The sequence below is a fragment of the Cantharellus anzutake genome (assembly GCF_015039405.1).
Source record: "Cantharellus anzutake strain C23 chromosome Unknown EI90scaffold_50, whole genome shotgun sequence".
Lineage (NCBI taxonomy): Eukaryota > Fungi > Basidiomycota > Agaricomycetes > Cantharellales > Hydnaceae > Cantharellus > Cantharellus anzutake.
Window position 1 is genome coordinate 443,005 of NW_024067000.1, and position 141,351 is coordinate 584,355.

At 48.4% G+C, this 141,351-nt stretch overlaps 19 protein-coding genes across 19 annotated transcripts; 10 read left to right on the plus strand and 9 right to left on the minus strand.

The window, feature by feature from the left end:
• Positions 1–23,493: 23,493 nt before the first annotated feature.
• Positions 23,494–24,980, plus strand: EI90DRAFT_3072372 (uncharacterized protein). The gene is made up of 2 exons (XM_039061366.1): positions 23,494–23,756; positions 23,814–24,980. Exons 1-2 carry the CDS (start codon positions 23,546–23,548, stop codon positions 24,788–24,790), a joined length of 1,188 nt encoding a protein of 395 aa, XP_038912424.1. The 5' UTR covers positions 23,494–23,545; the 3' UTR covers positions 24,791–24,980.
• On the minus strand, positions 24,847–28,797 carry EI90DRAFT_3291685 (uncharacterized protein). The gene is made up of 7 exons (XM_039067294.1): positions 28,449–28,797; positions 28,204–28,363; positions 26,559–28,110; positions 26,319–26,506; positions 25,695–26,103; positions 25,268–25,644; positions 24,847–25,213 (listed from the first exon to the last, which is right to left on the minus strand). Exons 1-7 carry the CDS (start codon positions 28,504–28,506, stop codon positions 25,105–25,107), a joined length of 2,853 nt encoding a protein of 950 aa, XP_038912425.1. The 5' UTR covers positions 28,507–28,797; the 3' UTR covers positions 24,847–25,104.
• On the plus strand, positions 28,763–31,643 carry EI90DRAFT_3072374 (uncharacterized protein). Its single transcript, XM_039061367.1, has 5 exons — positions 28,763–29,096; positions 29,146–29,196; positions 29,274–30,243; positions 30,296–30,317; positions 30,371–31,643. The coding sequence occupies exons 1-5, from the start codon at positions 28,959–28,961 to the stop codon at positions 31,404–31,406; spliced, it is 2,217 nt and encodes a 738-aa protein (XP_038912426.1). The 5' UTR covers positions 28,763–28,958; the 3' UTR covers positions 31,407–31,643.
• A 795-nt stretch (positions 31,644–32,438) lies between these two features.
• On the minus strand, positions 32,439–35,909 carry EI90DRAFT_3156911 (uncharacterized protein; the record flags this gene model as incomplete). Its single annotated transcript, XM_039066078.1, has 7 exons — positions 32,439–33,130; positions 33,200–33,268; positions 33,325–34,485; positions 34,535–34,935; positions 34,984–35,278; positions 35,328–35,643; positions 35,704–35,909. The coding sequence occupies 7 exons, from the start codon at positions 35,907–35,909 to the stop codon at positions 32,927–32,929; spliced, it is 2,652 nt and encodes an 883-aa protein (XP_038912427.1). The 3' UTR covers positions 32,439–32,926.
• A 3,228-nt stretch (positions 35,910–39,137) lies between these two features.
• Positions 39,138–40,379, plus strand: EI90DRAFT_2931653 (uncharacterized protein; the record flags this gene model as incomplete). Its single annotated transcript, XM_039055059.1, has 2 exons — positions 39,138–39,555; positions 39,607–40,379. Coding segments are annotated over 2 exons (1,191 nt in total), but the record flags the coding sequence as incomplete, so codon positions are not given.
• A 720-nt stretch (positions 40,380–41,099) lies between these two features.
• EI90DRAFT_3235274 (uncharacterized protein) lies at positions 41,100–41,746 on the minus strand (the record flags this gene model as incomplete). Its single annotated transcript, XM_039066509.1, has 2 exons — positions 41,100–41,585; positions 41,639–41,746. The coding sequence occupies 2 exons, from the start codon at positions 41,744–41,746 to the stop codon at positions 41,100–41,102; spliced, it is 594 nt and encodes a 197-aa protein (XP_038912429.1).
• A 5,603-nt stretch (positions 41,747–47,349) lies between these two features.
• Positions 47,350–47,972, plus strand: EI90DRAFT_3018988 (uncharacterized protein; the record flags this gene model as incomplete). Its single annotated transcript, XM_039057287.1, has 3 exons — positions 47,350–47,424; positions 47,646–47,855; positions 47,937–47,972. 3 exons carry the CDS (start codon positions 47,350–47,352, stop codon positions 47,970–47,972), a joined length of 321 nt encoding a protein of 106 aa, XP_038912430.1.
• A 2,023-nt stretch (positions 47,973–49,995) lies between these two features.
• On the minus strand, positions 49,996–51,567 carry EI90DRAFT_3128559 (uncharacterized protein; the record flags this gene model as incomplete). The annotated part of the gene is made up of 3 exons (XM_039064106.1): positions 49,996–51,135; positions 51,188–51,297; positions 51,357–51,567. The coding sequence occupies 3 exons, from the start codon at positions 51,565–51,567 to the stop codon at positions 49,996–49,998; spliced, it is 1,461 nt and encodes a 486-aa protein (XP_038912431.1).
• Positions 51,568–53,551: 1,984 nt separating this feature from the next.
• Positions 53,552–53,863, plus strand: EI90DRAFT_3018990 (uncharacterized protein; the record flags this gene model as incomplete). Its single annotated transcript, XM_039057288.1, has 1 exon — positions 53,552–53,863. One exon carries the CDS (start codon positions 53,552–53,554, stop codon positions 53,861–53,863), a length of 312 nt encoding a protein of 103 aa, XP_038912432.1.
• Positions 53,864–58,301: 4,438 nt separating this feature from the next.
• On the minus strand, positions 58,302–60,089 carry EI90DRAFT_3018991 (uncharacterized protein; the record flags this gene model as incomplete). Its single annotated transcript, XM_039057289.1, has 4 exons — positions 58,302–59,579; positions 59,618–59,658; positions 59,699–59,762; positions 60,021–60,089. The coding sequence occupies 4 exons, from the start codon at positions 60,087–60,089 to the stop codon at positions 58,302–58,304; spliced, it is 1,452 nt and encodes a 483-aa protein (XP_038912433.1).
• A 4,240-nt stretch (positions 60,090–64,329) lies between these two features.
• On the plus strand, positions 64,330–64,987 carry EI90DRAFT_3018992 (uncharacterized protein; the record flags this gene model as incomplete). Its single annotated transcript, XM_039057290.1, has 3 exons — positions 64,330–64,470; positions 64,520–64,786; positions 64,907–64,987. The coding sequence occupies 3 exons, from the start codon at positions 64,330–64,332 to the stop codon at positions 64,985–64,987; spliced, it is 489 nt and encodes a 162-aa protein (XP_038912434.1).
• An 806-nt stretch (positions 64,988–65,793) lies between these two features.
• Positions 65,794–66,513, plus strand: EI90DRAFT_3291688 (uncharacterized protein; the record flags this gene model as incomplete). Its single annotated transcript, XM_039067295.1, has 4 exons — positions 65,794–66,069; positions 66,152–66,247; positions 66,272–66,441; positions 66,489–66,513. Exons 1-4 carry the CDS (start codon positions 65,983–65,985, stop codon positions 66,511–66,513), a joined length of 378 nt encoding a protein of 125 aa, XP_038912435.1. The 5' UTR covers positions 65,794–65,982.
• Positions 66,514–69,342: 2,829 nt separating this feature from the next.
• Positions 69,343–70,073, plus strand: EI90DRAFT_3018994 (uncharacterized protein; the record flags this gene model as incomplete). The annotated part of the gene is made up of 3 exons (XM_039057291.1): positions 69,343–69,918; positions 69,959–70,022; positions 70,048–70,073. The coding sequence occupies 3 exons, from the start codon at positions 69,343–69,345 to the stop codon at positions 70,071–70,073; spliced, it is 666 nt and encodes a 221-aa protein (XP_038912436.1).
• Positions 70,074–99,788: 29,715 nt separating this feature from the next.
• Positions 99,789–100,460, minus strand: EI90DRAFT_2875388 (uncharacterized protein; the record flags this gene model as incomplete). Its single annotated transcript, XM_039053877.1, has 1 exon — positions 99,789–100,460. A coding segment is annotated over one exon (672 nt), but the record flags the coding sequence as incomplete, so codon positions are not given.
• A 126-nt stretch (positions 100,461–100,586) lies between these two features.
• On the minus strand, positions 100,587–101,087 carry EI90DRAFT_2931567 (uncharacterized protein; the record flags this gene model as incomplete). The annotated part of the gene is made up of 2 exons (XM_039055056.1): positions 100,587–100,835; positions 100,887–101,087. Coding segments are annotated over 2 exons (450 nt in total), but the record flags the coding sequence as incomplete, so codon positions are not given.
• Positions 101,088–101,144: 57 nt separating this feature from the next.
• EI90DRAFT_2931637 (uncharacterized protein) lies at positions 101,145–101,582 on the minus strand (the record flags this gene model as incomplete). The annotated part of the gene is made up of 2 exons (XM_039055058.1): positions 101,145–101,403; positions 101,473–101,582. Coding segments are annotated over 2 exons (369 nt in total), but the record flags the coding sequence as incomplete, so codon positions are not given.
• Positions 101,583–132,019: 30,437 nt separating this feature from the next.
• On the plus strand, positions 132,020–134,052 carry EI90DRAFT_3018996 (uncharacterized protein; the record flags this gene model as incomplete). Its single annotated transcript, XM_039057292.1, has 8 exons — positions 132,020–132,327; positions 132,387–132,541; positions 132,593–133,035; positions 133,114–133,156; positions 133,186–133,247; positions 133,466–133,668; positions 133,722–133,751; positions 133,800–134,052. The coding sequence occupies 8 exons, from the start codon at positions 132,020–132,022 to the stop codon at positions 134,050–134,052; spliced, it is 1,497 nt and encodes a 498-aa protein (XP_038912440.1).
• Positions 134,053–134,314: 262 nt separating this feature from the next.
• On the plus strand, positions 134,315–134,976 carry EI90DRAFT_3128575 (uncharacterized protein; the record flags this gene model as incomplete). Its single annotated transcript, XM_039064107.1, has 3 exons — positions 134,315–134,372; positions 134,430–134,758; positions 134,821–134,976. 3 exons carry the CDS (start codon positions 134,315–134,317, stop codon positions 134,974–134,976), a joined length of 543 nt encoding a protein of 180 aa, XP_038912441.1.
• Positions 134,977–140,126: 5,150 nt separating this feature from the next.
• On the minus strand, positions 140,127–141,194 carry EI90DRAFT_3128578 (uncharacterized protein; the record flags this gene model as incomplete). The annotated part of the gene is made up of 1 exon (XM_039064108.1): positions 140,127–141,194. The coding sequence occupies one exon, from the start codon at positions 141,192–141,194 to the stop codon at positions 140,127–140,129; it is 1,068 nt and encodes a 355-aa protein (XP_038912442.1).
• Positions 141,195–141,351: the final 157 nt, after the last annotated feature.

Genomic DNA, 141,351 nt, shown 5'->3' on the forward strand with positions numbered 1-141,351 from the left:
GGCACCCTAGGGCAGGGTGCTGAACCCTGACAAAACCGCATCAATCTGTTGTTCAAGAAGCTTGCCCAGCAAGACAGCCTAGTGCAGCAACTTCACAATAGTATGGACACAGTCCTGAAGTCCTCCATGCCTACAATCTGTTCTTATATGAACATAATCAAACCCGGAATGCCACCAGAGGTATTAGGGCTTTGTTTCTGGCAATGCATGCCAACACCCTAACTGCTGATGAATATTGGTATGCCCACCAAGAGATTCTGGCAGGGATTGAGGAGAAGATTAGGGATAGAATCTCTCTCCATGATCACCGATATGCCACTTTTATTGACACCAAGCGAGCGATGTTGGAAACGTGGCACGCTATCATCCCTGAGCCAAGAGGATACCACGTCAGAAATTGCACCCTGTCTGACAAGCATATGGAGGAACACACACAAAACCTCCGGAAGATAGCCAAAGCGTTGAAGTCCGCAGGTGCAGACCTAGTCCCACCGGCGACTCAGTTCACAAGGGGAAGAAGCCCCATACCCCCCCCTGTGAGCCTGTGTGACATTGGGATGATTTTCTCGGTTACAGCGTGTTTAGGTGCCATTGGCACTACTGAGTCAGATGTTAAGATTGATGAGTTTTTGTGGGTTGTGTTGTAAAACACACCTCATACACTTAAAAAGTGTGAGGTCTCAGGGTAGCTCAGCACACAGAGCTGTAAGTGATACAAGAGTGTGTATTTTACAGTAGTGTGTAAGCAGTTACCTGGAGGTTCCTGCTTACCCATGTGAACATGTGGCTCAGGGTTCAGGGCTATTGCCCTGACATCATGGCAGCACACGATGCGATAATACACAATCACACTGCCCAAACAATCCAGGTGAATAAGAAAAGATGCCCAGACCCGCCTTTGAGAAAAGGTGAGCTTGCATACTTATCCACAGATAAGTTGAACCTGTCCAAAGGAAGGGCAGGCAAACTAAAGCCCCTGTATATAGGGCCGTATGATATTCTGGAAACATTTCCAGAGATGTCAAACTACGTCCTCAAGTGCCACCACAACTTGAACAACATGGAGTCCACCCAATATTCCACATATCTCAGCTCACACCTCACAAGCTGAACAACCAAGAAATCTTCCCAAATAGGGAAGTAAACATATTTTATGAGTTTGGGGAAGACCCTGACTGTGAAGCAGTAGTTCGCAAAATCTTAAACCACATGTGGGTTCATGATGAACTCTGGTTTAAGGTCAAATGGGAACTAGGGGACACCACATGGGAACCCCTAGGAAATTGCAATGACCTTTTCCACCTGGACGAGTCCCTCACATTACAAAATGTGAGGGAACCAGAAAATCTCCCTATCAAAGAAGATAGGGAACTATCAGCATTACTACACCCCCAAAAATGGAGGCAGAAAAAGTGAAGCTGAAGGGTGATTGCCCACAGCCAAGAGCGTGAGAAATTCTGGGTGAGCAACTTGCCCAGACAGCCACACCATGTGCCAGAGATCACATGGGCTAGGCAAGTAACTTGCCTAGACCATGTGAACCACAGGATCACATGTAAAACCATACACAATTGCAGTGAATCCCATGCATGCAAGAACCAAATCCCCTCCCACCACCATGAGAAATGAAATGTCGAAATGTTGTTTCTGGGGAGGCAACCCTTGATTCGATCTGAACAAGCCACTGGACATCGAGATACAACAACCTGAGGAGCAAGGCTCCTCAGAACAACAACGACACCAGGTGCAGATAAGCTCCATGGACTATATGATGCATGTGGCACAAATGAGTGCCACAAACCAACAACCCTCTGCAATGCCAATAGGCACCGCATACCCCCAGCCTGTCATATCCATCCCCAGCCATCGACTTCCGGTCCCTCCGATCCCTCCGGTCTACCTCTGCTCCTTCTTCACTAACCTCGGAGCTCCTGTATTCCGCAATCCCCTCAGTACCCCTCGATGGTCACCACCCCCTCCTTTCAATTTATTACCTATGCCTCCCTAAGTACGGAGCCCTGAAGACTTCCGGACAGCTCCAACGTCCACTAGTGCACTCCTGCCTCCGCTGGGCAATACACTCGCCTGCCCTGCAGAGCCCACCTTCAGGCCTATCCCTCCTTTCCTTAACCCTGCGACCCAACTCATTGGTAATATTCAGTTGGCTAATGATTAACCCCGTTAGCTCTGCTCCGTTCGGCTCCCCCATTTGCGGACCCGTCTTCGCTGCAACCATATATATATCCAACTTGTACATAGGTTACACTTCAGTAATAAAATCGACTAGAGTTAACCCCCTTCAGTTCTGGTTGCCAGGTAGTAAGTTAGGGCACGGATGTGTTACTTGGCACAGCGCTCCTGGCACAAGTCGCTGAGGCCGAAGCCCTCCACTATGGAGACACTCCTTCGTCTCAACCTGGTCTCTGACAAAGAGGAGGCGAACTGAAATGAGGGAGTTCACTGAGGAAGCCTTATGGAAAAGTAAGGAAAAACCAGCGAACAGACCCCTCTATGAAAGGGAAGCACCCTCCGCAATGGCCTCGCCTAAACAAAGCGAGCGTGGAGTATTCATTCCAAGAACCCCTTCTGGAACCCCCAGAAGCCATAATGTCAACTGAGGAGAGTCACTGCTCGCCCAACCAAACTTCCTCCTGGAAAACCAGGAATCGCACATAATAAACACGATAAACTCGATCCAAAAAAAGATCGAGGAAACGAACCACAATAGTATGGCTCATCCAGAGATAACTCTAGAAAGAATGGCCAATGCAATTGACGCATTGACTGAAAAAATCAGCGAACAGATGGACTTGCTGAAGGAAATAAACTTCTCACAAAAAAGTGAGGAAACAAATAAACACCCCTGGACCAAGGTCCAGGACATAAATAGAACTCGTGAAAAATTCACGAAAAGAACTACCAGTGAAAGCACACTAGCAACTCGACAGAGACCCTAAGGAGATCCTTCTCCCAAGGATAGGAGAAGACGATGCCAAAAGAAGGCATTGTTCAGAGATTAGGAGGAGAATTGGCACGTACCAAAGGTTCGGCCAAACATCCACTTACGATGGACCTCTCAAACACAGAGGTAACTCAAACACACACTCTCAAAACAATGAGAGAATCCAAATACAACTTCAGGTGAATTCGCCTGAAACCAAAGAAACGCTGCAAGGAAGATTTCCCCCAGCGAAATCCCCCCCAAAGGAAAGATCTCCATTGGATAGCGACCCCACAAAGGGAGGGGAGCAGGAGGAGTACCTGGAGAAATGGTACGAAAAGGCCATAAGAATGGCCAAAGTGAGAATACTCACTCCTTACCCAGAAGGAGTGAAGCCTGAAGCCCTAAAAAATGGGCTGGCATTCCCTGACAAGAAATGGTCAGGGGAAAACGACATGGAATCGTTCTGGCAGTGGTTCACAGAACTACTGGGATTCCTTGCTTTTGAGGATGCAAAGGTCCCCAATTCGACGAAGTCCATCTGGACTGCTTGATTCATGGATTAGGGGGGCCCACGTTCGACCTCAGAATAAGACTCTGAGACAAAACTCTCCTCAGAGGAGATGAGGGCATGTTCCTTGAAGTTCTCAACATATTGATGAGAACTTTCATTAAAGCCTCTGCCATGTTGAATGCGACAAAGAAGTACTGAAACGTCAAATACGAAGCAGAAAAAGGCCTAAAACAGTTCTACCTAGAACTGTCTAAAGCAGCATCCCAGATGGTGATGCCACCAGACTGCAGGTTCAGCACCTGCTTAGGGTCCCACCTACTTTACCCCTTTTATTCTTTGACTGTTGCCTTGTTGTTGTGTGTTGTGTACACGCGCGCACGGATAGCGTGGACTTCTGAGCGAGCAGCTTGCCCAGAATGTTCCACGGTCACAGCCACAGTTCTGGCGAGCAACTCGCCCAGAACGTTCCCCTTACTGGCACTGCACCTGATTCCCTCCGGTCACACACAACTCTAGAGCTGTATAGTTGTGCATGTGACCATTCCTTTATAGCAACCATGCGGGAGATGACCTTTACCCTTCTCATCTCATGCCCGCATAGTGTGAGACAGGCAGATGGGGTGAGTCAGGAGCCTCCGAGTCGAGGCGGCCTGACACAGACCAGCATCCTTCAATGCCAGGTTCCTAAACTACATTCCCCTCGAATGGAAGAGGGAAATGATTGCTCATGATAGAATCAGAGCAGACTTCTCCTCAAACAAGGAGATGTTAAAAGCAATATCTCGTGTAGAGGAGATAATCAATGGGCTGAAGATGTCTTCAGCCTACAAATCAGGATACTATACCCAACAACTACCATGGCAACCACGAGCCATGGTAGAGCCCTCCCATCAGGAAAGAAGGCTGAAGAGCTGAAACCCAGATGGAAAGAGGATACATCCTCGAAAAACTTGAGGAAAACGGACCAAAAGTCAGTTCCAATTTGCGGCAAATGCAGCAAAATAGGGCAAACAAAAGATTGCCCAAGACACAATGTAACGAGCAATGAAAAACCAAGGCACATAGCTGCCATGGAGATCGCAATCACAACAGAAGAAGAGTCGAAAGACTCATCAGATGAGAAACCAGAGAACAACTCTGGTAACTCCAAAGCATTGAGTTTCGAAGTAGAGGACCCATACAAAGGACCTCAATACTCACCCGACTCAGAGGGTGAGGAAGTCAACGTTGGGACCATAAGGATGGGCCCAATGTCAGTCGTTGATCACGATGACATAAATTACAAAATCAAACTGGCTGTAGCATGCCAGTTAGAAAACATGGCAGACAAAAAAGTTGCCGAAGCCTTGGTGGAAGCACCAAGAAAAGACGCCTTGGGGAAATACACCAAAGTACCCAAGGAAAACAAGGACAAAGGGAAGAAGGACCAAAAGTCCATCGAAACCCAGTCCCCCTTGTTTGATGCGAAATTCCGCATCTCAAAAGATGCGGGAAAATACCCTGCAAACAGACCGCTCTCAACAAAGAGAATGCTGATGGCTCACATAAAAATAGCAGGCATAAAAGCCTATGCACTATTTGATAGTGGAGCCGAAACGGATGCTTTATCACTGGACTTTGTCCGCACAGTCCACATCCCAATTTTCCAATTGGAGAACCCAGTCATCCTTCAAATGGGGACGAAAGGAACAAGATCACAGATCCTGTTTGGAACAAATGTGGACGTTGAGATTAACGGCCACGTAGAAAAACACTACTTCGATGTAATTAACATCGATAGATACGATGCCATATTCAGCACCCCCTGGTTAAACAAAAACCAGGTAAGCTTAGACTTCCAGTCCCACAAAGTGAGAACGGTGAACAAGGGCAACATAGACACCCTTGGAGTAAGCAAAGACTGTGTGACGAGATCACATGGATGGAAAACTTGAGCAAGAGCTCAAGAACAACCAAAAAAGAAGCCCCCCTGACAGGGAGGCAGGATTGAAACACACCTCAGGGTAATTGAAAGAAAGTACCCTGAAGGTTGGCCCAATCCTAGTCCGGAAGGACTAGAACTTCCAGACATACAACATCTGGAAGGTCTCTCCATGAACAACCCCGAGTTTGAAATACTCAGGGAGTGGTGGAGAGAGAAATTCGAAACCATAATGGTGCCAGCCCCATTAGAAATGCCCCCCTTGAGGGAGGTGAACCATCAAATCCCGTTTAAGGATCTGAACAAGAAATTTTGGGAAAACACCCCGAGATGTCCTGCAGCACTGCAGGAAGCACTAGCGACCAAAATAGATCGCTATGTAAAAGCAGGATGGTGGTATCCTGTGAACAGCGAGCAAGCATGCCCACTACTGTGTATCCACAAAGCAGATGGATCTTTGCGCATGGTAATAGACATGAGGAATCGTAACTCAAACATGATCCTCGACGTCACACCAATGCCAGACATGCGACTGATTCAAGATTGATATGTTGGATGCATATGAACAAATATGCATGGATCCAGATGACGTCCATAGGATGACATTCTCTACGCCCCATGGGACGTACAACTCCAACACGATGCAGCAAGGAGACTGCAACGCTCCCTGCACCTTCCAGTGCGCACTGACCTGGGAACTATGAGGAGAAGTAGGCAGATGCCTACACGTCTGGTTTGACAATATATTCACCAGCACAAGCTCAGTGGAGAACCACAATAAAGCATTATTGTGGTTGTTCACTCACCTAAAGGGGGTGAAATTCTACATAAGCCAGAAAAAATTCCAGCCATTTGCCCCAATCCTAGACGTTCTAGGAAGCTGTGTGGACAAACAAGGCATCCACGCTCAAGTGGATAAAATGGAAAAAACCCGCAACTGGCGAGAGCCAGTAGACCACACAGGAGTCCTAAGATTCCTGGAAATGGTAGAATATCTATTGATATTCATGCCAAACGTCAGTGGCTACACAGGACCACTGCAAACAATCTGCTCAAACAAGCAGACATTCAGGTGGACACCACTCCACCAGAAATGCTTTGACGAGATCAAACATCTTGCATGCAGGGCTCCGATCCTGAAGCCTGTCCAGTGGAATCCTCCGGAAAGCCTCTCAGAAGAAGAGAGGACCAAACTCCATGTCTGGGTCATAACAGATGCATGCCCAGCAGGCATGGGCGCACTAATTGGACAAGGCGAAAAGTGGCAGACTTGCTGCCCGGCCGCATTCATGTCCAAAAAGTTCACCAACACACAACGTAGGTACTTCACCTACGAGCTCAAGGCACTGGGCGTCCTTGAAGCACTCATAAGATGGCAAGACAATCTCATGGGAGGCCTGAATTCACAGTAATCAGGGACCACAAAGCTTTGGAATATTTCAAAGCAAAAAACCACAACTCAGGTAGACACCTGAGATGGCAAGCCTTCTTCACAAGCTTCAATTGTGAAATAAAATATGTGGAAGGCCACAAGAACAAAGTGGCAGATGCACTCTGATGGTACTACAACTTGTCAATGGACGAGGATCTGCATTTCAATGACTATGTGTTGGCGGACATCCATCTGGGCAAAAATGCAGAAGATACTATCCCCAACAGAATCGAGGAATACAAAGAACTGCTACTAAGCAGTACCCTGAGTAAAAACTCAGAGAGAAAGAGACTCGCAGCGATATGCACGAGAAATACCCTAGAGGAAGCTCTAGGGGGGAGCACCCAAAATCTGGAAGAAATCATAATTCCAGAAGAGAACCTTCGAAAACAATTCGAAGAGAAAGACCTCATTGAGGCAATAAAATCTGGATACTTGCAAAGCCAGATCCACCAGGAAATCCTAGAGAGCCCAGGGAACTTCAAAAACTTCTCCATAAAAGATGGGCTGATAACCTGACTTGGAGAAGGAGGAACGACCCAAATAGTAGTCCCGAAAGGGAACTACGAAAGGAAGTCCATTTGAGGAATAATCCTCGAAAACATCCATGAAACACTTGGACACTTAGGACCCAAGAAAACAGTGGAAACCCTCCATCAACACTTCTGGTGGAAGTCGATGAGGAAGGATACCCACAAGTTCTGCAGGTCTTGTGGAACTTGTCAAACAACAAAGAAAAGCACCAGGAGAAATCCCGGACTGCTTCACCCACTCCCGACCCTGGAGACACCATGGTCATCAATAGCTATGGACTTCACAGGTCCATTCCCAACAAGCTTGGGATATGATTACCTCTCGGTAATCATTTGTAGGTTGACATCCAACGTTCCAATAAAGACAACAATGAACACACTAGAACTAGCATTCATATTTCTTCATGAAGTTGTAAGACTCCATGGTCTACCACACTTGATCATATCAGATTGAGACTTGAAATTCATGTCAAAATTTTGGTGCAAACTACACCGAATACTCGGTGTGCAGTTAAAATTCACAACTGCATTCCACCTGCAAGGTGACGGCCAAGTGGAAAGAATGATACAAAAAGTAGTACAAATACTATGTGCAGTGGTTAGACCAGATCAAGGCAACTGGGCAGCGAAACTGTCGATGGCGGAATTCGCGATCAATGCGAGCTCAAACACATCGACAGGATTTGCCCTGTTCCAATTAATCTATGGCCATATGCCAAAGATGTGCCTAACAGCACCACTCTCAGACTACCCGGGAGTAAACGACTTCACCCATAAAGCGAAGGAAAACCTCATGGCAGCACATGATGTGATAATACACAATCGCGCTGCTCAAACAATCCAGGTGAATAAGAAAAGGTGCCCAGACCCGCCTTTGAGAAAAGGCGAGCTTGCATACTTATCCACAGATAAGCTGAACCTACCCAAAGGAAGGGCAGGAAAACTAAAGCCCTTATACATAGGGCCTTACGAAATTCTGGAAACATTTCCAGAGATGTCAAACTACGTCCTCAAGTTGCCACCACAACTTGAACAACGCGGAATCCACCCAAGATTCCATGTATCCCAGCTCGTACCTCATGAACCGAATGACCAAGAAATCTTCCCAAATAGGGAAGCAAACATATTCTACAATTTTGGGGAAGACCCCGATCGCGAAGCAGTGGTTTGCGAATTCTTAAACCACATGTGGGTTCACAATGAACTCTGGTTTAAGGTCAAATGGGAACTAGGGGACACCACATGGGAACCCCTAGAAAATTGCAACCACCTCGTCCACCTGGACGAGTACCTCACTTTACAAAATGTAAGGGAACCAGAAAAACTCCCTATCAAAGAAGACAGGGAACTCTTGGCATCACTATGCCCCCAAAAACGGAGGTGGAGGAAGTAAAGCCGAGGGACAATGGCCCACAGCCAAGAGCATGGGAAAGTTCTGGGCGAGTAACTCACCCGGACAGCCACACCATGTACTAGAGATCACATGGGCCAGGTGAGTAACTCGCCTAGACCATGTGAACCACAGGCTCACATGTAAAAGAACACACAACTGTGGCGAATCCCTTGCATGCAAGAATGAAAACCCCTCCCACCACCACAAGAAACATAACAATGAAATGTCGTTCTCTGGGGGAGGCAACCCTCGGTTCGATCCAAACAAGCCACCGGACATTGAAATACGACAACCCAGGGAGCAAGGCTCCCCGGAACAACAACAACACCAGGCACAGATAAGTGCCATGGACTACACGACGCATGCAGCACAAATGAGTGCCGCAAACCAACAACCATCCACTTTGCTAACAGGCACCGCATACCCCCAGCCTCCTCAGAGGGGCTTCCAACCATATGCGGTGCAAACTGCACCGATGGCGCAACAAGTGCCATTCCAGGGGCAGCATTTGCTGCTGCAGCCCCAGGCATACTCCCCAGGGAACTTCCCTGGCCAGATCAACCCTGGATTGGCCACTTCGGCCCAGGTCCAACAACACCCAGCCAAATGCAGGCTGGGAATCAGCCATCGCATCAGTGGTAGCTGCTCAGACAGGTCAGCTCTGCGAGGAGCTGAAAGAGATGAAGTCCCTCGTAGGAGGGAGACGAGGGAGCGACAGCGGCTCCTTGTCCAGACCATCCAAATGGGCATGGTCTGATAACTCGAGGGCGTCAGAAGATGCCTGCGACCATTGCGCCCACTGGAGGCACAAATACAACAGAGCATGAAGAGATGCTGAGGGCATCTTCGACTCTCTGAAAGACACAGAGAGAGAGGTCGATCTCCAAAAAAGGGAGATTGAATTACTGAAACGCAAGCTCAGAGAGGCACATGCACTGGCAGACCTTGCTGCCAAACCCATTATGATGGGGGCCTCCCAGGTCAGGGGGAGGGGATACGGTTCCGGGCCTCATGAGGTGCGACCCCACATGGGGACTAGCGCACCAAGGGGTGGGGCACTGACTATCCTGCCACCCTGTGGGCAGGCGACCCTGTCCGGGTCGCATAAGGGCCCACCCTCAGAAGGGCAAACCCATGTCAAGGGGAAGAGGGAGAGTGGTAGGCAACTGATGGCAGACCCTAAAACGGGGACCACTCCCAGAGGCGGCAGGCCACTGAGTACCTCAGCACCCTATGGGCAAGCTACCCTGCAGGGAAGTGTCCACATGCTATACGAGACCGCCGAACTCAATGAGTTCGGCAAAGTTGAAGCTCCAGTCGACGTAACAATCGACCCCAACTTCCCCATGAGGAGAATAGCGGGGTCAGAAGCGGCGCACGACACTGCATATGCTTGGTGGACAAGCATGAGTGGGAAAGAATTCGTACACTGGTACGAACAGGCCGAAGCCACCTTCAAAAGCGGCAAGGTACACAGAACCCTTTGTGAAAAAGCGAAGGAAACCAAGAAATACTTCTTGGGACTCCTGAGTATTGCAAGACTCACGGAGGAGTATAATTCCCTGGAGAACAAGGGAAAAATCTCCTGGGAAAGTCTAGGCAAAGCTGCCTATCTAAAGTCCCAGTTCAAACCACTCAGGACTCCTGAGGAACGTGCCGTGAGAAAAGAGATGCAAGTCTCTGTGCTGGACAACCAGCCCAATGACCACCCTTCCCCATGGGAAGAACAGTAGACCTACCATACTCCACACCTGAGCCAAGTAGCTCAGGAACACAACAACCCGCTCCCACCCAGGGAGAGCCCACTTCATCGAGCCCACAGCCCGACAATGTAGCCCAGGCTACGTCATTGCATCCGATGCAGCAATCAGATGTCCAGATGAACAACCTGGAGGAAAACCCTCCTCCGGGCAATGACTCCACCCTTGAGGAAAGGGAAAGTGACATGGTAATACACCATCGAGGTGCCTGTGAAAACACCTTCCCCCAACTCAAGGCCCTGCACACAATACTGTTGTCAAAAACCCAGATCGAAGGGGGTAAATGTGTGAGTCCGAATGCAGGCGGGGCTCAACTAGAGGGGGGTCCGAGGGCTCCGGTAGTGAACCGAAGCTTCTCAGGGAGCCCGGTTCCACTGGGTGGTACAAGAGGCTCTAAGAAGGATGCGGCCTCAGTGACTTGGAGGGAGCGCTGTGCCTCCATTACGTCTCAGTTAGTCCTTGTATTTCTTATGTCTGAGGTATCTTGTAGAACAGGAACGGGAATCACTCAGAGGGACTTTGGGTGGCATTTTAGTCGAGATTAGAACTGAGGAACTACAGGTTCTAATCTATGGGTATTTATAAAGGAGAATGGGAAGGACTTAGTCAAAGTCCGAAATGACAAATGGGACAACACCGAAAGGTGCCGAATGATACCGAGAGGTACTGAAAGGTGCCGAACGATATCTTAAACAGGGAACCAAGGTGTCGGCCAAGGAGGGTGGAGTTGGAGGCCGGAAAATGAATGGGGACGACAAATGGGTAAAGGGGGTTAGCCGACTGAATGGTAGGAAGAAGGCAGTCGTGCTAAGAATGGAAGGTGACTAATAAGTGATAACGTGAGGGAGATCTCCAAAGGATGTGGGTAGCTCTGAAAGCGGAGTTGCGTATCCGAAGGATGTTAGGTGACTCAAATAAATGAAATGGGTGGAGGAATGGTTTAAGGGCATGTCACGGGATGTCGGAGGTCCGTTGGGATATTGGAGCAAATCTGGGGTCTCCAAATGTTCCGACTCAGGACCGAGCTTCCAGGATGGGAGTGGCCAAGGTTTGGTGTGCCGCAACCAGACCGGAGCTGAGACAGTCAGGAGGGAAGGTGACTTGGGGAGTGGGGAGGCATGGTGTAGGGGATGGTGAAGTTGTTAGGAAGGTGTGGTGTGGTGGGAGTGTGCAGGGTCGGGATTCCGGGATATGACAACTGTATGCAAGGAACTGCAAGTAACAATTGCGGAAATCTCTACTCTGTCAAAAGACCCACATCCACCACCGCTCATGTGTAAACACCACTTACACACGAACCCTCACGGAACAAGTGAGGAACACCAAAGACATACAACCTTTGGGTCGAAATTCACTTTCGACAAACTCCACTACTTTTCTCCCTGCATGTCAGGGACAGCTCCGAAAGCGGCAAGGTCCCAGCATGCGGGACTCGGTGGGACGAGTAGCGGCTGTGCATAGTGGCGATCCCATTGCGGGGTGAGCGTCCCCGACCACTTAGTCTGAAGTGGGAATGTGAGAAGAAGGCTACTTCTTCGGTTCCCACTCCAGCTGTTATTATATACATGCGGTATCGATCACATGGGGTGCACCACGTCACCCTCGCACACAGCCACGGCTCTCCAGGTGCCTCCGTGGGAGATCCCAAGAGGGCCCGCTGTGGGTGCAGGGCGAGTGCGGCGGTGGTGGCGGCGATATAGGGATGGTAAGATACAGGAGGGGAAATGGGCATGCATGCCGGTGATACATTGAGCAGTGGGAAAGGTGGTCGGTGTAAGAGAGAGAGAGAAAGAGAGAAAGAAAGAAAGGAGAACAGGAGAAAGGAAGAGGGAGAGGAGGGAGGAGCAGGGAAGCGGAGCGGGGGTCGGGTGGGGCATGTCAGGGCATGCCCTGACACTGCAATACCCATGTATTGCCATTCACTTCAAAGTAATGGCCCACACTCACTTATTCCCTAAACCCTTTCTCTCTCCTTCACTGACATGTACAAAAATCACCCACTTTAAAGTGGCGACAACAAAACACTCATTGATAATTTCAAACTCAATGTAAATCAATTATTAAAACCTTGTTTTCTTCACCATCAACCTTGTATGTGTCGCAAATGCAATGCAAGGGGGGAGAATGTCAGGGAAATAGCCCCGAACCCCAAGCCACATGTAATTAGATACATATAGTCATGTGGGTAAGTGGGAACCTCCGGGTAACTGCTTACACACCTGTAAAATACACACACTTGTATCACTTACAGCCCTGTGTGCTGAGCTACCCAGAGACCTCACAGAAGGTCACATGCTAGTGCGCAGACATGGGAAATGCAGCAATATTGGGCTCTGAGGTCGGAATTGGGCTGGGAAAAAATATGGAAAAATGGGGGGTATGTAGGGAATGTGTTAGAATGGGCGGATTCGGACGACTCCGGAGTGGAATCGGAGACTTAGTGTGGAAGGACCTCAGCCTCAGCGACTCAGGCGGAGTGCTGTGCCATTGCTGGTTGTCCTAGGGGTCCCTAATTTCAGATCTAGCAGAGGGAAAGTCTCTTGGGAGGAATTCAGGTTGATTTCGGACTGAGGTTACAAGTTACTATGTACATTGTATATAAGGAGGGGTCCGGAATCAAAAGGAGCGAGGGTAGGACGAAAGGAGACAAAGGGAGATGGAAAGAGGAACAACACTGAGGGTCAAGGGTTTGACTCAATGGTGTTTCTCAAAGGAGGAATGAAGGGCCAAGGCCCAAGGAGGAAGGAAGGAGGTTGGGAGTGGGGAATGGCTAGCTGACTGAATAGAAAGGAAGCAGCAGCCCAAATAGGAATGAGGGAGAATAGCGGAATTGAATAGGACAATGCAATAGTTGCAAGGTCCGAGGTAAGTCCGGAAAGTCCGAACTCGGAAGTTAAACTCCGGAATATTGGCAAACATAATTAAATGGAATGAGCTAACCAATACAATGGGTATAAGCGGAGGTGGGGTCAAAGTCCGAGGTCGGAGCTAAGACCAGAGGTTCCGGAGACAGAGACGCGAACAGGATTCCAGAGCGGAGGTCCGGAGTCAGGAGCATAGGTATTGCGTGCTTGTCTGGGAGGTGTCAAGGTTGAGGTCAGACCCAGAATGTTCCGGAGTCGGACCAAAGGTGGTGTTGGAGCCAGAGGTGGGATAACCTCTTGGGAGTCGGCAAGGAGAAGGTGACAGAAGGGAAGTAGGACTCTGGAAGTCAGGTTTGGAGTTCTGGGAGCCCAGAGCAGAGGTCGGGATTGTATGGATATGACAGCCAGCATCATTACTTGAAACACTCTATGAGCTCTATGAGCTCATAGAGCTTTTTGTTTTTAAATCATGGATGGTCTTCATATCTCCATGAAATCTGCTTAGTTATTTTGGCACCAGTCGTGCAAAGATAATATGGATATATGTATATGTGTGTAAAATGGCCATTGTCATTGCTCTGAAAGCTCTATGAGCTCTATGAACTCTATGAACTCAGTGGGCTCATAGAGCTCATATACCTTTTGTGTTTACTAAAATCAGCACCTTATTTTTTATTGCTATTTACAAAATTTGAGGAAAACTCTGAAATTCAAAAATTTGCACTTTATCTTTCATCTCATTTCTTGCTCAAAACTCAACCAATTTTGATGATTCTATATGAATTGGAAAGCACCAAAGTGTGGCAATGTAACCATGCATGTTATGGAGGGTATAAATCAGTTTTAACAAAGTGTTCCAAATGAAGTAAATTGAAAATACCACTGAATAAAGCAAACAAAATGTCATATCCATACAATCCCGACCTCCGCTCCGGGATCCCGGAACTCCGAACCTGACTTCCGGAGTCCTACTTCCCTTCCATCACCTCCTCCTTGCCGACTCCCAAGAGGTTATCCCACCTCCGGCTCTGACACCACCTTCGGTCCGACTCCAGGACATTCCAGGTCCGACCCCAACCTCGACACCTTCCAGACGAGTACGCAAAACCTATGCTCCTGACTCCGGACCTCCGCTCCGGAATCCCGTTCGCATCTCCATCTCCGGAACCTCCAGTCTTAGCTCCAACCTTGGACTTTGACCCCACCTCCGCTTATACCCATTGTATTGGTTAGCTCATTCTATTTAATTACGTTTGCCAATATTCCGGAGTTTAACTTCCGAGTTCGGACTTTCTGGACTTACCTCGGACCTTGCAACTATTGCATTGTCCTATTCAATTCCGCTATTCTCCCTCATTCCTATTTGGGCTGCTGCTTCCTTTCTATTCAGTCAGCTAGCCATTCCCCACTCCCAACCCCCTTCCTTCCTCCTTGGGCCTTGGCCCTTCATTCCTCCTTTGAGAAACACCATTGAGTCAAACCCTTGACCCTCGGTGTTGTTCCTCTTTCCATCTCCCTTTGTCTCCTTTCATCCTACCCTCACTCCTTTTGATTCCGGACCCCTCCTTATATACAATGTACCTAGTAACTTGTAACCTCAGTCCGAAATCGACATGAATTCCCCCCAAGAGACTTTCCCTCTGCTAGATCCGAAATTAGGGACCCCTAGGACAACCAGCAATGGCACAGCGCTCCGCCTGAGTCGCTGAGGCCAAGGTCCTTCCACGCTAAGTCTCTGATTCCACTCCGGAGTCGTCCGAATCCGCATGTTCTAACAGTATTTCGGACTCCACGTTGCTGTTGTCCAGCTCCGACTTCTAGCACCTGGCGTCTGACTGCAATTCCACCTTCCGCAGTCGACCGCACCCTCTGCTCTGGCTTCGGGTAAGCCACCAGCACCTCCCAGCCACTTTGGGCGCCCCTTCCGAAGTCCTGGAAGTGGGTTGACTAGGCACCACTACTCCTTTCTTTCTAGGTGGCACTTGCAGCGTCCTCCTTCCCCCTTTAGGTCCCTGGAAGCACCCTCCATCCACCCATCCTAGGTTCCCTTGCAGTCCATCACCTCCATTGGCGATTAGATCCATGTCTACATCTGCCCACTGATGATTGCACCTACCCGGAACCTCCGACCTCACCTTCCGCTTCCACACCACTTCACCCTGAGGCATCTGAGATGCACCCGGACCCCTTGTAGGTTGTCACACACCGACCTACTTCACTCTCCTTACCCTCAGTTCCTGGAGTTACCCTCCGGACCACACCCCCTGATGGATGCAACATACCCAACTGCCTTGCTACCATCTCCTGCGATGTCTCGCACCTCCGACTTCAACTCTGCCTACCTCTCTTGAACCTCTGATTGGATCTGCAGTTAAGTCCGGCCCCTTCAGCTGTTGATTTACTTCAAGTCCTTGTTCTCCGCACCTTCGGCTTGAGCAACCAAGGTCTGCAACTCCGGAAATCAAACCGGAAGTCTCTTCGGAGACACACAAATAGTCTGCTCTTTCCTTCTCTTGTTCCTCTCTTTGGTTTCCTTTTCTGTTTGTTTAATGGTCTATATTTCTCGTCTTTAAGTATAAAACCAAACAAAACATCTCATCCCTCCATTATCACTTCCCTCCTTGTCATATATCATCAATTCCTGCCTTCTGTACCCATAACTCCGACTCTCCGACTCATATTTAGATCTGTTCCCTCTGCTTTGTTATTTCCATTTTGGTTCTAACTTTCTGTTCCTCCTTTAATATGTCTTCTGTTTATTCTAGAATTCTCGGTCCTTCCAGACCTCATCTCTTCTGTCTCGGACCCTTCGGTCCTTGACACCCATCACCTTCCGATGCACCGGCTCCTTGCTGGTCATCACTCAACTGTCGATTAGGCACTGCTGGCACACCAGTACCCAGGCCTTCGACTTACCCCATCCGCTTCACTTCGGTCTGAATCAACCTGGACAAATCTTCGTCATTCGTAGATGGTCCTTGTCCCTTAAGTTCTGGGACACCTACTGACTCGCCCAATTTCGATCCGTTGATCGAGGGGTTTAAGAGCAGTTACCTAGTCTGTGCTTCGGAACAACCCAGTCTGCCTTTCCGTGATCACCCCCCCAGTCTCCACGTGGACTCCTTGTCCTATGGTAGACGCTTCCACCCGATTCCCCGTTGCACTCCCCACTGCCTGGCATTCCATTAGTAATGCTGAGCACTCTACTCCGGGATAGCAAGCCATGCTCCGCTTCCATCCCATCTGGCCCCCATCTTCCTTTGGACCTCATCCCATTGGTTGATACTACGTCCTCCTCTCTTCCGATGACGTTTCTACGCCACCCTGGCTGACTTGGCTTGTGGTTCTGATGTCTCATGGCATAACTTGTCTCTCCTATGCGCTCCGTTGAGCGATAGTCTTGAGCTTACCTTGTCCGGACCTCCGGAACCCACAACCCAACTCATCCACCTCCACTTACTCTTCTGTTAACCACACCGCTGGTTGACACATACCTTCCCTCATCAATTCCGAAGATGTTCTTACATCACTTTTGTCAAATGGACCTTGTCTACTGTCTAGGACACACTGGTACTCTACCTCTTGCTCCGTTGAGTGACTGGTACCGCAGTACCTTACATCCGGACACTTCGGACACCCCAGTTTGACCACCTCAAACTCCAACCCCAACTCTACCTCGCCTCGTTGCCTTCGGTCAGTGTTCCACCGCTAGGATAACTGTCTCACCTATGTGCTCCGTTGAGCCTAGATCATGAGCAGTATTTCCGAAACACCGGACACCCCACCGCAACTTCCCCATACTCTTTCTGTCACCTCCGGACCTAGTTCCGCTGGTTGACCCGTTCCCTCCATCCTCTCTCCTTGAGTTAGGATCCCATCTGTTGACATTTCCATGTCTCCCCATCAGATAAGTTTGTGCTCAAGTATCTGGCTAATGTCTGCTCACCCTGAGACTCCGTTGAGTAATGGACCTGAGTAAATGTTGTCTAGGTATGAGGACACTTCCTTTCCTTCCACCCTTGCCTTTCCCTGTCACCTCCGGACTTTGCTCCGATGGTTGATACTCTTCCTCTGTCTACCTCTTACCCTGAGGAAGACTCCTACCCCATTGGTAACCTTGTATGCTTCGCCAAAGCTTGCTACCGGTTAACTTTTAACCTTTGCACATGGCACGCACATGTCAGAGACCAGATTCGAGATGAAGGAATGTCTCCGTAGCGGAGGGCTTTGGCCTCAGTGACTTCTGCCAAGAGCGCTGTGCCTAGTGACACGTCTGTGCCCTAACTTACTGACTGGCAATTAGAACCTAAGGGGGGTAACTCTAGTTGATTTTATTACTGGAGTGTAACCTATGTACAAGCGGGATATATATGGTTACAGCGAAGATGGGTCCGCAATTGGCGGAGCCGAACGGAGCGGAGCTAACGGGGTTAAACATTAGCCGACTGAATATTACTGATGAGTCGGGTTGCGGGGTTAGTGGAAAGGCAGGCGATAACCCAGAAACGGAAAGGAGGGATAAGCCCGAAGGTGGGCTCTGCAGGGCAGGTGATTGTATTGCCCAGCAGAGGTGGGGGTGCGCTAGCGGAGGTCAGAGCTGTCCGGAAGTCTTTGGGGCTCCGTACTTAGGGAGGCGTAGGTAATAAGTTGAAATGAGGGGGTGGTGACCATCGAGGGGTGCCGAGAGGATTGCGGAATACGGGAGCTCCGAGGTTAGTGAAGGAGGAGCGGAGTTAGACTGGAGGGAACGGAGGGACCGGAAGTCAATGGCCGGGAATGGATATGACAGGCAGGTGACAACCCAGAAACGGAAAGGAGGGATAGGCCCGAAGGTGGGCTCTGCAGGGCAGGTGAGTGTATTGCCCAGTGGAGGTGGGAGTGCACTAGTGGACGTCGGAGCTGTCCGGAAGTCTTCAGGGCTCCGTACTTAGGGAGGTGTAGGTAATAAATTGAAAGGAGGGGGTGGTGACCATCGAGGGGTACCAAGGGGATTGCAGAATACGGGAGCTCCGAGGTTAGTGAAGAAGGAGCGGAGGTATACCGGAGGGATCGGAGGGATCAGAAGTCAATGGCCGGGGATGGATATGACACTCTTCATTATCTCAGAGACCTCCTCCAAGGTTGGCGACCTTGCCTTGTCTGGCATGGTGTGCAGGAGTGTAAACAGCAGAAGTTCTTTTGGAGCTTCCGCACTCTGGGAGATCCTGCTCTCAGGGCATATCTTCACACCTTCTCGGCTTTCAGCCTGAGAAGAAGTTGGTCTTCGCCTTCTGTCCTCCATTCGGACAGAACCTGGAACAAGTCCAGTAGTTTTTCGGATAGCCGACGCGGGGGCTCTTCCCTTTGTTTCCCTTTGTCTGCCTTTGGGGCTTGATTTGGGGACATGAGGGGGGACTCCAGGGGATAGTTGGGCCCTGGAGTTTCCTGCAACTCTATCCAATCAGCTTTTTGGGCTGATCGTTCAGCACTTATGCGTTTATTGCACAAGTTGATCACCTTGTGAGGAGGTGAGGGATCTTCCCCAGCTTGGGTTAGATCGGTATGTCGTGGAGTTCTAGGGGTATTAGGCCCTGCACTTACTCCACATAAGTTTCTAAAACCTTCAGGGGCCAGCCCTGAGGTGGTTGCTAATGCCGGATCATGTTGATCCTCGTTGTCGTCTGATGACGGCTTTTGGTTTGAATCTCCCATGATGGGAGATTGCGGTTTCTTAGGCTTCATTCGGTAAGAAGAAACAGGTTTCTTTGGCCTGTTTCTTCCTGTTTCTTAATACAAAAATTGCGTGTTTCTTTCTCATTTTTTCTACCTTGTTCTCTCACTTTCAGCAAGAAACAAGAAGAAACTGATGGACTGTTCGGTATGGCAATTTCTTTGTCATCTCTCGGCATAGATTCTTTTATAAATATCCTATGTTGCAACTAGCGACAATCTGTGTGGGAACTGGGCCCTAATCCTCTGAATTATGCCACGGAAGCGTAAACACATTGATGACTCAGATGTCAATACAACCTCAGCACCATTCACCACACCACAGAAAGGCAACAAACGACGCCGACCTCCCCAAGATGGGTCCACTCACACATCCACTACTTCTGCCAACATTCCTTCTGAGCGCGCTACTTGGAAGTCCAATGAAGAGGCAGAACTTGTCCACTGTCTCCTCAATGTTAAGTGCGCAGGTGGCACTTCCAACATAGGCTTCAAGGAAAAGGTTTGGAATGCTGTGTCAGCACACTTACATGAGCAGTGTGGAACTCTCTTCAAGCCCAGCGCTTGCAAGAATAAATATGGCAAGGTGAGTCTGAGAATAGCTAGTTACCATACAAGCTCGAAATACTGACTATGAGTATTTCTTTTCCATAGTTGAAACAGATCTACTGGGCAGTAAAAAGACTCTCGGAGCAGTCAGGATTCCCTTGGAGCAATGGAAATGGTGCCGATATAGGACCAGAAGAAGAACAATTATGGGTTGATTTTGTCGTGGTAAGTAGCTACTTGCTGTTGTCTGATGACTGCAATGGGGAGAAGCTAATAATGATATCTACTTTCACAGGAGTGGCCTCTTGCGGCTCCTTTCCATCAAAAAGGGTGGCCACTCTTCGATGAAATGGGTGAGATCAATCCCAAGCGTGCAACTGGGCGCCAAGCATTCCATGCAACTAAGATACCAGAGAAGAATGATCTGGATGAGCCTGAAAGTGAGGATACTGAACTTGCAAGTGATGGACAAAAGGTTTGCTTGATTCTTCCTTGAAATTTGCGACTCAAACCATCTTGGCAGGATGCCAACAAAATGGAGAATTGGTCATGTACCCCTTCCCCCGAACGACTTCACAGGTGCAACAATCTTGGGTTTGAAGCCAATATTGACCCAGATCTTCTTAAATTGTCATCTCTCTCATCTCTTCCTTCCATCTCTTTGACTCATCAGCATCAGTCACCGCAACATGAATCAAAAGGCTCAGCTGTTCAACAGGTTGTCAAGGCCGAAGCACTACCTAAACGGAAGCATGCAATTCCCCGATCCAATGCCGCAATTGGGTTTACAGCACTGGCTGACTCAATGAGTGACTTCACCAAGGCATTTCTTGCATCCAGTTCGGCATCATCTCCAACTGCCCCAACAACTCCACAACGGAAAATTAATGCTTCTAATCATGCACAGGAGATTGAGGATGAGTTAGATGACGAAGAATTGACAATCCTTCTCAATGTTCTTCAGGAGGAACCTTATGCGGCAGATTTCTATCTCAGCCTCAAGCGTGATAGTCTGCGGAAAAATTGGGTTAAGAAGAAGATAGCTCCTTTGGTGGCACCAAGATTTCAGTAATGCACACTCCATGTTTCATATACTTTGTGCACGGAATTTTGTTTGCATACTTTCAAATAGACTGAGATTACTGCACATGCAAGTGTCGTTGGTAGTTAGTCCACATAGCTTGAGCTATACTATCTCGAACCCCACTCACGCGGCTGCTTTCTTGCCAGGTGATAGTAGCACGGTGAAGTTCCCCAAAATGGTCTGGGGTTATGTCCATACTAGCCATTCCGAAAGCTTGAATCTCATCAGCATCGTAAAACCGAATGAAGTTGGGGAGGCAGCAGAGTGCCAGAAGTATTCGAGCTTGAATAGCCATTGGATAGGAAGGGGCACGCTGGAGAATTGCAAAGCGCTTCTTTATGATTCCAAATATGCGCTCCACAACATTCCGAAGTTGAGCATGTTGAAGGTTAAAAAGCTCGCGATGATTTTGTGGTCTGTTGGACAACTGAGAAGCATATATGGTAAAGTGATAAAATGAACTCACTGAAGGTGACTCCGCCCAAACTCTTGCAGATGATATCTTTCTTTTCGATATGGAACTAGTAGAGTATCACATGCACCAAATCCAGCATCAGCAAGGTACATTTTGCCTTCTGGGATAGGCAAATCTGTTGCGCGTGCATCACGGTACATGGCCATATCGGCAATTGACCCTTCCCATCCACTGAGTACATATTGGAAATGAAGATCAAATGAGCACACTGCAAGGCAGTTCTGAGAGACTCCCCCTTTTCGGTTGCGGGACGCTTCGCACTCCTCTGCTGAAGGATTGCAGGGTAAGTGTGTGCCATCAATGGCACCGAGGATGTCCTTAAAAAATGGATAGAATTTGGGATTGGAGGATATCTCAACAGGAGTTGGGGCATTAGGCTGGGGTAGGTGTATGTATTTGACATAGAAGGGTGGTGATGATAGTGCGAAAAGGACTTTCTTGAAGTAACTGAAAAAGTTGTTAGTAAAGTGATCCGATATAAAATATGAAAGACTGACGTTGAAATGGTCTCAAAGGAGTGCTGAAAGCGCTCTGCAATGAGCCTTACTGAGAGTCCAGTTACCACAGAGTAGAGAAATATCACACTTTGCTCTTCAAGGGAGAGATGCCTTGAATTTTTCATCCCAATGGTTCGAAACTCGGCAACCAGATGACGGAAGACATGTTTATGAACCCCAAACTGGCTGTGGAACCGAGTGGGGTGCCCATTCAGCAAATCCCGAAGCCAATCCTCACCCTTATATGACGAGTCATGGTAGGGACGTTTGAGGATGTATCGATGGTGGTATATTTCAACCGCGGAAAGTGCCCATTGAGATATAATTAGCCCAATGAGGAGCCGCTGATGCTTCACGGTGATTTTTGGCATTACTTTTCCGTATGAGGTTGCACAAATATGTCTGAATAATACAGGAATAAAAACTAGCTACTGGATGGGATTCCCCAGGGCAAACAGTTTCTTCAGAAGTGCTGTAAAGAAACTGCTTGAAGAAACTGGAAGAAACAGGCCAAAGAAACCTGTTTCTTCTTACCGAACGAAGCCTTAATAAACCGCTCGTTTCTTTTTAGCGTTGCTGCAGATGCGACCTTGCCCTTGTGGGCGTGTTTAGGTGCCATAGGTGCTACCGAGTCAGATGTTAAGATTGGATAGTTTTTGTGGGTTGTGTTGTAAAACACACCTCATACACTTAAAAAAGTGTGAGGTCTCTGGGTAGCTCAGCACACAGGGCCATAAGTGATACAAGTGTGTGTATTTTACAGTAGTGTGTAAGCAGTTACCCAGAGGTTCCCACTTACCCACATGACTATATGTATCTAATTACATGTGGCTTGGGGTTCGGGGCTATTGCCCTGACACCTTCCTGGTGGGCATAAAGTTCAGAAATCAATATCTCAGTTTCCACTGGACTGATTTGGACGAATTTAGTATTGGTGGAAAGCTACGATTTAGGAGGATTTATTGGAGCGGCGGGAGAAGGATGAGGAGTAGCGGTTTGGGTTTGGTCATATTCATTTCATTCATTTTACCTATATTGCTTTTGAAGTGGGTTTATTTCCATCACTTTCTTTTCTATTCTGTGGCCCCATGGACTATTCATTCCTGGGTGCATGGATTTTCACTTATAGTCCAGTATTATTCCTGTATGATACAGAGGACTTCTCCCCTCAGAAGGGGCCTCCCAATTTGCAGTATTCTTTTGTCTAGAAGCTTTGCTACACCAGAGAACATCCAGTAGAATCCTGATGATTGTCAAGAGTGACCAGGAGTGGGTGTTAATTTTTAGAGATTTTTGCTGATTGTCAGTAGCACCTGGACCACGGGGGTTTCCTGATGCCTCCGGGATTGCGAATAGGCCATTCCCTCTATACCACACCATCTTCACGAACTCCCGAATGATGGGTCAAAAAGTGCGTAGAGGCATTTCCCTGCGGTGGACCTTTCGGAACAACCACAACAGCATTCCCAACCCAGGGGCCCGGCTCCTACCTACAAACCCTCAGGCAGCCCTGCCCAGCGAAAGCTACGAGGGATTCCACCAAGAAAAAAAAAAGAAAACTTCCGCTTGCCACCTTCAACAATTTCCAAATATATTTCAACTTTGGCCCTTTTCTGGATCGGAGTTCTGGTGCTGAGCGCTGATTTTCGGCCCTTTGGCTGGAATGGCATTAATTGCACCGCTCACTATGACAGCTGTAAATAGCTAGGATGCTCAACAGGCGTTGCTCCATTCCGGTGCCAGAACCTTGACCAGTATATAACCGGTATATATATGAATGCGCTGGAGAGGAAAGAATAGATATGTATATGAGTCAAGAACATGAGGATAAGGTGCTTCCAACACAAGGGACGACTTTGATCATTCGAATACAATGTTCTCCATCCTTGTGCGATGTTACTATCGCATCTTACAGAGGAGGGATGACGTTGGGAACACAAATGGAGCAAGGTCGATGACGTCTCCAAGAAAGGCAGCCAGACTACGGAAATCTGCGAAACGGCTTTCCGCACTGCTCAGGAAGACGCACTTACAGCTGCCCACCCCAGCTAAGGCCCGAACGGCTGGTGTGGAAGAGGGAACTAGTACGTGTTGCTTAGCTTGTCAAGTTTGTGTCTGGTTCACGGTTATACTGCTCCCAGTCTCTGTCATGACAACAACATCGGCGCTTCCAGCCTCAGCGCCTCTTACGGCTCCAGTAGACAACAATACAGCCCAAAAACCCCCAGCAAACATGTCTTCCAGAAGGACACTTGATGAGATCGCCGAAGTAGGCCGACCTCACGCCCGGATCACCCATGCACCCAAGCTTGATGGCGATTCAATTGGCCCAGCAACACCCATCCCAACCCGATTATCCAGAACGAGCGTTTCTGGTATCTCCTCCTCACGTCCCGCCCCTCCTTCGCCAGCCCCTTCTCGACAGTCATCACTCTGTACCGGCACCCACTCACGCTCCCGTCCCGTCTCAACATCATTTTCTGTCGCTTCTTCTACTGTCCAATCCCGAAGAGAAGGATCCCCCCCCGCCGATAATATAGCACCAACAGGGAGACAAAAAAAGACGAAATCTCGACGATCGGCCAGCTTGATTATTCGTGTTCGTGACTATGCATTTCCGCCCTCTGATGAACGTCACTTGGGCGCCCTTACCCTCTCATCGCCCCGCAACAGCGTGAGCTCCTATGCATCGCGATTCAGTGGTTTTGCCTCCCGATTTGGATTTATATTCGGTGATCGACGAGCTAACCGGAGAGATGAATCCCCACTGCGAGCATCTACTCCGACGCAGGATGAGGATGGGACTGCTGATTATGGATACGAGGAAGGAAATGAAACGGGAGCCGACGGTCAAAATGCAATAGGTCAAGATCCAATCCTCGTTCCCGGAATCTATCGGGCGATGTATGACTTCGAACCTCAGGGAGCCCATGAAATGGCGCTTCAGGAAGATCAGCTCGTATACGCGCTAGGGAATAGTGGAGGAGACGGCTGGGCCGTCGTGCTAGCTGAGGATTCCGACGAACGTTTCCTTGTGCCCGCCGTGTACCTTGAATGGTACGCGGAGCCTGCCGCTGTTCGGGGCTTAGGGACCAACTCAGGCAGTACACAGCGTTGAGCGCGCGGAGCATATCTTAGGCAATTCGTGATACTACTTGATGTATCCTATTCAAAATGATCCAGATCGAACAATATGATCATGAACGCTGACTGAGTATCTGTAGATTACAGCATTGTCCATCATACGTACGCACATCTAGTGCGCTTCATCGCGTCGATCCGTGCAACATAGAGCCGTACTGTCTGGTAGGCCGTACACGTTATATGTGTAAGGGATCTACGAGCCATGATCTGGAAGATCAGAGTTTATCGTGAAGAGCATAAGGATTCGTTATGGAAAGGATGATGCATAGGAATTTGTTAAATAATGGATCAGTGCACTTTGCCAGCAAGCTTCCTGCGGAGTTTTTCAGTTTGCGGATTTTCACGTTGCTGTCTGGCAGCTTCGTCGCGCCTTCTCATCTCGCGCTCCTCACTGATCCTGCAAGAACGAAAGTCAGAAAGTGTGAGCCTCGTTTTTCAAAGTGAGATTTACTTCTGCATTTGTCTGAGACCATCAAGAGTAGCTCGGAGTGCAGCCTTGAGACTTGCTTCCCCACCAGAGCTTTCCGCCTTAGCAGCCATGACCTCGATGTTAGCGAGTGTTTGCCTCATTTCGCTAGCTTCTTTCTCAATCTCCTCGAGTCGTCTTCGCTCCTCTTCGCGCAAGGCCTGCTCAGTCTTAACAACACGTCTGGAAGCAGAAATGGACTTCGAGAACAACGCACGAGCCCGATGAGCAGTAGATAAATAGCCAGGCGATCGGAGAATAGCTCGTGAGGCGACAAGATGAGTACCGGAGGGAGTAGAGGGATCCGTAGGTGATACCATAAGGAGCATGGTCGCATCGGTTGAGCGGTCCAGCTCACGGAACTGGATGAAAAAAGATTGAGAAGAGTTTCCACAAGCAAAGCATAACTCACAACTCGGAGCAGTTCCTGGTACTTCTCCTGAAATCTCTTCTTCCTCTTTACCGCGACGTTGAGGTAGGAGGGATGATACTCAAGGTCAAGCTTATCTTCCTTATCTTTCTCGAGCCATACATCTTCAGTGTCATCATCACTAGGGAGAGCATCTTGTCCCTCATCTTCCACCTGCGCCCTCCCAGGCGTGAGTTCGCCGTCGTCATCGTCGTCGTTGTTGACATCGTCCGCAGTGTCTGAGCTGGGAGGGAGTGTACTCGCCATTCGAGGCGGAAGTGGTTGTTTACGCGTTCTTCCTTTCGAACGAGAGCGGGGTGCTTTGCGAGTCGGGAGAGGTATAGGATGATGAGAAGGTGATGAAACGGCACTTTCGGGGGGACAGCTGGTGGAAGGAAGGGATTGATTGGGCCTACAAATGGAGAAGACATTGCTGTACTCGGGATGGAAGGTGGGAACATTCTAGGACCTCCAGGCACATATTGTCTCCTATGGGGAAGGTTGGGAGGAAGAGGGTGATTAACTCCCCTGAAATTGTGAATCTGATCCGAGCGGTAAGGGGCATTGAAAGCAGGCGCTGGGGACAAAACTAAAGGATACGCATTATTTGACATCATCATGGCAGACCGGGGTGTTGGAGGAATAGGCGCGTCGGGCCGGATACCAGAATACAGGTCATTTGATGATGTGGTCGACTGAGGTCGTTCTTGCTGATCAAGGGGATGCGGCTCCGCCGGTGTGGTAGTCTCAAATCGATGGGGGTGACCAGAACTCGAGTGATACCGAGGTTGAGGGGCATAAAGGCGCCGTTGTTGCTGAAGAACGGTGTTGAATAGGCACTCGCGGTTGACTGAGGTCAGGACTTACCTCCAAAACCCAAAGGGCATGCTGGACTTCCGCAGCATCAAAAGGACCCCTGCTCCTCATTTCATCGTCCTTGACGGCATCAGGGTCCTCAGACAAAGGCTCCTGAGGATATTCATACGCAGGCAAATTTGTCAGTGGTGACCTTGGGGTCCCGAGCTGTAGGCCATCTCGAAGAACCGCCGAACTCGGTGCTGGTGATCCACGAGAATTTATACTCATGTCCAAGCCTCCCTGAACGTGCGTTGGATCCATGTAGATGAAGTCAGGAACATAGTCAAGAGGGGCATACATCGGGGGCTGGTACCAGTTGGGTCCGTAGACAATAGGACGAGCAGAACGGGCACGATAGTCGTCTTCGCGTACAGGAAAGCTACGGTCTGGAGGCGGAGCACCCGGAGCACGAGTGGGAATTGTTGGCGATGTAGTGGCAGTGGCAAAGGTGTCCGTCCGGATATTGGTGGGACGATGAGGTTGAGTGCGTATCTGTTGTTCTTGAGGTTTCGAGTCCAAACGTTCTGGGGCATCGCCAGTATTCCTGGATCGATTTCCGCTAGCGGGGGTTGGGGAAGAAATGCGAGATCTCACACGGGTCGGCGTCTCCTCTTGTCCCGAAGAGGCTGCCGGCGTAGCGTATGCAGAAGCCACCGTACCAGGAGGGCTTGTGAGTGATGGACCTGCCGGGTTCACAGCGATAGGAGATGCTCGGTGCACGCTTGGAGGGGTGCCGTGAGAGGACGGTGGCGTCGGGAGTTTACGCTGAGAGGGAGCCTGTTGTGGTGCATTTCCCAAATTAGGCTTTGAGGTTGGCTGAAGCACAACATCGACGGCTTGCGGGGATGTTGGTGCAACTACCACATCCGACCCACGCCGCCTGAGTGGAGACGAGTGGGGTGGGGCATAATGGTGGGAGGGCGTAGGGGATGAATTTGTGACTTGAACGGGAGAAGAATCAACATCGTCCGAGTCGGGTAAAGGGACATCTTCGGTACGCAGCGACAGACGTTCAGGTGCGAAAGATTCGCCAACAAAACGGTGAGGAACTCCACTTGGGGATTGTTTCACCTGCGGCTGCTGCTGCTGCTGCATAACCACATTGGATGCTTTTGCGCGCTGGACATGCCCATATAGCGTGTATGGAAGCTGCGGCTGCTGCTGCCTGATGTCCGGTGCAGAGTCGTCATCCTCCTCTTCTGCCTGCAGAGTGGTTTCAGATAGGCGCTCTCTGGAGGACCACGCTTCAACTATGGTTTCCCCGGTATCACTGCCCTTAGTGGAGGTGTGAGATGGAGTGTCCGAGCTTGGAAGATTTGAGGGAGTCCAGTATGATTCACGGGAATTAATTGCTGCAGATAAGAACGGAGGCGGGGGTAATCTGACAGGTTTTGCTTGCGCGTATGGCGGAGCAGCCTGAACAGGAATACGTTGGAATGGGTTTTTATTCGGAGGACTCGTGGCAGGAGCAGCGGACACGTGTGGTGGGGTAGGCGTTCGCCGCGTCGGGCCCGCCGTGTGCCCAAACACAAGGTCGGCATGGGCATCCAGTGATTCGACTCTATTGATCGGTGATGCGTCAGCGACACCAATATGCCCAGAGGAACAAGTGTCATCAGCGCAATTGTATGCGATGATGAAAAACCAAACTTACTTGAACGGCTGCTGAGAGTACATATCCTCGTTGATGGTGCTGTTGAACGAATCAGATACTTCGCGGGCTTTGCGTCGAATAGGGACAGGTGGCCCATCATCGAAAGGGTTATAAGTGTGATGTTCTGCGATATCGATGGGGTGCGATGTTGGTGGCGTCCCTATAGTTTTGGCCACATTGCGCTCAGTTTCGTTGCTCCAGAGCCAATGGCAAGGCGCTGCGCTCTAAGCATAACAGGGACTCACCGTTGTTGGAAGGTCGCTGGTTAGGCGGCCAGGTTTGTTTAGGAGCAGCGTACGACATTTTCAAGACGTCGCCCGTGTACCAGTAGTTGTGATGAGGGGGAAGATGAGACGAGCAAAGTCACAGTTGAGGTGGAATGTACCTAGCGATTGCCTCGAGGCCCATTGGACCAGACAAAAGCTGAAAGAGCCAAATTAAGCGAATTATATTGTTGCCTCGTGTCGCCTGCATGCCGTGAGATAAACAAGCGCGCAGAGCCATCGGCCAATATGATCGCCAGGACAGTACAGAACCGAACAACAGCGCCTGGAGACGGGGGCGCTAACGCGGTGCTGGTTCAACATGTGTTCCTTCCTCTTAAGGGAATCAGAATACCATATTTAGCAGCCACAGTTGCACAACTTCACGTGACCTCGGACAACGGCCGGGATGAGCACGTTTCAGACGACGACGGAGTATTAAAGGCCGACTTCAAACCAAAGACCTCCTCCGTCACGGGCGTCCCATTGAATATGTCGTGGAATCCTTCTCCAGCCGTCTCCCAAGCAGACATAGACCTGCTAACGAACCTTAATCGCCATCTCCTCCACGCCGCCGCGATTTCCAGGTCCATCGCCTTACGTTGGGGAGTTAAGCCACTCGATCCAGAGGTAATCCAAACGTAGATTCGTGATTATTTTCCTTATCTCCTTTCCCTAGGCGCTTGGCTTGGGTTCTTTTGACAGACAAGAACACGATCGCCTTCCAAGAGTGCGTTCCGCTCCTTTCTATTTCGTTTGGTGGAAACACTGCATGCGATACACACTGATGCGCAGAGGCCCAAGCAGGCAGCTTACCCGCATCGCCCGTATCCTATCGCACCTCCACCTGATGGACCTTCCTTGGAATCGACCCGCCAAACCGACGGACGCAACGTGCCCACACACAATACCCACCCATGGCGGCACTCGCCCTCCATTCCTCATTCAGGTGAAGCTCCTGGTGATGCCCTCGTCCCATCTCGCCAACGTTCATCAGAACATCCTTCATCTGTGCCATCACCCAGTCCCTTGCCCGAAATGGAATCAGACCGCACAATTGAGGCGCGTCCTTCCAGAAATCATAAGCCAAACACTTTTACAAACGAAGATGAAGATATGAGTCTGGATGAAATGATTCTTAATGTCGCCGATGGTGACGAGCCAACAGGAGGGAAGACAAGTAAGAAATCCCATCGCAATAACCCAATACTCATGATAGAGGCACCTGGTCCTCGTCACCAATCCTCATCCTCGGCAGTGGCGCGTGATAGTGCAGATAGACGCAAGAATAGGAACAACTCGAATCAGCATGGTCAGCTACGTGCTATTGCCCACCGCATCCCTCAACCTATTGGTGACCCTCTTCCCCCGGACCAACCTTCTCGGACTCGCGAGAGTTCCCCTTCGTTATTGGCGTATCCCTCCTCAACAGTACCAATCTCAGACACTGGCTCCACGGCACTCCACATCTCAACACTTGACTATCGATTCTCGGCTGGCACCGGGCACGTTTCAGCCCACCTAGCGATTCCTCCTTCTATGGAGACACCTTACGGCCTGCGAAGCGCACAAGTTGGAAATAAGGATGCCCATATCGCATTCGCCCCCCTAAACGGTCCTGACAGCATGGCAGCTGTTGTCGATCTCAACCGGAACGCAGAAGCACATCACGTACGAAAACCTGCGCCTGTGAATGAGAGAACTTGCAGTCAATGTGGGAGGCCAGGTCGACTGAAAGACGGACGGTCTGTCGAGAAGTGGGGTCCAGGTCCAGAAGGTAGGTATCAACCATCTCACCGAGCTCTCTCAGTGATCTGACTCCTTGACAGGGCCGGGAACAGTTTGTGATAGGTTAGTGTGAACTAAGTAAACTCTTATCAGCCAACTGATAGCATCGACTACAGGTGCCGTAAGAAAATGAAACGAGATGAAAAGCGCAGCACAGCAGACCCTGCGCTTATGGTTCCCAATGCTGTTCGCTTAGATGCTCCAGCCGAACCGTCTTGCGAACCATCTTACTCTCTTTCGCCTGAAATCGAACGAAGCGCCCGTCATGATGCCGAGAACGGCTCACTATCCCTCGCATACCACCCGCACCCGCATCCTCCTCATGCAGCGTTCAGTCAACCCAAACCTTCCTTCCTGTCCCGCGATAAAGATCTAATCCCCAATCCCCTTGAAGACGGAAGATACTCGCCCAGCATGAATATCCAACCAGTTAGCGACATTCGAAGCGAATCCAGTGTCGACCATATCCATTCTCGTACCACGAATGATCGCGAGCGCCGTTCAAAAGGCAGAGATCCAGGCAGGATCAGACGCAAGGCTCCATCTTTTTCACCGTCCCGATCTCCCTCTCCCCATTCCATCCTGGAGAACTCGCCCCCAGCGCCATTTTCTCACAAAAATTCGAAGTTTCACTCATCCCCGGCTGCCGTGGATGATGCATCCTGTCTTCTAGAGCAAGAATTGTTTCAAACTGCATCCCATCCCCCCGACCCACGTGTACAGGACGGCGACTTCGACTCTGACTCGACCACAACCCAGTTCCGGAAAGATTCGCAAATATCCCCAGTGGGGTCGACATCTGATGGAACGATTGTAGACGCGTCACGAGGCTGCTCTACAGCCCCGCAATCCGTCGCACCTAATGGGAACTTCTCTGTGCTGCAACCTGAACCCTCACCTACACAAGGAGTGGGGTTTCCCGGCTCCAACGCCCACGTTCTCGCGTCATCAACTGGCTCAGTACTTGGGAAAAGACGTTCCCCACCCGATGGCGAGTCGACCGTGTCGGATGTCGAGCGGCAGAGACCGAAAAAAGGTGAAATACTCGTGGGTGGGGTCGATAATTCGATGTCGCAACATCTCACTCAACCTGACGCTCACGACATTCTCGCCAACACTTATGCATCCGATGAGGCGGACACTGTGAGATGATCTTATTATCTGAGCCGTTAGACTTGGTTCCGCAACAAACCATGATTTTTTGTCAAATATTTATCCCTTTTCACTTTTTATACCTAAACACACATCCTCCCTTCTGGAGCTTATGTTTTAAACATCTTGCTCGCTCAGTGTACATGTGAATAAACTAACACTCTCGTAATCACCTTTACCTTTTGTCTGACACTATCTAATCACAGTGGGTATTATGAATCATAATACTTGTGCCATGGCGATTTTTTGGTATCATAAAAAAGAGAAAAATCACACCAAAACTCACTTCATCCCACTGTAGTACCTTACTACCATTTTTCTCTCCCCCTTTCGGGAAGGTAGCCTCCTTCCCCTTTCGGAGGCCCTTCCTGCCTTTCTGGGTCACTCCTCCTTCCTTTTCGGGAAAGGAGGAGGACATCCTCAAGTCCAAGTGCCAACTCCGACTTTGCCAAGGAAGAGTAGAGGGGTGGAGGGATCACAGGAGCCTGGGAGGATCCAGCAACTATGGGAAGTGACCCAATGGAAAAAACTTAATGATGAACACCGGAGGGATTCGAACACAAGCCCTCTCAGGCGTTTCGGAATCCCCCGCGTAACATACCAAGTGCACCATCGAGCCTCACGTTGGCATCTCCTCTCTCTCGCGCTCCTTGACCCTCCACTCCATTCCATAAAAGGCCCAACGTTGCACATGACCATCCCATGATGCGACTGGCACTGAGTGCTGCCGACGGGTCCCTTCCCGGTGGTTTGTGCAAGCGTGACCCTACCGTCCGTTGGAATGACCCAGCTTTTTTTTTGAACTTCCTTTCTCTCGCCCTTGTTGCACATCACCCCAACCCGACCTGCCATTGAAGATGGAGGACGGACGCTCACCCACTAAACCTAAATGCCCCACCCAGCACGTTCCACAAAGGTCATGTGCAGGTGAAAAAAAAATCTTAAAAATGTAAAATACGATTCTAAAATCAACCAGAGGTTTCAATAATTTCAAACTGTAAGATTAGAAAGAGACGGTCGTCCGGCTGGGCCCGCACACGCACTATTAGTCTAAGTTAGATGATGTTCAAGAATGTGGGTTCGGAGGGTTTTAGCATATGTTGATAGCAAGTCAATGACCAGTTAGAAGATGAATAGTGACTCTAATGTACATAAACGCGCAAAGAACAAGAGAACATCGCAAGCATAAGGTTGATGAAAGAGCGAGTTATCATCAATCGTGGGTGTGGCCTAATCCAAATCGATTCACTCCCTCTGTCGCTCTCCGACTCTGAACCACAGCTACAGCAATAGTGGCATGATGCTTACGCTTGACTCCACCAGTGACAAGATGGTTCCTCCCACACTGGCAGGCTTCGCGACGAAGGTGGTGGGTTTGGGCTAGATGACAGTGTTCAAGCGATAGCGGAGCAGTGGGTGGGAGAGCCTTGATCGCGATTTAGTTTAGGGTGAATAGATATCGCTTAGACCTGGTGGTAGAGGGTGTAAGGAGAAGCCTGGCGCTCTTGGGTAGTCTTTGGCTATGTCTTCTCAGGCCGCGCTTCATGGTGTTCTACAATTTTGATGTAGTCTTCAATGATATTGCCAGCGGTTGTGAATAAGGGAGTTGCAGCGATGGCTTTGTCCCATTTCGGATTGTTAAATCCGGATTGTTTGGCGAGAATTTGCAGCAAACGGTCAAGGTTATTCATGAAAACCCGGACTTTCTCTTTCCCTTCGATTGACTAAGTAAAATTTTGGGTCAGTTATCCGGGACTGCACGCATAATTTGAGCAGAATAAGCACAGGCATACCTCATCAGAATCTGACCCATAACCCACAGTGTCACCGGAGGATGAAGAATCACGCAAATAACCTTTGGGCTGAATGTCTACTTAGTGACTGACAACACGACAGGATATGAATTTGGTGGGCTTACCTTCTTCCGGGGTATTTCCTCAGCCTCACATGATGAGTGGCGGCGTTTTGACGATTCAGCAGTCATGCCGGTGGGGCCACCAGTCACATGCTGTCTCCATGCGCCTCTTGACAGGTTTTTGTGGACAGTTAGCCAACTGTCGTTGCCATCCGAAATTGAGCCATTATCAATATCGGACATTCCACGTATGTGAGCAATCTTGTAGATCGGCATTGTGCGTCGCCGTGAGAGTGTTTCAAAGAAGTCTGGAGGCAGAGGGCCACGCGCTTGAATGGCCTGAACAAGATGCTTGCAAAGGTGCTGCGCCTGCAGCTGCTGGCCACCACACTCACACACCCATTTCATCACATCCGTGCTATAGTCGATTCCGCTGCATGGCCGCTTTGCAAGAAGACGCCAAGCTTTTTTGGCCTGGGTTTGGAAGGTTGTCAGTGGCGGGGCCAGTCCAAGGCGACGTGTGCCATCCAACTCAATTGATTTGTCAATTATTGATGGAATAACGCCCGTTATCATTGTGTAGATGGTTTGATCGAGCCGTGGCCGGTGCATGAAGCCTAGGTGAGTGTGCTTCAGATATTGCCAGTGCTTCTCCGCTGTCATTGTGGTTCGTAGACGTGAGAGAATTGATGGATTGCTGGACCGCGCCCAGAGTTTCCATGCCAAAGGTGAGTACCATGATGTCCAGAGGTAACCCCAGACATCCGCTAAGCCTCGTTTAATGCAGAAGGTGTACATTTCCTGCACAGAGTTGTCTCGGATTTCGCAATCACTTTGATGTATGCCATTACGGGTGGGGAAGAAGGGGTGGCGGCAGAAATGGCGGGTGAGTATTAACAGAATTTGTTTTCGGTGAACTGCAGGGCAAAACTCATACTCTGGGTCCGCTGAACGAGTTTCATTAGCCTCAAACATCCAATCCGGTGCATCCTCCTCGTCGGCCTCATCAGTTGCATCGCCATCATCAACACAGCCCTCCTGCCCCTCCCGATTATTACCGACATTCCAATTCAGGACTTTTGTAATCAAATCCCTAACATCGCTAGGGATGCTGTCAGCATTATTATCGTCGTCGTCGTGGCCCTCAGGGACTTCCTCCACCTCACTACTTCCCACCCTCACGGCCAAGTGGGTACGAATAACAGGTATGTCGGCATCTTTCCTCTTATGACTCAAGTTAGTTGATGGAGCACACACTAAAGAGGTGCATCACTACGACTTTTTCAGGGAGCTTTTCTCTTTGGTGGATGGGTATGAAGATTGGGTTGATGAATGCAAACTCGGTTGCCGCTTGTGCAGCATTATACGGAGCTGGTTGGCGACGGAGGACAGCAAGCCGTTGTTTCACCGCTCTCAACACATGCCAGAAACAAAGCTGGTGTTTGGCAGTAGGAAAGACTTTTTCGCTGCGGTCCTTATCTGAATGAGTGACAAGGGCGTTGATATTCCAATCATCACGGAAATGTCTGAGCCATGTGGTAAGCACAGCTTCTTTACTGCCGGCCTTTGGTTGTTTTGACTTTGTTCTCACAAAGCACCAGCCCAATGGGAGCCCCGAACCTCTTGCTTCCCCAAGGAGCACAAACAATTCCCAATTACCCGTTGCGCATTTCCCTTTGAAATGCTAAGTCATTTCAACCATATCTGGATAAAGGAACTTACATGCTGAGTCTATTACTAATTCCTTAATGCGACCTCGCCATAATTCCAGCACCGGTGTGATTGAGAATCCAAGACTCTCATAATCTTCACTCTCCCCTAATTCGATTATGTGGACTCGACGCGGTAAGTCTTCCCAGCCATTGTCAATACTTGCTTTCTCCAACAACTTTTTTGCCGAGATTACTGGATCATCATCCAGTTTCCAATCCTTCATCTTGAGGGAGCGCCAAAAATTATACACAGCATCTCGGCTGAATGGCGGTGTTGGGTACTCCCTTCGGACATCCAGCCAGAGCTAGCAATATATAAGTTCCCATGTGTATTGATTGGAACCGGTCACTTACATCCTTCAAAGGTTTATCTTTATTGAGTGTAATCAACTCTAAGGCTTTTGGTGGCAGGTGCGTTGCACGGTAGGGAATATGATCATCGGTGTGTTTTAGATCAATCCTTGCAGTAAGTAATCCCTGAATAACTTGCAGAGTGATGTCCAGATGACTTTCACAGCCAAAAAAAGCATGGGTACGTCGATCTTGGTGCTTTGCGTGGTCAGCAATTTTTCGTGATCTCTGAAGATACTGGTCTTGTGCACAGCGATACCGAAATAGGAGAGCTGGAGTCTCTTCTTTCTTTCCCGAGCGTCTTTTGGTGCCATGATAACTGAAGTGAGTAGGGTTACTCAATGTGATTTCAGAATTATCAAGTTTTAGCTAAACGTACTTCCACCGGTAGCCAAGAATGTCTCGACACTGTACACCTATAGCATCTGCTTGTGCCCTGTAAGCCGTTTCTCCAGTATGACTCTCAGGGTCCACACTGAGGATGTCATCATTGCCTAGAGTGGTAATTCGGACGAACTGCACACCCTCAGAATAGAAAGGGATTGTATGGGTATGATGCTCTTTTTCTTTGGCAGCCTCGAGCATTGAGTAGAAATCACCAATGGTTGGGAGGGTTTCAAGGGTGTGGGCCAACTTCCCCCGCACTTTTTCCCGTTGCCGGGCCTTGTCAAGGTCCAAACAAACAATGCAGGCAAGGGTAAGGCCAGCAGTTGTAGGCCGAAATTGTGGGAGGGGCCTGGACTGTTTGCAGCGTCGACAGATTTTTTCATCCATGGAGTATGGTATAGGGTTTTTGGGGGGAATAGGGAAGTAATACATTGTGCCTATACTAGCATACAGCCAGCCGGAGGCAAAGTGGTAAAATAAACAAGGTTTTCTTCCGCCAAAAAAAAGAGGACACGTGCTCCTTCACGTGCTCTTTGTGGAACGTGCTGGGTGGGGCATTTAGGTTAGCTACGCTCACCCATACCAATTAGTCGCGCCTCCGTGCCTCCGTTTGCGTGTGCTCTCTTGTTTCGTTCATAAATTGCTGGCTGACGAGAATTCGGTCCAGGCGCATCATATCGGTTTCAGTGTCGACGATGATGCGACTTTCGAGGAGCCATTTGCGTCAAACCATCCGTACCTAAACCAACTTGAGTGTTCCATCCTCGAAAGGAGTGTCCGCTGGGCTGAATTGTGAGCGAGTCATATCCTTCGTTAGACCTAGCGTTAGAAACGCTACCGGTCCTGAGGCATGCATTGCCCAGTCGCTTCATCGGAGTCGCAGCCCGCTGATTCTGATGCTAAGGAATCTACACTGTCTCTTGTCCTCGACGACGTAAGTATCGGTTCCCCCATATCTCTGTCTCGATCTCGCCACCAAACTCGCCATCTCAACTTCTTTGGCTCAAGCGCTTCAGACTCTCCATGCTCGAGTCTTCCTTTCTACCATCGAATGTTTCTCTCGACTCCTGATCAGTGATTGTACAACATCTGTGGTGGCGGGCCACTGTGTGCTGCACATTCTGAATTTGTGGGCAATTTCACCGATTTTCGCAGAATCGATGACCCGTGGGGTTGGTGATGACAGGCTGCATTGTGCTCAGCTTTTGCGTCGATTCCGCTGGGGTTTTGAGGGTTGGAACGCCGATTTATGGTCGATTGGCTGATTTTCCGGTGTTCTTTCACTGGGTATCACTCACCTTTATCCCTCTTCAAACGCTCTTGAGCTCGCACCCCTGAACCTTTCTGCCTGAGCCTCCCATACCTCCCATACCGCCATCTCCATCTCGGCATGGGCCCCTCGCTCGATCGTCGCTGCCTGTCTCCATCTCCATGTGCTTCCATCATTTAACCAGTAGGTTTTCATGCCCGGAATAATATTGTTAACTTCGGGAAAACCACTGGTCGATTAGAAGGATTTGGACCTATCAGTAAGTATGCCCATCCCCACTTCTGACTGGCTCACAACTAACGTTGCTTACTTGCTTGGATCGTCACGCTCAGTTGACTCTGCCCGAAATTTCGATCCTGCACGCAAAAATCGAAGCAGGAAATGTCTCATCCTTTCCGTCTGCTTCCTCTGTCGTCATTTCGGGGCGTTGCTTCGGACCATCTATGGGGTTCTGGTGATCCAGCATCCTAGCCTTGGCACCATTATCAACTCTTAACTTAGCATCTGTCTGACTCGGCTTGACACGGGTTTGGGGGAGGTCGACTCTGAGCACATCGCATTGCTACCAGACTTGTCATTTACATGAACCCTAAAGGAGAGCTGACTGTTTGTACATGCGTAATCAATCACTCTCAAATGATGTTGTGCAGGATAAGATGAGGGTTTGCGTCAAAACTAACGAAACCCATACCGATGGGATCGTGAAACAAACATTTAGATGCTCGTCAGTACTGCAGCGACATCGTGGGTAGGTGACCAGCCAAAGCTCTCCATTCGCATAAACGTTTGGATGGAGCATATTTGGCAACAGTGGCGGGTTTGTTGGGATAGGACTCATTGAACGTCAGAAGCAGCTTGAATGTTCCATCGGCTACTTGGTGGCCTAAGTTCGAATAGGGACCCGTCGGACCGCTCACGATTTGACCTATCGATTTGCTCAGCTGTAGGCAATTGTCACGGAGTTGGCCGAATTTATTTTGTCTGGTTCACTGTCATGGAAGTTTGGTGCCTCCTCGTCGATCACGAAAGCAGGCCTGTTGCTGGACAGCCGATCAAGGTCCAAGTATCTTCTGAGACTGATGTCGATGACTTGAAGGAGAAGGTCAAGGATAAGGTGTCGCCTCGCCTTGACGACACTGCTGCATTCGAGCTCGAAGTGTGGAGATTTACAAACTCACCAGCTAATTTCGTCGATTATGATCATGAAGTGCTTAAGGAGCTAGTCAGCAAGGCATTCTCTAATAGGGGGGTTAAAAAACTCCGTCCGAGGCAGGTAATAGAACACTTGATCAATCCAGATCGAAATGCAGTGTCAGATGGAGAGCCACTGTCAAATGGAGAGGCACTGCTCGTCAAGTTGCCCAGTGTGTCAACACTCATCCCGATAAGTAGACACCTGACTTTGTGACAGGCCGAAAGCCACAGACAGAGGACGACAGTGAGCATTCAACACGTTCGTTTCCCCCTCAAGCTTGTCTTTAGTGCCACAATTAGATCCTCCTATTCTTGAACTGTACTGTCTCATTCGTGGCAGTGACGCCAACAATATCTTTCCGGTCGAAATCACGAGTTCAAAGTGTGTCGGCGCCCTCAAGAAAGCCATCAAGGAGGGGAAGACACCCATCATTGATCACGTTCCCGCAGACGCCCTCACACTCTGGATGGTTTCCATTGCAGTCGATAACAATTTCGACGAGGCTATGAAGACCGTCGAACTTGAAGATGCGGGATCGCTATCACCTGTGGATATATTATCCGAGATTTTCCTCCATCCGCCTCAGCGTAGACATCTCCACATTGTCGTCCAGGTTCCACGTATTGGTGAGTGCATGATTGACCAATTATTGTGTTACTCCTTATCTGTTTGACCGTGCAACTGCCCTGTTTTGTACTGCCAGATAGTAAGTTATGGTTTCGTTGGCTCAGCTCAGTTATTGGTATACAAGATTAATCGCTCTGAATTGGCTGTAGCTGCCTTCAGTAAATGGCTGGGGACCCCTTCCACCTGTCACGCGTTCCCATATAAAGGCAGGCTTGTTTCCCAAGCCCGCAAGGAGTATTGTGAAGCCTTTTCACAAAAAGCACCTTCATCCAAAGGTGTCCACGATACCTTTGCTGCCAACCAGAAGAAGACGCCCCCTGCGTTCGCGTTCAGCCGCCCCCCAATCGCCGACGCGACGGTACCCATTACACTGTATCATCACATCTTTGGCAAGTTCCAAGATGACTGCAAAACTTACACACCCACCAAGGAAGATCATGATTTCGCCTCGAAGTTCTCCCATTCTATGTCGGCTTTTTTTGGGAATGAGGACGCCAGGGCTCAAACAGCTCGAAATCACTTTTCAGATTATAAACTCGACTTTTTGCCCACCAAAATCAAGTCCTATTGCACTGATGGGGATCTTCGGTATAAAAACCTTTGCTATGCGCTCCTCGAAGTCAAGCAAGAGCTCTCCACGGGCGGTGCTGATCCTCTCTTTGAGGCCGCCTGGTATTATAACGCCTTGACACGGGATCACTCGGTAGATAAAACCCGTTCCTGTCTCCCTTGCTTTATTCTCTACCTCGCTGGTGAGTACTACACGTGTGTTTCCTGGATGTACCCTAAAGTTCATATTCTAGGCGCCCACATTGGCTTTGCAGGTGCCCTCTGGACCGTTTACCCTCATGTCCAGGTCCTGGCCCCCACTTTGCCGCTCTTCTACCATGCATCCGACGTCAATATGCATATGCAAACTGCACGTTTTTTGGGTGCAACAAGGAAGGCGATCTTCGCGTTGAACCACTACTACAAATCCGAACTTCCACAGATAACGGTCAATCCTACCGTCAACTTTCTGTATCCCACCGATTTCATTTCCCTGGACAGCGGCGAGAACTGCGCATTTGAATACTTATCGTGGCTCGACCACAAGAGACTCTTATTCTCTGGTACCGCTGGTGATAAGAAAATATTCATCAAGTTCACTCATCGGTACTCCAAGGATGCACATCTCAAATGCGTCGCATTGAAATGTGCACCTGCTTTGGAGGGCTTTCAGGACATTCCTGGGGGTTGGCATATGGTTGTCATGGGTTTGATCGGTGATGATTATCATGAGTTGCGGTGTTCAGACATGAAAGCCTCGTTCAAATCCGAAATCGAGAGGAAGGTGACCGACCTCCACCAAAATGAATTTGTGCATGGTGACATTCGAACTACCAACATCATGGTCCGGAAAGACGGTAAGCCTGGGATCCTCCTAGTCAACTTTGACTGGGCAGGTAAAATTGGAGAAGTGCGATATCCAATGAACGTGAATGATGTTGAAATCAAGCGACCCGAAGGAGCATCTGATGACCAGCTTATTAAGGCTGAGCATGATATCGCTATGATTGGTTACATGTTTGAGTAGCAGTCAATAGTACATATCGATGGGGATGATGCCCTTTTTGCAGTGGCTCGTGAAATCCTGATTCTGATGCATGGTTGTCCACCACTCGTCCACCAGGGGGTCAGTGAACATGGTTGTGACCTTGTGATGCTATTCTAATCACAGTGAATCATAATACTTGTGCCATGGCGATTTTTTGGTATCATAAAAAAGAGAAAAATCACACCTTTCCAATGGTGTAATGAGAATAGAAGTCCGGTAAACGATTTAGGAGTTATGTGTCATGCCCAGTTGTGGCCTAGTTGTAGTGGCCTCAATGGCACACTGACAGCGGGAATAACAAGGGTGGCACCGTTAGCTCAACATCATGTTGTGAGTTGGCCACAGTGCTGCATCGCACTGGGGTCTCTTTGTTAGAGTGGGAAAAATAATGGAATTAAAGTGGTTATGCAGCAGGATGCCCTGGGAAACTTTTTCCAGCGCTTGTGCAAGCATGGCTTATGTAACAGTTGGCACTGGGCGTTGGTTTTGTGCCCAAACAACAAATTTGAGGCAACATTTTAGGTCTACAGTAGTTGTACCAAAAAACGTTGCAAAAAAACTTCTGTCTCAAACCCTAGTATACAGTCGATAGGACAGAGAGGATGATGGCAGGAGTGGGAGTGCAAGGACAAGGAAAGAGGAGGGGAACATGAATGTGAACACAAGGATACAAGAAGCAGGCATCACATTCCAAACACGTTATGGCCAATTGCGATCACCTATGTACCACTTGGGCTCCCTTCCTGTCAATGCACACAGAGCGTCTGCGGCGTTCTGCAGTTCTTTCCATTTGATGGAGTCAGGGTGATCGTCCACAGCTGAACGCCTGTGAGATAATGTGTCCAAGGTATTGTTGGAGATGGATATCACTCGCATCACCTCCGTGTTGTGTGATACAGTGACCCCCCTGGATTTGACTGGCCAACATGACTTGAACTTCTCACGAATACTCTTGCGAACAGCCATATAAATGTTCTCAAGCAGGAGCAGGGACTTTCCTTCACCTGGGGTGGTGGGTACCCCAAGAGCCTGGGCGAGAGGAAGCATGTCTGTGGCAGTAAACTGGAGACCAATACCAAAATACATAAGAGGAGGATTGCTGAACATGCTCTGGACGTATTCAGGTGGAAGCCAAGGACCGGACCACGGCTTGTGGGCAAGCATGTACTCTGGCGTAAGAGGACGCTATATGTAGATCAGCAGAGTTCAGACCAAGTACCTCGATGGAATGAACGTACAGGCTTGAGCTGGAGGGTATCTTGTTTCCCCTGTCTCTCAGGATCAGTTTCTCGATCATCTGAGCTATGGATGCTGAGGCTGCTGAACTGGCCAGTGGTAACATCCATGGTGGGGTGTGTGTAGGGGGGAAACTAGGGCTAACTCCACTGATGGTCATGTGATTATCCCAAAATCAGTAGAAAATAAATTGCCGACGATTAAATTGTCAAGGTATCATCTATTCAGTTCATTCCTCGCATGTGGCCCTCTGGGGACTTAAGCTTAATACACCTGATTATTGGCCAAGCTTGCAAGGGGTCTGTTTCTCTGGCTCTCCGCTGACCTGTAGAGATGAACATCATTGTCGCAGAAGACCTTCTCCCTGAATGGTGGTACACGGAATCCTTTGATGCTCTGACTGCAGCATACAAAGACTGCGAGTGGTCAAGGAATTTCAAGTATCCATTTTACACCGTTTATGAGAAAATATTGGGCATGTGTATAACTCACATCAGTCCACCCTTTAGGGGCACCATCATATCGAGTCCACAACGATGTTTGGACAGCCCAACAACAGTGTTCAGCATCCATCCAAATGGAAACATCACAAAGTACCTGACAGCTACTCCAGATTCGGTTCTGATACACTATCCAGGTCCCATTGGATGGAACGAGTCATGGAGGTGCCAGCTGCTGATCAAGATTAAGAGGCAGCCAGTCATAAGTCAGCATTCCTTGGGAGAACCTCCAGCTAGACCATATAGCTGGATCACAGACCACAACACTATGGACTTTGCCCTCCCCCCGAGAGATGATTTCGAAGGTCATCTTGGCCAGGTCATACTTCAAGCCTTTGTGGCGTTCCATTCGTTCCCTGATCACTATATCATATATCATGGACTGATCATTGGGGTGCAATTTTGTCTCTTCCGATTTACACGACCCCAAAATCTGGTAGCACTTCCTCAAAAATTTGTGGGGGAAGGTATGGGCTGGCATTGGTTTTACTGCCAGAAGGCTAATTTTATGTACCAGGGAAGGAGCTGGGAGCTGCATGGAACAAAGTCATAGTGTCAGGGTTGATCCCCCCTTGACAGCATCGAGGTCGTGATGTTCAACGAACTGGCATTGGCTTACGATGGGGACCTGACCATATCACTAGGGTTCATGAGATGTTTCCTAACAGTGATGCTGCTGAACCTTTGGGTCCGCAACCATCCTCACCTTCCCCTAGGGAGCGAAGCAGTGACTGGATTCACTCCGAAAGCTGGAGTAAGTGACATGTTTATCAGTATTAGTTAGCATCGCTCAATCCAAGTCAGAACATAAGTGTGAGGTCTTAGGGTGGCTCAGCACACAAGGCCGTAAGTGATACAAGATAGTGTATTTTACGGTGGTGTGTAAGCAGTTACCCGGAGGTTCCCGCTTGCCCACGTGACTATATGTATCTAGTTTACATGTGACTCGGGGTTCGGGGCTATTGCCCTGACAATAAGTGTGGGCAAAAATCTGCTTAGGGCCTTCTACGAAGAGGAGAGCGATGAAATGCTCACAGTTGTATTCGAGGATAGGGACTCTGAGGCTGGAGACCCATCATATGTACCTGGACAGGAGCGAAAGCTAACCATGAGGATGCACAGGTATGCACATCATGGGGATATTGGTTATGATATGCTGCATGTCCTACTGTTATTCAGGTTCCACATGTAGTGCTTGTGCGCATCTCATGATCACTTTCGTCTTGTCGATGTAGCGACCCGACATGGCACACCGAGTCACACATATTGCAACCGGCACTGGTGGCAGGATGGATCCTATCATCTCTCTAACCTCACATTGGACACCACTCTGTATTTCTTTTTATCTTGGTTACATGTATATAGGGTTGGGTGGCAAAAGACAAATCACATGTTTTAGAAATCAAGTGTTTTTAGAAGATAATGAGGGGAAAACCAGAGCAAAAGGGAGGACCTTATCCCACAGGAGATACAGGGTTGGGTGGCAAAAGACAAATCGTGTGTTTTCGAAATCGAGTGTTTTTAGAGAAGTTAATGAGGATAGGGACAGAGCAAAAGGGAGGACCTTATCCCACAAGAGATACAGGTGCTTTTGTCTGAGACTCATCAGCTTTTTGCCCTTAAGGTATATATACTTTATGGGGAGGTCTGTGCACAGACACAGTGGGATGTTTCTTTAGAAACATCCCAACATGCTTAAATAAGCATGCACCAGGGCTAATCCGAAAATAGAAGTAATATATAGTTTGGGTAGTTGGGTGGGGTTGGGTTGGGTTGCTGAAGAACTAATTGCCCAAGCCAGAAGTTGAGTGATGATGAGAAGGCAAAAGGGAGGACTCTATCCTAAGGGAGATAAGAGCACTTTCGTCTGGGACTCATCAGCCTTTTGCCCTTCAGGTTATATAGCTGGGAGGAGGGCTGTGCCTTTCAGGCACAGCCAGGGGCTTTGCCCCTTGCGATACACAGCATTGGAATTGTTCCTGGGCTGAGTAAGCTGTTCCTGATTGCTAATCATCTCTGAAACAGGGTGATACACAGCCTAATTGCGTTGCTATGATCCCATCAGTGATTGCCCCTGGAAACGAAGGCTGTTTCCTAGTGACAAGTAATTTCACTGATGCCCCTGATCTCCATTTGATTTATTGCAGATCAGGGGACTCTATTGGTAACCAGGAACCGATTTTAGGGTGCCTCACAATCCCTTTTATGGGAGCAAGGCTCCCCTGAACCGATTTTCTGGTTTATTGTATTACAGTACATTAGTACCTTGTTATGTAATACATTTCAGAGCTGTACCATCTGATTTAGACCTTGCCCATTGGTTGAGTTGGGTGGTGATAGGGTGATTTTTTGGACTTGGATGCTCGACCTTTGGGATGTTGGGAGTTGGAGTGGGGACTGGATGCTGGACTCTGGAGGCTGGCGTGCTGGCGTGCTGGGATGCTGGGAGGCTGGGAGGCTGGGAGGCTGGAGGCTGGAGGGATGCTGGGTCTGACTGCCACCTACTATGGAGGCTCTCAAGGAGAAGTGCCGACACTGTCAGCACTTTGGATGCTGGCTCTGGCTGCACTGCTGCTGCACTGCCACTCACTATGCAGCCTCCCATGCAGAAGTGCTGACACTGTCGGCACTTTGGATGCTGGCTCTAGCTGTACTGCCACTGCACTGCCACCTACTATGGAGGCTCTCAAGGAGAAGTGCCGACACTGTCAGCACTTTGGATGCTGGCTCTGGCTGCACTGCTGCTGCACTGCCACTCACTATGCAGCCTCCCATGCAGAAGTGCTGACACTGTCGGCACTTTGGATGCTGGCTCTAGCTGTACTGCCACTGCACTGCCACCTACTATGGAGGCTCTCAAGGAGAAGTGCCGACACTGTCAGCACTTTGGATGCTGGCTCTGGCTGCACTGCTGCTGCACTGCCACTCACTATGCAGCCTCCCATGCAGAAGTGCTGACACTGTCGGCACTTTGGATGCTGGCTCTAGCTGTACTGCCACTGCACTGCCACCTACTATGGAGGCTCTCAAGCAGAAGTGCCGACACTGTCGGCACTCTGGACACTAGGATTGCTAGGGTTGGGTAGGGTTGCACTGCCACCTACTATGAAGATCTCAAGCAAAAGTGCTGACACTGTCGGCAGTTTGGATGCTGGCTCTGACTCCACTGCCACTGCACTGCCACTCAATATGCAGCCTCTCATGCAGAAGTGCTGACACTGTCGGCACTTTGATGCTGGCTCTGGCTGTACTACCACTGCACTCCCACTCACTACAAGCAAAGGTGCTGACACTGTTGCTATTCTGTACACTAAGTCTGACCTCACTGCCACTGCACTGCCAAATCTTCACTCTCTCCTCAGTATAAAATTACTCTCAGGGGATGCAAATGGCTCAATAGGCAGCCCCAAATAACAAGTGTCCAATTAGGCACAGAGAGGTAAATATGAATGAATGGGGGAAATTATCATAGTGGATCAAAAATTTAGCAAGTAACTAGAATCGCTGCTGTGCCCCCTTGTGATGGGAATTTTTGTATCCAACTAAATCAAATAATGGAAATATTGAGTAGCGTTGTAGGAGAAATAACATATGAAGCTATATTATCAACTGGGGAGTAAAGGCTAAAGAGCCAGTCTACCCTCCATGCTACTTTATATACATATGTACAAGTGTATGCTGGAGTGTCAGGAACATGTCAGACGCGTATCCAGATGATCTGCAAAGCGTGCAAAGTCATCCAGGCTCATAAGGTCGGAGGGGCGGGACTTCAGCTTCAGCGACTCAGGTGGAGCGCGCTGCACTTCATTCTTACATTGTTGTCCCAATTTCAGACAGAAGCCTTACGATGTAGAGAAGAGACTAGGGGGGGAAATCCAAGTCAATATATGAACTGAGGTACATCCGGTGTAACCTACATGCGTTATAAGCACAAGTAACTAAATGGGCTGGCCTGGAAGGAGTGGCGGATCAAGCGTGATATTAATGAATGAAGAAAGAGACAAATAGTTAATATCTGCAAACTTGGTCAACAAAAGGCAAGCAAGAACAACGAGTGGCAAAGGAAGAACAATAGTCTGCAACCGAACAAAAGAGAAAAGGCCATCCAGCCGTCTAGCAAGCTGTCCGGTTGGCGGGCGGACAACAAAGAACCACTCAAGCAGGCAACCTTGGTTGGGAGGAAGTGTGGATGACAGTGACGGGTGGACGGATGGATGGATGGACGGATGATGATGTTAGCGGGCGGGATGGGCCAAGTGGCACTAGGGCGTGTTGATGGATGTGACAGATGTGGGGTCGTGACATGGAGTCGGCAAATGCATGTGGCTTGGTAAATAGTAAACAAGCATGCTTTTGCGTGTGATCTCAGCAAGATATAAATGGAATAAAATGGGAAAGCATGTGCAGCCTTACAGGGATCGACTAAAGTCAACTTAAATAAAAGAATTATTTCTCAGAAAGCCTGAGTGACAGATCCAACAAAGGGATCACAGTAAATTCACAGAAAAGTTCCAGCAAGAGAAAAGCTCTGCAGGGGTTCTGTTTCCTAGTAATTCTAACATCCTGAGTTTCAAAGACTAATGTACAACAAGGAGAATTAGCCAAAACACTCAGGCAGGCACGAAGATCTCAAGTGCACATCCCCAAATGAACAACGATCCCAGAGTTCGTCACTCTTGCAACAATTTCTTATTTGATCACCCCAAGAACACCAAGAAGGGAAGCAACAGGAATGCTGTATGTCGGTGAGGGCAAGTATAGGACTGTCCCTGCATATAAGCCCTAATAATTGTTAGGTGCAGACTTGCAGCTAGACACTGTTGCATAGAGTGTTGTTCCTCTCTTATCATGAGAGTGTGTATTTATCTTGGATAGATCTCATAATGCCCAGGCTGAATGTAGAGAATGCCAAAGAGAAACCAATTCTTCCATAAAAGCATGGCTTTGCAGGGACGACCAAAGCAATCAAATGAGAAGGTGAGTGCAAGAGACCAAGTAGCAAGGTGACATTGCTGGAGGTGGGAAAAATGCCAAGGAATTCCGGACTCGAAAGTGACCTTGCAAGGTAACTCCTCTATGGCGCTCTCCTCGCCTACCATCATAATTCTCCTCGTTTCCAGCTTTCCAATGATACCTCATTCATCCCAATTGGTCCAGTAGTTCATGAGATATTCATTGACAGGTGCTGTCAAGAGCACGTGAGGTTCAACACCATGTCGAATCATCCATATACTAAGGCTCTGTTTGGTAGAAAGAAACCTGTTTCTTTTTGTTTCTTCATTCAAAAGGTGACTGATTCTTTCTTGTTTCTTCTGCCACTTTTGTCAAGAAACGAGAAGAAACTGACGAGTGTTCAGCATGCCGGTTTCGTTGTCATTTCTTGCAACAGCTTTTTTCTTATAAACCTCACACATGTAAATTAAGCGTGAATTATTGTTGCAAGTATGGATGCTGATCTTGGCAACACCCATCCCTTGATAACAAATGACGTCGTACACCCCGGGCCAAGGGGGAATCCACAAACCCACCTTCCAAGCGTGCTGTTTGGAAATCGCATGAGGAAGTGGAGCTCGTCCACTCCCTTCTTGAAGTTAAGCGTGCAGGTGGCACTTCGAATATCGGGATCAAAGACAAGGTTTGGAACTCAGTTTCCACACACTTAACTGAGGAATGCGGGACTGTGTTCAAGCCGAGTGCTTGTAAGAATAAGTATGGCAAGGTGAGTATGAGATGAGTGACTGATCAGACCACTGACTATATCTCTGCCATAGTTAAAACAGATATACTGGGCCATCAAAAGACTTTCAGAGCAGTCAGGATTTCCGTGGAGCAATGAGAGGGTGCTGATAGAGCGATAAGTTTTTGTTGATACTAGATGTGATGTTGTTTGATATTGCTAGTCTTGTGTGTGGCCATTATCGTATATGATGGCATTTTAAAAAATAATGGTATAGGTACATACAGGATGCCCTGACACGAGCAGTTTCTTTCTTTCTACCGAACAGAGCCTAAGGATGTTCCATTTGGGACGATACTCCCTGGATTAGGAGGGTGGGTTGACATCACCAGTGTCTAGAGAGTGAACAGGTTTCAATGGTATTTGAGGGGATGAATTGTGAGAATCTAGCATGTTGTGAGTGCTCAGTTCTGAACAAGCCAACTAAAATGAATTGCTTATCTACCTAGCACGTTGTAAGCGCTAGGATACTTACAAGGTTTTAGTCATTGACCAAGTCAGCGAAGACAAGAAAGCTCACCTCAGTTCTGAACAAGCGAACTGAGGGAGAGACAAGGGCGAAAAATTAAGGCTTTTAAGCCTTCTATGATGCGGCTGGAAAAGAGTAATCAAGAAAGGAATGATGGACAATCATGTAGATCATGTGTCCATGTGCAAGATATGTGTTGACCTTTCTCCTAATATGAATGTTGGGCATGCAAGTTTTGACTTGGTGTTGTAACGGGTCTATCACCTAGACTCGAGACAGAGAAAAGGGGGAGGGTGGTAGTGATTGTGTATGTGGTTGGGAGGTCCGGGTTTTGGTCTTGGGGCGCTACCGTGTCTACTAGAGCCTCAACTAAACACTCACGTACGTCTCTCTTGGATGTCAAGGCCAAGGATTATGAGTAGAGGGGTGTTAGATGTTAGCAACAAGCTCAGGGGGGACATGGGGTTGTGGATGGCGTCTTTGCCACTTGGATGTAACTACTTTTTACTCCTTCATGGGTCTATTCATTGCTAACTTGTTATGTACATGTACAAGGTATTTTCTATTTTATATGAACTGGAAATGAAAGGATTGGGATGGGGAAATTTGAATGGGCTGATAGGCAACCATAAATAAAGAATGTTCAATTAGGAACAGAGAAACAATAAAATATGAATGGGGAAATTGTGACAACAGGTCCCAGACAGAAATTGTAAAGGTTACCACCGCAACACCGCCCGCCTATCCTCTCGCCAGCAACCTCCTCGTCTCCAGCTTTCCAACGAACCCTCATTTGTCCCAATTGGTGCAGTAGTTCCTGAGATATGGCCATTGACAGGTGCTGTCAAGACCACGTGAGGCTCTACACCATGCTGAACCATCCAAGTATGGGATTTCCACTCTGGGAAATGCTCTGTGGGCAAAGGGGGAAGGTAGATCGTCACCAACGGGTAGAAAAACCGCTGGGTCTAATGTGTGGTTATGGAGGTCTGGGGAGGGGGTGAAATTGGCAGTGTGGTTGGGCGTGGGGAAATTGACTTGGGACTGTCGGGAATGTTGGGAAAAATAAGGAAAGAATAAGGAATGAGTGTATGGAGTGTTGGATAGTCAGGAAACGAGCAATGGAAGCATCTGTGGTTATGTATTGTGCATTGTTGGGTAGAATCTGCAGAATCCGACTTTTTGCCATGCACAGACTTGTCCTCACAACGTTGTCCCTCCCAATCAATGTATATAACACCTTCCCATCGTCTGCATTGGACTCTCCTTGACTATAGCTTCGTGCTGATATGGCATTCATCCCATTTGGCTTGGTGGATCTTGAGATAGGCACATGCCATTTGACATGGTGTTGAGTGTCCTCATATCTCTGTCAATACTGCACCGTTTGGTATGAAACTCGGCAGAAAAATAAGCCTAATTCTCCTCTTTCGATCTTATATTTTGCCGCCGAAACGCACACATGGATGTCAGGATTTTCAGGCAGAAAGGTGGGGTAAGTGTGGACATGGGAATCGTCCACTCCCCACGTTTGCAAGCCAGGGGGTCCCATTCATCTGAGCCTCAATGACCTGACGACATGCACGAGCCATCAGAAGCTTGAATGGCCTAGTTTCAACAGTAAGCCACTTCCATATTCCAGCAATTTCAGACTCACCACCACCGATCTGCAGGCACTGAGATGGTGCACTGCTCGATGAACTCCTTTGTCACTGTTCTCAGGGAATTTTTGGCTTTTCGAAGGGGAACGTGTATCTCCAATCTTGCCATCCCTTCCGTCCTCTCATGATGAGCTGAATTCCACACTTCCTCCAGATTATCGAATTCCACTCTCAGTTTATCCTTGGTTTTTTCTCCAAACACGTTCTTTTTCGTGATTCCCAGCATAGGGTCAAACCTGTCAGCTCTCCTACAAACCCCCTTCTCTGACGCATACCATTGTGCATAAATGGGTAAGCAGGGGAGATGAGGCAATGCACAACGTCCTCCAGCCAGAGATAGGATTCCTGCTTGAATGTCGCAGAAATACCCCTCCCTTCCAGGCTGTGTCCATTGTCTTTCCACATCCCCCTGATACCCTGTGGCAAGGACCTGAAGAATTTGGTGGTGCTCTGATTCATCCCAGTGAAGAACATGGGCCTTCCTGCTTATTTCGAGCCCCACATCCACCCATGTGCTTTGCTGTTCTAGAGATGTGAGTCCACTGTGAAACATCCCCAGGATAAGTTGTCTGAAGATCATCTCTTGATCCCCTTCACTGGAACCCTGCCCTTCCTCTGTGCCATTGTTAAAAGGGACAGGATGTGTGGTGCTGAGTTTGATTCCTTTGATCTCAAGGCCAAAGAAGAAGCTGCGAGCCCATTCAAAGTGTTCCTTCTTCCTCTCCAGGCAATCTCTCATATGTTCCACCAGTTCACCTAGCAGAGCAGCAGAAACCAGACGCTTCCCACCCACCAGCTTGCCATCCTTGGTGCCGGAGAGGATGCCACCCAAGAGCCGATAAGGGGGAAATGAAGGCAAGGAATGTGGAAGGATATGAATCAAAGCTGGACGCAGGATTTCATCGTAGAATTCCGCAATATAAGTCTCGCTGACCCTGTTGTTGTTGCTATCATTGTCATTGTCGGTATTGTTGGAGTTGTTGGTGTCATTTGTGTGGGTTGGGCCAGGTGGGGTTGTGGAAGGGGTGAAGTATGGGAAAAAAATTCTAATGAGGCCATTTTTTGAATAATTGCCAAGGCAATAGTTGGCAATCTTATTTGGTGCTGTCACATGGTCCCCAGGTTCACAGTTCTGGATGGAAGTGAGTTGTAAGGGTTAGAGTATGAATGACACTAAGGCTCACAATCTCGAATAGATGATCTGGAAGCTTCACATGCAGATTGGTGGAACCAGAGAGAGAATCCATAGGATGAGGGACAAGGGAAAGCTCACACTGTTGAATAATGGCAACCCCTGATAGAACCCAATGATAGAGTCAAAGTCCCTGTGGGGGGAGATGCCTGCATCATCACCAGACAGGTTGGTTTTCATGTCTGCAGTATCAAGCTTGTAATATCTGCCATCATCATTCTTGCCTTCTAAAAGGAGTTGCTCAAATTGGATGTTCAGCCCCCCTGGTGTTCTGACAGAATCCAATCTGAATGCCTTTCTGACATATGCTGGGAACCTGATGGGCTGGAGATCTTCACCCAGATCTGAAGGTGTTGTTTCCCTGGATGCCATGGAGGGTTGTGAATGTGCAATAGAGAAAAAATTTTGGCAAGTGCCATTGAATACCATGCCCACAATTGAATCCACTGTGACAGAAATTTCTGTCACACCTTCTCTAATATGTTCATGTGACTGTGACAGGAATTTCTGTCACACAATGTGTCTCCCACTGGTTGGTTGTATTACTGTTCTTGAGCACTAGTATGCCTGCACACTAAGGCAATGATAATTTCCGTTCGCAACTCAACCATAAAGGTTATATTTGTCATATCCATACAATCCCGACCTCCGCTCCAGGCTCCTGGAACTCTGAACTCCGACTTCCGGAGTCCTACTTCCCTTCCGTCACCTTCGCCTTGCCGACTCCCAAGAGGTTATCCCACCTCTGGCTCAGACACCACCTTCGGTCCGACTCCGGAACATTCCGGGTCCGACCCCAACCTCGACACCTTCCAGACGAGTACGCAACACCTATGTCCCCGACTCCGGACCTCCGCTCCGGAATCCCGTTGGCGTCTCTGTCTCCGGAACCTCCGGTCTTAGCTCCGACCTCGGACTTTGACCCCACCTCCGCTTATACCCATTGTATTGGTTAGCTCATTCCATTTAATTACCCTTGCCAATATTCCGGAGTTTAACCTCCGAGTTCGGACTTTCCGGACTTACTCCGGACCTTGCAACTATTGCATTGTCCATTTCAATTCCGCTATTCTCCCTCATTCCTATTTGGGCTGCTGCTTCCTTTCCATTCAGTCAGCTAGCCATTCCCGACTCCCATCCTCCTTCCTTCCTTCTTGGGCCTTGGCCCTTCATTCCTCCTTTGGGAAACACCATTGAGTCAAACTCTTGACCCTCGGTGTTGTTCCTCTTTCCATCTCCCTTTGTCTCCTTTTGTCCTACCCTTGTTCCTTTTGATTCCGGACCCCTCCTTATATACAATGTACCTAGTAACTTGTAACCTCAGTCCGAAATCGACTGGAATTCCCCCCAAGAGACTTTCCCTCTGCTAGATCCGAAATTAGGGACCCCTAGGACAACCAGCAATGGCACAGCGCTCCGCCTGAGTCGCTGAGGCCGAGGTCCTTCCATGCTAAGTCTCCGATTCCATTCCGGAGTCGTCCGAATCCCCACGTTCTAACAATATTACTACTTTAAGAACACTACTCCACATAGTAGCTTGGTATATTATATTTTGCTGCACATCAGGCTTGCTCACGAACACAACATCGAGGGAGTTCTCAGTGCAACATATTATGATTTGGTTCGCAATCAAAAGCAGAATGCGCTGCATGTTCTTGTTGTTCACTAAGCACTATTATTAAGCTACCCTCGTTGTGTTTTGGTTGTGTTGTTTGTGAACAACAGTACGCTGTGTTGCACTAAACTAAGAAATACATCAATTGTTGGAAATCCCTTATGGCCACTGACTTGTCATATTATTTGCATATCCTGCTCCACCAGAAGGTTGTTGAAGAATAAGTGCAATGCCATATATATCGGTTCGACATGGTGTCGAACATCACGTGAAATATGACACACAAGAAAGATGAAACACACTGGGACCACTGCTTCCTAAATGGAAGGAAGTGCTGGCATGCAACCACGGTAACACTTTCGGGTCAGGACCAGGAGTTGGGTGCACCTGGATGCAGTTCCTCAGCACCAGGGTAATCCCGCAAAGGATTAGGCTGGCAGTGCCACAAAGTACAACTACTGTAGTACCTCTTGTCCCACAAAAACCACCTTGAAGAGTACCAAACATCTCTCCTCATCTCTCCACAGCCAAACCTCAACAATCCCCAAAATCCTCCCCCATTGCCTCTTAACTTTAATGAGGAAGATGACCCCATGGTTGACAGCTCCCCCATACATGCAACCTTTGGCAGTACCCCTGCCAGAGAAGTGGCCAAATGCCTCAGATCCCCGACTCATCCAATATGCAGGGTTGGATCGTCGATCATTATAAAGTCAAGTTACACCTAAGTTACAATTGGCAATGAGCCAAGATGACTCTGCTAACCGACCCTCCGGGAGCCAACAAGTCCCTGCTGACAGACCATCCGAGGGACAACAAGTCCCGCTGGAACAACCAAGAGATGGTGTCTTCGATTCACTCCTGCAAGACCTCGATCAGATCCTCGCTGATTACAACCTCCAGAAATTGTCCATATTCGAAGCGTACAATGCAGTCAATGCACCGTTGGAGTCAGAGTCAGACCCCCAATGTGCAGACACCTCGAAGAGGTACGGAGACCAACTCGAGGTCACAGCTTGCTCCCGAACAGAAGCTGGAGTTAGAGGATCATGAGGTGAGCAACCAAGTAGGCAAGATGAGACCGCTGCTTGAGTGGATGGGGCTCACGAATCAAGCCCTGATGATTCACCTGGGTCTCCCGATTTGGGAGGAGTCAATATTGAGTCAATATCTTTCAACCACCATCCAAAATCCGCCATCCCCTCTCAAAAAGCTATCAAAACCCACTCAAACGTGTCACAGATGAGGAAGATGACCACCGAGGGGAGTATGCTTGGAACTGGCATTTTCCGGGAGGAGGTCCACCCTGGACAAACTCAGAGGAACGTTACCTCTCCACGGCTCAAAAGACACATCGACTTCGAAACATCTACGACGCTAACATCAAACGTGCCATCCGAAGTCTCCAAGCACAAGGAGGACAGCCTGACTTTGGGGCTCTCATTGAGGAAAGACACACCCAAACAATGCGATATTCCGACAGTGTCGTCATCGGTGAAGGGATTGAAGTATCAACCGGAGGTCCGTCCATCAGTAAAATGAAACTCACTAACTCGATGCAGTGGACCTATGCATGGAAGAAGTACGGCGATTCTCTGGGCCTTCCCACACTGAATGCAAGAACTCAAAGTCTATCGCGACCACATCATTGAACGATTCAATAGCCATCCCAATGCCACTCTCAACATCGAGTACGATCGAGTGGCACGGAAGTTCTTCCATGGTAACACCGGGCTTGCCTTCGACGATTTGCACACTATCCTCCCAACCCTCCTTGAACTCTACCTTGCACCGAACCCAACTACCTGGGGAGTGGACTCAACGCCGGTGGAGCTGGGAACAATGGACTCAATCAAAGAGGCGATGGCCAGTCTCGTCCAAAGACTGGTCAGAAATGAAAGTGCCCTGCCAACTTCAATGATTTACCAATCTGTCACAAGTTCAACAAACATGGAGGCTGTAAATGCACCGACTGCCGATTTAACCACAGATGCCAGTCATGTTTCTCAAGCAGTCATGGGGCAACCGAATGCTTGAAAGTGAAAGAAAAGAACTGAGCCTGGCGATAGTTAACCTCTGGGAAAGCGACCACGATACATGCGATTCATCTTTGGGAGAAACGACTTCACTCGAACACCCTCTGCCTCATACACTGAAGTCACGCCTCCCCTCCTGGATGTTCCTGCCAGTGATTTCCGTTTTCACGACATTACGCAAACGCTCAAATCACACTCTCACCGGTTCAAGGTTGTTACTCCAATCAATGCTGACCGTTTTGAGGAGCTCCTTTCTTCACACCCGAACCGCCCACTGGTTCAGTCTATGTGCAAAGGACTACGCTATGGTTTCTGGCCTTTCGCCAACGTTGACAATCCCACTCTGGTTCCCAGTGGGGTTGTCTTGCACCCTCATGGTTCACCCAATTCAGATGAGGAATCTAGCCTCTTTCTAAACAGACGGTGTGATCTTGAGATGTCACTCAATCGCTATTCCCCATCTTTCGGAAAGGTTCTCTTACCCGGAATGGTTGCACAACCAATCTTTACCGTTCCGAAGAAAGGGTGTACGAAGTTGCGGTTAGTTAACGACCATAGTGTGGGTGAGAAGTCTTTAAATTCCCTGATTCCTGCGGATGGAGGATTTGTAATCCTCGACAACTTATCTGACCTTGCGTCAAATATTCGTGCCGTTATGAGAGGAAATAGGGGGGGGCACCCAAGTTAGTTTGGAAGTTGGATGCCTCTCAGGCATACCGACACCTCCCATGCACCCATGTTGGCAAAATCATCAAACTACTCTCATTGGCAATGAATACCACGTTGATCATTGTGCTGTTTTCAGGAATTGTGCTTCAGGACGTATATGGTGCTTGTTCTTTGGTCTGGTCTGCTGGGTTGCAATGCATGTCCTAGGGATCTGGGACATGCTCCATTATGTTGATGATGCTTTCAATGCTGATTTTGATGGGGACCTTGTCCTCTACAAGCCATGCAATCGTCTCCTTCCTACTGACCAGGCACTTTTCTTGCGCCTGCTTGACGAAATTGGAGTTCCTCATGAGGACAACAAACAACTTTATGGTCCTCAGTTGGAGATCATTGGCTTCATGTTTGACGTGTGGGAGCTCACCATCTCTATCACAAGTGAAGCAAAAGACAATCTAGTTGATGCCGTTCACGATTTTCTCAATAATACCCCTGGCCAGAGTCGATGACAGCCACTTCGGACCTGGCTGAGGATCCTTGGTGATGCTAATTGGGCTTTGAACGTGTGTCCCTTACTCAAGCTGGCACTTAACTCTTATGATAAAATAGCCAGCAAAACCATTATGGCACAAGGGATCTACATTAATGTGTCCGTCCGACGTGATCTGTCATGGTTTGTTGATTCTGTTAAGAGGCTGGAAGGAGTGTGGGTTCTTTCTGCTGAATCTTGGAGTGCTGAAGAAGCTGACATTCAGGTCTGGGGTGATGCAAGTAAACTAGGCTTGTCTTTTTGGGCACCGAAAGTCTCGGCAGCTTTCGTCAGTGATCCGGTATTTGATGCTGATGGATCATTCAACATTTTCTTTAATGAGGCCATCTCCATTCTCGCGGCCTTACAATGGTCCTCTACATTGGATCCCTGCCCCAAGCATGTAGCAATTTTTACCGATTCTTCTAACTCACTTGACATTTTTAACTCCCTTCAGGCCGGCCCTACCTATCACCCGATTCTCATGTCGGCAGTCGGTATCCGCATTGACCATGGTATTGACCTGGAGTGTTCTTAATTGAAGGAAAGCGAAACGAGGTGGCTGCTGCTCTCTCTCGTCGAAATTTCACCTGTGTGAGGTCCTTGGTGCCAAAATTAGTAATCCGATTCTTTACGCCTCCGCTGAAAGAGCTGGGGGCATCTCAAAAATGAACTTTTTGTCCCACTCCTTGGCCAGACAACCACATCGAGAGCCTTGGTCAAAGGAGCGGTTTCTTGTGGAGCATGCTATTGCTCTTGGATCTGCCCTCGAGCGCAGTACCGCACGTACCTACACATCGGCTCTCACATCTTATATCGCGTTTTGTAATCTTCATCAATGGCCCATTACTCCTACCCTCGATACTCTAAGTTTTTACACCGTGTACATGTGTTACCATATCAAGCCCTCTTCTGTCTGGTCTTACCTTTCAGGTATTTGCGCTGAATTGGAGCCTTTTTGGCCGGAAGTCCGTGACTTTCGCAATTCCGGGTTAATTGATCGCATCCTGACTGGGTGCTCCAAGCGACTAGGAGCTCCAGCATCTAGGAAGCGTCCCCTCACCGAGGATAACTTGCGGACCATCTTAGCAGCCCAGCCTGATCACCCTTCTCATGATGATCTCCTTTTCCTTGCCATTACCTTTACCGGTTGGCATTGCCTGATGCGCCTTGGGGAGTTGGTTGACCCAGATGTTGTGTCTTTGCGGGATTACCGGAAGTGTATCAGCCGAGTAACAGTCAAATTCGCATCAGAACCTCGTCCACATGTGTCCTTTGTCTTGCCGATGCATAAAGCGGACTGGCTATTCAAAGGCTCCATTATCGTCCTGGAGCGCCGACTCAATGAACTGAACCCTTTATCCATCTTCCAGCAATATCTTTTATCGCGAGATCTCCACTTTCCACATCTGCCAGAACTTCGGTTGCGCGCTTCTGGTCTTGCACCCACACGCTCTTGGTACATTGGTAGATTGCGCAACCTTTTTCCAGGCAAGGAGTTTGCTGGCCATTCCCTCAGATCTGGCGGTGCCACTGCCCTGGCTCTAGCTGGCACTCCATTGGCAAATATTCAGCGTATTGGTCGCTGGAGTTCAGAGGCCTTTCACATCTATCTCCATCAGAATCCGATTTTGTTACAAGGAACACTTGCCGGTGTTTCCGCATTTGATGGGCATCATGCAAATCATTGATCTCTAGTTGCACCACCATCCACCCCTCTGCCATCCTGGTTATCGGGTCAAGGTTACAGGTCGCACAATGCCCGCGCAGCCAATTCACAGACTGCAAGCCTGAAGTTCTAGGTGCATGCATACTTTTGTGCATGTCAAAAGGGCGTGTGGAATGGGGTTAAAAGTCAGAACACCGATTCCAAACTGGTGAATCAATCAAGATCATGAGGAAGGGTACTGACCACACTTCCCTCAGGACCAGATTGCAAAATCTGTCTGATCAGAGATATTGAGATCAGGATCGGGGTCTATGGTGACTCACGATAAATCAGATTGATGAGGGAATGTGGGCGTCTCTAGTGGAAACTGGGGGGGTGAGGAAGAAGTGCTATACATGCTGAAAGGAGGTGGGTGACAGCGAGCACAAGGTAAACAGCGATGGTTGAGACGAAGGCAGCTTGAATTCAGTTTCAATTTTGCATTATTTATGTATTTAATGCGCTTCACGCTGCTTGGAATTTGGCGTGTCATGCAGTGAAAGATGCCATTCTGGTCCTCAATGTCCAAGTTCCGATTTCCCTGTATTTTCATTGTATTGTGTGTACTATGGGGAACTGCACTTGAACACCTATTTGGGCCAGCTTCTCCACTAATCCTGCATCAACCGTCTGATTAAACACCCAAACAATATCATCGAGCACCGGAAGGTGAAAACATTGCTTCTGCTTCCACTCTTCCAAATCCCTCCCAACAACAAGTCGAAGGGATGTCTCACCATCCCAACAAGCCATGTCTAGCGTCAGTTGTTCCAAAGTTGTTGGAAGAAGACTGAAGAGGTCTACTTCTCCGTGGTTTGGATCGTGGAACAAGGAACAAGGGATCGTAAGGCTTCTCAGGGACTGGAAATGGGAAAGCGTTCCAATGGGTGTTGATTGAGGTGGGGCGCTCCATGGGATAGAGATAGATAATGTCTTCAAGCTATGGCACTGGAATGCAAGACTCCGGTGCAATAGTGCACCATCTTCTATCTCACCCTCCCATACGAACTCCTCTAGTGACCGAGGTAATTGGAGGATGTTAAGAAGAAATGGATCCCCTTCAACAGCAAGCATGAGGGATCGCAGATTCAATGACTGCTTTGCTGGCACATCCCCCTTTCTGAACTCCTCAGAGGTAAGAAACCCATGTAAAGACATAGTAGACAGGTTGGGGAGAGAAATGAATGGGGTGATATCCTCAATCCTGAACGCATCCCAGAAGAGCTTAATCTTGGACACAGAACGAAGGCCAGGAGGAATACTGTTGCCAACCCATTTCGTTAGATCTCGAGGGCCACGGGATGAATAGGGGGATTGTGGTATACAGATACTTAGTGTGTTCAAGTTGGGAATCAAATGGAGGAGCAATGCAAAGCATGCATAGCATGAAGCAGATTGAAACCATGGGATTGCAAGAGAGTGTAGGCCTTTCTCTTGGGCAGCTTGTTGTATCAAGTGGACATCTCTTTGCACTTCTTCTGGAAGCTCACGTTCTGAGCGTTTGACGTGGTACCAGCGTATCTGTGCACAGCGAACAATGCGGCCCAGATCTGGACGAAGTATGAGAGTTCGAACAAATTGATGAAGCCTGCAATCCAATACCGGGGCTCCTTCCCCCACGATTGAAACAGATTTGTAAAGGAATAACTGAGCAAGAGGATGAAGACGATGGGAAACAAGGGAAAGGCTGAGTAGGGTTTCAAGAGCCCCATGCACCATGATTTCGCAAAGAATATCGTTGGGAAGTGCCTCAAGAATCATCTTGTTTCCTGTGTTCCAGGGCAGCTTGTCAGTAGGGGCACTGAACTCTCCAAAGGTATGCCAAACCTTGAACTCAGATACGTGATGTATGTTAAAGTGCTAACTACGTAAGTCACTACGGCTAATTCCAGTGACGGCAACGAGCCTGTGACACAAATTTGTGTCACAGTGAGGCACCCATTTACAGTAGAGTGCTTGCGCTTTGCGCTTTGCAGACCTCAGGACAAACACAATCCAGTCATTTGGAGTCTGAAATTATTTAAAGGCAAAGCGAAAAAGTAGGTGGTACAGCGACAATCACAGTGGAACCAGCACGGACTACCGTGCACAAGGGCAAATAATGGAATACTTGTGGGCAGACATAGGAACACCACCAAGGGGCACGTTGACACCTTTCAATGCATACATGACAGTGTCATGTGCAAAAGCATAAGAGAGTACTCCGCACGGTGTTGAATGCCATGTGACCTCAGAACTTTCCCACACTATCTCATCCCATGCACTCACGTCCCATCCTGCTCTATCCAACCCCTCTTCTCTTCGTTGGCCGTTTTCCTTGTTATCTACTTCCTCCATTGTCTGACTCCGCTGTCGTGATCGATGGTATCGATCATGGAATATATGATAAATCTTTAACGATCAACGACGCTGTTTTTTTTACAACTTCTATGTCACATTTTCGATGGTGAATGCTACCACAGTCCCCTCTCCGCTTGCGTAAATGTCTCATCCCAATGGCCCGACTGCGATGTCTATTCAGGATACCTATTTGATTTTCTGAGTTCCAACTCTGTGTCATATGAAGTTCTGAAGCTTGTATGTAGCGCTTTGGGCATTTTAGCTTGCAATCGATATCATGCATCTCAAGTGGACTGCCCACTAATTTTACAAGAATTCAGTCTCACTTCCCGATCGATTGAGTGTACTTGCACTTCGCCAGACTCTGCACTGCCCACTTGTTCCATTCTCAAATAACTATGTTGTTATATTGCAAGCGTCAATCATCTTTCTCGCAACAACACGATACAGGGAAAAATAACAAAAACCGGATGCCATGGCAGCAAGTGAAGGTCATACATGGTGGCCTTCAGATACGATGGTACTGATCAAACTGAACCGATGGCACATTGACACCTTGAAACGTAAGAAAAGTGAAAAGAAAGGGGAAAGAGATAACAAATTTTCACCGTCGAAAAAAGCGTAATATTGCCACGGGTGTATCACTCTGTGCAGAGTAATCTGTGCCCTCTATGTGCACTTTAACGGTAAAATACATTGTCCAGTCCGATTGAGGGTTATCAGCGAGGAAAGAGTGGCAGGTTCTGCCACGTCAGGCAGCGTCCACCAGTTATTTCACAAGACAAGGCCAGGGAGCCTTCGGCCCCTCTGTCTATCTTGCCTGAACCAATTGGTGGGTCTTGTGATTGTCTTCATATTGGCAGGTGTTGGCCGAATTTATTCGGTTATTCATGCAGAGACTGTTGGAATATCAACGCTCATCGACAACAGCCGAGCTGCAGCGAGGATTGGGGAGTGATGAGATTTCTTTTTAATCATCATGACTGACAACGATTATACCTTTTTGTTTCAGAGTCGCGGTACCATGCGCTCTCAATCTTTATTTTGTCTTACATCGCCAGTTGTCACTGGCGATCGCTTTAAGCGATATTGGCGCCAGTCGTATAAGTTACGCTGGACGCTGCAATTTTTCCCTCCCTCAGTTCTCCATATCGAGACTGAGGTGATACCATTTCGTTTTATCTATGTTTGCTTATACTTTCATGTTATATAGTTTACACGCAATAGGTAAAAGAACAATAACATTAGTTCTCCGTATTGAGACTGAGTTTACGCGTAATAGCTCCTATTTTATTAGAGACTTCAGTCTTACTGGTTATCTTTCCTTTCTGGTTGTGAGTCAGTTCACTTACAACATGCCTTGTGACTGAAATATGGGTAAGAATACATGCGCGAGGTAATTGCAGGAGGACCGAAGGATCTAGTTACTACTGTGAAGAATCGATCACTGATCGCGGAGTGTTATCGAAGTTCATATTTATAGGAGGTTGCATTGTGTCAGCGGGGCACTCGGTGATCCGATAGCATGGAAGACGTCGTGATGTTGTGATTCATGATGCGAGCGATCAGATTGCATTGCAATAAAAGTTGGTCGGTGCGTTGGATCGAATGATACAGCTAGTACATCTGCATTGTCGAATCTCGCTGGTAAAAGAGACCCCATGTACCAGCAGTCTTGCGGCTGTCCTTGCATAGGTGGTTGCTCGGATCAAGAGGCTTGAGCGTGATATAGGTATATGCCACGGATGTGAGGCAAGTGGATGCGATCGGAATGTCACTGGGCATGCGGCTAGCCAATGAGAGCGACAATGCGCTCCAATGCACTGGTGAGACTCTATACTTTGAACAGTTCCAGGGCGTGTAGTGTGTGTGCCGTCACAATCATTGTGAAAGTGTGTCGACCGAGTGCTGTGGTATAACCTGGCACTTAGGTTACGTGTCAAACAATTAGGCGTTAAGAAAACACAGCCAAAGTGCTAATGGATGCCAAATGAGCACTGAAATCGATGTCAGGGACGTCAATCCCACTTCCGGACATGAGTGCGAAATGGGAGCCAATGAGAGGACTGCGTCAGAACCGACCCAACTTGGGGTTAAAACCTTAAAGAGCGAGGTCTAATCAGGAGCCTCGCCTATGGTCGGATGGCCAATCGCCCTTTAATCACGTTTAGTACTCTATTTCACATGTCTAATCCTGTCTCACTTGTGCGGCCTGGAAATGGCCCTGTGCTCTGTGCTTTTGCGGCACTGAGGGAGCACGAGGGATGAAAACCTATCTGGGTCCTAACTGAACTCTGAGTTTAGTTTCCCCGTGGCACGATGGGACCTGTAACTTACCCATGCTGACCAGATAGTACTGGTCTCTGCGAAATTACGTTGCATTTTCGATCGACTCATCGTGTGCTCTTGTGAGTCTATCGCTGTTGCGAAACACTCGTTGCTCACTAAGGCGCTCGGCCTGACTTCCTGATTCTTAGTCCTGTCTCACGCATAACTCGATCATCTTACGGTCAGAGTGCTGAGTTACTCAACATATGTCGCATGATGAAGTCGCAGGGACCGGACCCACTGAACGCCCCAAGTCATCGACAAGTGCAGTCACCCTCCAACAGCTCGATGATGTGGTCCGCAGGTTTGGAGCAAACTGAATCTCTCTTCGTGAAGCCTATGGGGCCCTTTTGGATGCCCTCGACAATGAGCAAACGACCAACAAGATGCCCCTTTACACGGTACACGGTGGAACTGGAGCAAACCGCTGAAGCCAGAGTACGAGCAAGGGCCCGAGGGCAGCGTGAACTCGGCGTTTGTGGTGGGCCAGAGCAAGTCACTGCTCTACTGGATGGGACTCTCGAATCAGGCCCTGATGCTTCGTCTAGGGCTCCCGCTCAAATCGTGCAACCTGCCCCAGAAGCCTCGTTGAGCGAATTCAACACCATACCCCACAACCTTCAAGCGAGTCAGTGACGAGGGAGATGACCACAGGGCAGAGTTTGCATGGAATTGGCAGATTGGGAATGGAGGAGCTCCTTGGGACACGGCAGATGAGGCCTGGCTCACCAATGCCCAAAAAAAACCCATGTCCTCCGGAATGTCTATGATGCCAACATCCAAAGGGCAGTCCACAGCCTCACCAGTCATGGAGGACAGCCCGACTTTCCCCTGCTCCTTTGGAAAGACAATCGCTTCATCGATGAAGACAGGTGCTCATGCACCATTTAAGTACAATGACCCCATTGAGCTTGGGAACGGAGCCAAAATATCAACAATATCCAACTCACGTAGCAAGACAGAACTTACAACTGAGGGGCAATGAATGGAGGCGTGAAACAAATATATCGCTGCGGTTCTCTGGGCATACCCACACCGGGTGGTCAAGTTTCACACGTACCACCAATACATCATCTGACACTTTAATACCCATCCAAACACCACTCTCACCATCAAATACAACCAGGCTGCCAGGGAGTTCTTTCATGGAAACACCCACCTCGCTTGGAAGTGACCCTGGCAAATTGTAATGGGTTGGCCTGATACCAGCTCTGCTAGGTAGCCCCGTCACTATTTGACAGGGCCAAATAACAGATTTCGAGTGCCGGGACCTCCTATCAGATACGCGCAGTCTGATGGGGTCATCCTGATGGGATTCCTGGGACGTACTGACGGGTGCCCTGGGAGTTATTGATAGGTAACCCCATCTGTTTTAATAGTGCATCACAATACATTCATTTGGCATGGTACTACGTAGTAATACATGGCGCTTTCCGTTGCAATGGCGCACCGACTAAGGTAGCAGGAATACCCAAAAAACGGAAGATGACGCTGCAGGCTCACCATCACTTGGCCACAGCGTACTATAATCCCAAAGAAATCCAAGAATTTCAACATAAATACAGGGGAAAGCCATCGCTGGGGTCATAGGTCCCAAGCACGAGTCGGTTTCGAAGAGATAGAAGTATAATCAGTGTAGATGGTGGGGAGATGGCAGGGGAAGAATGGCGGAGTGAACGGCGAGGGACACATAGTTCACTCATCCATGAAACCCGACCTGCGGAGATCTAGTACTTGTACCTCATTGGCAGGAGTTCGCTTTCGCTGTGGAGGAAGCTGGTCTCTGTGTATACGATCAACGTTGGTACCAGGCCAATTTCCCAGGGTTGGCTATGACATGTGATCTGTCCATATCTGTCACCCGAGAAATTGCCTCGAGGCTTCTTACCTTGTGCTCGTGCCAGCCAGGATGACCAATAATGGACCAACGAGGGGCCAGGGGAATTTCCCAAGGGGTTGGTCCAAACAATTGTGGGACGCAATGGTGCCCCACATTGCTCTGAACCCTGGACTTTCTCGGTATGCCTTGTGGAGAGACTTCCACGAAAAGGTATGTTGGAGTACTGTGAGGTTAGGAATGAGATTCAATTTTTGTGCAGTATCCCGACAAATCACCAGCTACTTACTCTTGTTACCACCAAAGATTCCGTGACGATTTTTCCCAAGCAGTGAGCAAGTACCTCAGGGAACGTAGAAACCTTCCGGCAGCCAGAGTGACACTGACGAGGAGGCCAGAGGGTCGCTCCGAGGAGCACCCAGCTTTCTCGAAAGATGAATGGGCTGCGGCAGTACGATGGGTTCTGACCAGGGAGGCCCCGTCAAGCGTGGATGAAAATGTGGAGAGTTGGCGAGAATTTAGCATGGAGGTACGCATGGATGGCCGGTAAGCTGCAAATGAAACCTAACACAACCACAGAATCCATCCCATAATGAGCTTGAGTGGATTGGGCTCTACTATTCACAATACGACCTCTTCCAAGATATAGAATGTCAAGTCCGTTGTTCGAGGTACTCACGTTGAAGGGATTGCTGGTACCATCACCCTAACATACACTGTGGGAAGCTAGAAATCTGAATGCTCTTCTTCCTATCCCCACCAATCCCTGCATACCATCTGTGTCGCTCAAATGTAATATACGTGCTTGCGGAACATAAAATCCTTGGTGAATACACGACTAATGTTGGGATTCATCACAACGTTAAGATGATATATTACAGATACAATCACAGCTTTGTCAGGACAAGATTTTATGACATGATTTTGGACAAATACATGACGAAAAAAGGATTTATTACATAGATGTGGTGAAGGGAGGGACTGCAGTGCAAGGTGTAAACATGATGCTCGTTAACCTAGAAATAAGACAATCAGCAACATGATGAATGATTGTTCTTTCCTCCCCTCTGACCTGAACTCCTCAAGCTCACGCATCTAGTTTTTGCCTGGCCCAAGCTCCTTAGGCTTGCGTGCCTCCGTGTTGTGGGCTATTGCTGTAAAGCGTACCTGGAGAGTAATTTATAGGTGCTAAAGACAGGGCAGAACACCAAGTACCTTTCTCTTATCTTGTACCGCATATTTGTCATGGCGCTTTTGCAAACCTTTGCTGCTGTACTCAACCTCATTCTCAACAAGGGCCACAGTTTTTTTTGGAAGCGGACACGCTATTCGAAAATGAGCGTGTCAGAAAAGCGCCGCAGGTGTTACATGCGTTATGGCGGCTTGTGGGGCATTGGCAGCTGGTAGTGTTTCAATGAGTGAATAGAGAGGACCGTGATGGACGCCGCAAAGACCAGGAAGGGCCACATGCACCATGGCACATGACCATAACATCCCAAGCACCCCCTTTTATTGGGCTCTGACACATAATCAACAAGCTACACTCCCCCTCCCACCTTCCAACTTTGTAGGCAGCTCTTCCCCAGTCACCAGAAAAATAATCAAAATGTAAAAAAGAGAGAGAGAAAACAATGGACAAGTTGGCGCTTCTGCCTTAGGCAGCACGCCCTAGATAGACTTCCGCCTGGGACCTTGTTCACCTTGAGGGATTATGCTCTGATCCCCATGTGCCAAAGTGTCATGATCCCAGGGAGCATCAGAAGCGCAGAAAGAAGGAAAGATGAAACGAGTGGAAATGGAAAGCTGCAGAACGTAAGATGTACCCTCTCCCCAATGGATAAGTGCTGAGATCAATGGATCTACATACAGTCTTTTCTTGTAATTTTGTGGTCAGCTAACTTGCCATCACGAAGAGGGAGGGGAACTATGGGATGGTGCAGGGTTACCAATTATGCTGGCTGGGTTGCAAGAGCCGACTAATGGTCCCCAGGTGTGTACAGCCATTCTTGGGCAGGCTAGAGAGCCTGGATTGCTAGGCAGCAGAAGAGCGGCCCACCCTTCCACCATCCCAATCCATATTCCTGCACCCGAGAGAAAAAAGAGTGTGCACAGCCTCATATGGGTTTTATACCCAACTGGCGCTATCTGGAATTACGTGAGCGGCAACCAGAATCATGTCAAAAGGTCCTGCTATAAGCCATGACATAGTCCTTTATCTTGTCATATTGTAGGGTAAAACCACCTGTATATATATGAGGATCTTATACATCGTGACTACTGTACATGCAAGAGGAATAAGCAGCGAAATGACATAACAATAACAAATGAGCGATCAAAGGGGCAGTGGTATGGGAGGCTGTGGCTTGGGTGGTAAGTATTCAGGATATGAGACCATACTTGGAATTTGGAGGAAAGAAGGGCCAGATCGTAGGGGTCCATTTGGCCTCAGCGGCAGCAATAGTGATGAATGCACTTGCGCGCTTATTCTCACATGTGAAACCACACAATTGTTTCCATCTGAGCTCAATTCTACACTGCATATCGACTATCTACATGCTGAGTACAAGAGGAAAGTGTCTAGCTAAAGAAGCAAGCACCCGGAAAGAGGAAAAACACATCATATTCCCCCTCATAAATCCCAACAGATGGGTGTAGGGGCGTGTGATCGTTACTCTCCTGGTGGGTCACAGGGTACAGGAGGAGCAGCTCGAATAGGAGCTATCGCACATAACTCAGTCTCGTAATGGAGAACTTATATATCAAGATATTTCGCCTATCGCGTGTAACTGTAACACGAAAATACAATGAGTTATGCGCAAACACAGATAGGAGGGAAATGGTATCACCTCAGCCTCATAATGGAGAACTGAGGGAGAGAGAAAAATTACGGCATCCAGCGTAACTTATACGACTGGCACGAATATCACTTAACGCGATTGCCAGTGACAACTGATGATATAAGACAAAGGAAAAATTGGGAGCATGTGGTATCGCGATTCTGAAATAAAAAGGATATAGTCGTTGTTAGTCATGATGATATTAAGTTAAAGTAAAAACTCCCCAATCCTCGCTGCAGCTTGGCTGTTGTCGATGAGCATTGATATTCCAACATGGTGGTCCATGCAGGTTGTGCAAGATGCCTTCGTCATTTGAAATTTCTCAGAGTTTTACCTGAGTCAGACATGTCGTCAGTCCTCAATACCGCGACATATGAACCCTTTTCCCCCAATGTTCACGCTGGAGACACCAGATGGTGCCTACATTGCTAGACGGTAATGTCGTACTTGATGTTAAAGTCCCCCAAGTGCAGGGCACGATGCCGCGACCGTACCCGATCTCACAGCACCAGAGTGCACCGAGCTCAAGCTAAGGCCAAGAGGCCTTAGTATCAAGTTGCCATCCAACGTCGATCCTGAGCCCATGGGCAGTGCCTACTGTAGCAGCACCAACCCAAACTGTTGTATACGACATGAGAGTGCAGGCACAAAAGGCATAACCTCCACGGCCTAGCAACCCCCAGCCAAGCCCAAAGAGCTAAGGCCTCCCAACCCTAGCTTCGAGTCCCTGGTTCCGATGATGAGCCCAAGCCTGCACACGAGTCACACGACGCCCCAGCCCAAGCTGACAATGGCGCCGAGCACCAACCAGTAGAGACCCCAGCACGCAAAGGACATCAGTTAAACACCCATGTTTGACTGAGTCTTCCAGTGCAAAGTTGATCGCGCATTGTATGGAATTCTACAGCGAGAGCGAAATCAGTAGCTGTGGGCATGGGTTAGCTATGGGAGTGGAAATGGGGCGTACTGCTGTGCCCGATCCTCCCATTTGACCTATGGTTCCCCAGTATTGCGATACCGAGTTCTGGGTAGTTTGGCACTGGAGCCGGTTGATGGTGGTAATGACAAGGAGAAGCAAGGGCACAATAAGGATTGAGGGTTGAGTGTTTGAGGGTCAATGCCAATGTTGTTGAAGCGCACGCGCTGAGATGCCGTGGGAAAGCTCTGAGCGAGTTACTGTCTCAAAAATGGAGTCAACTCCTTCAAATGAATCCGTAGTTGTCGAGGAATCCAAGTTTTGCGCTTGCCATATACCTTTGACACGGTGTCGAATGTCACGTGATACTTTCACCTCCCTGTTATATTGTTATATTGTCATGTCGTGGAGTTGTCCAAATTTATTGTTATATCTACATATACTAGCTACATATACTACAAGGCCAGGAAGCCTTCAGGTGTGCACTCTCCTGTGTTGTATGACTATATAGGTCTCGTGATTGTCTTCGTGTTGGCACGTTCATGCAGAGACTTCATGGTCACATTGCTTCTGTCTGCTCAGGTTTCCGACCAGGGTTTTTCACTCTTTCCGCTCAGGAGGAGCAACTGCCCTCGCTCTCGCTGGAGTGCCTCTTGATCGTATCCCTGCAATTGGGCACTGGTCATCCGAGGCCTTCCTCATTTACCTTCGTCAGAACCCGTTGCTGATTCAAAGCACTCTCACTGGCCATTTGGTCTTTGATGCGCAGCGTGCAGGCCACCTACATCAATCACGGCCTAGTCTTCATCTTATCTCACCACCTCCCTCCCCTTCACCATCCTATAATACCATCATTTTTTACTGCTCACCCTGGGCCGCTCCTTTGAATGGCAATTGCTGCTGGCCCAAGTTTACTACTTTGGCTAGGACCGATCAGACTGTTTAAGAGTACATACAACGTTAGAAGGTTAAAGGATGAAGGAGATCTCACCTTGGTTCCAAGTATGTGACCTGAGGAGAGGAAAGAAAATTGCATGAGGTGGCTTTTAAGCCATCCTCTGCGTCCATCAACATGGAAGCATCAGGCAATCCTTTAGGGAAATGTCTGTGTGCAAGAAATTCAATTCATAGGACTCAATGGGCAGTCCGCAGCGTACAAAGAAAAACAAGGAACTTCAACAAATTCTGTTTGAGTAGATGATTATGTTGTCCAGGCAAGTGTCAACCCAATTTCCATTAATGATATACCGATCACATGTAGTCATGTGCCAAGTGCTATATATATATGGAGGATAGCGGCGTTGGCCGAATTCACCATCGCTGAATTCACCAATGTCTATGCCCAAGGAATTCGAAAGTTTTTCGGATCTGGTTCAAGATGCTTTGGACGACTTTGGGCCCCAGGATGAGTCTTATTTTTACCGAGTCCTCATTGAGACAGTGCAGAAGTTTGGCCCCTGGAGAAAGGATCTTGTGCCAGACCTTGTGCTGAGTCCGATGTCACATCTGCCCACTTTCAAAGCACGAGTAGGCAGAGAAATCTTTCCATTGATCATTTCTTCTATGCTGCTGGTTCACACTCACTGGTTAGGTTGTCATCAGTACACTTTCGATTCAAGCCTATCCGGTGGCACCCTTACATTTGATAAGAGCAACAGGCGGACCGTCCAGTACTGGTTAGGCAATGTTATAGATCGCCTTACTGCATTATGCAGGGAGCCCCCCAATCTCCTTCAACTTGGTTCTACCTCCTGCCCCATTCTTCCTGATGCCCAAGTCCCCACTTTACAACACCTCATCAACCATGCGGTACATCTAGAAACGAACTCCCAGCACATAATCAGTCACATTTATTATTGTGCGGCCACTCTGAGAGAGATGTGTGAGGTAGGACCACTGGAGTTTTTTGTGAGTATCACTAAATTCATCATCCCCTTTCTTCACTAAGAGCGACAATACAGAAAGCGAAATTCTGCCTCACCACCAAACAGTATGCCTCCTTCTTATCCCAGGTGGGTCATACTGACGATGTTTCAGTTATTCCTATGTCAGCCCCCTCATAATGGCCATATTGGTCTCTCCACTCTGTAAACAATGCCTTGCAAGCTCGACCAACTAACTTGTTATGTACAAGGTTTTTCTTTTATATGAACTAGAAATGGAATAAAGGGAATGGGGATATGTGAATGGCTGTCAGGGACCGACCCAGGGTCAAGAGCATCCGGGTGTATCACCTGGCACTGAGGAGGGCCTGGTAGGGTGTGATGTGGTGCACATAGCAACAGGCCCAGTGTAGTCAGGCGTCCCTGGCCACTTAAGCTGAAGTGGGAAGTGTGAGAAGAAGGCTACTTCCCAGTTCCCACTTAGGCTACATATGTTTATATACATGTGGCTGAGGCCACGTGGGAGATGCCACATCATCTACACACAGCTATGTATCTCTGCAAGAGATCCCAGAAGCATCCAGTGTGCAGGAGGTCACCCAGTGTGCCTGGGTCCAGGCATGTTGCACTGTGGCCAGGTCAATGGTACATTGATGCAAGGAAAGTCATCTGTGTAATTGAAAAGGAAAGAAGAAAGAAGAGAGGGAAAGAGAAGAAAAGGGAAAGGGCAGGAAGGAGGGCAGGGGCACTGGGTGAGGACAGTGGGATCGGGTGGGGCTGGACTGGGTGGAGTGGGGTCAGGCAGGTGTGCCCTGACAATGACCCAAGATGGTAGTAAATAACAAGTGTCCAATCAGGCAACAAAATGAATGGGGGAATTACAATAGCAGATCAAAAATGGAAATATAGAGATTAACTCCATTGATTGGTGCAGTAGTTCTTGAGGTATGGCCATTGACAGGTGCTGTCAAGACCACATGAGGTTCTACATCATGTTGAATCCTCCAAATATCCATTCTGGGAAATGCACTGTGGGTAAGGAGGGGTGGTTTAACATCACCATCATTTAAGGAGTTGGTTAGATTCCATGTGTGATTGTGGAGATGTGGGGGATCAAGTTGGCAGTGTGGTTGGGCATTGGAATTTTGACTTGGTGCATGAGGAAAAATATGGAAATGAGCTGTTGGATAGTGATGCAGCAGATTAGAATAGAACCATTGTATGTGTAGTGTGTGTTACCAGGTAAAATCTGCTAATCTGGGAATTTTTCGGTGCACAGACTTGTCTCCACAACAGTATTCCTGATTTCCATTATTTGATTTGACTATAGTTGGGTACAAAAATTCCCATCACCAGAAAGGTCAGGGGAGTGCAGCAACCATTCTAGTTACTTGCTAAATCCCCATTTTGATCCACCACTTCCCGAATTCATTTTTACCTCTCTGTCCCTAATTGGACACTTGTTATTTGTGGCCAACTATTGAGCCATCTGCATTCCCTCATTCCATTTAGCAAGACAACCTTGTACAACAACAGAGCAGTACTGAATAGACCCAGTATCCAAGGAAAAGAGATTGTAAGGAATGGGTGTTGGATGCAGAGCATGTGCTGTTGCATGCTTTTATTTCTTTGTTTGGGAAGGGTGAAACAGTGAGGTCAGACTCAGTGTACAGAGTGCTGACACTGTGGGTACTTCTACTTGAGAGGCCTCCATATAAGGTGGAAGTGCAGTGGCAGTGAGGTTTTCCCACTCCAACTCCCAAAGGTTGGGCATCCAAACCAAATCAAGCATCCAAATCCAAAAAAAAATCACCCTATAACCCAACCCAACCCAACACCCAAACTCAACTCACCTGACCAACCCCTCTGCCAGTTGCACTCCATATATATATACTATCTCTCTTCTCTACACCAGTTGCACTATACACTTCCACTCTCTTATCCCCTCTCCTCTTCCTCTTCCTTCTCCTCAGGTTCCACTACCCTCTTCTCTCTCTTCCCTGCTTTCAGCTCCCACCTTGTCTACTTGTCAGGTTGTTGGGTCCCCTCCAAAGTTCCACAGTTCCACAGTCCCCAAGTCTAGTTGCCCCACTGTGAGGTCTTGTCAGGGTTCAGCACCCTGCCTTAGGGTGCCCCGGACTCCCCACCTACTTCACTCCCTTTGTTCTTTGATTGTTGCCTTGTTGTTGCCTTTGTGTGTCGTTGTACACACATGCACAGGATAGCGTGGGAACTTTCTGAGTGAGCAGCTCACCCAGAATGTTCCCATGGGTCACAGCCACAATTCTGGGTGAGCAACTTGCCCAGAACGTTCCCACACTTACTGGGCACTGCCACCTGGATGTTCCCTCTGGGTCACACTACACAACTCTAGGAGCTGTATAGTTTGGGGCATGTGACCCATTCCTTTAGAGACCTTTACCCTTCTTCTCATCTCATGCCCCGCATAGTGTGAGGACAGGTTAGATGGGGGTTGAGGTCAGGGAGCCTCCGAGTCTGAGGCCAGGCCCTGACAGGTCTTAGTGGGATCACTCAGCACATGAGGCCATAAGTGATACAATGGTATGTATTCTATGGTGTGTGTAAGCAGTTAATGGAAGTTCCCGCTTACCCATGTGACTTTATGTACATCATAATTACATATGGCTCAGGGTTTGGGGCTATTTCCCTGACATTCTCCCCCCTTGTGTTGCATATGTGATGCATACATGGTTAAAGAGGAAGAAAAAAAAGAGGAAATTACATTGAATTTGAAATTATCAATGAGTGTTTTGTTATTGCCACTTTAAAGTGGGCAATTTGTACATGTTGGTGAGAGAAGTTGAAGGAGTGAATGAGTGTGAGGCCATCACTTTGAAGTGAACGGTGATACATGGGTATTGTGAAAGGGAAAAGTAATAAAAGAAGAAGAAAGTTTTGAAAATAGATTTCGACCCAAAGATTATATATCTTTGGTATTTCTCCTCACTTGTTCCATGAGGATTTGTGTGTAAATGGTGTTTACACACAAGCGGTGGTGGATGTGGGTTAGATGGAGTAGAAATTTCTGCAATTGTTACTTGCAGTTCTTCGCATACAATATTGTGTGCAGGTGTCATGGCCATGCATTCTGGCCCATTCCCTGCCCATCCCGATGCTGCCTGAGCCCATTCCCACCATGCGAGCATGAGTGCGAGCCCCAACCTCAGCCCTATCCTCCCTGAGGACTCCCTGCTCACTCCCCTGCTTGCCCCTAGGCTCCCCTACACTTGGCCAACTCCTCTACCCCACCCACTTGGCCCCTACAGGACTGCCATCATTCCCATGCCCGACTCCGGCCCAACTCTGAGTCCAGTACTGCTACCATTACCATTGCCACTATCGCAACCCTATGCTCTTTCTTGTTTACCTGTTAGAGACCGGATACAAGATGAGGGATACGTCTCCATGGTGGAGGGCTTCGGCCTCAGCAACTCAGACCAGGAGCACTGTGCCTAGTTACACGTCCATGCCCTAATTTACTTACTGGCAGTGAGAACTAAAAGGGGGGATAACTCTAGTCGATTTTATCACTGGGGTGTAACCTATCTACAAGTTATGTATATAGAGTTACAGCGAGGGCAGGCCCATGAATGGTGGGGCCAAGTGGAGCAGAGCTAACGGAGTTAAACATTAGCCGACTGAATATTACCAACGAGTCAGGTTACAGGGTTAGCGGAATGACAGCTATAACCCAGAAATGGAAAGGAGGGATAGGCCTGAAGGTAGGCTTGCAGGGCAAGCAAGTGAATTTCCCAGCAGGGGCAGGAGTGCGCTAGCAGACGTCGGAGCTGTCCAGAGGCCTTCGGGGTTCCTGTCAGGGATCAGTAACGACCCTGGACCCTATGCCGGCTGTGCATATGTGCATGGGAAGTATGCCGGTAACTCCCGTCTACTCCGCTTACCTAAGCCCCGGTGACCCGGATCATCTCTGGCATTGTTCTGGAACATTCTATGATCACGTGATTCTATCGGCAATCTGTTTGGTTTCCTTATTGCCGGACTCTACATGTATATAGCTGACCCTAAGATGGGGACATCCCTTTCCCCTGGCTTTAATCACAACTAGGTTATCGGAGCATCCTGCGTGAGCATGCGCATCCCCTGACAGTTCTGTACTTAGGGAGGCATAGGTAATATATTGAATTGAGGGGGTGGTGACCATTGAGGAGTCGGAGGTGATTGCGGAATATGGAGGCTCCAAGGTTAGTGACAAAGGAGCAGAGAAGGATCGGAGGTAGTGGAGGATGATGGCTGTAGATGGATATGACATTATTGTTTGTTTGACCCATGGTCATTGCTGGCTAACTCTGATCCCTATTGATATTTGCTTCCGGACCCTTCGGCCTTCGGCCCAGGTCCGCTCCCATTCATTCCTTCTCTCTATATATATCCTGAATGATACTTTATTGTACTTCAGCTCTAATATTGATTTGACCATGACTCCCCAAGTCCTGACTCCAGCAAGGCAACCCCAGTGAGTCTGAAATGAGGGCCAAGAGACAGCTAGGGGGCACAGCGCTCCTTGAGAGTCACTGAGGCAAAATGCCCTACCTGTCATATCCTGGAATCCTGACCCCGTGCACTCCCACCACACCACACCTTCCTAACAACTTCACCATCCCCTACACCATGCCTCCCCACTCCCCAAGTCACCTTCCTTCCTGACTGTCTCAGCTCCGGTCTGGTTGCAGCACACCGAACCTTGGCCACTCCCATCCTGGAAGCTCGGTCCCGAGTCGGAACATTCAGAGACTCCGGATTTGCTCCAATATCCCGACGGACCTCCGACATCCCGTGACATACCCCTAAACCATTTCTCCACCCATTTCATTTATTGGAGTCACCCAACATCCTTCGGATATGCAACTCCACTTTCGGAGCTACCCGCATCCTTCGGTGACCCCTCTCATGTCATCTCTTATTAGTCACCTTCCATTCTTAGCATGACTATCTTCTTCTTACCATTCAGTCGGCTAACCCCCTTTTACCCATTTCTCGTTCCCATTCATTTTCCAGCCTCTTACTCCGCCCTCCTCGACCCGACACCTCGGTTCCCCGTTCAAGATATCGTTCAGGACCTTTCCGTACCTCTCGGTATCATTCGGCACCTTTTGGTGTTCTTCTATTATCATTGGACTTTGACTAAGTCCTTCCCATTCCCCCTTATAAATACCTGTAGATTAGAACCTGTAGTTTTCCTCAGTTCTAATCTCGACTAAAATGCTCCCCCAAGTCCCTCTGAGTGAATCCTGGCCCCTTTCTACAAGATACCTCAGACATAAGAAATACAAGGACTAACTGAGACATAATGGAGGCACAGCACTCCCTCCAAGTCACTGAGGCCATGTCCTCCTTAGAGCCTCTTGTACCATCCAGCAGAACCAGGCTTCCTGGAGAAGCTTCAGTCCACTACTGGAGCTCTCAGATCCCCTCCAGTTGAGCCCCACCTGCATTCGGACTCACGCATTTTCCCCTACGATCCGGGTTTTTGACACTACCCTTGGGCCTTGTTCATGGCATTGTGGCCATTGTGGCCTATAGTGGCCCACAACAGCGACCCTCAGTGCCGACCCTGGACCTGTGTCTAACAGTGGGGCCTTGAGTTGGGGGAAGGTGTTTTCACAGGCACCTGTGTCACTTTCCCTTTCTTCGAGGGTAGAGTTATTGTGTCATATCCATACAATCCTGACCTCCACTCCAGGCTCCTGGAACTCTGAAACTGACTCTGGAGCCCTGCTTCCCTTCCATCACCTTTCTCCTTGCCGACTCCCAAGAGGTTATCCCACCTCCAGCTCTGACACCACCTTTGGTCCAACTCCGGAACATTCCAGGTCTGACCTCAACCTCGACACCTTCCAGACAAGCATGCAACACTTATGCTCCTGACTCCAGACCTCCACTCTGGAATCCCATTTGCATCTCTGTCTCTGGAACCTCTGGTCTTAGCTCTGATCTTGGACTTTGACCCCACCTCCACTTATACCCATTGTATTGGTTAGCCCATTCCATTTATTTACCTTTGCCAATATTCCAGAGTTTTACTTCCAAGTTCGGACTTTCTGGACTTACTTTGGACCTTGCAACTATTGCATTGCTCCATTCAATTCTGCTATTCTCCCTCATTCCTATTTGGGCTGCAGCTTCCTTTCTATTCAGTCAGCTAGCCATTCCCCACTCCCATCCTCCTTCCTTCCTCCTTGGGCCTTGGCCCTTCACTCCTCTGGGAAACACCATTGAGTCAAACCTTTGACCCTCGGCGTTGTTCCTCCTTCCAGCTCCCTTGCTCCTTTTGATTCTGGACCCCTCATTATATACAATGTACCTAGTAACTTGTAACCTCAGTCCGAAATCGACCCTAAGAGACTTCCCCTCTGCTAGATCTAAAATTAGGGACCCCCAGGACAGCCAGGGATGGCACAGCACTCCACCTGAGTTGCTGAGGCTGAGGTCCTTCCATGCTAAGTCTCCAATTCCACTCCGGAATCATCCGAATCCGCTGTATCTAACATATTGCCCTGGAGGGTTCCTCCAGGTTGTTCATCTGGACATCCGATTGCTGCGTCGGATGCGATGACATAGCCTGGGCTATGGTGTCGAGCTGTGGACTCAACGAGGTGGGTGCTTCCTGGGTGGGAGTGGGTTGTTGTGTTCCTGAGCCACTTGGCTCAGGTGTAGAATACAGTAAGTTTACCGTTCTTCCCATGGGGAAGGATGATTGCTGGCTCATTTGTCCAGTGCGGAGACTTGCATCTCTCTCTCTCAGTACTTGGAAGCTTTCGCTTCCTGCCCAACAGCTTTTGCAGCGTGTTCCTCAGGAGTCCTGAGTGGTTTGAACTGGGACTTCACATAGGCAGCTTTGCCTAGACTTTCCCAGGAGATTTGTCCCCTGTTCTCTGGGGAATTGTAATCCTCTGCAAGTTTTGCAATACTCAGGAGTTCCAAGAAATATTTCTCACTTTCCTTCGCTTTTTTGTGAAGGACTCTATGTACCTGTCATATCTGTACATACCCGATCCCGACCTGACTCCCAGACCCTCATCTTCACCACCTCCGGAGTCCTACCCTATTCCTGTCTGGTCCGATATTCACCTTTGGACCAAACATCACTCCTCTCGCCACCCTCCTCCTCTTACTCCTCCTCACTCATCCACATTACCTCTACCCTTCCACCCCTCTCCCCACTCCTCTCATCACTCTCCTCCCTCCTCCCCTCTTCTGCCAAACCTCCACCAAGTTATGACCTTCCGCTGCTGTCCTGTACCTTGTACTTGGACACTGCCCGTACCTTCGCTCCGAGATCCCATCTTAGTCCTGACCTCAGACTTTGACTCCACCTCTGCCTAAGTCCATTGCATTGGTGACCTCATACTATGTAAACACCATTTCCAACATTCCTTGGACTTTCAACCCCGCCTCCACAACCTCCATAAGCTCCGCAACCTCCAAGCTCCACAGATCATACTTGGCATTTTTGCTGCTTGTAATGTATCTTTCGCGTTTCCCCCTCATCCTTATTTGGACTGCTGCTTCTCTCCATTCTAGCCAGTTAGTCATCACCCCCACTTCACCTCATCCTCCTGCCCCTCTGGGCTTCACCCTCCCTATCTCGGATGTAGCACAGGTTCTAACCTATGACCTTCAGTGCCAATCCGCTTCCATCATCCCTTTGTCCCCATTCGGACACCTTTGTTCCGATTCAGACCCCCTTTGATTTCCTTGTGCTTTCATCTCCCCATTATATACAGGCGCTTGTACATACTCGTTTTGGAGCTTCAGTCTAAAATCGACCAGAAATGCCCCCTAGAGACTTCCTGCTCACTGCTTCTGAAATTAAGGACCAAATGGACAAACTGCTAGAGACCAGAAGCGAGATGAAGGAGTTGTCTCCATGGCAGAGGGCTTCAGCCTCAGCGACTCAGACCAGGAGTGCTGTGCCAAGTTACACATCTGTGCCCTAATTTACTTACTGGCAACGAGAACTAAAAAGGGGGATCAACTCTAGTCGATTTTATCACTGGAGTGTAACCTATCTACAATATTATGCACCCCCATGCCTTCTTATGAATGTGCATGAATGTGCATGACTTTCCTTGAAGAAGAATAGTGTCATATCTGTACATACCTGATCTGACCCAACTCCTGCACCAACCCCAGAGTCCCACTTCACCCATGCCCTGGCCAGCCTCCAAGAGTCTACTCTACCTCTGGCCTGACATCACCTTCCATCTCCCAACTCCCCCCCTGCTTCTCCACTAAGGTACTACCTTCTGTTCTGTCTCCATACCCTGACCTCAGACATGATGGTGTGCCTCTGTCTCCAAGATTTCTGTCTTACCCCCCCCTCAGACTTTAACCTCACCTCCACTGCATAGGTGACCTCATTTCATTCAATCACCTTTCCCAATATCCTTTTGGACTTCCAACTCTGCCTCTGTAACCTCTGTTACCCCTGGACCTCACAGATGCACCATGGACCCTGCAGTTTTCTGCATTGTCCCATTCACTCTCACCTTTCTCCCTTACTCCTATTTGGGCAACTGCTTCTTTTCATTCAGCCAGTTAGAGCCATACACCCCACTCCCACTCCTCCTGCTCCTCTGGGCCTGCACCCCCTTTACCCCCTCTCAGATGCACCATTGAGTCAAACCCTTGACCCTTGGTGTTGTTCCTTTTCTTAGACCCCTTTGTCTCCATTCAGGCTCCTTGTCCCAATTCATCCCCCATTGTTCTCTCTGACCCTCCTTATATACAATGTACATAATTATCTGTTGCCTCAGTCTGAAAATCAACTTGAAACCCCACCCAATTTCCCCTAGAGACTTTTGTTAGCTCCAAATGAATGACAAAACAGTAGTGGCACAGTGCTCTACCTGAGTTGCTGAGGCCAAGGTCCTCATGTATTAAGTCTCCATTCCTGTGAGGCCCCGGCCCATGTCTATATTCTGCCCACAACATCAGTTGATGTTGTGTTGTCTAATAATTATGTCGTAACGCTAATTTAGCATTGCGGAAGCCTCTCTATTTATTTGTGCCGAGAATGCATTAGAATGTATATAAACCCTTGGGGTAGCTGTAAAAGGCGGATCAGCCTTTACTTCTACCCTGTTAATATACAGCCCATCAAAGTGTATACTTAGACAGTGTTGTGGGGACAAGTCCGTGCAGGTCAAACCAACACTTATCACACATTTCACCCCCTACTGCATCAGGAACTAGGATTGGTGAGTTGTGGTAATAGTAGGAGTTGTAGAGACTGTGGAGATGGTTCTGACGAGTCCAATATCGTCGGATTTGGTGGAGTGGTTGAGGAGATATAACTTTTTCTTTATTTTCCTTACTATTTTCATTCATTCACATGTGATTTTCCTTTTATATTTGTATCGGACTCTTCCGTGACAACTGTACAGACAGTTAGTTAGAGGTTAGACAGAGTATCAGCACCATACTCAAAAGGACCATCCTACCTGAGATAGAGAGAGCCCTACCCCCCCCCCCCAGACCTGAGTTGCGAGTCTAGATTGATAGACCCATTACAACAGACCAACTGAGGCCTGAGGCGAATGGGGGAATGGAACGTACTGTCCCCAAAACAAGTAAGATCCCTTTCAATTCCACTTCTGGAACCATCTGAATCTGCCACCTTCTCACAAATAGAGCCACAATCACAGTCACAATAAGTGCTCACCCTGGGTGCATGGCCATATCTACACCAAATCTTCATGGATTTTGGCAATCAATGTTATGGAAATGGGAAATTTCCCAATTTAGACTCTTATGGGCCCTGCACACACCCAAATCACATGATATGTATCCAACTATTACCATCTGAAAACCCGCTTGTCAACTCATCTGTTAAATGTCATGTTACAACATCTATAACAACATCTGTAAGACCACATGGATCATCTCTCCCCATCTCCCACCTTCCCTGCACCTCGAATGGACAAAAATGGGTGCCTCTGGCCCCATTTTTGTAACAATCAAACTGGCATCGAGAGAAATCAAGTGTTTCATGTAACCCAAACCATTTTCTGTATTTTTTGAGAGCACAGTAAGCAGAATAAGTGCACATATAGTGAACCAACTCATCCAAATTCCTTCATATAATCTGGGACTATTGCATCACAATGAGATACAGAAAAAAGCCTTAATTCATGTGACAAAAATGGTACCTACCACATAACATTTGATGGAGAATTGAAGGAGAGACAAATGGGGGGAAATTTGGTTGCACCTTGCACACTCAAGCCATGTATGTGCTGCTCAGTCATGACTCTCCATGAAGAGTCAGGAATATTCATGGAGAGTTAGGAATATTCATGAAGGGTCATGAGCATTCATGTGCAGGTATGGGAATTTTTGGGCATGCTCATGAATTCCTGTGAAGAGTCATGGCTCTGCATGAAGATTCATGATGCATGGCTTCCTCTTCATGAAGTCAGCAGTCATGAAGTTTCATGAAACAGCATGAAATTTCATGCTGCTTCATGAAAGTTTTCATGAAGGTTCATGCTTGCCAAAAAAAATCAACTTTTTGGGTTGACAATTAATGATTTCAATATAAATATTGTATATAAGCATAAAGGTTCATGAACCTTTATGATGTTTCATGAAAATTCATGGGATCCAGGAAGGTTCATGAAGGTTCATGAAGTGGATTATACTTTTTGATAGTACCTCCAAGAAGTTCACCAACACACCATGTAGGTACTTCGCCTACAAGCTCGAGGCACTGGGCATCCTCGAGGCACTCATGATGTCATATCCATACAATCCCGACCTCCGCTCCGGGCCCCTGGAACTCCGAACTCCGACTTCCGGAGCCCTACTTCCCTTCCGTCACTTTCTCCTTGCCGACTCCCAAGAGGTTATCCCACCTCCGGCTCCAACACCACCTTCGGTCCGACTCTGGAACATTCCGGGTCCAACCTCAACCTCGACACCTTCCAGACGAGTACGCAAACCCTATGCTCCCGACTCCGGACCTCCGCTCCGGTATCCCGTTCACGTCTCGTCTCCGGAACCTCTGGTCTTAGCTCCGACCTCGGACTTTGACCCCACCTCCGCTTATACCCATTGTATTGGTTAGCCCATTCCATTTAATTACCTTTGCCAATATTCCAGAGTTTAACCTCCGAGTTCGGACTTTCCGGACTTACTCCAGACCTTGCAACTATTGCATTGTCCATTTCAATTCCGCTATTCTCCCTCATTCCTATTTGGGCTGCTGCTTCCTTTCTATTCAGTCAGCTAGCCATTCCCGACTCCCATCCTCCTTCCTTCCTTCTTGGGCCTTGGCCCTTCATTCCTCCCTTGGGAAACACCATTGAGTCAAACACTTGACCCTTGGTGTTGTTCCTCTTTCCATCTCCCTTTGTCTCCTTTTGTCCTACCCTTGTTCCTTTTGATTCCGGACCCCTCCTTATATACAATGTACCTAGTAACTTGTAACCTCAGTCCGAAATCGACTGGAATTCCCCCAAGAGACTTTCCCTCTGCTAGATCCGAAATTAGGGACCCCCAGGACAACCAGCAATGGCACAGCGCTCCACCTGAGTCGCTGAGGCCGAGGTCCTTCCATGCTAAGTCTCCGATTCCACTCCGGAGTCGTCCGAATCCGCACGTTCTAACACATGAGATGGCAAGATGATCTCATGGGAGGCCATGAATTCACAGTAATCACGGATCACAAAGCTTTGGAATATTTCAAAGCGAAAAACCACAACTCAGGTAGACACCTGAGATGGCAAGCCTTCTTCGCAAGCTTTAATTGTGAAATAAAATACGTGGAAGGCCACAAGAACAAAGTGGCAGATGCACTTTCACAGTACTATGACTTGTCAACTGACAAGGATCTGCATTTCAACAACTATGTGTTGGCAGATATCCATCTGGATAAAAATGCAGAAGATATTATCCCCGACAGAGTCAAGGAATACGAAGAACTGCTGCTAAGCAGTACTCAGAGTAAAAACTCAGAGAAAAAGAGACTCACAGCAATACGTGTGAGAAATACCTCTAGGGGGGAGTGCCCAAAACCTGGAGGAAATCATAATTCCAGAAGAGAACCTTCGAAAACAATTCAAAGGAAAAGACCTCATTGAGGCAATAAAATCTGGATACATGCAAAGCCAGATCCACTGGGAAATCCTAGAGAACCTGGGTGTCATATCCATCCATGGCCATCGACTTCCACCGCTTCCAATCCCTCCGGACTACCTCCACTCCTTCTCCACTAACCTCGGAGCTCCCGTATTCCGCAATCACCTCGGTATCCCTCGATGGTCACCACCCCCTCTTTTCAATTTATTACCTATGCCTCCCTAAGTACGGAGCCCCGAAGGCTTCTGGACAGCTCCGACGTCCACTAGCACACTCCTGCCTCTGCTGGGCAATACACTCGCTTGCCCTGCAAGCCCACCTTCGGGCCTATCCCTCCTTTCTGTTTCTGGGTTATCGCCTACCATTCCGCTAACCCCGTAACCCAATTTGTTGGTAATATTTAATCGGCTAATGTTTAACTCCGTTAGCTCCGCTCCGCTCAGCCCTGCCCTCATTGTAACTATATATACTCAACTTGTACATAGGTTACACCTCAGTAATAAAATCGACTAGAGTTTACCCCCTTTTAGTTCTGGTTGCCAGTTAGTAAGTTAGGGCACGGACATGTTACTTGGCACAGCGCTCCTGGCATAAGTCGCTGAGGCCGAAGCCCTCCACCACGGAGACATTCCTTCATCTCGATCTGGTCTCTGACACTGGGGAATTTCAAAAAGTTCTCCATAAAAGATGGGCTGATAACCCGACTTGGAGAAGGAGGGATGACCCAAATAGTAGTCCCAAAAGGAAACTACAAAAGGAAGTCCATTCAAGGAATAATCATCAAAAACATCCACGAAACACTTGGACACTGAGGATCCAAGAAAACAGTGGAAACCCTCCGTAATACTTCTGGTGGAAGTCAATGAGGAAGGACACCCACAAGGTCTGCAGGTCTTGCGGAACTTGTCAAACAACAAAGAAAAGCACCAGGAGAAATCCCGGACTGCTTCCCCCACTCCCAACCCCGGAAACACCGTGGTCATCAATATCCATGGACTTCACAGGTCCATTCCCAACAAGCTTGGGATATGATTACCTCTGGGTAATCATCTGCAGGTTGACATCCAACGTCCACTGATTCCAATAAAAACAACAACAAATGCATTAGAACTAGCATTCATATTCCTTTGTGAAGTTGTAAGACTTCACAGTCTACCACACTCAATCATATCAGATTGAGACTCAAAATTCACATCAAAATTTTGGTGCAAACTACACTGAATACTTGGTGTGCAGTTGAAATTCACAACTGCATTCCATCTGCAAGGCGATGGCCAAGTGGAAAGAATGATACAAAAAGTAGTACAGATACTATGTGTGATGGTCAGACCAGATCAATGCGACTGGGCAGCGAAGCTGTTGATGGCAGAATTTGCAATCAATGCGAGCTCAAACACATTGACAGGATTTGCCCCATTTGAATTAATCTATGGCCACATGCCAAAGATGTGCCTAACAGCACCACCCTTGGACTACCTGGGAGTGAACGACTTTGCCCAAAAGGCGAAGGAAAACCTAATGGCAGCACATGACACAATAATACACAATCGCACTTGCCCAAACAATCCAGATGAATAAGAAAAGATGCCCGGAGCTGCCTTGGAGAAAAGGTGAGCTTGCATACTTATCCACAGATAAGTTGAACCTACCCAAAGGAAGGGCAGGCAAAGTAAAGCCCCTGTATATAGGGGCTTATGAAATTCTGGAAATATTTCCAGAGATGTCAAACTATGTCCTCAAGTTGCCACCAAAACTTGAACAATGTGGAGTCCACCCAAGATTCCATGTATCTTGGCTTGTGCCTCACAAGCCGGGCGACCAAGAAATCTTCTCATAAACATATTTCACAATTTTGGGGAAGACCCAATTGTGAAGCAGTAGTTCATGAAATCTCAAACCATGTGTGGGTTCATAACAAACTCTGGTTTAAGGGGAGCTAGGGGACACCACATGGGAACCCCTAGGAAATTGTAATGACCTCATCCACCTGGACAAGTACCTCACATTACAAAATGTGAGGGAACCAGATCTCCCTATCAAAGAAGATAGGGAACTCTCGGCATCACTATGCCCCCAAAAATGGAGGCAGAAAAAGTAAAGCTGAAGGGCGATTGCCCACAGCCAAGAGTGTGGGAAGATTCTGGGCAAGCAACTCACCCGGACAGCCACACCATGTGCTAGACATCACATGGGCTAGGAGTAACCTACCTAGATCATGTGAACCACAGGCTCACATGTAAAACCACACACACTTGCAGCAAATCCCACACATGCAAGAACCTAAACCCCTCCCACCACCACGAGAAACAAAACAAGGAAAATGTCGTTCTCTGGGGGAGGCAACCCTCAATTTGATCCGAACAAGCTGCCAGACATTGAGATATGACAACCCAGGGAGCAAGGCTCCCTGGAACAACAACAACACCTGGTGCAGATAAGCACCATGGACTACATGATCCACGCAGCACAAATGAGTGCCACAAACTGTCAGGGCACACCCACCTGACCCGGCTCCACCCAGCCCAACCTGACCCAGTACCCCGCCGGTCCACCCTTCCTTACCTCCTCCCCCTTTCCCTTCCTCCCCTCCTCAGTTTCTCCTTATCTTACTTCTCCTTTATTCTCCCTTTATTCTACATGGACGACTTTCTCTGTATCAATGTACAACCGACCCATCTGCAGCGCGCCCACCATGCACCCGGCCTGGGCACCTCAGGCGACTTCCTGCTGTGCCCAGCACGTGCGCCTGCACCGGATACCCTTGGGATCTCCCACGGAGACACCCGGGTGGTTATGGCTGTGTGCGAGGGTGACGTGGCATCCGTCATGTGATCCAAGCCGCATGTATATAAACGAACCTGAAGTGGGAACCGAAGAAGTAGCCTTCTTCTCAACTTTCCACTTCAGTCTAAGTGGCCAGGGACTACTGTCCCATATCGGGCCTGTCAGTACGCACGCCCGATCCGCCCCCTGCCAGGCTCTCGGTCCCGGACGCTATACCCGGACCCCCTCGACCTGGACGAGTCCCTGACACAAACCAACAACCATCCACGATGCCAACAGGCACCACATACCCCCAGCCTCCTTCCAACCATACATGGTGCAAACTGCACCGATGGCGCAACAAGTGCCATTCCAGGGGCAGCATTTGCTGCTGCAGCCCCAGGCATACTCCCCAGGGAACTTCCCTGGCCAAATCACCCCCTGGATTGGCCAATTTGGCCCAGGTCCAACAACACCTCAGCCGAATGCAGGCTGGGAATCAGCTATCGCATCAGCGGTAGCTGCTCAGACAGGTCAACTCTGTCAGGAGCTGAAAGAGATGAAGTCTGTCATATCCATCCCCGGCCATCGACTTTGATCCCTCTGATCCCTCCGGTCTACCTCTGCTCCTTCTTCACTAACCTCGGAGCTCCCGTATTCCACAATCCCCTCGGTACCCCTCGATGGTCACCACCCCCTCCTTTCAATTTATTACCTACGCCTCCCTAAGTACAGAGCCCCAAAGGTTTCCGGACAGCTCCGATGTCCGCTAGCGCACCCCCACCTCCACTGGGTAATACACTTGCTTGCCCTGCAAAGCCCACCTTCGGGCCCATCCCTCCTTTCCGTTAACCCCGTAACCCGACTCATCGGTAATATTCAATCGGCTAATGTCTAACCCCGTTAGCTCTGCTCTGCCATTTGCAGACCTGCCCTCGTTGTAACTATACTCAACCTGTACATAGGTTACACCTCAGTAATAAAATCGACTAGAGTTTACCCCCTTCAGTTCTGGTTGCCAGTTAGTAAGTTAGGGCACAGACATGTTACTTGGCACAGCGCTTTTGGCATAAGTTGCTGAGGCCGAAGCCCTCTGCCATGGAGACATTCCCTCGTCTCAACCTGGTCTCTGACAAAGTCCCTCATAGCAGGGAGACAAGGGAGTGACAGTGGCTCCTCGTCCAGGCCATCCAAATGGGCATGGTCTGATAACTCAAGGGCGTCAGATGATGCCTGCAATAATGGGGCCCATTGGAGGCGCGAGTACAATAGAGCATGAAGAGATGCCGAGGGCATCTTCGCCTCTCTGAAAGACACAGAGAGAGAAGTCAATCTCCAAAAGAGGGAGATCAAATTACTAAAACCTGAGCTCAAAGAGGCATGCACACTGGCAGACCTCACTGCCAAACCCATCATGATGGGGGCCTCCCAGGTCAGGGGGAGGGGATATGGTGCCGGGGCATCGACTATCCTGCCACCCTGTGGGCAGGCGACCCTGTCTGGGTTGCATAAGGGCCTGCCCTCAGAAGGGCAAACCCATGTCAAGGGGAAGAGGGAGAGCAGTGGGAAACCAACGGCATACCCCAAATGGGGACCACTGCCAGAGGCGGTGGGCTGCTGAGTACCTCAGGACCCTATGGGCAAGCTACCCTGCAGGGAAGTGTCCACATGTTATACAAGACTGCCAAACTCAATGAGTTCAGTAAAGTCGAAGCTCCAGTCAATGTAACAATCGACCCCAACTTCCCCATCAGGAGAATAGCGGGGTCAGAAGCGGCGCACGACGCTGCATACGCGGTGGACAAGTGTGAGTGGGAAAGAATTCATACACTGGTACGAACAGGCCACAGCCACCTTTAAAAGCGGCAAGGTACATAGATGTCATATCCTGGAATCCCGACCCCATGCACTCCCACCACACCACACCTTCCTAACAACTTCACCATCCCCTACACCATGCCTCCCCACTCCCCAAGTCACCTTTCTTCCTAACTGTCTCAGCTCCGGCCTGGTTGTGGCACACCAAACCTTGGCCACTCCCATCCTGGAAGCCTGGTCCCGAGTCGGAACATTCAGAGACTCCAGATTTGCTCCAATATCCCGACGGACCTCCAACATCCTGTGACGTACCCCTAAACCATTTCTCCACCCATTTCATTTATTGGAGTCACCCAACATCCTTCGGATACGCGACTCCACTTTCGGAGCTACCCGCATCCTTTGGTGACCCCTCTTACGTCATCACTTATTAGTCACCTCCCATTCATAGCACAACTATCTTCTTCTTACCATTCAGTCGGCTAACCCCCTCTTACCCATCTCTCGTTCCTGTTAGAACAGGCGGATACAGATGACTCCGGAGTGGAATCGGAGACTTAGCGTGGAGGGACCTTGGCCTCAGCGACTCAAGCGGAGCGCTGTGCCATTGCTGTTTGTCCATTTGGTCCTTAATTTCACAGTAGGCGAGCAGGAAGTCTCTAGGTGTTAGAAACCGGGCGGATTCGGACGACTCCGGAGTGGAATCGGAGACTTAGCATGGAAGGACCTTGGCCTCAGCGACTCAGGCAGAGCGCTGTGCCATTGCTGGTTGTCCTAGGGGTCCCTAATTTCGGATCTAGCAGAGGGAAAGTCTCTTGGGGGGAATTCAGGTCGATTTCGGACTGATCTTACAAGTTACTAGGTACATTGTATATAAGGAGGGGTCCGGAATCAAAAGGAACAAGGGTAGGACGAAAGGAGACAAAGGGAGGTGGAAAGAGGAACAACACCGAGGGTCAAGGGTTTGACTCAATGGTGTTTCTCAAAGGAGGAATGAAGGGCCATTGTTAGAATGCGGGGATTCGGACGACTCCGGAATGGAATTGGAGACTTAGCATGGAAGGACCTTGGCCTCAGTGACTCAGGCGGAGCGCTGTGCCATTGCTGGTTGTCCTAGGGGTCCCTAATTTCGGGTCTAGCAGAGGGAAAGTCTCTTGGGGGAATTCATGTCGATTTCGGACTGAGGTTACAAGTTACTAGGTACATTGTATATAAGGAGGGGTCCGGAATCAAAAGGAACAAGGGTAGGACAAAAGGAGACAAAGGGAGATGGAAAGAGGAACAACACCGAGGGTCAAGTGTTTGACTCAATGGTGTTTCCCAAAGGAGGAATGAAGGGCCAAGGCCCAAGAAGGAAGGAAGGAGGATGGGAGTCGGGAATGGCTAGCTGACTGAATAGAAAGGAAGCAGCAGCCCAAATAGGAATGAGGGAGAATAGCGGAATTGAAATGGACAATGCAATAGTTGCAAGGTCCGGAGTAAGTCCGGAAAGTCCGAACTCGGAGGTTAAACTCCGGAATATTGGCAAAGGTAATTAAATGGAATGAGCTAACCAATACAATGGGTATAAGCGGAGGTGGGGTCAAAGTCCGAGGTCGGAACTAAGACCGGAGGTTCCGGAGACAAGACATGAACGGGATACCGGAGCGGAGGTCCGGAGTTGGGAGCATAGGTTTTGCGTACTCGTCTGGAAGGTGTCGAGGTTGGGGTCGGACCCGGAATGTTCCGGAGTCAGACCGAAGGTGGTGTCCGAGCCGGAGGTGGGATAACCTCTTGGGAGTCGGCAAGGAGAAAGTGATGGAAGGGAAGTAGGGCTCCGGAAGTCGGAGTTCGGAGTTCCAGGAGCCCGGAGCGGAGGTCAGGATTGTATGGATATGACACTAGGGGGCATTTCAGGTTGATTTCGGACTGAGCCCAAAACGAGTATGTACAAGCGCCGATATATATAATGGAGGGGGCAAAAGCACAAGGAAACAAAGGGGATCCGAATCGGAACGAAGACGTCCAAACGGGGACAAAGGGAAGACAGAAGCGGAGCGGTACCGAAGGTCATAAGGCGGGACCTGTGATACGTCTGAAAGGAGGTAGGGAGGGCGAGGCCCAGAGGGGCAGGAGGATGAGGAGAAGTGGGGATGATGACTAACTGGCTAGAATGGGAAGAAGCAGCAGTCCAAATAGGGATGAGGGGAAAACGCAAAAGATACATTACAAGCGGCGAAAGTGCCAAAGGCGATCCACGAAGCTCGGAGGTTGCGGAGGTTACGGAGGTTACGGAGGTGGGGTTGAAAGTCCGAGGAATATTGGCAATGGTGTTTACATAGTATGAGGTCACCAATGCAATGGACTAAGACCGAGGTGGAGTCAAAGTCCGAGGTAGGGACTATGACGGAGGCTCGGAGCAAAGGTACGAGCGGTGCCTGAGTACAAAGTACGGGACAGCAGTGGAAGGTCGTAACTTGGTGGGAGGTCAGCGGAAGAGTACCAGAGGGAGGAGAGAGGAGAAAGGTAAGAGGGAAGGAGTGGCAGAAAGGAGAGTTGTCTGGTCCGAAGGTGAGTATTGGAGCGGACGGGGAAAGTGTAGGGGGGTGACGGAAAGGTGGCAGTGGTGTGAAGGAGGAGCGGAGGAGGAGGAGGAGGAGTAGTAGGAGGGTGGCGAGAGGGGCGGTGTTCGGTCTGAGGTGAGTATCGGAGCAGACGGAGATAGGGGAGGAGAGGGAAGGAGGAGTAGAGGTGGCATGGGGGGTAGAAGGAGGTGTGTTGCCAGGACCGAAGGTGAGTATCAGAACGGGCAGCGGTAGGGTATGACTCTGGAGGTGAAGAGGGTGGAGGTCCGGAAGTCGGGTCGGGGTTGGGTATGCACGGATATGACAGTTCCCATTCATTTTCCGGCCTCTTACTCCGCCCTTCTTGACCCAACACCTCGGTTCCCCATTAAGAATATCGTTCGGAACCTTTTGGTACCTCTCAGTATCATTCGGCACCTTTCGGTGTTTTTCTATTATCATTCGGACTTTGACTAAAGTCCTTTCCATCCCTCCTTATAAATACCTGTAGATTAGAACTTGTAGTTTTTCCTGAGTTCTAATATCGACTAAAATGCTACCCCAATTCCCTCTGAGTGAATCCCAGCCCCCTTTCTACAAGATACCTCAGACATAAGAAATACAAGGACTAACTGAGACATAACGGAGGCACAGCACTCCCTCCAAGTCACTGAGGCTGTGTCCTCCTTAGAGCCTCTTGTACCACCCAGCAGAACCAGGCTTCCTGGAGAAGCTTCGGTCCACTACCGGAGCTCTCAGATCCCCTCTAGTTGAGCCCCACCTGCATTCGGACTCATGCATTTTTCCCCTACGATCCGGGTTTTTGACAATAGAGTCCTTCGCAAAAAAGCAAAGGAAACCGAGAAATACTTCAAAGTCTAGGCAAAGTTGCCTATATAAAGTCCCAGTTCAAACCACTCAGGACTCCTGAGGAACGCGCTGCAAGAACTGCGGAGTGGGAAGCGAAAACTTCCAAAGAGACGCAAGTCTCCATGCTGGACAAACAGGCCAGTGACCACCCTTCCCCATGGGAAGAACAGTAAACTTACCATACTCTACACCTGAGCCAAGTAGCTCAGGAACACAACAACCCGCTCCCACCCAGGGAGTGCCCACTTTGTCGAGCCCACAGCTCAACAATGTAGCCCAGGCTATGTCATCGCATCCAACGCAGCAATCGGATGTCCAGATGAACAACCCAGAGGAAAACCCACCTCCAGGGCAATAACTCTACCAAAAGGGAAAGTGATATGGTAATATGCCATTGAAGTGCCCATGAAAACACCTTCCCCCAACTTGAGGCCCCACACACAATATTGTAGCGAGGAACTGCAAGTATCTCTACTTCGTCAAAACCCACATCCACCACTGCTTGTGTGTAAACACCATTTACACATGAATCCTCACAGAACAAGTGAGGAGGAACACCAATGACATATAATCTTTGGGTCGAAATTCATTTTCAAAAAACTCCTTCTCTTCATCACTTTCCCCTCTGTGATACCCATGTATCACCGTTCACTTCAAAGTGACGGCCCCACACCCATTTATTCCCTCAATTCCTCTCACCGACATGTATAAATCGTCCACTTTAAAGTGGTGACAATAAAACACTCATTGATAATCTCAAACTCAATGTAACTCATTTTATTCTCTTCATCATTAACCTTGTATGCGTCACAAATGCAACGCAAGGGGGAGAATGTCAGGGCAATAGCCCCAAACCCCGAGCCATATGTAATTACAAGATACATATAGTCACATGGGTAAGTGGTAACTTCTGTTAACTGCCTACACACACCGTACAATACACATCTTTGTATCACTTATGGCTCTGTATGCTGAGCTACCCCACTGAGACCTCACAACCAGTGAGCATCCACCTTAAATTGGTGCTGCAGTTTTCAGGGTATTTACCCACCTCTTGCGAGATTCTAAACTTCACATCGAATATTGGCAGGGTTTTCTTCAGGAGCTTGTTAGGCACTGAAGAACTTGTCACACTTTGTGTTGACAGTTTGGTGGATGAAGATTTAGGGACTGGTATTACGCTGTCCCATTTGTAAGATTTTACTGCATCATCAACAAGCTCAGCCACTATCTGCTCTTCAGATCGCAGTTTGTCCGCTTGCTGAGCAGACGCTAATTTAATTGTCAGGGACCAGTCCAGGGTCGAGAGTGTCCAGGTATATCACCCGGCGCTGAGGGCCCAGTGGGGTATGAAGCAGGCGTGTACAGCAACAGGTCCGGCACAGGCAAATGTCCCTGAAGTGGGAATGGTGTTAATTATCATTAGAAGGAAAACTAAGCTACTTACCTGAAGTGGGAATGGTGAGAAGAAGAAGACTGCTTCTCTGGTTCCCACCCCAGGTATGTTTATATACATGGTGCTTGGGTCACATGGGAGTTGCCACGTCGTCCCCATGCACAGCCCCACCCACCCAGGTATCCCCATGGGGGATCCTGAAGGGATCTGCTGCAGGCACATGTGCTGGGTGCACCCAGGGGTTGTCCGGAGCATCCGGGGCTGGTTGCATCGTGCATGGGTCATGGGTGGGTCAATAGTACATCGATCAAAGGAAAGTTGTCCATGTAAATAGAAATAGCATGAATAGAGAATGATATAGAAGGGGAATAGAAAGAGGTGAAAGTGGAGGGAGGAGGAAATAGGAAGGGGGAGAAGGGGGTAGCGGGTGGAGTGGAGCTGGGTGGAGCCGGGTGAGGTGGGTGTGCCCTGACATTAATGGAGAAGTTTTCATCCATGGGATCCACAAACGTCATCACACCAATGAAAACATCAGCATCCACCTCTACGTACTCCTTGTCAGGGCACACCTGCCTGACCTGGGTCCACCCAGACTGTCAGGGCTCGGTCCTCAATCAGGGACAGCCCGGCCTCAGGCCTAGGTGTGTGCGATGTTCCGGGTGGCTGGGTGCTAGACCCTGTCCTCAGCTCCTCAAACTCACTGAAAGGACTAAGCGGGGATTGAGTTGTCATGTATTACAGAGGGTAACTACAACTTGCCTAAGCAGGGATTGAGTTGAGAAGAAGGGTGAGTTTCCCTATTCCCCACTTGGCTGCTATAAAAGGGAAGTGTACTGTACAGTTCATAATGTGACTCTGGGTAGAAGCTGAGCATGTTCCTGTGACTCGGAAAAGGTGTCACATGGGTTAAGGCGAGTTGCTCACCTTGACCCACGTGATTTTTCCTGTGGGCTCACATGTGGGCTGTAGTTGTGAGAGATATGTAGGGTTGGGGAGGTCAGGGAAGTGGGGGAAGTCAGGGAGGGTGGTTCTGGGGTGTGGTTGGGTGCCCTGACAGCGGGGTCAGGGGTCAATCCCTGACATCACCCCCCCTCTATGCCACTTCGCCTCGAAGTGGCTGTGGTCCGTGGTTGGGGGGTTTCCTTTATCCTCCTTGGTCTGGGGGCTTCTGGGTGGGCCTGGTGGAATTCTTTCAGAGGTCTGGGGAGTTCTCCAGGTTCTCTCTGGGGAGCCATTCATTTTCTTGGCCAGCCAGAGAATTTGACGAAGTACCAGAGCCGTCCATACCGGTACCTGGAATCCAGGATTTTCTCCACTTCATACTCCTCTTCCCCATTCACAATGTCCGAGCCAGGGAGCGGGTCTGCATGGCGTTCGGAGATTCTGTCTGGGGTGTAGGGGCAGGTGTTTGAGACTGAGACTACCAGGTGAATCCCTCTTTGATGGGCCATAAGCTGTAGCTTTACTGCTGCTGGGGATACCACCTTGACGATCTGGAAGGGGCCAATCCATCTGTGGTCAAGCTTCTTGGTTGGTCAGTCTGTCGTGTAGTTTTGAGTGTTGAGCCAGACTTTGTCCCCAACTTGGTAGACTGGTGCTGCCTTCCGGTTCCTGTCATAGTACTGTGCCATCTCTTCTGCTGCATGCTCCAGTGCTGGCTTTGCCTCTTCATCATCTGAGAGGCAAAGTCGTTGGCTCCTTCGACTTCAGACATGCGGGTCAGTTCGGTCCCCATGCATGGATGTTGCCCAGAGTCAAGCTCGAAGGGGGTGCGGTGGGTGGAAGAGTGGATGCGGTTGTTATAGGTGAACTCGGCAAGCGGCAGCCAGTCAGCCCAGTCATCTTGCCTGTGGTTGATGAACACCCGGAGGTATGTAGGTTTCTATTTCCTGGTTGACACGCTCCGTCTGGCCATCAGTCTATGCAGTAACTTGCAAAAAGTGTAATGGCGGTTCATGAACCATCATGGAAGTCATGACATTTCATGAATGGTCACCAAACTTCATGAAGCAGCATGAAGGGTCATACACAGTCATGCTGGTTCATGACAAACCATCATGGAATTTCATGAGATGTCATGAACCTGCATGGGGGGTCATGATTGCTCATGACTTAAGTGGTTCCAGGCAGGTTTTGAGTGGTTACATGCCTGTCTATGAAGTGTCATGAAGTGTCATGAACCTTCATAAAGGATCATGGACCCTCATGGACCTTCATGAATCGCTATGAGTCTTCCCAAGAATTGTTGTGATTGATCATAAATTAGGATTGTTGGTACAACAATGACAGTTGGGGGCATAATGGTTAATTACATGTTACCCTTAAGTTGAAAGTGATATGAAAGCATCACACAAGAGGGGGTTGCCCTAGTTGATTTCAGACTAAGGTCCCTGAAAGTATTTACAAGGTATAAATAAGGGAGAGAAATCATGGGAAGGGCCAGTCAGTCCAGAAATGAGTGGGGATTTTCAAAGACAAGAACCCAGGTGAAGAATGAATAAGTAAAATATTGACACTTGATCTGCTACTATATTGGCACCCAAGTTGTCAGTTGCCTCCCTACTTTGCCTCTTTGTTTAATTGTTCATTTCACTCTCATTCATTCTCTCACTCTCTGTCTCCCTGGTTCTCATCCCTCATTTAGTTTGTCATGTTCACCACTCTGCCTCCCATTCAGGTGCCAGACTGACCAGCCCCTCTTCTGTTCTCCCTTTCGTATTTATGCATTGTATATAGTATACTACCTATGTACCCCAGTTTGAATGTCAAGTAGAATACCCCCCAAGTCCTCTTGTCCATAGTTGTCAGGGACAGCTCTGAAAGTGGCAAAGTTCCAGCACAGGGGACTCAATGGGACAAGTAGCAGCTATGCATAGCAGTGGTTCTGTCATGGGGTGAGTGTCCCTGACCACTTAGTCTGAAGTGAAGAAGGCTGCTTCTTCTGTTCCCACCCCAGGTGCTGTTATATACATGTGGCTGAGGTCACGTGGAAGGAGCCATGTCATCCCCGCACACAGCTGCACCCCTCTGGGTGTCTCTGCAGGAGATCCTGGAGGTGGCCACTGTGTGGGTGGGAATGTGTGCAGCGGGTGCGGCAATAGGGGCAGTGGCATTAGGGTGTAGTGGTACAGGAGGGGTGTGCAGCATTCCCAGGTATGTGGGTGCACTGGTGGTACATAGAGAAAGAGGAAAAAGGAAAGGTGAGGGGGAAGGTGAGATAGGAGGAGTAAGAAGCGATGGCAGGGGAAGCAGAGTAGGGCAGCACAGTGCAGCACAGGGTCAGGCAGGGTATGCCCTGACAATAGTTCACATCTGACTTCATCTTCACTTGAGCCTACATTGCCACCAGGTTCCCTCCACTACACCTGAATACAGGATAGCCTAGAGCATGTGGCACCATGCTCCCACTGAGTTGTTGAAACCAACATCCCAACCCCCTGATGCCTTGCAATGGAGTAACCTATCAGCTAAGTGATCACTCACACTGCCATACTCTGCTCCACTTCCCATGAATACCCTCAAGCACTGTTTCTGACACCAAGCAGCAAAGGTGGCTGGAGGAAAAGTAGAGTTCAGTGCAGTGCCAACACAAGTCCATGAGTTGGAGGTTGATCAGTCAGTGCTGTCACAAATAAGGTCTGTCACATGACAGTTCATATGTGCTTGTGACATCTCATGCATTGACTCATCATACATGTTCATGGAGCATTATGAATGTCCATGATGCATCATGAGACATTATAGCATTTTACATGATGGGGAAAGGTCAAAATAAACATATGACACTCCATGACACTCCATGAACCTTCATGACCTGTCATGAAAGGTCATGAGGGTTCATGAACATCATGACCACTCATGAACCTCCATGAGGCATCATGTCATATTGTGTCACCAGCAGTCATGAACCTTGTCAGCACATGACAGTTCATGACAATTTGTCATGAACTGTCATGAAATCCAAAATTTTCAATGTAAGAAATGTCTGATTCAATTCAATTGTCATGACATGTCATGACACCTCATGATTTCATGACGCAGGATTACACTTTTGGAGAGTGAGCTCGATCCCTAAGAGGTCTGCTAGCTCCCTGGAGAAGTGGGAGACAAATGTGCTGCCTCGGTCGCTGAGCACTTCCTCTGGGAGGCCATGATGCCTCCAGACATGTTCGAGGAAGAGCCGGGCCACACCTGCTGAGTCTACTGTAGTGACTGTGGAGATTGCATGAATGCGCTTGGAAAGTCGGTCTACCACTACCAGGGTTGCATTGTACCCCTTGGAGTCTGGGAGTTCCCCAATGGTGTCTACTGAAATCACCTGCCACCTGCGGGTGGGGACCTTGTTTGGGATGAGCTTCCCAACTTTCCAAGATGGGAATGTCTTCACTCTGTTGCAGGTGTTGCATCCTGAAACATACTGTGCAACATACTGTGCCATCCGGGGCCACCAGTAGTTTCAGGAGCTCCACAGTCTTCCACCGCCCGGGGTGGCCTGTTGCCACTGAGTCATGGTGGAGTTGTACCAGGTCATGGCAGAGCTGTGGGTCTTTTGGGACGTACACCCAGCCCCAGTGGAGGATCAGTTCCCCTTCCTTCTCCCATTTGTCTGAGTGTAGGGTCCCCCTTTCCAGCTCTCTCATTGCCTTTACCACTCCCTCATCATGCTCCTTCCCCCTGCATATCCTGTCCAAGATGTCTGCCTCCTCTCCTTCCACTGTGACCCCCTCCATAGCTCTGACTTCAAACCAGCCCGGGTGTAGGAGGGTCATGTCCGTGTTGTCATCCTTCCCTTTTGGGTGGTCCAGCCAATGCGAGAGGGCATCGGGCTTCCCCATGAGTCTCCCTGGTTTATGGACTAGCAGGAAGTGGAAGTGGGAGAGGTAGAGGGACCACCGTGCCTGATGCTGGTTTAGCCTCTGGGCTGAGCGGAAGTAGGAGAGGTTTCTGTGGTCAGTGTATCTGTCGAACCTCTCAGGGGTGCCTTCAAGGAAATGGCGCCACTCTTCCAGGGCTCGGACTATGGCAAGCATCTCCTTGTCATAGATTTCGTAGTTCCTCTCTGCATCTGAGAAGCCCTTTGACATGAACACCACCAGGTGGAATTCCCCATCTGTCTGGAGCTGGGAGAGTACTGCCCCTGTTGCGAAGTTGGAGGCATCACACTCCAGTTGGAACTGACCTGAGTCCGATGGGAAGGTGAGGACTGGTGCTGAGGTGACAGCCTCCTTCAGCCTGTCGAATGCTTCCTGTTCCTTTCTCCCCCAGGTCTACTGCTTTGACTTCCGGGTGAGTGTGTGAAGGGGCCGGGCCTTCTCGGAGAAGTCCTGGATGAAGTGGCGGTAGAAGTTGACAAGCCCCAGGAAAGACTGGACCTCTTTGACCTTCGTGGGTGCTGGCCAGTTGGTCACTCCCTGAACCTTCACTGGGTCCATGGCAACATGGTTCTCCGAGATGACAAGGCCCAGGTAGTTGATCTTCCGCTGCTCAAATTTGCATTTCTGCAGTTTGAGGAACAGCTTCTGGCCCCTCAGTGTGGACAGGACCTCCCAGACGACCTTCCAGTGCTCCTCCAGGGTGGGTGTGAACACCAGGATGTCGTCCATGTAGCAGATGACGACCCCTCGGTCTAAGAAATCCCTGAGGATGTCATTCATCATGGTCTGGAAGGTGGCTGGGGAGTTGCACAGTCTGAAGAACATCACCATTGGCTCAAACAACCCTCAGTTGGTTGCAAAGGCTGCCTTCCACTCGTCTCCCTCCTTGATGCAGACGTTGTTGAACCCCCACCACAGGTCGAGGGCTGAGAACCACTTGGCATCCCAGAGGCGGGTGAGGATGTCAGAAACTAGGGGGAGGGGATAGGAGTTTTTGACGGTGATCTCATTCAGCTTTCGATAGTCCTGGACCAGCCTTAAGGAGCTGTCCTTCTTCTTCATGAAGAACACTGGGGCCCCCATGGGGGACTTGGATGGGTGGATCTGCCCATTTGCCAAGTTCTCCCTGAGGAAGTCATCAAGCTCTCCTTGTTCTGCAGGGGACAGTGGAAAGGTCTTTCCCCATGGTAGCTTAGCCTCAGGGACGAGGTTGATGGCATGGTCCCATGGTTTCCAGAGTGGTAGCTGGTCAAAGGCCTCTTTTGAGAAGTTGTCCCTGAAGTCTCGGTAGCACTCAGGCACCATCTCCTCAAGAGGCTTTTCCCCTGGGGTGGGGTCCTGCGCCCTTTGGGCCATCTGCTGTGATGGGGTGGTGGTTGCCCTCAGGTCGTGTCCCCATCCTGGGGGAATCATGGCTGCATACAGTCCATCCCCGGGTTCTACTGTGAGGTCAGGCTCCTTCGGAGCTATTGGCGCCACCCTGAGCCTTTGGCAGGCAGGTGGGCAGCAGGACATGATCACCTTTTGTCGGGCCCAGTCCACTTCCGGGTTGTGGTGTGTCAACCACGAGTGACCAATAATGACTGACTGACACCCCAAGTTGGTCACTGCAAAGTGAGCTCGCTCTGTGTGTTGACCAAATGTGAGGAGTGCCTCCACCTCCTCCATGATGGATCCATTCTTATTTGGGGTGCCATCCACATTGTGGACCGGGATTGGTTGGGGTAGGGGGGTAGTCTCCAGGCCATGCTTCCAGACGAATTCGTGACTGACAAACATCCCTGTGGCCCCTGAGTCTGGGAGGGTGGAGGTGGTCACTGAGGTGAGAGAGGTGGTTGCAGTCAGCTTCACCAGAAGGTTGAGGGACTGGGGAGGGTGTTTGGATAGTACGTAGATTGTGGGTGGGGGAACAGCAACCTCAGCCAAGGTGCATTGTGGGTTCTCTCTGTGGGGTTTTGTGGGTGTGGCTCTTTTTTTCTTAGCAATCACTCGGTTTAACTTAGGTTGCACTGTAGTCCTGGAATTGCCATGGTATCTACATGCAGGTACAGTGATGCTGGGGGATGACTGGGACACATCCCTCACTGGTCATCCTCCTGAAAATCCTCAGTGGGTCTCTCCTCTCCTGCTTCCTCCTCTGCACGGTCCAGCTCCTGGGTGAGGGGGCAGTCCTTTAGCACATCAGAAAACTCAGTATGGAGCTCTGAGAGCTCTGAGAGCACATTGAGTCTTTGTGCTGTCCACCCTCTACATATAGAGATCAGAAAATCAAAATATAGGTCATTTTGTTCTCCCAAGGATGCAGAAGTGCAAATATAATATGTATATATGTTGTTGAAAATGCATGTATCACAGCAGTTGAAAAGCTCTAAAAGCTCTATGAGCTCTATGAGCTCTGTGGTCTCATAGACCTTATAGACCTTGTGATTTCCTACTGATGAATGGTCTTCCCATCTCCATGGAACCTGCTGAGTAATGAAAGATATATGCATATATGTTTCTGTAAATGTATGTAAAATAGCCATCATCACTCCAAAAGCTCTATGAGCTCAGTGGGCTCATAGAGCTCATTTGCCTTGGGCTCTTTTACTAATGAACAGTTTTCATGTCACCATGCAGTAGAATATGCTGAGTTATTTTGGCACCATGCTCTGATTTGTCATTCAGCCTATACTAGTATATTGGCCTACAAATGCAAACGCTGATACAATTGGGAGCTTGAAAATGGGTTGATATAGAATTGGGTTGATGATGCAAAAATTTCATCAGCTGTAGTACCAAGGGCAGGCTCTCCAATTATTGATGGGTGAAGTGGGCAATGGAACATGATACAATTTAGTGGAATTATGGCACTTCTCCATTGATTGTTGTGATCAAGATCTTTTTTTACAGGAAACATTCCTGATGAAAGCCTGATTGGTATGTCAGTGTACCACCACAGCACATATGCAAATAGCTTGTTTCCATGATGCTCAGCTCCCTCCCTAGCACCAGTTTTACTTGATGCTTGGAAGATGAGTGGAATCTGAGCTGGACGATATTCTGCCATTGCCAAGTCACGTCAGTATTGGGTGGGTTAGGGTATCTGCAAATAGCCCTTACTATGAATTCCATTGTGCTGAGGATGGACAAGGACAAAGACAGAATCAAATACCCCACTTCTGTAACCACCAGTTGGTTTGCACTTGATGACCCTTGCTTCTGCCTTGTAGAACTGATTGAAAGCAGGAACAGTGATCCGATAGGACCACCAAAGATCCAAACCCTTGTATTGTTGTGGGAACCACTCTGAATCAATTGTATAGACAAAATGAGGTTGAGCTGAGCATTGTGATTGCTGTTCATGATGATATTGGCAAATTGCTGATGGGAGGTCTGATAGTTCTGGCCTCCAACCAGCAACCACCTCAATAGAGATATTACCCTGGTGGGGCCTATCTGCAATCTTGATGCTAGAAAGTTGTGGTGCATCATTGTGTGGTACTAGTCGTGGCTCAGCAATTAATGAGCGCCACCTCACATACTCATGTTGCACCCTTTCCTTCTCACAAATGGTCAGCATTGATATCATTTGGAGTTGAAAATTTCGGTGGTTTGTTTGATCATAGAGTGATTTGGGTAGCACTTTATGGAGGGTTTCAGGTGTCTCAGAGCTCCAATTGCTTGGAACCCCACCTAGAATGATATCCTGTTGGAAGTGTGCCAGAGCCATGAGTTTTGGTATCCAAAGATTAGTTCGGATGCCAAGGTTGATAAGCTCATCAGCATGGGAATACATTGCTTTCAGATGCTTTTCAAGCTCTTGCAAGATGCAATCATCAATCATCAGGAGCTGGAGGATTGAGATGATATGGAGGAGGGCAATGATGAGGGAAGTAAAGGGAGGTGAGACATTTGGTGCCTGAGCCAATGCTGGTGCAATGTATTTCTGAACATCTCTGTGCTCCCGCCCAGATGCTTGCTTTAACTTTGAGAGACCATTTTTGAACTGGCAACAGCCTTCTTTAGGGAGAAGAGAAATACGCCTGTCAAGTGTTTTGACCCCTATCAGCCTTGCAATCCATTTACATGGATGATCCCAGAAGAATTTGTGTGCACCATGTAGGAGGTCTTGATGCAGGAACTGAGATGGTCCTACATCTAGATCCTCCCAAAATGGATGTTCCACATAACCAGAAACTCAACATTTTTCTTTATACACCAATGACCGAAACCTCCAAATTGGGGCATCTGGGTTTTCTGCCCTGACCTTTCTCAGAACATGCAAGGTGGATTCTCCATTACATTTTTTGGCAGTCAAATGGTCTCAAATTGTCGTTCCATCAGCACATGGTTGTGCACAGCAGACAGGGCATGACCTTGCTGCAACACAAGCAATCAGGCATTGCTCCTTCATGTCAGCAATATAGCCAAGGAGGCAGCTCCTGCACATACAGACATTTCTGTCTGGGCCTAGAACTGGGTGGGGATGCTGAGAGGGGCAAAGTGGTGCAGTGATTATTTTCATGCATGCATGGAAGAGTTGATGCTTAAGAATCCCTGGAAGGGTGGCTGCCTCATTCTTGGTCAATTTGTCATGTGATTGAGGAGATGTGTATGTGAGGACAGTCTGGGTAAAGGAGGATGTTGGCAGGATTGCAAGAAGCAGCCAGGCACCACTATCAGGTTGCCATCGGATGTCACCATGGATATTTCCAAGTGTCATATAGACAGCATGAAAAACTTTTGATCCAGAGAAGTTTGTAAGGTGAGTCTCATCGCTTGCAAGAATGACACCCTGGATCATTGTCCCATCAGGGGATTCTTCCTCCTCCCAGTATAAGTTGATGCAAAATGCCAATAATTAAACACACACCTGATACCTCTACCATAAATTTCCTGTACAAGGCTCATGGAAGACACGGATGTCTGTGTCAGAATATGTGATGCGCTGTGGCTCATAATCCCATGCATTTGAAAAGCTAGGATTATTTTGTATGTGATCAGAGCACTCAAGCACATCCCAATAAAACAGGATCTGGGGCTCAGTGGGGGCATCAGAGAGGATGACCTCTTTTGCATGCCAAGCTGGGGCCCCATCCATTGATGAAAATTTGTTGTACATTTCCTTTGCAGACCCAAAGCTCAGTTGTTTTGGGTGTTCTTGGGTCTGAATCAGGTGCATCAGCACCACAATACTGGTGCACAGGGACTCAGTCACATACCCAACAATGAAGTTATCAATGGCTCTCTGTGAGAGCTGCTGACCCACTAACCACTCAACCAGTCTCCATTCACTGAGATTTGCCCATGGAAGGTGGGGGTTTGGTCCTTCCACTTCATATCTCTCCTCCTATTTTGTCCTCAGTGGCTCGGCATTACATGGAGTCCCTGCATCTGAAAAGTGCTCATAACTGAAGCCTCTTTCCTCTGTATCAATCACACCCAAAGGGAATGTGAAAGGATCCTCAGATCCAATCCCATCCTCCCAGTCACTTTCCTCATCCTCAGGAAGCATGTCGGAGGCAACTGATTCCATATTCGATTCATTGTCAGAGTCTGGGGGTGGGTCATCCACAGCCTGTGCTAGATTGGTAGCTGGAGGATCAAATGGGGAATAAAGCTCTGGATCAACTTCCATAGATGAGGAGGATCCAGCCTGTATCAGCAAATCCCCTTCCTCTTGAGAAGTTGATGGATTATCACTTTTATCAAGAGTTGCTTGCACATCTGCAGCAGTGAACTCTTGGAACTTCACAAAGCAGCCTGGTGATTTCCGGATGTAGTTCATCATCCCACCACCTCCAAGATAAATGGCTTTTTGGCAGAAATCACAGCACCATGTACTCATCTCACAGTCAAGGTAGTGTCAATCAAGTGTTGATCGATCAATCGACACAGCCACAAAACACGTGCTATACTCTTCATGTTGAAGTCAAATGATACTAGAGACCTTAAAGCCATGGGGTGCTCGTTCCTTGCACACCCACGCATTCTTCAGACTCTAGCTCCTGCGGAGGGCATCGGGGCTGTGCCCCATGCAACGACATCCTTGTTATTATTGTTCCCCATGTGCTAAAGAAATAATGAGATATATGGTGATTATTTATGTACCAAGGGGCCAGCCCCTTGAACCCCTGCTCCTGCAGAGAGCTATTGGGGCATTGCCCCAAGCCCCACTCCTGCAGAGAGCCTGGGGCTGCACCCCAAACCCCACTCCATTAGTCATGCACAGGAATAAGAAACACCTTCCCCAATCCACTGGGAGTGAGGCCCCTGCATTGTTTTTCTTCATTTTCTGGCCATTTCTCCAAACCCACCACCCCAACCACTCCCCATCACATGAAATTCCTTGTAAGTTTATAAAACAGTGTTCCCCATGTTGCCATGAATTTTTTTGATTTTATTTTATAGAGAGCACCTTACTTTTATTTTTCTATCTTTTTATTCTATACTGTCCCATGTTGCCATGAATTTTCTGGATTTTAATTTGCATAGAATACCTTGGTATTATTTTTCTTGGCTTTCCCCCCATTGCCGCAATTTTTTCAGATTTTATTATAGGATACCTTGGTTTTATTTTTGGATGTTTCTATTTCATGTTGTCCCACATTAACAATACTACCATTTATTGTACATGCCAATTTTCGACAAAAAACAATAACTTATACAACAAAAATACTACTACTACTACTACTATTACTATAATTATTTATTTATTCACTATTTACTATTATTATTATTATTATTATTATTATTATTATTTACGACTATTATGACCTATTTATCTACCTATTTTATCTATTTATCTATCTATTTCATCTATTTTACATGCCAAAGTCACATGGGAACAAAAAAGAATTGCTCCCATGGGGGGGTGTAAACCGGTTTTGAGTGGGGGTATTAGTACTTTTTCACATATGTCTGTGCGCGAAAAAAGTTGTGGGAGGTTATGCTCAATTGCTCACGTGAATTTCCTCAAACTAAACATATACACGTGATTCTTTACATAAATCTATCATATCTCTGTCAGTTCTCATCCGTTTCTCGTCGGGTTTTTTTCAATGGGCGCGTCTTGATGTCCTCTACATGTTGTATTATTAGTCCGACTCGTCGTTCGGCGATCCCGAGGAGACTATGGCGATTTTCTTATTTCCCACACAAAACTGTATGGTATTATTCTTATATCTCGCTTAATACCTTACCAAATGTTTTATAAATTTGCGTACTAATTTATATATTATCGACGCAAGTTTTCGGCATTTCTTCATATTTTTTTAACATGCGGTGAGGCACTGGAAGACGTTTCCCACGCACAGACCACGCGCAGAGCAGACACTACATTTGTATCTCTGTCAGTTCTTATTCGTTTCTCTTCGGGTTTGTTTTAACGGGCGCGTGTTAATACTCTCTACAATTATTATTATTGCCGCGGCTCATTATTGCGCGATTTTGAGGGTGGCAAGTGAAGTTTAATAGAATAATTTATTATATCTCGCTTGATACTGAACCAAATGTCCTGGAATTTTTCGAATCATTCTATATACTATTAACGCAAGTACAGAATATTTTTACATATTTTTAGAACATCTGTAGGGTGCTGGGGACCGTTTCCCACGCACAGATCATGCGCGGAGCTGACACTGGATTTGTATCTCTGTCAGTTCTTATTCGTTTCTCTTCGGGTTTTTTTGAACGGGCGCGTGTCAATGCCCTATACAATGTGTATTATTACCTTAACCTGATATCTTGCGATCCTGAGGGTGCCAAGTGAAATTTAATGGAATAATTTATCATATCTCGCTTGATACTGCACCAACTGTTTTGAAAATTTGCATGCTACTCTGGGTATTATTAACGCAAGTACTTGATATTTTTACATATTTTTAAAACACCTGTGAGGTGCTGGAGAACGTTTCCCACGCACAGATCACCCACGGAGCTGACACTGGATTGGTATCTCCCTCAGTTCTTGACCGTTTTCCGTCGGGTTTTTTTCAATGGGCCCGGATTAACTTTCCTTACATTTGGTATTGTTAGTGCAAGTCGTGAATCGGCGTGTATGAGGAAGTAGCACGATTTTTCCACAAATAAACCATGTACATTAGTATCTCTGTCAATTCTCATTCGTTTTTCGTCGGGTTTCTTTCGATGGGCTCGGACCACCTCCCTGGTCATTTGCTATCATTGGTGCAAGCCGCGAATGAGCGCGTATGAGGCGGTAGGACATGTTTTTACATTTTTTCACAAAAAAACCATGTACTTTCGTATCTCAGTCAATTATCATTCGTTTTTCGTCGGTCCTTTTTGTACATGCTTGTACCAACGCCCTTATTCTTTTACATTATTGGCGCACATCGCGAATGAGGGTGTATGAGGCGGTGGGATGTTTTTTCACATTTTTTCACACAAAAACACATGTACATTCGTATCTCTGTCAAATCTTGTTCGTTTTTCGTCAAGTTTTTTTCAATGAGCTCGTTCAAACAGCCTCTCTATACCGTATTATTCACTTTAGTCATCAAACAGCCTGTATGAGGCCGTGGACACTTTTCCCACACTCAAAACACGCGCTGGCATGGGCCACACCCCATATCTCTCTCAGTTTTCAACCGTTTTGCATGGGGTTTTTTGCAATGGGTTCATGCCAACGTCCTCTCCATTCGTTATTATTGCCTCACTACAGGTCATCCAATGCAATGGCAAGATGCCACCAACAGGCTTGAGCGCGGGAAAAGCTTATATAATTAACTGTGAAACAATACATTCAACCTCACTTAAGTATATACTAGAGACCTTAAACCCGTGGGGTGCTCGTTCCTCGCACACCCACGCGTTCTTCGGTCTCTAGCTCCTGCGGAGGGCATCGGGGCTGCGCCCCGAACCCCCCTGGGGCGTTGCCCCAGACCCCATTGGGGCTCCGCCCCATGCAATGACATCCTTGTTATTATTGTTCCCCATGTGCTAAAGAAATAATGAGATATATGGTGATTATTTATGCACCAAGGGGCCAGCCCCTTGAACCCCTGCTCCTGCGGAGAGCTATTGGGGCGTTGCCCCAAGCCCCACTCCTGCGGAGAGCCTGGGGCTGCGCCCCAAACCCCCCTGGATATATTTGATTATTTTTTACACCAAGGGGCCAGCCCCTTGAACCCCTGCTCCTGCGGAGGGCCATCAGGGCCTTGCCCCGAACCCCACTCCTGCGGAGAGCCTTGGGGCTGCGCCCCAAACCCTGCGCTGCCAATCATACACAGGAATGAGAAATGCCTTTCCCTCTTGGCAATGCACTGGGAGTGAGGCCCTGTTTTCCTTCATTTCCTGCCCATTTCTGCAAACCCACCACCCCAACTGATCAAGTTTTGTCTGTTATTCCTTTGTAAGTTTATAAAACAGTGTTCCCCATATTGCCATGAATTCTTTTGGATTTTATTTTATGGAGAGCACCTTGCTTTTATTTTTCTGTCTTTTTATTCCATGTTGCCGTGAATTTTCTGGATTTTATTTTATAAAAAATTTATTTTCCTTTGTTGTCCCACACTGCCGCAATTTTTTCAGATTTTATTTTATACAGAACACCTTGGTTTTATTATTTTTGGATGTTTCTGTTTGATGTTGTTCCAAGTTGCCATGAATTATCTCAAATTTTACCTTATATAGAACCCCTCATTTGATTCTGCTCCAGATTTTAATTATTCAATTAGTATTTATCTATTTATTTTACATGCTAATGGCGAAATACAAAGAAAAAAACAGTACCACCATTTATAATACATGCCAATTTCGAAAACATAACCAAACATAACTAATACAACACCACTATTACTATTATTATCTAATTGTATATGCTAATTAGCGAAAACAACAAAAAACAATAACTAATACAACAGCAAAACTGCTACTACTACTACTATTTATTAATAACTAATTAGCGAAAACAACCAAAAAAAAAAATAACTAATACAACAACAACAACAAACAACTACTACTACTATTTTTATTTTATTATTATTTTATTACTATTTACGATTATTATGACCTATTTATCTACTTTTATTTACCTATCTACCTATTTTATCTATTTATCTACCTATTTTTACATGCCAAAGTCACATGGGAGCAAAAAAGAGTTGCTCCCATGGGGGGTTTGAACCGGTTTTGAGTGGGGGTATTAGTACTTTTTCGCATATGTCTGTGCGCGGAAAAAGTTGTGGGAGGTTAACCTCATTACTCACGTGAATTTCCTTAAACTGAACATATACACGTGATTTTCACATAAATCTCTCATATCTCTGTCAGTTCTCATCCGTTTCTCGTCGGGTTTTGTTCCATGGGTGCGTCTCAATGTCCTCTACATGTTGTATCATTGGTCCGACTCGTCGTTCGGCGATCCTGAGGAGATTACAGCGATTTATCGCATTCCCATGCACAAACTGTAGAGTAATCTATTATATCTCGCTTGATACTTTACCAAATGTTTTATAAATTTGCGTACTAATTTATATATTATCAACGCAAGTTTTTGACATTTTTTCATATTTTTCTTCACATGCGGTGAGGCACTGGAAGACGTTTCCCACGCACAGACCACGCGCAGAGCAGACACTACATTCGTATCTCTGTCAGTTCTTATTCGTTTCGCTTCGGGTTTGTTTTAACGGGCGCGTGTTAATGCTATTTACAATTATTATTGCCCCGGCTCATTATTGCGCGATTTTGAGGGTGGCAAGTGAAGTTTAATAGAATAATTTATTATATCTCGCTTGATACTGAACCAAATGTCCTGGAATTTTTCGAATCATTTTATATACTATTAACGCAAGTACAGAATATTTTTACATATTTTTAGAACATCTGTAGGGTGCTGGGGACCGTTTCCCACGCACAGATCATGCGCGGAGCTGACACTGGATTTTTATCTCTGTCAGTTCTTATTCGTTTCTCTTCGGGTTTTTTTTAACGGGCGCGTGTTAATGCCCTCTACAATGTGTATTATTACCTTAACCTGATATCTTGCGATCTTGAGGGTGCCAAGTGAAATTTAATGGAATAATTTATCATATCTCGCTTGATACTGCACCAACTGTCCTGAAAATTTGCATGCTACTCTAAATATTATTAACGCAAGTACTTGATATTTTCACATATTTTTAAAACACCTGTGTGGTGCTGGAGAACGTTTCCCACGCACAGATCACCCGCGGAGCTGACACTGGATTGGTATCTCTGTCAGTTCTTGACCGTTTCTCGTCGGGTTTGCTGCAATGGGCCCGTACTAACATTCTATGCATTTGGTATTATTAGTGCAAGTCGTGAATCAGCATGAGTGAGGAGGTGGAACGTTTTTTCCACAAATGGGGCATGTACATTAGTATCTCTGTCAATTTTGATTCGTTTCTCGTCGGGTTTCTTTTAATTAGCCTGTACCAACCCCCTGGCTATTTTTTATTATTGGTGCAAGTCGCTAATAAGCGTTCATGAGGCAGTGGAACGGTTTTTCACAATTTTTCACAAAAAAAAAGCATATACATTCGTATCTCTGTCAATTATCATTCGTTTTTCGTCGTTTTCTTTCGTACATGCTTGTATTAACGTCCTTGTTATTTCATATTATTGTCGTACATCTCAAATGAGGGTCTATGAGGCGGTGGGACGTTTTTTCACATTTTTTCACACACAAAAGACATGTACATGCATATCTCTGTCAAATCTCATTTGTTTTTCGTCGGGTTTTTTTCAATGAGCTTGTATCAACAATCTCTCCATCTCATATTATTAGCGTGCGTCGTCAAACAGCCTGTATGAGGCCGTGGACACTGTTTCCCACGCACACACCTCGCGCTGGGATGGGCCACCACTCGTATCTCCCTCAGTTTTCAACCGTCTTTCATGGGGTCTTTTGCAATGGAATCGCTCAAACAACCTCTCCATCTTTTATTATTACACCATGATAGGTTACCTAGTGCAATTGTTAACATTGAAACAGGTCCCACGGCTCAGACAACTGCATTGCTTACGTTAATTAAACTGTATTGACCCATTCAAAAACTGAATAAAACCATACATTCAACCTGACTTTATTATATACTAGAGACCTTAAACCCGTGGGGTGCTCGTTCCTCGCACACCCACGCGTTCTTCGGACTCTAGCTCCTGCGGAGGGCATCGGGGCTGCGCCCCGAACCCCCCTGGGGCGTTGCCCCAGACCCCATTGGGGCTCCGCCCCATGCAACGACATCCTTGTTATTATTGTTCCCCATGTGCTAAAGAAATAATAAGATATATGGTAATTATTTATGCACCAAGGGGCCAGCCCCTTGAACCCCTGCTCCTGCGGAGGGCCATCAGGGCGCTGCCCCGAACCCCACTCCTGCAGAGAGCCTTGGGGCTGCACCCCAAACCCCGCTCCATCAATCATACACAGGAATGAGAAATGCCTTTCCCCCTCTTGGCAATGCAGCAGGAGTGAGGCCCTTTTATTTGTTGTTTTCCTTTATTTCCTCACCATTTCTGCAAACCCACCACCCCAACCAATCAAATTTTGTCTGTAATTCCTTTGTAAGTTTGTAAAACAGTGTTCCCCATGTTACCATGAATTCTTTTGGATTTTATTTTATAGAGAGCACCTTGCTTTTATTTTTCTATCTTGTTATTCTATGTTGTCCCATGTTGCCGTGAATTTTCTGGATTTTTTTTTATATAAAATTTATTTTCCTTTGTTGTCCCACATTGCCGCAATTTTTTCAGATTTTATTTTATTCAGGACACCTTGGTTTTATTTTTTTTGGATGTTTCTGCTTCATGTTGTGCCATGTTGCCGTAAATTTCCTCAAATTTTTACCTTATATGGAACCCTTCATTTGATTCTGCTCCACATTTTAATTATTCAATTTTATTTACCTATTTATTTTACATGCTAATAGCGAAATACAAAGAAAAAGAGAGAATACAACCATTTATTGTAGACACCAATTTCGAAAACATAACTAATACAACACCACTATTACTATTATTATCTAATTGTATTTGCTAATTAGCAAAAACAACAAAAAAAAAAAAATAACACAACAATACTATCATTACTTATTAATAACTAATTGGTGAAAACAACCAAAAAAAAAAATTAACAAACAACTACTATTTTTATTATTTTATTATTTATTATTACTACTATTTACGGTTATTATGACCTATTTATCTACTTTTATTTACCTATCTACCTATTTTATCTATTTTATCTATTTATCTATCTATTTTACATGCCAAAGTCACATGGGAACAAAAAAGAATTGCTCCCATGGGGGGATTTGAACCGATTTTGAGTGGGGGTATTAGTACTTTTTCGCATATGTCTGTGCGCGAACAAAGTTGTGGGAGGTTACACTCAATTGCTCACGTGAATTTCCTCAAACTAAACATATACACGTGATTTTTCACATAAACCTATCATATCTCTGTCAGTTCTCATCCGTTTCTCGTCGGGTTTTTTTCCTTGGGTGCGTCTCAATGTCCTCTACATGCTGTACTATTAGTTCGACTCGTCGTTCGGCAATCCTGAGGAGATTATGGCGATTTATCGCATTCCCCATGCACAAACTGTATAGTAATCTATTATATCTTGCTTGATACTGAACCAAATGTTTTATAAATTTGCGTACTAATTTATATATTATTAACGCAAGTTTTTGACATTTTTTTATATTTTTTTTGACATGCCATGAGGCGCTGGAAGACGTTTCCCACGCACAGACCACGCGCGGAGCAGACACTACATTCGTATCTCTGTCAGTTCTTATTCGTTTCTCCTCGGGTCTTTTCTAACGGGCGCGTATTAAATTCTCCTACAATGTGTATTATTACCCTAACCTGATACTTTGCGATATTGAGGGTGCCAAGTGAAATTTAATGGAATAATTTATCATATCTCGCTTGATATTGCACCAAATGTCCTGAAATTTTGCGAGCTATTTTATATAGTATTAGCGCAAGTACTTGGTATTTTTACAGATTTTTAAAACATCTGTAAGGTGCTGGGGACCGTTTCCCACGCACAGATCATGCGCGGAGCTGACACTGGATTTGTATCTCTGTCAGTTCTTATTCGTTTCTCTTCGGGTTTTTTTTAACGGGCGCGTGTCAATGCCCTATACAATGTGTATTATTACCTTAACCTGATATCTTGCGATCTTGAGGGTGCCAAGTGAAATTTAATGGACTAATTTATCATATCTCGCTTGATACTGCACCAAATGTTTTGAAAATTTGCATGCTACTCTAAATATTATTAACGCAAGTACTTGATATTTTCACATATTTTTAAAACGCCTGTGAGGTGCTGGAGAACGTTTCCCACGCACAGATCACCCGCGGAGCTGACAGTGGATTGGTATCTCTGTCAGTTCTTGACCGTTTTTCGTCGGGTTTGCTGCAATGGGCCCGTATTGACCTTCCCTCCATGTGGTATTATTAGTGCAAGTCGTGAATCAGCATGTATGAGGAGGTGGAACGATTCTTCCACAAATAAAGCATGTACATTAGTATCTCTGTCAATTTTGATTCGTTTTTCGTCGGGTCTCTTTTAATGGGCCCGTACCAACTCCCTGGCCATTTTTTATTATTGGTGCAAGTCGCGAATACGCGTTCATGAGGCAGTGGAACGGTTTTTCACAATTTTTCACAAAAAAAAGCATATACATTCGTATCTCTGTCAATTATCATTCGTTTTTCACCGTTTTTTTCGTACATACTTGTAACAATGCCCTCATTATTTTATATTATTGGCGCACATTGCGAATGAGGGTCTATGAGGCAGTAAGACGATTTTTCACATTTTTTCACACACAAAAGACATGTACATGCATATCTCTGTCAAATCTCATTCGTTTTTCGTCGGGTTTTTTTCAATGAGCTCTTACAAACAGCCTCTACATATCTTATTATTAGCGCACATCGTCAAACAGCCTGTATGAGGCCGTGGAGACTGTTTCCCACGCACACACCTCGCGCTGGGATGGGCCACCACTCGTATCTCCCTCAGTTTTCAACCGTTTTTCATGGGGTTTTTTGCAATGGAATCGCTCAAACGACCTCTCCATCTTTTATTATTACACCATGATAGGTCATCTAGTACAATTGTTAACATTGAAACAGCTCCCACGGCTCCGACAACTGCATTGCTTACGTTAATTAAACTGAATAGGACAATACAAAAACTGAATAACACCATACATTCAACCTGACTTTATTATATACTAGAGACCTTTAACCCGTGGGGTGCTCGTTCCTCGCACACCCACGCATTTAGCGGTCTCTAGCTCCTGCGGAGGGCATCGGGGCTGCGCCCCGAACCCCCCTGGGGCGTTGCCCCAGACCCCATTGGGGCTCCGCCCCATGCAATGTTATCCTTGTTATTATTGTTCCCCTTGTGCTAAAGAAATAATGAGATATATGGTGATTATTTATGCACCAAGGGGCCAGCCCCTTGAACCCCTGCTCCTGCGGAGGGCCATTGGGGCGTTGCCCCAAACCCCACTCCTGCGGAGAGCCTTGGGGCTGCGCCCCAAACCCCCCCCCTCTATTAATCATGCACAGAAATGAGAAAGGCCTATTCTTGTTATATTGTCCTCCTTGTGCAAGTAAAGATGCAATGGGATATATATTAATCAATCAGAACATCATGATACACTACATTTGATGTCAAAGAGTCATGGTGTCCAGGAGGGAAAATGACTTTAATGTTTTGAGGAGAAGTAACCCTTGACAGTGCAACATAAAGTTGTCCATGACTGAAGCATGGTGCACGCAAATCAAGCCCCACATGCTTCACAGATTGTCCCTGTGCCTTGTTCACAGTCATAGCAAAGGCCAATGCAACTGGAAACTGCCGCCGTTTGAGGATAAAGTTCAACTCCCCTAAGTCTGATGGTGTGAGGGTCATTCTTGGGATAAAAGCAACTTTCCCATGATGAAAACCTCCAAGGACATGGGCTTGAATCACTCTCCTTCCCAGATGCTCAACACGAAGGCGAGTTCCATTGCAAAGTCCATCCTGCACTGACAGGTTTCGGAGGAGAAGAATTGGGGATCCAACTTTCAGGGCCAATTTTGAAATAGGAACACCTGATGCATTGATGGAGTTGAGGTACTCCACTGGAATGGGATCAGGATGGTCAGCACCCTCTTCGTCCACAGCAGAATCAGCAGAGTCATAAATCATCTCCTCCCCAGGAAATTTGGCTAAGATGCGTTCATTGATGGAATGGACATCAGCATTACGTGGAGCAAGGATGATGTGATCAGAGAAGTATGGATCTGGGTGATTAGGAGTGGAAATATTGGGGTAGGTGACTTCGATAAGGTCTTCAAGTGTGGCACCTCTTGAAATGACCATGGATTCAGGAAGCTGAACATGAGTGGGCGAGTGTTGATTGCGGCCATGACCAACATCGAGCAGCCATCGAGCAAATTGCCTAACCTGAGGGTGTGCCCCATTCTCCAAACGCATATTTTGTGTCAAATGGAAGACATCGAGCTCTCTCCAGATAGAAGACTTGCAGAGGGTCACACCAACAATGATCTCTCTTGAGCCTCTGGGGACAACTGGGAGGACTTGTTGGAAATCCCCACCAAAAACCATGGTCAAACCTCCAAACCGACGATTATTGTGGCGTAACTCCTGCAATGTCCTGTCAAGTGCCTCAGGAGCATGACGGGACATCATAGGGGCTTCATCCCAGATGCAGAGGACATTTTGAGTAGCAAGAATATCACCTAAAGGAGAATGGCGTTCGATTCTGCAGGTGGAATCCTCATGAATCTGGAGAGGGAGTTTGAAGGTGGAATGGGCTGTAGCGCCATCATGGAGAAGAATGGATGCCACCCCAGATGAGGCACTGCAAAAGACAATTTCACCACTGCTGCGAATAGTCTTGGCAAGGAGGTTGTAGAGGAATGTCTTGCCTGTGCCTCCAGGCCCATGGATGAAGAAGACACCTCCCCTCCCATTCCTAAATGCCTCAAGAATGGTATTGTATGCCAATCGCTGCTCGACGTTGAGCAATGGAAGTGCATCATGGACCTCCTGGTGCAGCAAGTTACGGTCATAGCGTCTGTGCTGAGCCAAGAGTGGATTTCCCACAATCCCATCCCAGTCAATCTCTGAACGTGGCATAGAGGGACAGATTTGAGCCATGTTTTTTCCACCTTGATGTATCAGCTGTTCAATCAGGTGTAGGCCATAGTCATAGACCTCTTCTTGGGTTGGTGCTTGGCGCAACCCCCTCCGAATCAGAGTTCTTTCCAGGTCATCACAGATGCTGGCACGGAAGTCATTCCACAGAGCTTCAGGCTGAGTGGGAAGACAGTGAAGGAGGATGGAAGCAAAGAGTTGGCGAAGGGTCCATCCAGTCTGAAGGTTAGCAGCTTCTCCCAGGCAAAGACGCCATTCACCATCATCCTCAAGCAGTCCAAGGGCAATGCAGGCTTGGCGAAAGGTTGGATGAACAACATGATCAACGGTCCTGAGACTTTCAAAGCCTGTAGCCCCTCGAACAGCTGTAAGGAGGAGTCTAAGGTAGAAGCGCTCGCCTGATGCTGGTGCAGCTGCATACATACGACCAATAGCAAAGAAGGGTCGAGTACGCAGCTTCCAAGCCTTTTCTTTCTGCATCCATGCATAGTGCTGTGGGAATTCTTGGTACAGAAATTGCCTTGAAAAACCTCGAATGAGTGGATCAGAATTGGCCTTTGATCAAAAGATTAGAGATTGATGGTGGACTGAAAAATGTAAAGACTTACTGCAAAGTAGGCAGTGAGTTTTGTCTGCTGATTCTGATTCAGAATCTCCTCAACATTATCTTCTTCGTGGAAGACGATATGCTGCATTTTCTCCTCATGCACAGGGAGGCGGATGATGTTGGGCTTGTGGACATGAAGCTCATACTCCATAAAGCGCCAGAATGCCTCACATGCACCAATCCACCGAGTGTCCAAGTAGATCTTGACTTCATCTGGGCCATTAAACATGACAGTGGCATGGTCTGGACCCTTTGCAATGTACTTGTGGATGTACTTGGTTGCTTTTAGTAGGGAAATTTAGCATTCACATATAATATATAGCTGAAAAGGATATTATAACTCACCTGCATACATGTTTGCACAAAACTCTACATTGACATGGCATCCCAAACGGAGTAAGAGATGGGGGTTGTAAGGGACTACATGCCTGTTGTTGAGTTGTTTGCCAGCCTTCTCGACTATCCTTCCATTGTCTCGACGGCGATAGGTTGGGTAACCCCTTTCATCCATGGTTGTAGAATTAGTAAAGGCTTTGGGAAAACCTTTCTTGCAATGACCATGGTCATCAAGGCACCGCTTGGGATCACAGACATGGATCATGCACTGGACGACCAATGCATATAAGGCAGGCTCTGTCTGTGGATCAGGGATTTCAGCCCTGATGACGGCATCGATGTCATCTCCAACCCTTGGCTGATGCTCATTTTTGACCCAAATGAGGATGTGAGCATGAGGGAGGCCACGCTTCTGGAATTCGATGACGTGGACATGTGCAATGGTCTTGCCAAAGAGAGGGTCTTTGTAAAGATCTTTGACGAATGCACGTAACTTCTGATAGAAGACTCGACAAACAATGTCAGGTCTGTCAGAAGCTTGCTGGCCAGGTTCAAGAGCAGCTTGAACCTCTGGCCATTGTGGATTAGCAGTGACAGTGACAAAGTAGGATGCAAATCCAAAGAAGCGTGTGATAGCCATAGAATCCTGGAAGAGTTGGAGCATGTTGCGAGTACTGCCAGGATGGGAGGAAGGAAGGATGAGTCTCTGGCCAACTTCAGCAGGGTCTCGATTGCTGCGAGCAGCATCGATAAGACCTTGGTAGCATTCAGCACGAATGGCCTTTTGATTTGCCCTGACCCAATTAAGTCGCATCTGCTCGTTTGCAGCCCAGTGATCTACCAAATACTGCAGGAATAAGCGGCCTAAAATAAGATGTGAGTGAAGCAATCATATATATATGGTTTTAGAATTACATACCACCATGCAAAAGAAGGCTTGAGTCTGAGGCCCACTGACCATTCTGATTTTGGATCTCACGTTTGAATAGACGGTATGCATGGAATCGGGTGTGAGATACTCGGGAGACCTTCCTCCTCTGCACTACAGCAACGCCTGGTTCCTCCTCATCGTTGTCATCGTTGCGCTCCCCATCATGATCTTCATCTGCAGTTTGGGCATTGTGGAAGGGAATCCCCACATGCCAACCAAACTCTCCATATGGAAAAAGAAGGACATAATGGAGTGGAGTGTAGGCAGGATGAATCTCAGAAATGCGCTGAAGTGGGCCACTGACTCGATGTAAAATGATGTCGCGGGTGTTGTCCACATCTGTACCATCTCCAGGAATGATGGCTGCAATCTCATCCACGACAGGAGCATTATAGCGCCGTTGGTCTTGCTGGATGTCGATATGAATGCGTAAAGGGAGGTCACGCTGATCGGGAGGAGTATGCTGCATTCGCTCATGGCCGTTTCTGTTTTACACATTTAATTAATCGATTAAGTGCCTATTTTCTTTGGATAAGAGCTTACCTATACACTTGTACCCAAGGGTTATGCTCTACCATCATATCATGCAGATCAAGCATGAGCTGTGGGTCTTGATCTGCATTTCGATCGATACGGAATTGGTTCATCTGGCGTCTTGCTGCATCATCATGGGGATCGTAGATATAGAGTTGAGCATATTTTGGTTGTTGCCCTTGTTGTGGCAGCAGCGAACCAATGCGATGGTAGAACTGCCCATGGACTCGAAAGGTGTATGGCCCAGCACCTGGGACTGGCTGGTTCATATGATTGACAAAACCATCCTGGGCACGTATTCCACATGAGACGAAAGCAAGAGCAGCATTATAGCGACGAATGTGTTTACGAAACTCTCGAGCCTTGATCTTGAATGCATCTGATTCATGTGGGGAATGAGAGTGGACTGTGAGGAGACGATGGAGTAGTGGAGGAGGGGAAAGTGGGTGAGGGAGTCGAACCTTTCCTTGCAGACAGCAAGAGCCAAAACGTGGGTGATTGACTCGCGAATTTGCAAGTTTCTCCCTCTCCCAGTGCAAAGCCCCACAGTAGGGGCAACGAACGTTCATTTCGCCCAGATTGTCTGATGCAGTTTGTATGTTTGGACCCTCTCTATATGGGAGCCAATACTGCTGGACGATCTGATGATCTGGATGAAGGGGTACTGGGGGACGAAGTGGGGATGGAGGGAGATTGTGGCCACGTGCACGTGGTGCTGGTGGAGGAGAGGGGAAGCGGCGGCCAAGTGATTGGGCACGACTTGCGATACCACCTCTAGGACCCTGTTGTAGCCCATGCTCTCCTTGGCCTGGTAAAGATTGACTACGAACATGACCTGCTCGACCATGGGCCCTTCCACGGGGCCTTCCACGGGGTGTTCCACGCACGTTAAGTGGCCGATGAGGGGGCAATTGATTGTAGGCTTGCAAGCGTTCCAGAGCTGCAGCATCTCCCTGATTGATGCGATCCAATGCTTGTGCCCATCGATCATGTGGAAGAGGCTGAGGGGGCTGTTGGTGGGGAGCAGGAGCACGCCGTGCAGTTGGAGAATGGAGGCGGCGTTCGTCACGACTTTCTGAGCGATGGGCACGTCGAAAAGTTTCAGGGCTTGGTGTTCGTTGTGTTCGTACTTCAGGCCGTGATTGTCTTTCATCAGCCCTAAAGATTGGGCATGAAACACTGTTGATGATTGAGTTTTAGAGGGAATCTCACATTGTGATCACAGTTTCCCAAGATTTTGCAAGATTTCCCCCAGAAGTGGCAACAGAGTGTTGAGTTGCTCAATATCAGAGATATCCAAAGTGTTATAGTTAACAGGGGTTGCAGAAAGCACACAGAGAGAGAGAGAGAGGCAGAGGCAGAGGCAGAGAGAGAGAGAAGTTGATCCGATCACCGATCAAAGTCACATGACTTGTTCCATTGAATTGAAAAGCTGGCAAAGTAGATAATTGCTATATATCTCGCTTGATACTGGGCCGAATGTCCTGAAATTTTGTGAACCATTTTATATAGTATTAACGCAGGTACCTAATATTTTCTCATATTTTTAAAACATCTGTAGGGTGCTGGGGACCGTTTCCCACGCACAGATCAGCCGCGGAGCTGACACTGGATTGGTATCTCCCTCAGTTCTTGACCGTTTTCCGTCGGGTTTTTTTCAATGGGCCCGGATTAACTTTCTCTACATTTGGTATTGTTAGTGCAAGTCGTGAATCGGCGTGTATGAGGAAGTAGCACGATTTTTCCACAAATAAACCATGTACATTAGTATCTCTGTCAATTCTCATTCGTTTTTCGTCGGGTTTCTTTTGATGGGCTCGGACCACCTCCCTGGTCATTTTTCCTCATTGGTGCAAGCCGCGAATGAGCGCGTATGAGGCGGTAGGACATGTTTTTACATTTTTTCACAAAAAAACCATGTACATTCGTATCTCAGTCAATTATCATTCGTTTTTCGTCGTTCTTTTTTGTACATGCTTGTACTAACGCCCTCATTTTTTATATTATTGGCGCACATCGCGAATGAGGGTGTATGAGGCGGTGGGATGTTTTTTCACATTTTTTCACCCAAAAACACATGTACATTCGTATCTCTGTCAAATCTTGTTCGTTTTTCGTCAAGTTTTTCTCAATGAGCTCGTCCAAACAGCCTCTCTATACCGTATTATTAACCTTAGTCATCAAACAGCTTGTATGAGGCCGTGGACACTTTTCCCACACTCAAAACACGCGCTGGCATGGGCCACACCCCATATCTCTCTCAGTTTTCAACCGTTTCGCATGAAGTTTTTTGCAATGGGTTCATGCCAACGTCCTCTCCATTCGTTATTATTGTCTCACCACAGGTTATCCAGCGCAATGGCAAGATGCCACCAACAGGCTTGAGCGCGGGAAAAGCTTATATAATTAACTGTCAAACAATACATTCAACCTCACTTAAGTATTAAGTATATATTCAACCTCACTTCATTATGAGATATGTAACATAATGCTGCTCTGGCCACCAACCCTAAAACCCATGTAATCCTAAATGGTGAAACCAGCAAAGAGTTCCTAATACATAGAGGAGTAAGGCAGGGCGACCCTCTATCGTGCCTTCTTTTCAACATAGCCATAGAACCCCTATCAGCAATGCTAAGAGAATCAGGCAAAATACATGGCCTTGAAATCAAAACCCCGGCACTCACCCAGAAAATCATCGTCTCCCTATTTGCAGACGATGCCGCAGTCTACCTCTCAGAAAAAGATGAAATAAACCTCCATAACATCCTTGACACATGGTGCACCGCCTCAGGAGCTAAATTCAACAAAGAAAAGATGGTGATTATTCCCGTTGGCTCACTGACATACTGCAAAAACCTCCACGACACAAGGAAACTGAGCCCTAACTCAACCATGTCCTTCCACGACGACACAACAATCCTCCAGGACGGCCAGACCACAAGATACCTTGGGGCCCAATGCAGAAACCATCCAAGCGGATCCGACCCTTGGCTGGACATTATGGCCAAAATCAATACGAACCTCAAAAACTGGCAAAAAACCTACCCAACAATCGAAGGGAGGAAACTCATCACCCAAATGGTGATAGGCGGCATGACTCAGTTCCACACCTCAGCACAAGGCATGTCAGAGAGCATCGAAAAAGAGCTCAGCACCCTGATAATAAACTTCATATGGGACGCCCAGATTCCCCCTCTCAACATGAGAACCCTAAACAACCCACCAGGGGAAGGGGGAAGAAACATCCTGAACATCAAAGCGAGGAATGAGGCAATCTACCTTATGAAACTGAAAAACAGGCCGGCTGCGGTGGATGCAGCTGAAGCAATAATCATTGCCACGCTTCCGAAACACATCCGCGACATGGAAACCTGCGACCCACGAATAGTTGACATCTTCTCCCAAAAAGTATTCAACAAGCAACGCTACTCGAGTAGGAGCCTTCCACATGAAATCAAGGCCGTCCTCAACACAGGGGCCAAGTTCAACCTAGCCCTCGATGACATTAACATACCACTGAACATCAGACTAGACCTCCCCACATGGCACCACATCGGGATGAATGACAATGCCAGAATGAAGAAAAATATGCCTGCAGCCAAATGCCTAAGAAGGACCCACGACTGCCTCCGAACCAGGGACCTCCTAGCCCAAGCCGACATCCTAGACAACCCACACCACAGACGCTGGAGCAAACCTTGCCCCTGCCCCTTGTGCTCAAGCTACAAAAACAAAGGCTGTAAGAACCCCAAAACCTGCTACCAACTCGCCGAAAATATGATCTCAAACCTCTGCCCTAAGTATAACCCTTGCACCATTCTAGCATGCCAGCCCCCTCCCTCAAGGAACGACGAAACCAACACCAAAATTCACTCGCTACGCGACCCGCTGAACGTCAGAACCATAAAAGCCTACCCCAAACCGGGAAACTACCTATCTGACTACTTCCGCATCTTTCGCGAAAAGAGCAACCGTGCTGCTCCCCCCGACCTTAGACCCCCTAGAGGCCTCAACACAGACATAATGGCCTACACGGACGGATCCTGTACCGGCAACGGCGAACCCGATGCCAGGGCCGGATTTGGTGTATGGATTGGCACCGACAACCCCAACAATGCGAGCCTCCCAGTCAACCACGCCTTTCCCCAGACAAATAACACCGCGGAAATACTGGTGATAAACCATGCTGTGGCCACTGCACCCCGAAGTGCCAGACTCCATATCAAAACCCACTCCAGATGGTGCGTGAACACACTCACCACAAACCTTGACAAAACCGAGGACCAAAACTTCATCGGGACACCCCAACCTCTCACCACCAAGACCACAATAAACACCCTCTGCAAGAGAAATGGCATCGTCTCAATAGAATGGATCAAAGGCCACGACGGGTGCAATGGCAACGAAAAAGCTGACAAACTCGCTGCCTTAGGATCCTCGGCCCCCCCAACCAACGAACTAGCCCCCCCTGCCCTCCCCTACACTCAAAACGGCGCAAGGCTAAGCGCCCTAACACAATCGATCACCACAAAACTAATAATAAGAGAATCAGCAAAAAAGAAACTCACTAACAGTCAGAGATCGATGGAAAACTTAGACCGCATAAGAGACATCCTAAAAAACATGGACTGCCCTGCCCCCAATGACAGCAGAATCTGGCTCGCCATCCTAAAGAACAAGAAAGAACTGAACCCCAGCCTAAGAAACTTTGTATGGAAACTGGTCCACGGCGCCCACAAAGACGGTCTCTACTGGAGCAAAATCCCGGGCTACGAGGACCGTGGTCAGTGCCTGAAATGCAGGACTACTGAATTGATGAACCACATCATTTTCGAGTGCCCACACAACCAAGGCCCAAATCTCTGGGCCGCTGTTGAAGACATGTGCACAGCGAAAGGCATCAACTGGCCTGCCAACATGGGAATACACCATGTGATGGCAGCCCCCCTGATATCGATCAAAAAGAGAAACGGCTCCGTAAAACTCGGCACATCTAGATTTTTCATGATAACCGTACTCGAATGCGCCTGGCAGATATGGAAACTAAGGTAAAAGAATCCTAGGAGACAACACAGAAAGAATCTCACTAAACGAAGCTGTTAACACACTTAAAGCTGCCATGAATGATAAGCTGTGCCAAGATAAACACCTCACGAACAGAAGAAAGTATCATAACAAAGCCCTCCCTGGATGGCTCGTCCTACACACATGGAGCGGCATTATCGAAAACGAAGCATGCTTTCCTGAGAATTGGCTGAAATGCAACGGGGTTTTAGTGGGTATACCCGACCCCCCACGGTCGCATGAGCCCCACATGGTGCAATAATGACTTTGCCAGTGCGATAACACATTTCCCCACGGTGGCAATTCCCATCATACAGGCACTAGATGCACCGATAGGAAGGCCTAGTCCTTCCCCACAAACCTTCAGGCACTCAAGCCCACGAAAGCTACAGAAGGTTCCACCAAAAAAAAATAATAATAATAATAATAATAATGCCGCTCTGGCAACATGCAGCGTGGAAGCGCAGCATCCCACATCCATTCTAACACCACCTCCCTTACATGTCTGATTCACATATGGCAGGTTGGTTGAGTAAACATGGTGGCAATGAAGTGAGAGGGAACAGAGCAACGATGCCGGGATTATGCTATAAGTTTGACACATTCAGACACGGCATGCCGGCTGAGCAAATGATACTGAGAAAGGGAACAGAGTGATGACGCTGAGATTATGCTATAAGCTTGACAGCACCACCAGCCCTTCTTATCTTTCTCCTATTGTCATCACAATTGTCGAATTAGAGGGATGATAGCTCAAAAGATGGGGATTGGACACACGCTGCTTTGGAAGAAACCGACTGAGTCTTTACAATCAAAGGCATTTTTGGCAGACTTGATGACACAAGTGAGGGATATCGATAAAACTATGGATAAGTATACACACAATTCTTTACCCAAGAGTTTACCATACCTGTGGGCGAGAATATCGATGACAGGCACAACCTTGCTTTTTGAGGTGAGCCATGCCTTCTCCTCTTCAGAGATGAGGGACCATAGCTTGTCCACATTGATAGTTGGGGACCAATACAGGTTGCGCTGCAAGTGGAAATAGTGCATACTGTCAAAAACCCGGATCGTAGGGGTAAATGCGTGAGTCCGAATGCAGGCGGGGCTCAACTAGAGGGGGGTCCGAGAGCTCCAGTAGTGGACTGAAGCTTCTCAGGGAGCCCGGTTCTGCTGGGTGGTACAAGAGGCTCTAAGAAGGATGCAGCCTCAGCGACTTGGAGGGAGCGCTGTGCCTCCATTACGTCTCAGTTAGTCCTTGTATTTCTTATGTCTGAGGTATCTTGTAGAATGGGAATGGGATTCACTCAGAGGGACTTTGGGTAGCATTTTAGTCGAGATTAGAACTGAGGGACTACAGGTTCTAATCTACGGGTATTTATAAAGGGGAATGGAAAGGACTTAGTCAAAGTCCAAAGGATAATGGGACAACACCGAAAGGTGCTGAATGATACCGAGAGGTACCGAAAGGTCCCGAACGATATCTTTAACGGGGAACCGAGGTGTCGGGCCAAAGAGGGTGGAGTAAGAGGCCAGAGAATGAATGGGAATGAGAAATGGGTAAGGGGGGGTTAGCCGACTGAATGATAAGAAGAAGATAGTCATGCTAAGAATGGAAGGTGACTAATAAGTGATGACGTGGGTGAGATTACCGAAGGATGCGGGTAACTCCGAAAGCGGAGTTGCGTATCTGAAGGATGTTGGGTGACTCAAATAAATGAAATGGGTGGAGGAATGGTTTAAGGGTAAGTCACGGGATGTCGGAGGTCCGTCGGGATATCGGAGCAAATCCGGAGTCTCCGAGTGTTCCGACTCGGGACCGAGCTTCCGGGATGGGAGTGGTCAAGGTTCGGTGTGCTGCAACCAGACTGGGGCTGAGACAGTTAGGAGGGAAGGTGACTTGGGGAGTGGGGAGGCATGGTGTAGGGGATGGTGAAGTTGTTAGGAAGGTGTGGTGTGGTGGGAGTGTGTGGGGTCGGAATTCCGGGATATGACACATACCAACTTTACCAAAATAACCTGGATGGTACTAAGATTGTAAATGAGGAATGGGATTCTTCATTTTGTCAGGAAACACAGGAGGATCAGGTCGCGGACTCAGCTTGATGAGTACAGGCGGAAGTTCTGAGGTTTGGTGGGAAAAGGATTCCTTGAGTGTTCTTCAGAGGGATTAAGCCGAAGAGACTCAGAGGGCGGTCAGAAGAAGGTTGAGGGCTGAGGGCTCACTGGAACTGCTGCCTGAGATGGACAAAGTCGTCTATAGCAAAGTTCCTGTTGAAACATGGATTTAATCGCAAAGATGATGTCTCACCCAATGATTCTGACGAGGATTCAGAGTCTGATGATGAGAGTAGCTCAGATGAGGGTTCCAATTTGGACAATAGTGTCAGGGACGCGTCCGGGGTCGAGAGGGCCCGGGGGTAATGTCCGGCACTGAGGCCGTCGCAGGGTGCGGAGCGGGCGTGCGTACTGGCGGGCCCGATCCGGGACAGTGGTCCCTGGCCACTCAGACTGAAGTGGAGAATGTGTTATTATTATTAAAGGGGAAAACTATACTACTTACCTGAAGTGGAGAATGTGAGAAGAAGGTTACTTCTTCGGTTCCCACTTCAGGTACCTTTATGTACATGCGGCTTGAGTCACATGACGGGTGCCACGTCATCCTCGGAGGCAGCTGCAGGCATCTGGGTGTCCCCGTGGGGGATCCCGAGAGCATCCGCTGCATGCACGCGTGCTGGGCACAGCGGGAAGCCGTCCGGGGTGTGTGGGCCGGACAGGTCAATAGTACATCGATACAAAGGAAGGTGGTCCATGTAGATAGAAAGAAATAAACAGGAAGAGGAAGATGAGAAGAATGAAATAAAGAAAGGGGAAAGAAGAGGGAGGAAGGAGGGGGGAGGGGGATAGACAGTGGGGAGTGGGTGTGGTGTGGCCAGGTGGGTCCGGGTGGACCCGGGTCAGGTGGGTGTGCCCTGACAAATAGTGACGAAGGACTTGAGGATTCCAACTGAACAAGGTGTTAGAACTGGGCGAGGGCAGACGATTCCGGAGGGGAACCAGAGACTTAGCAAGGAGGGACCTTGGCCTCAGCGACTCAAGCGGAGCGCTGTGCCATTGCTGTTTGTCCATTTGGTCCTTAATTTCACAGTAGGCGAGCAGAAAGTCTCTAGGGGGCATTTCAGGTCGATTTTAGACTAAGCCTAAAATGAGTATGTACAAGCACCGATATATATAATGGAGGGGGCGAAAGCACAAGGAAACAAAGGAGATCCGAATCGGAACGAAGGTGTCCAAACGGGAACAAAGGGATGACAGAAGTGGAGCGGTATTGAAGGTCATAAGGCAGAACCTGTGATACGTCCGAAAGGAGGTAAGGAGGGTGAGGCCCAGAGGGGCAGGAGGATGAGGAGAAGTGGGGATGATGACCCACTGGCTAGAATGGGAAGAAGCAGCAGTCCAAATAGGGATGAGGGGAAAACGTGAGAAATACATTACAAGCAGCGAAAGTGCCGAAGGTGATCCGTGGAGCTTGGAGGTTATGGAGGTTACAGAGGTTACGGAGGTGGGGTTGAAAGTCCGAGGAATATTGGCAATGGTGTTTATGTAGTATGAGGTCACCAATGCAATGGACTAAGACTGAGGTGGAGTCAAAGTCCAAGGTAGGGACTATGACAGAGGCTCGGAGCAAAGGTATGAGCGGTGTCTGAGTACGAAGTACGGGACAACAGCAGAAGGTCATAACTTGGCAGGGGGTTGGCAGGAGAGGACCAGAGGGAAGAGAGAGGAGAGAGGGAAGAGAGAGGAGAGAGGGAAGAGGGAAGGAGTGGCGGAAGGGAGAGTTGTCAGGTCCGAAGGTGAGTATCAGAGCGGACGGGAGAAGCGTAGGAGGATGACAGAAGGGTGGAGGTGTTGTGAGGAAGGAGCGGAGGAGTAGGAGGAGGAGTAGTAGGAGGGTGGGGAGAGGGGTGGTGTTCGGTCTGAGGTTAGTATCGGAGCAGACGGAGATAGGGGAGGAGAGGGACGGAGGAGTGGAGGTAGCATGGGAGGTGGGAGGAGGTGTGGTGCCAGGACCGAAGGTGAATGTCGGAATGGACAGCGGTAGGGTAGGACTCCAGAGGTGGTGAAGAAGGAGGTCCGGGAGTCGGGTCGGGATCGGGTATGCACGGATATGACACAAGGAGTTGGTGTGCAACGTGAGCACTCACCAGTGGTGTTGACCACCAGCAAGATCGTGACCACCTGGGTGCTTTGGTGCTCCCCTACACGTCCATAACCAGTGGAAACATGTCCACAGTGCTTGTCTTCAATATTTTACACTGAGTTTCCATGGATGGGTCTTAGAGAACCGGGTCAGCATTGGGGAAAGGGTAGTGCAGTTAGCCCAAGATACATCCAAATCAACTTGAATCTGTTGGAAATCAACCTCAAAACATGTATTTACATATATTTGTGCCGACAATTCTATTCAGTGGTCTACTCTCATCTGGTCCGACCCCGGCCCTATTGTGGCCTCATCCCTATGGTTTTCTATAGAATCAAGGCCGAGACCATGTGAATTTCTTGAAGACATGGATGAAGGTCATGATGCCATGCTTGACTTCTCGCTTTTATGTAATAAGTGCTTGTGTCACCACCTGTGAGGGACCTTAATGTTGGCAGAGGCCTGCGATTGAGTTCAGGTGGTTAAGGGACTTAGGGTGATTGAAAGTCGCTGAACCAAAGTCGAACTCGATATTACACTAGGGGTGTAAAATACAAGATCTCTGCTTTTCCTATCTACTAAGCTTCTAGCTTATATATGGTTCTCTATGCTTATGGCTTACAGTCGCCCTCCTGCAACGTTGGCAACTCGCATCTATGAATTAGGGATTAGTCATTAGAAGCCGTATATATAAAGGGAACAATAAAATAAATTCAGAACCTGCACTTACGATGAAGTCCAGATGTTCTTTGGAGCTGAAGAGCTCGCCTCAGCTGCTCCTTCGGTGGTGTCGGCCAAGTGTTCCATCTGTAGCGTTGCCATTGAGAGGTCATTCATATGGCTGATAGTGCTCGAAAGTGAAGGGGATGCTGGTGTTACAAAGTTTGGGGGGGGGCAACCGATGGCACATATTCCGTGTTCACAAAGAGATTGTTGGGGTCGATTGGCACGTTGTCTGTGTTTGCGAATGGGTAGGGAGTCGGGGTTGGAGTTGGGGTTCCACCACTAGGTCCTGTGTTGTCAGTGTGTCGTTCAGTAGGCCTTGTCCCAACATTACGGTATTTGTTTTGTCTGTGCACACCGCATCTGGTGTAAGGACCTCTGCAGTGGGGTGGCACTCGCTCTCGGCTGTGGTAGGGAGATGAAGGAGGTAGTGGTGGGCGCGTGAACCTGCTAGGGGAACTGATGACCATGCCAGAATTCAAGATGGCTTGTGCTTCTAGATAGGGAGCGTGGAGCACGTGAGACTTGTTTGCGTTCAGAATCACGTCCATGAGGTTGTTAGCCTCCACCCATTGTGTCCAAAAGTTCGGTTTGGGGCCAGTAATCGTGCCACCAGACTCTATCATAGCAAGATGGCAGCATACCGCTGTGTAGTCCCTTGATTCCATGCCAGGCACAATCGTGAACCTGTCAGGGACGCGTCCGGGGTAGAGGAGGCCCAGGTGAGATGCCCGACACTAGAAGTCTTGCAGGGTGTGGAGCGGGCATGCGTACTGGTGGGCCCGGCTCAGGAGACAGTCCCTGGCCACTCAGACTGAAGTGGAAAAGGGTGAGAAGAAGGCTACTTCTTTGGTTCCCACTTCAGGTATGTTTATATACATGCGGCTTAGGTCACATGACGGGTGCCACGTCATCCTCGCATACAGCCGTAGTCACCCGGGTGTCCCCATGGGGGATCCCGAGGGCGTCCACTGTGAACATGCGAGCTGGACGTAGCAGGGGTTGCCTGAGGTGCCCGGGCTGGGCGTGTCGTGAGCACACTCTGGGTGGGTCAATGGTACATTGATACAAGGAAAGGTTGTCCATGTGGAATAAAGAGAAAATAAAGAGAAAGTGAAATAAATGAAGAGGGAATGGAATGGAGAAAGAAAGAAAGAGGAAGGGGGGAGGAGGTAAGAGAAGACTGGGTGGCAGGGTACCGGGTGAAGTGGGGCCAGGTGGGGCCAGGTCAGGCAGATGTGCCCTGACAGAACCTGGGTTTTACTTTTGCAGTGAATCCTCTCCTGGGTGGGATGATGGTGTGTGAGTGTGGATTGAACATCGTGGCATGTCCGTGGTTGGGGAGGGTCGATATGTGTCATATCCATCCACCGCCACCGACTTCCACCACTTCCGATCCCTCCGGACTACCTCTGCTCCTTCTCCACTAACCTCGGAGCCCCCGTATTCTGCAATCACCTCCACATCCCTTGATGGTCACCACCCCCTCTTTTCAATATATTACCTATGCCTCCCTAAGTACAGAGCCCCGAAGGTTTCTGGACAGCTCCGACGTCTGCTAGCGCACTCCCACCTCCGCTGGGCAATACACTCGCTTGCCCTGCAAGCCCACCTTCGGGCCTATCCCTCCTTTCCGTTTCTGGGTTATCGCCTACCATTCCGCTAACCCCATAACCCGACTTGTTGGTAATATTCAATTGGTTAAAGTTTAACTCCATTAGCTCCGCTCTGCTCGGCCCTGCCATTTATGGGCCCGCCCTCGTTGTAACCATATATACTCAACTTGTACATAGGTTACACCTCAGTAATAAAATCGACTAGAGTTTACCCCCTTTAGTTCTGGTTGCCAGTTAGTAAGTTAGGGCATGGACATGTTACTTGGCACAGCGCTCCTGGCATAAGTCACTGAGGCTGAAGCCCTCCGCCATGGAGACATTCCTTCATCTTGATCTGGTCTCTGACAATATGGGGGGTTGGTCGAGCTACAAGCAAGACCTATCGATATTGCCGCAATGGATAGTCCTTTTATATGTTCAGTTATGTCTGATATTGGGGTATTTTCTTGTCGTAATTTCGTAATGTTGCTTACCCCTAAGACATCCAAATAATCGCTAAGTGCTGCCTTTCCACGCAACATACTCCATGGTTCCCAGCTTGTAGAGCTATCCGACCACTGCATGAAGAACTTCACATTCTTGCCTTGGCCATCGTGCTTCATGATGCGCCACATCAGTGTGTCGTCTGGCATTCCAAGTCCAACATAGTCGTCGACTTTTCGGCTAGGGAATAGGATATCGTCGTTAGGGATATGTGGGCGTAGAAATTTCAAGTGGAACACTGAGTGAATACCTCATTTCTTGAGTTCCTCTGGCAACTCCAACTCAAAACTCGTGTTCGGTGAAGCCTCTCTTGCTATCCACAAAGGTCTGATAAACTTAGGGGACAACTTTCTTGACTTGTTTCTACCTAGATTCAGATTTTCCGACTAAGTCTCCAACTTTAAACGGAACTTGTCTTCGATGTTTATTAGCTAATCATGTCTGATTTGTTCTTGAATTGATTAGCGCATCATGCACATCAAGTGTAATTGATGTCATTTTCCGGGCCAGTGCCTGTATCCCGCAGTAAGGCGATTCTTGCGAAACGAATATTGGGTTCGGTTGTTGTGACCTGTTTAATTCAAATGGTGAGTAGCCGGTACCATCAGAAGTCGACATGTTGATTGCCAATTCAATTATCGGCAGTTTAGATGCCCAGTCTCTTTGGTTCTGAGATACTGCTTGGCGAAGCATCTGGCTGATGGTATGGTGTGCACGCTCGGTAGCGCCGTCTGTTTCGGGGTGGTAAGCGCTGGAAAGACGGAGTTCTACGCCAATCAGCTTGTGTAGTTCATTCCAAAACGTCGAAGTGAATAGGCTATCACGGTTGCTTACTATCCATAGTGGTAGTCCATGTAATCTATAAACGGACTCGAAGAAAACCTCTGCCATATTGCATGCTGTATATGTCTGTAGTGTCGGTACCAGGTGGACCATGCCGCTAAAATGGTCGATTATCATACAAATCATGTCAAACGCGCCATGTTGTGTCTTTGAAAGGGGCATCGGTCCCATGAAGTCTATGCCGATCAATTCCCATGGATGAGAAGCTATTGGTAGCGTCTTGAGTAGTCCGAATGGCACTGTTGTCCATGAGGCGCAAAACTTACGAGTATTGCGAAGCAGGTTCTTCCACCATACATGGTGTCGAAGGTACATTTGAGTCTTCTCTGCCCCTAAGTGTGCTAGGACGGAGTGTGCATGAGATATGATTATCTTGTGTAAAGATCGTGGTCTGATTGATGCATCTGGTATGCAAAGTACAGTGAACTGTCCGTTTCTCATGAACACCTTGTTGTTGTCGTTCTTCCCAACGGAAAAGTTTGGGAAATGAGAGGGATTCTCCAAGACCTTCACAAAGAACATGTCATGACTGTACTCATCTGCGATCAATTCCAGTAGCTTGAGGTCCGGTTCATTCTGGGAGACTAAAGATATGAGGCTGGGCGGCATCTCAGTGTTCTCGGTTTCTAACTCTGAGTGGATCTGATTAGACACTTGGTCTGTTGACTGCGGTAACTTGCTGTCATTGGTTTTTTGCATGTGAGCCGGTACCTTAATCTTAATCTTTATTCTTTCCAGTGATTCTTCCTCCGGAGTCTCTCTCGTGGCAGGAGATGGTTCATTCACATCTGAGGTTACTGGTTTCTTGGGGGGATAGATGCATAGTCTGTGTGGTTGCACAACAGCGATCCCAGTGACCACTGGGGCTGTGTAGGATGTATCCCTTGGGGCTCCATTCTCACTATCATTTTCTGATAAAGTGTCAGGGTCCGTCCCTCGTCCCGAGGGGGCATAGCAATGAGGTCCGGGAGTGGCACTGGAGAGTCTTCTCCAGCCACTAATTCCTCAAAGTCGCTGAGGGGACTTGCTCTGGGCTTCACAGGGAATGAGTTGAGAAGAAGGGTAACCTTCTCAACCCCCTGTGAGGCCGCTACAAAAGGAGCCTGGGGACTGTGCAGTTGTCCTGAGTTTCCATGTTGGGTACCGTGGGAAGATTCTGGGCGAGCTGCTTGCCCAGAACGTTCCCATGGGTTCGTGTACCTGTACCATTGCGGAGCAGTGGGGGAAAAATGGGGGAAAATGGGGGAGGGGTGGTTAAGAGGGGGAAAGGGTGTCTGAGGGTGTGTGGGGTCGAGGGCTGTGCCCTGACATAAAGTTTCCGATACGAACTCTGAAGCAGTGCGGACTGTGCCCACAGTTTCATCGCTGTACATACGAGACAATGAATCAGGGAATCCGTTCTCTTTCCCTGGCAAGTAATTAATCATAAAATCGAAATCACTTAGTGCATCCAGCTAACGTGCCTGGTGTTGAGATAAATTCTGTTGGGACTTAAGGAATTCCAGCGGTTTATGATCAGTAAACAATCTAAATCTACAACCAAGCAATTGGTCTCGGAATCGTTTCAATGATTCGATTATCGCCAACAATTCTCGCTCATGGATGGGGTATTCTGTTGTGTAGGAGTAAATTTCCCGGACCAGAAACAAGCGATTTGGGCTGTCTCCAGGTCCTCAAAACACCACCTGCTCCTGTCAGCGAAGCGTCTGTAATCAAATTAATCGCGGGAGCCTCTTTCGAATAATCAAGTGGCTTTCTATGATGGTTGCGGTGATCTTGAACAATTTCCTTAATTTGTTTGAATGTGTGTTGGTGCATTTCATTCCATTTCCAGACCTTCTTGGCATTGGTCAGTGGTGTTAATACACCCATAGGGATGTGGATCCCTTTACAATTGGGGGCTAGTGTCAGGGTACCGAGCTGCTCGGACTCTAAGTCGAGGGATCCCGAGCCTTCGCTGGAGCTGAGGCCGAGGGGGACAGGATCAGTCTCAATGGGGGAACCCGGCAAAGCGGATTGCGATAGGGATTCCAGCTGAGCAGCGAGGGGAAGTGAGAGAAGAAAGTTATCTTCCTCACTCGCTACCCAGGGAATGATAAAGTCAGTATACCTGGCGAAGCAGGGCCGCTCTGCAGAAGGAAATATAACAAATGTCTGTGCCAGTCCGGGGATGATGATCAGGCTGTGCGGGTATGGGGCAGGTGTGTCATCAGTTGTGTGTAAGCAGTCTGGACTTAACCGGGCTGTACTCTGACAGCTAGGTAGCCTACAGCTCCCAAGATTCCATGCAACAAAGATGCGTTCGTGGGAACTTTCCAATTCCTGATACTCTCAACTTTGTTGGGGTCCATTCTGATTCCTTTCCGGTCGATCACATGGCCCAATATCTTCAGTTCGTCAGCGAAGAATTGCAGTTTATCCGGTGTGGACAAATAGAATTTCTGCTTTTCCAACAATCGGAATACCATGCGGCAGTGCCCGATGTGTTCGTCTATTGAATTTGAATTATTATGTCATCTAAGTACGGGTCTACCCATTTTCCAATATATGGGCCGAACATATGACACATAGTCATTTGCCCAGCCAGCATTGCCCCATTTGGAGGGAATGCATGTGGTCGTGTGATAATTCAATATGGGGTAATAGATGTGGTCAAACGGAGTTGGCACTGCCACCACCAAACGGACCAGCCCTCATGCAGGCCTTGCACAGATGCGCCGTTTGGGTTACTAGGGGATGCTGCTTGGGGGAGGTGACCCATGCCGACATACATGAGTTAGAACCAGGGGCTTGTTGTATGCACACTGATTATTTATATTGGAACCCTGACGTACATCAAATACAACGTGCGGCTCTGATTAAGGCATGCGCAATGTCCCGGAGCACCACCTAGTCCCTGTACCATCTGCCAGACACCGCGAAGAAATCAAAGGGGAAAATGAAGGGAGAATGGGCTTGTGGTTGGTCCTGTAGGTGCAGCCATGCCACAGAGGAGACGGGGGCCAGGATAGTGGAGGATTCATTTGAATAACATGTCAGCTCCATTATACAAAACTGCAGTGCAGATGGTGGGTTGAACGGCACAGGAATGCACAAAACGGTGTAGATACAAACCTCTCCCCTAAAGTTTGTTTAATAAATCAAATCTGATGGTTCGGATGCAAATTTTGAAGGAAATTTTCCGTTTCCACCTAAACAGTGAACGGCCCTAGAACAAGATACCAGCTCAGAATGCCCCCTCCCTTGCCAGATGCGTCTGGCGACACGTCAAACGCATCAATTCTCACGTTACAGGCCAGTTTTTCCAACAGCCTGACTTTGTTGACAACAGCGCCCTCCGTGAATGACTTTCTGAAGGCTACAGATGGCCCTTTCGCCCGTCTGAGGAGCCTGGTTGGACAACACACTTCCACGAAAGATATGCCACAGTTCCAACCCCTTGCCCCCCTTGAGGACGTTGTAAAGAACATTGTGCAAGAGCTATGGGGGTACACCTCTGTCAAGGCAGTCAGAGGGGGAATATACTTGATGAAGCATCCGTGATAGACGACCTCAGCTTTGAAGGTGCATTATTTTCCTCACTGCTCAAACTGTTCAGAAGCTCTCAACACTGTGCAGTTTTCATGGAGACGTGTATGGCCGCGTATGCCCAGAAAAGGGGGAAGTCCCCCCAAGAAGTAATGAAGAAGTTCCACTCTCATAATGCGACTGATACAGGCCAAACCGCTTGGCAGACATGGCTTAAGCTTCACCGTAGGTTAACAATATGCTCACAGCTCATCTTAGAGACTAATCATTTCTCAGCGGGACTTGATAGCCAAGATGCAGCAAGCCTCCGCAAGTCAGAGCATCTGGAAATCGAGGAGAAGTATCCAGACAGGGCGGACGAAGCAAAAGCCTTTTATGACAAAGTTCTCATGCATTACGGAGACATTATTTTGTCTAAGAGAGAGACCCAACCTAATGAAAGCGTCATATCCATCCCTGGCCATCGACTTCCGATCCCTCCGACTCCTCCGCTCTACCTCCACTCCTTCTTCACTAACCTTGGAGCTCCCGCATTCTGCAATCCCCTCGGTACCCCTCGATGGTCACCACCCCCTCCTTTCAATTTATTACCTATGCCACGGAGCCCCGAAGGCTTCCGGACAGCTCCAACGTCCGCTAGCGCACTCCCACCTCTGCTGGGCAATACACTCGCTTGCCCTGCAGAGCCCACCTTCAGGCCTATCCCTCTCCGTTTCTGGGTTATTGCCTGCCTTTCTGTTAACCCTGTAACCTGACTTGTCGGTAATATTCAATCGGCTAATGTTTAACCCTGTTAGCTCCACTCCACTCAGCTCCGCCATTTGCGGACCCGCCCTCGCTGTAACTATATATACTCAACTTGTACATAGGTTACACTTCAGTAATAAAATCGACTAGAGTTTATCCCCCTTCGGTTCTGGTTGCCAGCTTTGTAAGTTAGGGCACGGACGTGTTACTTGGCACAGTGCTCCTGGCACAAGTCGCTGAGGCCGAAGCCCTCTGCCATGGAGACACTCCTTCATCTCAACCTGGTCTCTGACAGAAAGTCTCCACCTGCTTCAGAAAATGACAGGAAAATATGCAGCACAGGTGAAGTAGATTGAGTGGAGCAGTTATAGAAATCAATCTAACTACATGTTGTCATGATAGGTCTGCACACTTAGTTCCACCCATCCCATTGGCGTCACTGTAGTGGGATTTGTAGCGGATGAGACCATCCCCCCGGAACAGTCCACAGCAGCTTTCACCAGCTCACCGATTATGGCAGAAATGGTGAAGGCTATGGGTCTGCCACTCACCGAGGATGCAGCCCTTGCCATAAGAAATCTGTATGACGGCATAAAGGCTTTCAGGTATGCAGCGCAAGCACAGGAAAGTGCAGATAGCTTACTCGTAATTCTTTTAGCCCATACCAACCCGATATCAGCAAACAGAGGTATGAGCACCTCGTCCTCATGGTCCCCATCAGCTGAAATTACTGCAGAAGCTTCCTTCGTCATCTTCATGCCTTCACGAACCCGGACAAGTCCAACAATGAGGAGTTTGGTGCATCAGGCCTGATGAAGTCTGTTGTAGCAACTGCCAGGAAAAGTGTCCATTTCCATGATAGCCTGGACAAATACCTGACAGTGAAGATGGAGGCCATGGACGAAAACAACATCGATTATCATACACCGATATTGAAAAGGAAAGACGGCCTTGCCATGGCAGACAAGTCATATGGCCCACATAGCTGACGCCACACTGAGGCTGCTGTGCAGCCTAAAACAATGATATGTACGTCCTACTTTGACAGAGCACTTCACATTGCCTATCTGATATCTGGTGTCAGAGGAGGCAACATGTGTAAGCGAGCTCAGGACCGACTGGAGGGTTGCAAACATACTTCCATTCTTACTTGAGCATCATCTCCATTTTGCTGGCTGGCATCGTGGCATCCGACATTTGAACGAGTCGCTCCCTTGTGATTGGACCCCATGTGAGTCTGCTCAGGGTATGATGCAGCTCTACCACTCCGACCCTGAACAGAAATTGAGAATCGAGACAATGACAGAAGGTAAGGGAATGTCAGTGAAGTTCCAAAGGGCACAGCTGATGGGTTACGACTCACCAGAGGAGTATGAGAAGCGTGAGGTGCTCCATTACGCACCTGATGCAAATGGGAGTGTTGGCAAATACATGCTACCCGAAAATGAGGTGAGGAGGGCAGTTGCCAAAGCTGCGCTCACCATGGCACGACCTAGGAAACGCAAGGCAGACTTACCAGACTCACCGGAAGGGAATACAGTCAGAGACAGTAAGATAGAGTCTCCATCTCCCAAGCGAGTTAGGAAGAAGTCCAAAGCCACCCACATGCGTGCTCCAGCAAAGGCCAAGCCTCCTCGCATGGTTCCTGGGAACAACAGTCAGGTGAATGAAGCTAGACTGCCACAGAATAAGGCGGTATGACCACAGGGTGATGACGTGGTATCGGGGACACCGGATAATGACTCACCTGTATCCAGTGGGTCATTGTCACCGATACTCCCTTCAAGGATAGAGCCGCTCGACTTGTTGAAGCCGAAGGCCACTCACACGCATGCTTTAGCAAAGGCCAAGCCCCCTCGCATGAGGCCCGGGAACAGCAGTCAGGTGGACAGAGCCAGACTGCCACAGAATGAGGTGACAGGAGCACAGGAGGATGAGGTGGTACCAGAGACAGTGTCACCGAGTAACAGCTCACCTTTATCAAGCAGGTCCTTATCACCAATACTCCCTTCAAAAATAGAGCCGCTCAACCTGCCCATGTTCTCACTGGAAGTACGCTCCAGATCCCAACCAGAACGCAAGCCGCAACTCACTGACATCCCGCAAAATGATGTCTTCACAGAATGAACTAGCAAAACGGTTCCAGAATCGCATACCTCAATGGTTATCCCTCCTATTGGGTTGATTCATCCAACCCCCAACAGCACTCCAGCTAGAGGGCAATCGATGTCAGGATCAAATAATAATGGGATTACGTATCTCACTGTGAACGAAGGGCCAACACCCTGGGCACGCTCGGAGACACCATCTTCCACAACAAGCACGGGTGGTGAGCCTGCCACCTTTGACACCTTGTTCAAATGTGCATGACACTCGGTGTGGCGAGCTGCACTGAAAATTCTGCCAGCGGTTCATTCGGAGGCGCTATTGAAAGGAAATGTCAAATGCTTGGTGGAGATCGACATCATTAAACTGCCCATCGACAAGAAGGTACCACCTCCTGAAACCTTGGACACAGCTCAGCACTGGGAAATCGTTAGGGATGTTGGAGATGAGCTTCGTGGTAAAGGTGCCGATGTAGGAAGACTTGCCAGGGCCATGGCAAAATTGCTTGATACCGACGAAGTTAGTGACAAGAAAGATGAGGTTTTGAACATGTGGATCCAGATGTTGCCTGGTTGAAGGATAGCCCAACATTACGCTAATCGCTAAAAGCGCGAATAGATATTATTTACAATGGAGGTATCGCACAGGTCATTATTTAACTCATAGCCACGCAACTTGTAAGCTTGACAAATGTAAGATGGATACTGTAAATGTGAACACAAATACAGAGCGGTCCGAGTTACAGAGAGGGCGATACACCAGCCCAAGAGTCGCAATATGAGTTACCACATGCTGACGTCTGTATAAGTCCGTTTCACACTGCAGTAAATAAGAACATATGCTTTGCATAGTGAGAATCAAGAACAGGGTGCAGGTGCTACAAATGGTAGACCATGTATGAAACATATGAACGGCGGCCACAACCCCCTCCTGCATAATGTTACATGTCTCTCCAACTACAACCCCTGTAGTTCCTCCACAGTCAGCTTGTTTAGGGGAGCAGGTGGATTCTCCACCACTTTGAGTGTAAAGAGGCCAGTTTTTGGCTGCCAACGAATGGACTCAAACTCCTCTTGAGATGGGTTCCCTGACCTCTTCAGCATCTCGTTTGTTCGTAGTTCGATGCCCTCAAAAAGTTGCCTTGCAGAACCGGCAATGAAACGAACGACACCAGGATAGATAGAACCCTCTGAGGGGTAGATTTGTTGATGGAATGTGCGTTTGAAGCGGCGAAGGTGACAAAGGATAAGGCAGAAACGAAGGAGAGCAAAACGTTCCTCTTCGCTCAACTCAAAGGGCCCGCACAGGCACATCTTTTCGAGCACATCTTGTTTGAAGGTCACCTCAACCACTTTGAACGGTAAACATCCTTGGCTGGACATTGTTGTCATGATCCGGAAGCGATTGTATTCAAAGAGGTCTTGGGAGTACATCCGGGTCCACAGCTCCGTTGTCTCAGTTGGCAAGGTGTCTGGGCCTTGAGGGATTAGCGGGGCAGGTGCATGGTCCAAGAGAGTCTGGATCATGGTTTGGTTGAGCCCGCAAGAAAAGACCTCACCAACAAATCCAAGCTCATATACCCCAATGTATCCGCTGGGTGTATAGTCATGCATGGCAATATTTCTGATAGTCGCACCTGGGAATCTTGCTTGGAGGTATCGCCTGAGACTGTGAGCACTGTCTTGTGTCTTGCAGAGTAGGTTGAGACAGTGTGTCGACCCATCCCAGCCGTCCACTTTCTGATTCACTGTTGGGGCATGGACTTCACGATAGGCAAGAACCCCCCACTGCTTCACTGCATCCAGATCACCACGTAGCTCCAGTACCGGGCCTGACAGGTGTATGGATATACCTAGCTGAGTGTCGGTGGTGGCAGGGCCAGTGGCAGATGACAAGGGAACACTGATAACAGGCACCATTTGGATGGATGATGGAAGGGGGTGTTGAGGGTGGTAGTACGAGAAAGGGATTTTGACAAATGCTGCCATGAGTGGAGCGTGTGCGCCAATGGGGAATGGGATTCTCATGTTCTTCCATTTCCTGCCTTCCAAGGCTGTACTACGATGCAGACCCTCTTCATATTTCAACCCAAGCCAGACTCCCTGAAGGATGTTCTTCATCATGCTGGAGAAGCATTCGAAGGAAGTAGGATCTCCGTTGGGGGCAAGCGCTTGGAGGCATTGCTCCATGACAAAGTGCTGGGCAGAGTGATTGTCATTCGGGGCCACAAACAAGAATTGCTGTGGGTGGGTATGTGTAGCGGTTGCCATAACAACAAAGTCAAATCCTACAACAATGTCCCCCTTCACAGCACCTTTTGGATCCTTGGACTCAGCGCAGTTCCATATCTCCCATTGAAGAGCAAGCTCCGCCACCTGGTCAAGTAAAGGTGGACATGACCGAGACACTGCAAAGCATTTCTCGCCATACTCCACCCTCCAATGGGGAACCCCCCACCTTTCCAGAGTGAGGGCGAAGGCCAAGGCAGAGGCACTAAGGGTGGGGTCATGGACCTCAGCGTGAATGCCCTCTGAGGCGTCAAAGATGGTCCCAAGGACTAACTCTTGAACTGGCCATGTCGGAAGTTCCACACCACCCAATATGGCACATGCATCAAGAGAAACGAGGTAGCAATAGCGAAGATGCCCTCATAGCTCTCCAATCCAGCGTTCAATATCGATAACGGTGTCATGATGGTAGTTTTCAGATTCCGCAATCATCCGGGAGTGGAACAGCTTGTCAAGGTAGACTTCTGACTCACGCTTGAGTATAGCCATAATTTCATGGTGAGAGGGAAGGATTTCTGCATGGCAGAGATGGGAGACTACGTCTTGAACGTGGCGAAGAAGTTGCTTTACCGTGGACTGCGTGCCAATGATCTTCTCCCTCCACTCAGATGTTGGAAGCCACTTCAGACCATCGGGAGAACGAAGTAGATCGATGTTAAGGATTGGCAGCGGAATGTACTGGAAGGGGCGATGATGCTCAATGAGCGCAAGGTGTGGGCGGAGTGGATCATAGCTAACCGGTCGCTGGGAAGTGTCCATGAACTCGCAGTGTTTTGGAGAGACGTTCAAGAGACTTGTCTTTGCCGAAGGTGCGGCACGCACCCAGGAGGCGTATGATCCATTGTAGGGGCAGAAGTATTTGTCCCCACAATGCGGATCGGTGTCTGACGATAAGCTCGGTTGACAGTGCCTTCTAAGATATCGTCTCCAGATTAGACGGAAACGACCCCACAGAGGAAAAGAGCAGACAGCTTACCAGATAATTCCGTTCTCCACTTCTTTACATGGTCTCCAGCTTCAGGAGTAGGGGAGAGTGGCCAAACGGGTAAAGGAGGTGCACCTGTGGATATCACCATGCAGTGTGAGAATAACAGACAAAACACTCCTGTATACACCTTGCATACCTCGAATGATCATGGCATTGCTGAGAAGAGATATTGTCCCTCCATCCTGCACCACGATTTGCTCGACTGAAGTGAAGTGTGTGATATCCGGCAGTGCTGCCCCCCGGCCTCGATGGTGGCTCATAGGAGGATGGCAGAGGAAGTGGGGGAGGCAAGGATTCTCGTTGGGGGTGGGAGATTGGGGCCAAGGTATGGGAGGATGGGGTTCAGGCTTCACCAAACTGAATGACTCCCATGGGAGGATGTGAAGGAAAGCGATGACGCTCTGGTGCAGTTGTACGGTGATCCGGTCCATAGGGCCACCGGTCTAGGTGGTCTATGGAACAAAAGGAATAAGATGCCCCTCGTTCTGTTGAACGAGGGCGTTGGAGAGGTAAAGGGCTTTGGCGACACCACGACCTTGCCTGGTGTTTGTCATATCCATGCATACCCGATCCCGACCCGACTCCTGGACCTCCTCCTTCACCACCTCCGGAGTCCTACCCTACTGCTGTCCGTTCCGATATTCACTTTCGGTCCTGGCACCACACCTCCTCTCACCTCCCATGCCACCTCCACTCCTCCATCCCTCTCCTGTCCTATCTCCATCCGCTCCGATACCCACCTCGGACTGAACACCACCCCTCTCGCCACCCTCCTACTACTCCTCCTCCCACTCCTCCACTTCCTTCCCATAACACCTCCACCCTTCCATCATCCTCCTACTCTTCTCCCATCTGCTCCAATACTCACCTTCAGACCTGACTCCTCTCCTCTCCTCCACACCTTCCCTCCTTCCTCCTTCCTCTCTCTTCCCTCTGGCCCTCTTCCGTCGACCCCCTGCCAAGTTACGACCTTCCGCTGCTGTCCCGTACTTCGTACTCGGACACCGCTCATACCTTTGCTCCGAGCCTCCATCATAGTTCCTACCTCGGACTTTGACTCCACCTCAGTCTTAGTCCATTGCATTGGTGACCTCATACTACATAAACACCATTGCCAATATTCCTCGGACTTTCAACCCTGCCTCCATAACCTCCGTAAGCTCTGCAACCCCTGAGCTCCACGGATCATCTTTGGCACTTTCGCCACTTGTAATGTATCTCTCGTGTTTTCCCCTCATCCCTATTTGGACTGCTGCTTCTTCCCATTCTAGCCAGTGGGTCATCATCCCCACTTCCCCTCATCCTCCTGCCCCTCTGGGCCTCGCCCTCCTTACCTCCTTTCGGACGTACCACAGGTTCTGCCTTATGACCTTCGGTACCGCTCCGCTTCTGTCATCCCTTTGTTCCTGTTTGGACGCCTTCATTCCGATTCGGATCCCCTTTGTTTCCTCGTGCTTTCACCCTCGCCATTATATATATTGGCGCTTGTACATACTTGTTTTAGGCTTAGTCTAAAATCGACCTGAAATGCCCCCTAGAGACTTCCTGCTCACCTACTGTGAAATTAAGGACCAAATGGACAAACAGCAATGGCACAGCGCTCCGCTTGAGTCGCTGAGGCCAAGGTCCCTCCTTGCTAAGTCTCCAGTCCCCCTCCGGAATCGTCTGCCCTCACCCAGTTCTAACAGTGTTTGGAAGTCTCTGGACACAGTGAATGCCCCCTCCCACTGCACCAAGAGTGGAAGGGGGAGGTGTGCAGCAACGGCGACTCATGGGGGTTTCGCATTTCTGAGGCTGATGTGGAAGAATCTTCCGCTTCCTCCACGTCCCAATCATTTTCACTATAGAACTCTTCTGGATCGGATGAGATGCCATCATCATCTTCCAGGCATCGAAATGGATGGCCATTGAATTGCAGCAGGATATACCCATCTTGGATGAAAGTGCATCGACAAAAGAACCAAACTGCCCCAGGAGGGTACATGGGTCCGGCAGGCTCGAAACGGTCGTGATAACGGAAATCAGCGAATGCAGAGGCAAGCTCATGCAATACAACTACACCTATTGATCCTGACATCCCATGTGAGATATTCTCTGCAAGGTGCTGCTTCCAGTGCTGCACACAGACACATTCAGCGATGGCCTGATTGGTGTCCATTGTTGCCCTCTTCATAGCTTTTGACCATTTCGACAGGTCTAGTCGCCTGATGAAGACTTCACCCAAGGTCTTTCCTACAGTCCAGCCTTCTTTTCCACTGGGATATGGGAAAGGGATGGGCTCAGGTGACGGCATTGGCAGAGGCATGGGGTGAACAAAACACCGCAAATACCGCTGCGCCCCATTGGGAAATTGGTCATACTCTGGCAGGAAAAGTTCGGGCTCAGCTTGTATACATGAATTAATGGCTTCTTGAAGCAGTGCTTGACTAGGGTGGGTGAGGGACTCAGAAGGAAGGATGAATATTTCGAACACAGCATGGTAATAATGAACTGAGTATAGTAACGATAGCTTGCTCCATTCAAATGTCCCATGCAGCGAGTGATCGACAACAGGACTAACCACTTCCTCCACCCATGCAATCTGCACCTGTCCCGAAAGGAGGTGCAAGGGGCGTTGCGGCCCATCCCAGGCAAGTGATTCAAGTGCGCAAATATAGAACACGCCATCAGGATTTAATCTCCATCCTTGGCGAAGGCGATTGGCATTTGGGACAGGAATAGGCAAGGTTCTGACATCCCCAAAGCTCATGCTTGCAAATCTGTATGCTACTGACTTTGTGATTGGGGAGCAGTAATGACAATGGAATAGAAGTTAACACTGGGGTCTACGAGCTCCATGAGGAGGATTGGGGAGGGCGATAGGACATCTGCAGGTGGTCAGACCAATACATGCTACCTGAGCAGTG

Bases quoted from the DNA above. Each gene is read 5' to 3' on its own strand.
- EI90DRAFT_3072374 (XM_039061367.1), top strand. From the start codon at position 28,959: ATGTCGTGGAATCCTTCTCCAGCCGTCTCCCAAGCAGACATAGACCTG. The intron at 29,097-29,145 runs GTAATCCAAACG...TCCTTTCCCTAG, and splicing joins TTAAGCCACTCGATCCAGAG to GCGCTTGGCTTGGGTTCTTT. The intron at 30,244-30,295 runs GTAGGTATCAAC...ACTCCTTGACAG, and splicing joins GTGGGGTCCAGGTCCAGAAG to GGCCGGGAACAGTTTGTGAT.
- EI90DRAFT_3291685 (XM_039067294.1), bottom strand. From the start codon at position 28,506: ATGTCGTACGCTGCTCCTAAACAAACCTGGCCGCCTAACCAGCGACCT. The intron at 26,104-26,318 runs GTCTGCCATGAT...CTCCATTTGTAG, and splicing joins CCTATTCCTCCAACACCCCG to GCCCAATCAATCCCTTCCTT. The intron at 25,214-25,267 runs GTAAATCTCACT...TCGTTCTTGCAG, and splicing joins GGTCTCAGACAAATGCAGAA to GATCAGTGAGGAGCGCGAGA.
- EI90DRAFT_3072372 (XM_039061366.1), top strand. From the start codon at position 23,546: ATGTTCTCCATCCTTGTGCGATGTTACTATCGCATCTTACAGAGGAGG. The intron at 23,757-23,813 runs GTACGTGTTGCT...TACTGCTCCCAG, and splicing joins TGGTGTGGAAGAGGGAACTA to TCTCTGTCATGACAACAACA.